Here is a 144,179-nt window from a genome sequence, read left to right as displayed (position 1 = left end):
GTCACGTCCCTTAGCAAATCTCATCCCATAAAATGATATTATCGATGATATTTGATTTTTCTATTGACATAGCGTTTGAGAGTGATCGACAACGGCGATTCTCACATTTTAAAAAATGTAGGAGATACTTTTTGAAATAATAAGATCGTACAAATTAACAATTACACGAAGATACACCTGGAAACTACGAGTGCATCCCGTACCGAATCTTTGAGTGTTTTGTGTACCATTCCACTTTTTATTTTATTTATTGTACATATTTATGATGATATTTTTTTGTAAATTGGCCAGAGGCGTATAGGGTGTTTCTTGTATATATATTTTTTAAATAATATAAAATAGGAAGAGGCATCATAAATCATATCCAGCAGCATGGCTCTGTGTTTGGGCTTTTGCTTAGTGCCGAGAGGACGCCGGGTTCGATCCCGATCGACCTCGATTGAAAAGAATTTACTATGAGTATTTCTGTAATGCTGCTGGTCAGACTTTTTATTCAGATATTTTTGACTCCAGGTCGATCGTTTCCTATCAGAGTTTGCCACTTTTACTTGCTGTACAGCAAGTACGGCAAGTAGCCAACAAAATCTATTCATACTATACAGCAGTGCACGTCACCGTAACGTATCAAGTAAAACCAGTTTTCTTTGGCCACTGTGGAAATATTCACGCAGTAGTGGACGCGTACCAAAACTGTCGTTTACGTAAACAGAAACTGTCGTTTACTTGAGCTGCTGTGCTGTTGTCGTGAACTGTTGGATAATACGAATATACCTAAAAGAGTCATCTTATTATTTCCTGCATGTCATCGACCATGACTATTTTCTCTAGTATTCACTAACTTATTCATTTTCTACCAAAGATGGAAGCATTAGTTCATCTATTTGAATAAATTTCTTCTACAATCATTTCTGATATTAAAAAGTGACTACAAGCTTAATCTTACGAATCAATTTTATAACTATGTCGTATTGATGCATTAATACGGTGTTAAAGAACATATGTACATATGTGTGTACATATGAGCCGTTATATTTGAAAGTGGCGGAAGTCCAATTTTCAGTTCCAAAAACACTATTTCTGTTTGACTTAATTCACAAATTGTTATCACTTCTTTGAATTTGATATGGCCAGGATCTCAGAAAAGCAGAGTAAAAGTATTACAGTATTTTTTTAAATATTGTTAAACGCAAAACACTATATTCAATGTTTTGCGAAATTTCTCGAAATAAATAAAAGTGAATATGCCACTTGCAAATATAATGGCTCATATATTGGTTGCCAGCTGGAGTATTTTATCGGTATAAATAAATCGACTTTGAAATATTAAATCACACTCAAAAGGTGAATTATTGCTGGTATGTTGTTTTATTTAAAATGTATTAAAAACAATTGAGACTTTTTTATATAGAAAATAAAACAATTGAGATTTTTTTATATAGAAAATAACACAATTGAAAGCCCAATTTTAATTTTGTATTTCGACACTTATGGTGGACAGGAAAAAATAGCTTTATTCAATTTGAATGTGCATCATTGTATGTATGTATAATCTTTGTTTTTTCCATCTGTCATCGGTAATGCATATATTAATCATTTTTATTTAGCATACCTCGTAATTCATGCAAATCCAACGGTCAATCGAATCCAATGCCAATTTACTAAAAGCCTTGTAAAAATATGTTAAAAAAGATGTTAACATTACTTTAACGGGTGCGTAACACAAAAGTCTAAAATGTGGCACACACTCTAACACTTAAGTCGGCAAACTCGACACAGTCGCAAACTTGGCAATTTATATGATGTGACGCCCATCAGCCGGCGCCGCTATGGGGTGGGTTGATGGGGGTGGATGGGAGACTGTACGGAATGGGTGGGGAGGGAGGGTGTTTCAAACGCGCCGGTGACAATCTGCCAAGTGGGTACCGTAAGTAAACCTGCATGATTTAAGCACTCGCACATAAAATAAAAAGCTCAGAGTGCCACACTGTAGATATTCGCGGAGACCATCTTACGAATAGGGATTCTCATGTAGAGGACTATCACACCAAGCTCTGTATAAATATGACGTGATTTTGCTATTTTTGAGTGCGATTCAGAACACGCTAGTAGTCCCGACCGTTTCAAATCGTCAAAGGCCACAGTACTTTGAAAAGTCTAAGGCAAAATTGGAGATTGAAGAGGCAAGACCAACGTCGCTGCAAAGTGGGTAACACATCGATAAGTTGTTTCCCCGGTAAAAGTAAGTTGAATTCGAGAAGAAGACTTGTACAGCTCCGGCTGAGATAGTGCTTTTAGGCTTCTAAACCCTCGGGGGGGTAAAGATCTAAAAAAAACCTTTTAAAATGTACCAACCAACCACTCTGTCCGTTGTCCTGCGCTAGCCGAGCATCCACCCACTCACTTCGCCGCATTTCATCTTGTTTACGTTTTCCCATTTGCTCAAAATCTTTTTCAAAGCTGAAAAAATTAAATCTGTATTGTTGGCGATAGCACCGGATTAGTAGTTTTGTCGCGTATACTCTCCTCCAGAGTAATCTAAGTGCTCTGCTCCAAATAGACGCCCGTTACTTTAAGATATTTTTTTCAGTTTCAAGTTATTGATTCATTGCATGTATGGACGTTTGAGGCCTTGTCAGCATCATTTTCTTTTATCTTAAAGATCCAAGCATAAAAAAAAATACAATATCTGGTAATATATGTATGTTGATTTAGATATGTACATACACAAACAGAAGATATTCGTAGAGTATATTCAAAAAGATGTAAAAACAAGAAAACGAGGTCGTTGGGGGTGTAAAAAGGGAGATGATAGAAAGACGGTGGGAGTTGAGGAGGAATGGGGTAGTGACGGCCCTTAGCCACTTAGCGCCGACATGAGATTCGGCTGCAGCCTCCCGGCCATTAGTATAAAAGCAAACCCGAGACTTGATACAAACCCACTCTATACCGCCACCTCTTCGTTTCGCTACCTACAGGCATCATCATCCCCTTATCACCTCTCATGAAATCCAGGTAATTAAAGATTCTGGCGAAGGAGGTATCGACAGTCAGGGTTGTCACCTTAGCAGCCACAATTTCAACAGCCGGCCTCACCTTGGTGGGCATTAATTATTTGGGTGCTAATTGCCGCCCCACAATCACGGGAAATAACCGCCCACCCGCCCTATTCCCACCCACCCCCTTTCGGCAAACTCTCCCGTTCTCCTCCCGACGCTCTCCAACTTCACCTAAAGCGAAAAGCTCTTAAGTTTCCGTTTTAATTACAAAATTAATTCAAATTGTAATTAAAGTTCACAATACGGCACCAAACAATTGAAGTTATTTATGTTGGTTTATGCTTTATGGGTGGCGCTCGAGCCGTTACACCACCCCCTAATGCCTTATGAGGGGGGGGGGTTGCTGCACGTGTATTGCTCGTGGATGCAGATGTGCTCAATTTCGACATTATGTTTTTGCGAACAAGTAAAAAAGTGGGCCAACTCCATCGTCACAATTTTTTTTACATCAAAACTCAACGCTACATATTAATCGAAGCCGTGTATCAAACAGGAAATATAGCACACGAAGCATATGTACAAAGTTTATCGACATACTTTATAATATACTAGTGGTTTTACCTGGCTTCACTCGGTATTTGTAATATAAACCACTTACACATGGCTAATCTGATAGTAAACATTTTATTAAAATTATTTGAATAGTTTTACTTTATTTACATTCATTTGAATATTCATTTTATTTTATTAAATTTAATGTCAACGGATTCTATGAACCAAAACTTACATACATACAAAGTATCTTTCGAAATTATATATTAGAGAATGCATCATTGTATCCGATAAAATTAAGTCATAATTTAACCAAACTGAATCAAATATATGATATACAAATTTTTCTGTTAGCAGTTGACGAATAGATCTAAGATAAAGTGATCAAAAGGGAATTCCCGATGTGAGGAGACGTCGGGGGTTGGCCCTACGTATTTACGTTTGTTTAGCTTTAATGACGAGTTGAAGCTATTCTATCATGTCATTATGTATCTAAAATAATTCAAACATACCGTTCATAGCTAAGAAATACCATTTGTTTATTTTTACTAGGCTCTTATTACTTCGCTTTCGATTTTTACGTCTGATTTCGTCTGACGAAATTTGGGTTCTTATTCAAACTTTGCCATTTTGCTAGGTTTGGTCATCAATATATGTGGAAATCAAATCCGCCATTAAGATGGTGAAAACTAATAGTAATAATTAATTTATTAATTAATCCATAGAGACATCTGTAGGTTTAGAGTTGTACATAAATTTTATTGTACATGAATCAAATTCAGATAGAGGTGAAATAGTGGGTAGGATAGTTTTTGTTAATTTGATAGAGTACCGTTTCAACAATGAAATCAGATGATTGGCAAACTCTGATAGGAAACGATCTACTTAAAGTCACAAATATCCAAGTCTGACCAGCAGAATTTAATAGTATCACGTGATCGAACCCGACAACCTCTCGGTGCTTAACATAAACGCAACCACTGAACCATGCTGCTGGCTAAATACCAACGAAAATCTTAATGTCTGCCTATACAAAAGCGACTCCTCTAAGTGCATGTGAAAAACGAGATATGGCGATACGTATCGCATAGTGTTATCTAGAAGTCAGATCAAATTAACTTCGTTACGGTTACGGCTAATCAACAAAAATTCAATTTAATTTTTCGCATCAAGTGTTTTTGAAGAAATTTAATTTAAAATTAGAACTGCAGTCTATTTACGATACGCTGCGGTTAAACGACGGTCTCGCAGAATTTGAATGAAGGGGGAGTGAGGGGGTCGTTCGCGGTGGTTGGCAGCCCCTTAGGTCGCCATCTCGTGGTCGACCATTGTGTGTCCGTAATGAAACTTGTACATTTATGTAATTTCGGAATTAATTAATATGCTGTCGCGATACGAGCGATAATGGCCTTTCGGTGTAGCTGTCAAACGGCGCGGAACTCTCCTACCACCTCGCCGACTCTCCCACTCTCCGACTCTCCCCACCGACTCACACTTCGAGCTCGGCGCCACAATCATACTCCATTCAATCACCGTCCGGGAGTGTTTTCACTCGACAATGGAGTTTCGGGGTCGAAACTTTCCTTTATGGACTGCGAGGCGGTGGGAGGGGTGGGTCGGGATTAGCCGCCCATGGCAGCGGCCTCTGTCGTCGTCGATCTTCATCACGAGACGTTAACACTTTAAAACACCAACTAGGCGCCTTAGGCGTGAAGGATGGTCAAAGAAAATGTATCCTTTGCAAATCGCACACGCAACAATGGACTGCGTACAATAAGGGCATACTCTAAATAAGGGGTCTACTTCATTTTTGGCTCGATGGTTTTGTAGACGCCGCTCGTCATCCACTGCTGGGTGAAGATCTCAGATATGCTTTCATTCATTTATGTTTTGAGTACCGTTCATCTTCCTAGCCGCACTTATTTTCCTTACTTTTTCCACCTGCCTCTTGTTTCACATTCTTGGGTAGAGTTCCATTTTACCTTCCAGCGGGCGCTTGTCGTAAAATTTACGTCATCAAGTTTTCTCCATGTAAATGGTGTTTAATTTATGTAAATGGTGATTTATTTATGTAAATGTAAAGGAAATGTTGTAAGGTTATGAAAAATGATAAATGACAATACTTTAAAAAATATATGTGTATTTTACTTTCTAAACAAAAAACCAAAACAACACTCTAAATATGCTAACATTTCAAAACAAAATATTTTATCGACCTATTCGATCATTAGTCAGAATTATTAATCAGAATCAATATTACCTATTAGTCAGAATTAATATTTTCATCCTTACAATTTCACTGTTCGACACGAAAAATGTTTCAGAGACGAGATATGACTTTTCTTATAGATCTATGCCCAGTGAACACGAATCTGGTAATAAAAAGAGTTGATTGGCTCGAGATTCGGAGATATATGTGTTTTTTAAATCGCGCGATTTTTAAATGTAAATACTAGTACGAGCTTTTAGCTCGCAATTTTACCTATTTAAAATTCAGCACACTTCCAGTTAACCCTTTTAAACAAAATCAAAAAATAGTGTGGCCAGAACACTATCTTAATAAACGTGTTTCAATAGAAAATACTCAATATAATATAGTATTAACAGTGGGAAAAAATCCCAAGTGAAAATACGTAATTTTGACTTTTGATTTGAACTGGACGACTACTTAGAGAGGTTTGAAAGCTGAAAAGTACTACAAATGAAAGATAAAGTACCCGACTGTAGATTCCAATATTCATTTTGAACAGAAAATTAGCAGATTTTGAGAAATCGACCGAACAGCACCAAGATATAGAAAAATCGCGCGATTTAAAAAACACATATATCTCCGAATCTCGAGCCAATCAACACTTTTTACTACCAGATTCGTGTTCACTGGGCATAGATCTATAAGAAAAGTTATATCCCGTCTCTGAAACATTTTAAAAGTCGTCATTTGTCGAACAGTGTTATTAAAAACCACCTCAACTGCAGAATGCTTCTTGCATGTAAAGGACTCAACGGAGCGCTCAACGGAAATTCCCAAATATCGATGACTCACAAAAACCTAAGCACAACCGATTCGCATGCAGTTTCGGGAAACACTGACCTTCGAATAGCTCGAAGCTCGATCCTTATCACTAAGTGGTAAAAGTAGGAGATGCGATAAAGCGCATTTGTCGTAAATTTTACGACAGCGCGCCCGCTGGAAGGTTAATTTTCCCGTCAAATTGGGTATTTCCCATATTCTCTACCATATTCCTTTCCTTTTGGCCATGCTTGGCTATGATTCTCTTGAACTTCGGAGAAACTTATCATTACTTCGTTTTGTTCTCCAGCGTCTATGTGGTAATACGTCACGACCGTCGTTGCTGGAAAAGTGGGGACCTTTCATCGACTTGGATTTGTCTTAAGATATGCAGGATTATTCTTCAACCCTTTTGTCTCTCGTTTGCTTTCCAACTCGCTTGTGAGAAGCAAGCTAGAGTATAAGGTTATTGTGTGGAATCTGCATGAAGCGATAAAGTGATTGAGAAGGTGCAATATTTCTTCGTTTTCTATATATGTAGGAGAGAGTATGCGTATTATCCTAGGGCTTCCAAGTCCTATGGAAACCGAAAAGCTGGCTTTTTGACCATTTAAAAAAAAAACGAAAACCGGATTTTTTGGCTCGATCAACCGGATTTTTAAGGTTTTCTTTTAATTAATGTTTTTTCCTCAAAACTAACAATTATGAATTTCAAATTTCTATGAAAGATCAAAAAAAATGTATATCCAAACTTTCTTCAGCAATATGCGTATATTTCTTTGAACAACAAAAAAAGGTACAGCACTTAGCGGTGGCTTTGAGATTTAGTAATGGACGAAGACCAGATCATAAACCAATAAAATATTATTGAAAGTAGTTTCAATAACCCACACAAGGCCTTTCAAAATTTCCATAATTTTTAGTTTTTGCGTGTTCAGGTATAAAAGTATAGAAAACGTTATTGTAAGTAAGAATTCGTTGTTGTTTTAAGCTAAAACAGAGGTTTAAAATAACTTTGAAAGATGGAAATAATTCATAGTTCATTACGTTTTCGAACAAAAATTCATCCCAGCAGTGTTCTTATTCACGATTCCACGATCACAGTTTTTTTACGGGGTAAGACATTATTTTTTTAATATATTCTTGATAGTAGCTTATTTAAATCATTTGATTACTTGTACGTATTCAGGATCTACTATTTTATGGCTTTGATATATATATATATATATATATATATATATATATATATATATATATATATATATATATATATATATATATATATATATATATATATATATATATATATATATATATATATATATATATATATATCTATGTAACTAGTTGTTTCACCCGGCTTCGCTCAGTATTTATAATATAAACAGCTTAAACATGGCGAATCTAATAGTAAATATTCATTTGTTTTTTTATTAAATTTATTTGAATAAAAAAAAATTGTTTACAAAGTTCCCAACCAATGTTTCTTACATACAAAGCCTCTTTCGAAATTATATATAACCAGAATCCGGCGGGCCCCCCCCCCCCAGTGCCCCCGGCCCCCTGGTGCCCCCCGTTACCCGTCTCCATGTCGTCATAGAAACTTTCCCAACAGTTACCAACCAACATTACATATTTTCTTACATACTTACATACAAAGTATCTTTCGAAATCATATATTAGATACAAATTATTTTAGTTCTACATATTTATGTATCATATCCTATTTTCATATACCTGTTTTTCTTTCAGGTATATCAGCTGGATTTATTTATGCTAAGACTACATCGACTGCAAACTAAAGATGACTCAGGAGATGATATCTCTTCCAAAAATAAATGGAAAATGTGGTGAATGGATCAGGGTTGACAGCCCTGTTTGAGTTGGCAATTTTGACATCGGTCGTTGTTCGTTTTCGTCACCCTTATGTAAGTTGCAATTAACCCTGTTTTCACAGTTTGTGGTGCTATTAAGACTTAAGAAAGTTATGTAATATGTATGCATGTTAATGTCTTCTTCCATGAGTGTTGTAGGTACTTTATCTCAACGCCTGACTCTTAACTATTCGACAAACATTATTTTTTTCGAAGTTATACAACTTTTTATAGCCTACAAGCGACACACAGACCCATAAGTATTTTGCAAGGAAAAACATTCAGAGAATAAGAGACCTACATACATTTAAATGGGAAAATATAGATTCTAATTTTGTTAACTGAAGGCTTTATAGAAAATATTCAGGTAAGGTGAAAAGAAAGGAGTTGATATTATTGAATGTTTTTTTTCCGTAATCTAATGAAAGCATTTGAACGAAAGGATAGGCAATTATTTAATGATTTGGATAAAGAAAAATATTTTTTTAGTATCCAGCTAGGTGACATGCATATATTTATGTTGTAGTCTAAGTATTCACTCCAGTTCATACTCGAACTATTGGTTTTAGCTTAAGTGCTATCAAAAGCTATATTCAAATGGACTCACCAGGTGTTGCATGAAAATTTTAGCTGTCAAAACTTTTGAGAGGTCAAAACACCAAGTATGTAAAAAGTAAATCCTATGTAAACCACATTACAAGGTTATTTTCAACTATAATTTCCGTTTTCCGCTAATATTAACAATATTGAAACCCAGCGTAAGCATATGTACGTACATAGAGGATGTGACATACGATTGAGAATAGAGAACTTCTGAGAATTCTGAACGATTGAGAACTTCTGCCAAATAGTTTGTACGAAAAACTAGTTAGTTTGTCAATTTGTACTTTTGTGTACACTATAAATGGTCAGATTGGTTCGTACATGAAAACTAGTATGTTCAAGGAGGAACTAAATGCACACTTAAGCTGTAACAAGCATATATACCTATACGTATGTATGTACATATGTACATGAAACTAGTGTGAGGAAAGTGTGATTTGAATGGTCTGGATTTGTATTTGAACTTTTCGCCCTCAGCTTGTATCCGGATTATAGTTTGTCTATAAGTGGAGTGTATTTCGATTTGGCAGCTCGAGGGGGATGAAGAGCGATGGAGAAGAAGTGGGCGGTTGGGGAGGTGCAATTATGAAAGAAATATGGTGCTCATTTCCGGCCCACTCGGGCGAATGGAAATGTCAATCAAATTAGAATTTATTGTGAAGCTTCCGTTAGAATTTCAATCCGCTAAGTGCTTCCTTGAACTCTCTAAATCTTTAAAAAGGTTTTATAATTTAATGTAATGGAAAGCTCTTTGTATTTGTTTTAAGAATGGTAAATGGTCTGAATCAATCCCGTTAAGTGCTTTTCAACTGAGCTTTATTGGCAGTATGGCGTTCGGAGGTGGCCATGCCCTTCCTCCCCCCACATCATCCTCCCAGTCACCCACCACCCACCCATCAGCTCGACGGACTTCTTGCAGACTCCTCGCACGCTCGCGTTATGGCACTTCATAACCGGGAAATTCATTATGCCGGGAGCGGCTCGCGTGCCACCGCTATCGGGCCCCCCCAGCTGCGGATTAATTATGGATAAGACATCCAGACGAACGATTCCAACGTTCCAATCTGCTCCTTTCAGAACCCCACAAGGGTACAAGTCTTATCAACTACAATCATAATTGTACTGCAGCATTCGACTCGTCCGCCTAACCCTCCCCAACCGTCTCGTCTCCATCACACATTCACGTATTAATCACAGTCAAAATGTATACCTTTGTTACATACCTAAGAAATTCCTATATATAGATCATACATATACATACATAGTATGAAGTAAAACATATTTCAGCAATTCACATGAATAATCTCTATATACATATGTACATATGTACATAGGTACAATGGATGAATGTGAAATGGTTTGCACGTTCGTATAAAGATTCAACAATAAAAAAAATATATCTTCATTTTTTTTATATATTGCAGTATACTTAACTAAAGTTCTTTAATCCTTGAAATATCAGCTTAGTCTCTATATTTATTTATTTACAATTTTGCCATAGTGATTTTACAGAAATGCTTCAAGTATTCACTGTGGTTAAGCAAAAAACGTGACCAACCCATGACTTTATCTACGAATTTGAGGAATATAAGGTCACAAAACAAAATTCTATATTGAACCGTACAGACACATTCACACATACCGGCAGCATTATGAAATACTAATAGCTGTAACAGCATTTTTGATACAAATCGAGCGCAAATGTATGGAAACTTGCACAAGACAAAAGTTCCGGTTGTCGGATTTTGTTAATGTTTTTTTATTACTTATCACTATCAGTATTATACTCAATAAATATCAAGAAGATTAAAATAGTTTAAAAGGTCAAATTAAAAAATTATGAAATATTGTTTAAAAAAAAATACTACTTCCACTTTACAAATTCTGACCAAAACCTTATCAGCTCTAAGTTAGTACATAAAAAATACAAATACAAAGTTTTAGATTGGTACGTTCAGGGGTGTCGATAGTAGTGGCGACATTTTCGACCTTTCTAAGAGGAAAAAATCCCACTTCCGGTTTATAAAATTTTATATATTTTTTTTTATTTTCATCACATTAATACAATAATTACACATGAATTTTTTCCTGAAGATCACACATGTTTAAGGGGTCGAAAAAAATAGTGGAATAAAAACCGAACAAGAGTAAACTACCACTTCTGGTTGACGGATGCTTACCAAATTTTATACATAACTTGGTATTAAGTTTAAACTGATCGATATGAAATTTTGGTTCAATAAACTAACAGGTTTCTGAGATAAACATAAAAAACCTCGATTCTCTAGAGTAAAAGTACTATGTATGTACTTCCGGTTCAGATAAAAATATTAGGTTATAAAATTTATAATTTCTATTACAAGTAAGAAATTCCAGTCCGATTTGATTAGTGGTTTAGTAGATAATTTAATTCAAAAACTTAAAAAGAAAGAGGACACCTATAAGGGGAGGTACCATTTCCGGTCAACTTATAAATTTGAAAAAAAATTTAGTCGTATCGATAAGAATTTCAGTAACCGATACTAAGTTTCAGTTCGATAGGACTAACGGTGTTTAAAAAATCCCCAAAATACATAGACACACGGACACACACACACACACATACATAGATATACATACACACATTTTTTCTAGATCATGAAAACGTAATCAGTGATCGATTCTGAGTTTGAATCAGTCAAAATCTCGAGTTTTGCTCGCAAAATTTCATAGATAAAGTAAAAGTAAAAAGGACACCAAATAATATGAATGCAAAAACGAAAAATGCAAAAAAAATATGTGAAACAAATCAATAAAATCAACCAGCATCATAGCCTGGTGATTGACCTCGATTGAAAACAATTTATTCCGAGTAATATCTGTAATGTTTCTGTCAGATTTGGATAAAAGTAGATCGTTTCCTATCAGAGTTTGCCAATTTATCTGATTTCATTGTTCAAAAGGTTCCTCATAAAATTGGTCAAAGCATCCTACCCACTATGTTAACAATATCTGAATTTGATGTATGTATAATGTATGTACAAGTGTAAATCCATAGATGTCTCTATGCACTAATTAATTGATTAATTTAAAGTTAATTTCGAGCTTTTCAGCATTTCGAATAATATGTAGAAAATATTAAACAAATAAGTCAATATATAATAACAAATACAATATTAGGACATGATTACGAGCTCATATTAAACAATCCCTCAACCAGATCAGCATGCTTTAAATGAAACAAATCCAAGCTAGCAAAAATCTGCTTGAGGAGCTTGATTAAGTTATCAAATTGGTACGCGCTACGGGAGAAGAGAAAAAACTGCGGCATCTAATGTACCTTAACATCTAATGTTGGCTGGGAACGTTTCTCAATTCTTCAAGAATTCGAGAGTTGCTCACCAAACCAACCAATATATGTATTGTAGGTGCGAATAAATCGTAAGTGCTTTTCGCAGTAGATGAAACTAGAAAGAGAGTCAGATTTCAGAATTTGAAATCCGAAATTGACAGATCGTTGTGCTGGAGTCCAAATACGTATAATTGAATAAAAATCTACATGCATGATCGTCTGTCTTATAAGATTAAGAATATATTAGTTGCTTGGAATGCGGTATATTTTAATATAATAAGGCACATTTGCATTAATTAGCTTAGTCTTTTTTTATTGATAATATGATTTTGAGTTAAGATTTCAAACTATCATAGATGATACACCAAAATACATATGTGAAACACGCAACTTTAAGCTCAACATCAACCATTTTTCTCTGCATATTTAATTGAATTACTTTCAAGTGTGTGTGTGTGTGTGTGTGTGTGTGTGTGTACCACATCAATAAGAAGTGAATGAAATTGTATGTACATATACAATTTTCGATTAAATTTAAATTCAGTACCACACAAAGCAGAAACTTATTTTAGAAACCAACGTTATTACTAGACAGTGTGCACAGCGAAAATATATGTGCTTTCAATAAAATGAGTTTTCTCATACACACACACACACACACACACACACACACACACACACAAAAGAAGTAACCCACCACTTGAATTTCATTATTTTGAAAAGGGTTCTTTGGGGAAAAACTTTTTCTGTATCAATGAGAAACTCCATTCTTTAATGGAAAATCATAAAGCTGTGAAATTGGACCAATAAGTGCTAGTATTGGCCGGGTGAGGGCCGGTACGAGACGTTTTTTAAAATTGAATTTACGCCGTTTTCAAATAACGGAACATGTCAAATTGTAAAATGAAGAATAATTTTAATTGATCGATCATTTTTCATTGCTCTGTTGAGTGAAAAACTAAAAGCATTGTATTAAACATAATTGAAATGGATATGAAAATTTTCAGCGCACATTAATTATTGTATTATTTCCAATTAGACTGGGGCGATCGCTAGGGTGGTGTGGTACAGGTGGGGGAGGATTGGATGAGGGGGGGGGGTTGTTTTAGTGTAATTGATTCAAATGCCTTAAGTGAGGCAACCACATCCGATGAAAACGAGCGAAACCGGCAGCGCTCGATCCAGCTACATAAAACATGCATTAAGTAATAACATAATGGAGGCTAAGTGCAGGCGCATTCCCGTCACTACACCTGTGGGGTGAGGGAATGAGGATGAGAGGGGTAGTTCTCCTGCTAAGCCCAGAACCTCCCCCTTTCAGAAACCCAATCGCGAAAAGAGCGTTCAAACTCTTTGCACCTTACAAGTTGTGGTTTCCTATGTTCATAATTTCATTGTTGAATGTATACAATTTTGTAGAGATGTGTACGATGTATATACATACATACATACACAATTTCAACGTAAATATAAGCATAATACAGATTGGTTCAAAGCATACCTATTAAGAGGGCTGAACAGCAGCGCCTTGTCCATACAAACGTACTATACTTCTCCCTACCTCAATTATGGCACTAGAGGAATTATTTTTTAATATGCTATGGATATCCACCATTGGGGTGCATCTATCGTTTTATTTTTTTTAATTAATTATTTTTTATAGGAGCTAGGAGCCGCCAAACATCTATAAAATCGCCTCTTTTTTACACCCACGAAAAGAGTCTAGCGTGGTTATTTAACGGTCGATTTTTAAAAAAATACGCCAATAGATGCACAGAAAATATCTTTCTCATACCGATGATGAAATTTTTTTAAAATTGGTCCAGTTTTGGAGGAGAAAATAGTAGAATATGAACCCTCGATTTTGTCAATTTAAAACACGTTTTACCTGGTCAAAGCGCAACTGTCGCATTCACTCAATATATATATTGATATATATTGTCGCATTCACTCAATATATACATACACTCAATATATATATCGAAGAAAGGAACGGTAACAAAATTAAGGTTTCGGATGTACAGCCCTCTTAACAAATAAATTTAAATCACTAGTCTACGACTATACGATCATCAACATCATTTACAGCTACTCGCCATACAATGCTGGATGTAGGCCTCGGCAATACGCTTCCATTCGTCTCTGTTTTGTGCAACTCTCATCCATCTCATCCCACGCATTTTTTCTAATTTCGACCACCTATCTTCCCTGTGGCCTTCCTTGCTTCATTTTACATTCTCTCGGGTAGTATTCGAGCACTTCTTTCGTCCGTTATTCTAGCTACATAACCCGCCCATTGCTATTTCAACCTCTACAAACTACATAACCTATAATATGTACATAGGCGTGAAATAATCATTTTTAATTAGTTCTTACTTGTATAAAAGAAATCTCAAATAATGCTTGTCTTCCTTGATGTACATATATATTAGTTTGATTTATTATTTTTTAAATAACATAAGCTAATAAATGGGAGTGAAAAAAGTAACTGTTTTAACAGTTTAGCCCGTGAGCAGTGAAGGGGTGGTAGAAATACGTGTTTGGATAGCTAGCTGTCATCGCTCCAATCTGACACAAGATTAAACTCATATAGCTTCTATGTCGGTATGTCGACATCTAGATAGCTTTTGATTTACCGACATACGGTATGTATTCGTATGTCGGTAAATCAAAAGTTATCTAGATAGATTCTCGTCAGGTGTCTCATGAAATTTTTAGCTGTCAAAAATGTTGAACTATCTTACATGGGAAATCCTATGGAAACTGCATTGCACGTTACTATAATTCTCATTTCCACTTTTTTTGAAACATTCGAACTCAAGGTATGCATACACAGAAGATGGAGCAAACTATTGAGAATCTTATGCCTAATAGTTTGTGCATAAACAGACTACATAGTTCGTTTGTCAATGTGTTCTTTTGTGTATAGTACAACTGGCCAGTTTGGTTCGTGTATGTAGTAGTGTCACCCTAATGGTTTCCATGGGTTTCCGGAAACACGTTATTAAAAATCAAAAGTTTCCGGAAACCCGTTATTTAATCTAAAAATTCATATAATTTTTGTAAAAAATTATAATAATCTTGAAAAATTAATGAACTAATTAATGAAAATATTTTTTTTGAAACCCGTTGTTCCAAAATTGGGGTGATACCACTGCGTATATTTATGAACAAACTTGTATGTTCACGAACGAACGAGATATATATGTAGGTACATGTATGTACATATGTATACTGGGACTGTAACTTATAATCTAACTAGTTGTTTTACCCGGCTTCGCTCAGTATTTGTAATATAAACAGCTTAAACATGGCGAATCTAATATTAAATATTCATTTGTATTTTTATTCAATTTATTTCAATCGAAAAAATAATTTTAACCACATTGAGTCGTCGTCATAGAAACATTGATTTGTTTTCGATGCTCCCAACAAATCTTACATACAAGTCTCTTTCGAAATTATATATTAGATATATAATTTCGAAATAGACTTTGTATGTATGTTTGTTTGTTTGGTTCGTAGAATGCGTGACGTTCAATTGAATAAAAAAACAAATGAATATTCAAATAAATTTAAATAAAATAAAGTTAATCAAATGTTTACTATTAGATTAGCCATGTTTAAGCGGTTTATATTACAAATACCGAGCGAAACCGGGTGTAAAACCACTAGTATAATATATACAAACGAGGGCCAACATATTATAACTCACTTATATAATAATGCCAAGTTTTACTTTTAGCTTATTATATTACAATCAGAATTAATGAAATTCTTATTTAAATACATAAAGTCTATACGCAATGGTACGACTATGCATTGACATCTATGATCGAATTTTCAAACTTCTTGAAGTTTCCATTTCTCGTTGAAAACCGTCTGAGGTAGTTTCAATGGAAAATGAAGCAAAAAATTTCATTGAAAATTCATTCAATTAAATATTTTGGTTTTATCAAAACAGTTTATTAAAGTTTATATTACATACATACAAAGTGATATCAAAATAATATAACATTGTGATAATTATGTAAAATATTACATCAAAATTGAAAAAAAAAATGAGTACTACTACATAATGAAACATACTTAAAGTTATACAAGGACAAACAGAAATATATTTTTTTAATTATTGCAAGCATTTATTATTGGTATATATAATATATAAAAATATTTAACGTTCATATTACAATTAAGCGCATTTTAAATTATACATATGTATATTTTGGAGGTACTTGTAAACATGCAATTTAAAATTTAATATTGCCATCATAAACTTGTATTATTCAGTCATCTAATTTCATATTCTTGATAGGAATACAATGTTTTCTCCTCGTTGCATTTCCATACCCATTCCGGTCGCAGGAATTGACACTTCTTTCCTGCACCAGCTCTTAAGTCATCCACTAAATCATCCATAGTTATAACGACGTCTACTTGGTTGTCCGGCCAAGATTCAACAACTTCCCCATCGTACGCCAAAATATATCTCTTAAGTGTCTTCACATCGTAATCTCCAGAGTTGACATTTGGATCGATGTGAAATTTAATGCCTGAAAAGTGATCAAGTAAACGCTCACTATCCGTATTCGGATGAGGACTTTTTCGGCGAACTTCTGAATCCGAATCCGTCTCTAATGCATATTTATCGTCGTTCTGTGGGATCGTCAAGCCGCCGTTAATACTGATATCATTTTTAGACTTGGCAGAAATGTTTTCTTCAATATCAGTTTTGTCAGAATCTGATTCGTCGATTTGTAAAACTCTCGAACGATTTCTTTTATCTTGAACATCGTCTTCAATGTCGGTTATATCCGAGTCGTCTGACATTTGAAGTTTGCGCGTCAATACTTTTTTATTATTTTGCAATTTGATTATTTTCTCAATTTCATCGTCTGTGTCTTCTTCTGAATCAACGGTATCTAAAAAGTTGAAATGACGTCCATACAAAAATCACACATTTTAATTTAAAATCTATTTCAATATAAATAAAAACCTACTTGACTGACTATTAACATTCACATTTTTACTACTTTGACGTTGTTGATTAAAAGATTCATCAGTAGTCACTTTTAGTACGTTTTTAGGACGCGATATCCTTTGATTCGAATCGGTGGCAAACCATTTCCAAGGTAAGCGGGCTTTTTCCTTATTGCATTCTTCAATCCATTCGCCAGTAACCACAATAGCAAATTTCGATTCCCGTCGAACTTGGTCATGTTTTGGTGTATTTGGACAAGCACAGCTGTAAGTTTTAAATCATATCATAAACAAACACTCGCAAAAAGTATACTTTAAGTAAATTTAACAAATCATACATTAGATGGGTACAACTTGGACCCCAATCAGGTCTATATTTGGCGCCTAGCGACAAAGCCATGTCTCTCAAATTGCTTCGTTTAGGGTTAATATATCCACTTATGACAAAGACGATGCCTTCAAAGCAATTGGGTCCTTGGATTACATCTGAATGTGTTGATGTATCATTATTCGGTGCACATAATCTTTTGTCTGTAATCATTTTGAGAAATTAAAAATCTGAATTTGAAATTAAGGTACTTATTGGTTATACGGGCGCATCCGAGCATCGAGCATACACATTTATACTAACATATACAAATACCCGACAGTTAAATGAACGGCTTCTAAGTGTCTCAAACAGTTTTAGTAAAGTGTGAGTATGCAACCAGTGATTGACGTTACATTGAACATCGATAGAAATCGAAAATGCATTTCTAAAACAATTTTATTATAAATACCTATATATAATATGTCTTATGAATTTCAAATGTGTTCTGGTGGAGGTCAGTATTGCCTTATTGCAGTGAAAATCTCTTCAAATGGATATTATAGGCTGTATAATAAAAATTTTATCGATATTGTTTGATGTAACTTCAATCACTGGTTGCGTACTGTCACTTTACTTCCGACTGTTTGCAACACCTAGAGGTCATTCATGTAACTGCCTTATATTAATGAGTTTGTGCAAGTGTGTATACTCGATGCTGGGATGCGCCCGTATAACCAATAAATACCGTAATTAATACGAGAAAATAATAATACTTACTACTACTACTAGAACTACTGTCTGAACTATTTTGTCTTTTCAAAACATTTCTATCATTGTTTTTGACGTTTGTGTTTGAAACGCTATTGGTGTGTTTGTTTCTATCATTATTTACATTTGTTTTTACTGATGATGTATTTTTACTAGTAGAAGCAAGGCTCTCCTTGTTTGATTGAGGAGTCTTAACCGAAGTCAACGAATTGGTCGAAGCTTTTGAAACTAATGTGTTTGAGTTTTCCTTTATGTTACTTTTTTTCACAGGTTTATCTGAGTAGCCAAAACCAAACAGATCGTTGATTTTTGAAACTGTACTCTTCTTTTCTGGTTTGGATGGTTTTTCCTGATTATTTTTCGCTTTTTCAATTTTATCTTTTTCTATAATATTGTCAATTTTTTCATTACGTTCGCCATCTTCGTTAGTATACATAATTTGATCTCTTTTTCTCGATAAAGTTTCAAGTTCTTCAGTGTTTTTTACATCATCCACGGTTTTTTTGGTAACACTTGGCCGAGATGTTTTCATAAATAAATTTGAAGAATCTTTACTTAAATTGTGTGGAGAACTGGCATTTCTGATCTGCGCATCTACAATTAGTTTGGAGACAATGAAAACTTCAAATTAGAAAACACATATGATAATAAATCTACCAAACCATTACCCATTGATGTATTTTTTTGCTTCAATCGAGCGAACAATTCACCCGGTTTAAAAGACAATGCGGAATCTTCATCGTCTGAATCATTTTTCAATTTAAATCTTCCCAACATAGTTGTTTGCTTTGACGTTTGGGGTGCTTTAGATGTTGAAGCATTGGACGCTGAATCGGAATTAAAAAAGTGGATGAACGAAAGACCATACTGAAACAAATAAAGCAATGCAAATTATTTTAATTAATAACTAAAAGCATATTTTAATTCATAAATAATCACCTGAACATGTCTATTATACGGTTGTGTACACACAATTCTTATACGATCCCATTTTTCGTCTCGAATCGTCGGTGCTAGTTTATCGTGGGTGAATGTTCGTACGCTCGATATGTTTACAGAATTACGAGAGTCTGCAGGGCTCATGAAAGAACTCATCACCAACAAAACCTACAGAAATCAGAATGTATAAGAATGATGAATAAACTATTTTTATTCTACTAGAGTACATATGTATGTAGATAGTACCTCATATTTTTGATCGGCAGCTTCCGATCTCCCCACTAGAACTTCGATAAATGCAGAGTGGAAATTTCCAACGTGTATTGAAGTAATTTGAGTTGATTTTTCTAATTGAAAAACTACAGAATTTGAAGAAGAACCTTTCTCCTGACCAACCCATCGTTTATTCACAATTTCTTTGGATAAAAGGTTGTTGGCTGGATATTCCTATAATTGAATTTTATACGTAGGAAGATATTATCATAGATAAGTAGACGTAAAGGAATATATTATCATAGATAGATAAGATATAACATGAAGTAAGTACAGGTTATATTTTAATATAATATACATATATACATGGTATTAATTTGAAAGTTACATAGAAAATATAAGATTGTTAGTGAATATAGAATGTAAAAAAAGTATACATAAATTTGATCATATAAATAAACTTCAAAATCAGATGGTGCAATATTTGAGGTTATATGCAAAGTAATGAAAATAAATTACCGGTTGTTCGCTGCTGAAGCTCACAATATAATCAATTTTAATTTGAGGCATTTTTAATATGTATATTTATCATTTAATACACAAAAATCTAACTAGATCACATACTTTAAAAAGGCGCGTCAAATGACGTTTACAGACAAACATTATGAACCATAAACAACTTGCCGCTCTCGAATTGTCTATGATGCGAAGTGATAGGGAAATTGTCATATTATTTCCTCGTCGTTTTAAAATGAAAAATTCAAAAACGACCAAGTATAGAAATAATTAATTTAATATATTATCATAATATTAAGTTAAAATGTCATATTTCTTATTAGGGTGCTGGTGTGAAATTCTAACGACATAATTATTATATTAAATCTTGTATCTATGAAATATACATTTTATTATTTATAATCGTTAAATTCTGGTGTGAAATATATATTACAAAAAAGATCTATACTTATCAATTGATCACTTGAATTAATTTAAACTTGAAAATAAAATTCAATATTAATTATTAGCAAGTAATAGTTTATGTCTAACATTAAAATTGCGACCATAACGTGCCATGAATGAAGTTTCTCCTGATAGCGTATTAATAAAGTTAATTTAAGTTAAATTAAAAAGGTAAATAGCTTATTTTGAACAGAACAAAAAATTAAAGTCTGTATTGCTATACATATATGTACATATGTACACAGTGTTGGATTATGTAAATGGGGGGGCATTTGAAATTTGAGGCCCCCACTTCAATAAAAAAATGCTACCATCGCTTTTTACCATGCTTTTCGGTACATGGTTTTTCATTAGAATTTTACAAAACCATATTTTTTTATTCAATTACTATATATTATATATTTGAAACACTAACAGTTTTTTAAATAACATACGTACTATTTTAAAATACTATATAGAATAGGTATTAATTTAATTTATTCTTGGCTTACGAACATATTTTGGACATATTATGATAATAATTTTTAAGTTGTGAATTTTGGTAGCATGGGCCCTAGATTGGGGGGGCCCCAAGCACGCGCTTATTATCTGTGTATGATAAACCGCCGCTGTATGAATATGTATTTTATAAATAACCTCGTGACAGGTTAAGCTTTTTATTAATTAATCCCAAATAAAAAAATTAAGAATGAGATTGTTTTAATCCATTTATTTTTTCTATTACTCTTTTAAACCCTGATTGTTAGCGTTGAATTAAATAATGACAGCAAATGTCAAATAAAATCTTATTCTACATAAGTCCAGTTGTAATGTTATGTAAAATTACTGGGTAGTTGGATTAACATTTCTGCTTATCAAATTTGATAATTATTGATCCATTTTATTGATAGATATGAATTATTCGTAATTCGTATTTGACAAGGTTTAATAATTGATATATTTTAAATGAAATCCTTCCTTTCCTATTACATTTTTCATGTTATGTATATAACATGTTATGTATATAAATGTCTTGCGTACATCATTCTCCCGGTATATGTACATCAAAAGCTTCTGCTATTCGCCGCTTGGAGGATTCGCGATATAAAAGCTCAACTTTCAGTTAGAGAGCGCTTATTCAATTGTTAACTATTGCCATGGAAAAAAGTCCTCTGCATTATTCACAATAACACACTGACGGCTCGCGCGTTAGACACGATCGTCGTGTCTTTTGCAACTTCTACAATTAGGTGAGTGTTTCCTTTTTATATACTAATCTATTACATTGGAATGAAATTATGTTAACTTTTCGAAAATATCAATTGCAATACAGTTTACATACTATTATTGAATGGGTTTGTTTATGTATAAATTTTCAAATATGAAAATTTGCTTACGGATTGATTACGAATCGAATTTTTACTACCCGTAAAATAATGCAAAATATTAAATGTTCTACAAAATAATGTATCATACTGAATTGTTATACAACGAATCATTAAAAAATTGTTTCGAGCGAACTTAGTCAATTCTGAATGGAATCGTAACAGCTGGTATTGAATAATTAATGATAGGATGTACCTTTTTTGCTATTTTCATTCGGTTCAGTCATCAAATAACTACCGTGAGCCCAAACCGATATCGTTAATTTTACGATATTGGTTCAACATTTCCAATCGTATTTTTATTTTTATTATCGTTGGATATTTTTAGATCAATTTAAATTTTGTTCTTTAAATATGATATTTGTTCATTGTTAATCAAAACATATTTAGGTACTATATATAATGAAACTACGTATTAAGTTAATAAAATCATAAAAAATGTCCGTTTCATAATGCAAATAAATTTTTCTTTCTTTATAAGTAAAATTTATTTTCTATTATTAAATTTGATATAATTTTCTAAAATTGAAAAATATATGCATATGTATATATAAACTCATTTTTGTGACAAGCTCTCGGAGACTTCTTGGTTTTTGCGTTTTTATTTTCTAGAATTTTCCATAAGATTTTACCCGGTTTCGCTCGGTATTTGTAATACATATAAACCGCTTAAACATGGACAATCTAATAGTAAACATTTTATTAAATTTATTTGAATAGTTTTATTTTATTTAAATTTATTTGAATATTCATTTGCTCGATGACGTCACGGATTTACGAACTAACAATAGTTACATACATACATACATAGTTTGGAAATTATATATTAGATTTTTTAAATTCTGAATTGGCAGATGCAACTTATAAAATAAATGAAACATCATTTAATTCTATTTAAATAATTTAAAATTATTATACCACACTTTTAATGGAAAAGGACAGTCAAATTTCTTAGTTCATATGCTTAGACTTAAATCTATTTTTATATTTGATTGTCTTATCAATCGAAAAACATAATTATAAATACGCAGAATCGAAATAAATATACTCAATTTGTATTCAAGGTTTTCCAAAAGGAATTAATTTTTTTCATTTGTTTTGTTTTTTCGTTGATTGAATATTTTTTTTCGTTCATCAAATGGTCCGAAAGAGTGTACTGACATATATATTTATTCAAATGAAATAATTGTAACGAGTTTTAAGTGAATATATATATTAGTTACGGATACACGTCGGGTCTATATTTGTACTTATGTTTGGCCGGACACTGTACGACCTTCACCCCGTGTATTTTTCCGGTAGGCGAGCATCCCCTTCCTGTATCCTCGCATACATTTGAATTTACATTTTTGAAATTATGAGCCGGGGGGTATTAAAGAATTCACGGTGTCTGGGGGAAATTTTCGAGGCAAAAGGTAAACGAGAAAACCTTTGGTATTTAGACAGGGCGTATTGTTACGAAATGTATGAGAGAACGATCTCGCGTAGGTAGAGGCGCGTCTCAGTGGTGATGGTTAAAGCCCACCACCCCCTATCTTGTTGCCATGCTGACTCATAAAACTCCCCTCGCACGAACATCTTCATCGAAAATTCTGGTGACCGATGAACCTTGGAGGATATTCCCACCAACATCGAAGTGGATCTAACTATAAACATTGACAGATAACAATTTTTTTCATACCGTCTGAATCATCATTTTAGTTTGACTCCATATATTGCACGCTGACTTATTTTAACAAACCTCAACTTATTGAGCTTCCATTATTTAAAAATAGTCTTAAAATAGTGAGTAGAAATTTTTGTAAACGTAAATGTTAGACTAAACATGAAAAATCTTTCTTGATATGCTCCTATTGTGACGAGTGGTTGTCCTCGCTTGTGAAAGACACTCAATTCCATTGTTACAAGGGAGAGTCCATTTACCGGTAATTCTATAATATTTTCACCAATTACCGGTTACCGGTGAATTACCGCATTTTTGAATCTCAAAAATAAACTACTTTTTTATACCAAAAATATATATTTATTACCAAACGATAATAAATATTATTTCTTATATACTATGTAAAATATAATGCCCCAGAAAAAGGTATTAGTGGTAATGAATTCTTTATAAATTAATATTTTATAAAATATTTAATTTTAATTCTTCGTTTAAGAAAATAACAGCGGCAAAAACATAATGTATTCACACTATCCTCCGATAGTTATGGTTTAATTTTTCAGTTTTATTTCAGTTCATCCAAAAAGTACTTTCCTTTCACACAGTTTTTTTTTTCCTCCCGAATAGGTCCAAATAGTTATCCTCCCGAATAGGTCTCAAATTGACTTCAGTTTTATTTTTAATAACTGGTAGAAACCTTTATTTTACTGATAACATACATTTAGTTGTAAATGGAACTACTGCAATATCATTATTGGAATCTGAAACTGATAAATTTCCCACATCTTCCTTGTAAATCCGTTTTATAACTTCTAGTACTATTTACATTATTGTATAATTTTTCTCCTGGATGGAGTACTGGATCAGATCAGTGTTGCCAAAAAATAAAATAAAGGAGAGGAATATGAAAAAATGCAGCGAATACGATTTATTGATTTACCGGTAAAAGTAATAATTTACCGTTAAATTACCGAGCAATTTTTTGGGCCATGTACCGGTAAACTGTTTTACCAGTTATACATAGACTCCCTAATTCATATTTTTCCACAAGTTTATTATTAGTAGTAGAGATATTGGCATTGGTATTTGGATCATCACTGATCACTGGATCAGGCATTGATCGAATGTATTGCACATTATTTTTCTTGTTAGTATTCATAATATTATCTTAAATTAATGTTAGTGTTTGCACAATCTGAAGAGAGCTCAAAAACCTATGCTTCCTTTGTTAAATATTATTATAGACTGGAGGAACGTAATGTACGAGCAATCTTCCTTCAATGTGTTTTCTCAAGGTTTATTAGGCGGAAAATATGTTGAGAGCAGAAGCATGATTCGAAATTCACATAAGCCTTAAATAAATACGTTAAATTGGAACAAAAAAAAATTATACCCTATTTAACATGTTGTGATATAAATATAACAGGCATAAATGGTGAAAAAAATTAAAATAACCATCATTATTTTGACTTTGTCTGAACATTACACATTGTATTATTTCGTATAATTATTATAAATATTTCTGTTTAAATTATAGCTTTCAAGTATTTAAAATCATATACGCATCTCGATGGTATTGGTGCGTCGAATTTGTACGGTCGATTTGCTTACGTATTCGTATTAAATTATTTAAGAGTATACATTTAAGAGTATGCAAGTTCATAAATCATGGTCTTCGATATATTATATCATTTGACAGAATCGAATGCACGTATTGTCGCCTTTTCCCGCCCACGCCTCTGTATTAGTTCCACACGTGCGGTTCCACAAGTAGCCCCGAGGAGTGACGTGGGATGGTGAAGCTTTATCTGGCGAAACGTGCATCCTTTTGGGCGCGAACTTCCTGATTTGACTCCGACGAAGAAGCCGATCGGATCGCATCAGCGACATGATGAATAGCCCCATCCGAATCTGGAGCGATAAATTATGTCAAGGCTGAGGGAAGAGGGTTAACACACCCTGCTGCACGCACTGCGCGAACGAAATTCGCAGCGTTCCACTGAATTGGGGTTCTTTACCAGTGATCCATGGGGCTCTATCATCAAAAGGATTAAATATCATTATTTTTTTCCATTTCATTCTATACTTCGTAGTTGTACATAATGAAACATTCAGAAAGTAGATTCTGAAATAACAAGCCATGGCCTCTCAAATGCAATACATAATTAATTTATGGAACATCAAACAGTGTCAAATCTTTTGATTTTGCTGCAATAATCGTTGTATTTTCTAGTGGATAAAAATAATTCCATTCTTACGAATCTTTTTTATCAGATTATGTGCTTCTGTAATACATATATAATATTTTCATAGTATTACTTCTTTCGAAATAAATATAATTTATGTGACTCACAGTGGCGGACTGGCCATACAAGCGAACATGCCCGATGGCATGTGGGCCCCACTATCTGTTAGAAAATATGGGCCCTCAGTAAAATGAAATAACTTTTTAACTATTTCACGTTTGTAAAAATTTATAGGATATTGCACTTTGGGACCTAAAGTTTGGGTATTTCAACAAAACAAATTTCTTACCATATACACAAACAACTAATACCTGCTTTAACAGCCCAAGGATCGGTTAACTTTTTTTATTCGACTCGAAATGTAATTTTCAACATTTGCGTGGGCCCTTTTGCCGGGCCCATTTTCAACGTCAATATTATGTATATACCAATACCTATGTAACAACTACCTACTGAAATAAAAATGGGAATAAACAAATTTTCGTGAATAATATAAACTGAATTGCTTAAAACAAATTTGATAGGACGATTCATCATAAACCAGATTTAAATTTACTTCATACTTTCAAAATAACGTTTGATTATACTTCGATGATATAGTAAGATTTAAATACACAATTTTAAACAGTTTCTAAATATAAAATCTATTCCTAATCTAGACACATTTCCATGTAAATAGAAATAAAGGATAGGGGCCCCCTCCCCAAAATCCCGATTTTCGATTAAAATTAATGGTATGCCTTGGGTAAAATTATTAAAAATTGTTCATCCTATGGAGCGAATCGTTAGAAAAGTCCCCTTTACTTTATTTTGTCTCAAAAAAAGATGTGTAACGTTTATTTTTCCGAAAGCTCGTTTATTTTTTGTTTTCAAGAAAGGTTTTAAATTAATATTTTACTGAATCAGTTCAATCACAAATAGTTTTATTTCTCGTATTTTTATTTTATTTGCAGACGTCCATTCTCTCACAAAACAACGAATGAGATGGGTTTAAACTTCATGTGTAACGAATTCGGTCCAAAAAATTAGTTATTTAATGAAATTGCTTCCTGACCAAAACCTTATAAAATTTAGTACATAAGGAATAAAAATATAAATTTTCAGCTTGATACGTTCAGGGGTGTAGTAAATTTTTTTTTTTACTTTTTTAAGAGGAAAAAATCCCATTTCTGGTTAATTAATGATTTTTTTTATCATATTTTCATCACATTGATACAAGGAATTATACATAAAATCGTGAAGAGCAGACATATTTAAAGGGTCGATTAAAATAGTGGAAGAAAAATCCGGTAAACTGTCACTTTCGGTTAACGGGTGTTCACGAAATTTTATATATAACTTGGCATTAGGTTTATAATTATAGATATAAAATGTCAGTTCAATACGTCGAAAAGTTTCCGAGAAAAAAATAAAAATACCTCGATCTTATAGGGTAAAAGTACTACTTAATATATACATATACATATATAAAATAATAAAAAGATATACAGAAACACACACTCAGACACACAGAGCCACACACATTTTTCTATATTATGTAAATGTGATCAGTGATCGATTCTGAGTTCGAATTTTCGCATGATCACAAAACTTTATCTATTGATATTACGTACATATGTACATAGATAAAGTGAAAAGAACGTCGTTAGAAATTAAGTTAATTGATAGTTTTTTGGTGACTCAGTTTGATGGTCGATTTATGTTGACCATGTGAAGATTTGTGGAAAAAAATTTTCGCCTGCGGCGCTTTTTTCAATTTTTGCATAATATTTTTTTCAAAAATAAGCTTATTTTATTTTATTTTATAACTCAATAAGGTGTATGTACCTAAATTTGTTTATTCCCATTTTTGAAAATTTTATTTATTTTTTTCCCTTGATTTTTAGCGTGGTGGAAAGAAAATTTTTTTTTATGGGGGGGGGACAATTTTTTTTAACCCTGGGGGGCTCCCTTTGACTCCTGGCATGCACTGATTTCAGTCCCAGTCCGCCACTGGTGACTCATATAAATCACTAATTTAAGATCCCGGCCACACCAGATGATTTGCGAGCAACTCAGTGGGTTATTTTGTTGCACGACCAGTTCGATGCATACATAGTTTTATGGAGCATGCCACACCAGGCAACTCACCGGTTTCCCGAGACGGGTTTTCCCTACATCGGTTGCCGGCGTTGGGTCTGGTCACGATGATTTTATTGCTTGAGTGATTGGTGCGATCCCTTAAAGGAGTGCCACACTCGGTGATTAGTTTGCCGCGGCTACATAGTGAAAAAATGAGGATTGTAACTATGAACACTTGTGACTATATCATCACTAGAGGTAGGATAGTCACAGTGCTATCCATTGTTCCATTGTTGTAAATCCTTTGTAAAAAAGGTTCGACAAACCTTTAACAATGCATTTACAACCTTTGAACAATACGCGGCACCTTCTGGGTCCGGTGACTAATCATCACGTATTGAAAACTTTTAAGGTGAAAACACACTGAATCAAACGGGCGCATTCTTGACCTCCTGTGGTAAAAATGCCACGGGGGTTGTTTTTTTTGGCAAGTTTCGACAAGTAATTCCTACATTTCTTTAAATATGGGAATCATCAATATCGATCACTGTCAAACATGTGAATACAACGATAAAATATCACCGAAAACAATCTAGGGAGTGAGTTTTGCCAAGGATCGCGATGGCATAGACTGGGCGTGCTAGCATTTTTTTGCAAGTGCAAAACTGTCGAGAAAAAGCACGTGCCGAGTTTCTTTTTGTGGTATTAGTCAGCGGATTCTTGGTGGCTTCTAGTTGCCCAAGTTGGGGTCCAAGAGTGACCACAAGCAAATACCCTTTGACAACAAAATCACCCGCAAGTCACCTGGTGTGGTCCGACTCTAATACTTTTTACCGTGGTCCGGCTCTAATTACTAAGGGTTTTCAATATGTAACGATACAGTCATATGTGTTCATAGCTTTTCATTACATATGTGTTCGCCGGCAGCTAATCACAGAGTGTGGCACCTCTCAATATAACGCTATACATTTTGCAGGATTGTGCTGGTCACTCAGGCAATAAAATCAGACCAAATGCTGGCAGCCGATCTCGCTGGTCGGGTGATTTTATGGCATATGCAACTGATGAGTTTCCCAGTGTGGTATGCTCCATACAACTGCATACATTTGATCTGGTTGCGCATCAAAGTCACTCGGAGTGGCCCCGATCTTATATTAGGGTAGCATAGGAATGTTAACACCACTAGGTGGAATTTTTACTTTACCCACGTAGTAACAATAAATGATATTATGTGATAATGGGAAATTCAAACTCAAGATGTTGACTATTCTAAGCCATGAAAACGAACACTGGTTCGTTTTCATGGCTTAGAATAAATATGTGTGTGTATTTTGAAGATTATTCGAATGCCGTTAATCCTATTAGAAATATAATAAATAGAAGCAAAATTTTTCCACTTAAAACTCAATATACATAGATATGTAGAATGCTTGGTTTTGGTTATACGAAGTTAATAGTGGTTTTTGCGGCTAAAACTAAAGTAGTGCGCCAGTTTGAAATTAACTAGTTTTGACACATTTCGAGCCTATTTCGATTAAGCTCGGTGTGCATTAGAGTGCAAGCGGTGCACTTTGAGCTTTTATGTGCACCCGATAATAAAATTAAAAATAGCTATAACAACGAAGGCGTTTTATTACTGAAATATTACCTTTTAATGGGAATATTTCAGGATGGATCGATACGCATTCTCAGTTTTCTGTTTGTGATACAATATTATTAGTGGGTGTTGATTTTTATCCATCAAAAATATATAGTAATTTTATATGAATATTGAAATGTCATTGTTTTGGATGAACTCACAACGTTATTCAAAATATCATTGAAAATCTGGTAAAATAAATAATTTGATACTGCGACAAATTTGGCGCATATGAACATACATACATATAATGGTCTTTAAATTAAATGCAATTTGGAGAAGTGTTCAACTATGAGGCATTTATAATTATAATTGATCAATTATTTTGCCTTCGAGAATAGAAACATATAAATATAATCTTGTAGTTATAATAGATTTTTGACAAACAAAAATTGTATATTTTTTGTACTATATGAAAAGAGACAAATGTCAATATCAGCAATTATTATATACTGCAAACTAGTGATGTAACCGAATAAAAATTTGCTCGGAATACACGCACTTGTTACTTCTTCGTTGATCAAAGCGACTGAAAGAATTACCGCAATAGTAAAAGACATTTAAAAAGGGAACGAAAAATATTTCTGTGACATCATTTGTTTCGAATAATAAGCGTGTTTACGGTCGCAATCAATCGATGCGTCTCATAATCATATAAGAAAAAAATGAAATTAATTTAAAAAAATTATTATTCTTTTTCAAGCACGGATAATCCGCAAACCGGATAATCCGCAAACCGGATAATCCGCGTCCGGATAATCGCGAGTATACTGTACATATATGCATTTGAGTGAACATACTGGTTGTGTATGCATGTATGTATGTATGTACCTATATATTCGTTACCACTCTAATAAATGACTAGATGCAAATAGAAAAGGATTTGGGTATAATTTATACAGGAAAGAGAGGTGTGTAAAAAAATACAGAAGTAGAAAAAATTATACTATTGTGAAATTCGGTACAGTAATTCTAAATTAAAAAGTGCCGTAAATAAAAGTTTTTGACAGCTATAAATATTAATATAACACAAATTATTATAATATTAATATTTTAAGCTGTAAATTTAATTAATTTCGTCTCGGCCTCGCTCTACCTTGAAAAGTTTTCCCGAGTACTAATAAATTGATATTATATTTATATATATTATGCATCATTGGATTTTAACGATTATATGTATGAACAAAAATATGAACATTAAAAAGTCTGTTCATACTAGCACACCACGTATCGGCAACGGCACGTAAACAGTAGTACGAAACGTATTCTTTGGTACATTCTATATGGACACATTAGCAGTAGCCGATAAAATCTATCCATACTATAAAGCAGTACATGTCACTGAAACGTATCAAGCAAAACCGGTTTCCTTTGTAGAAATATTAACGCACGACGTGACGTCATAGTAGCGAGTGCACGCGTACTAACGAAAGTGCGTATGACTATTTTCGGAAACTTCATATTGTAACAATATTGACTCGACGATACAACGCAAGGTATATCGCGCCGTATCGTCGAGCTCTGTGATGAATATGTAAGCTGATTTTGCCTTGCACTTAGCCAAAACAAGTTTGTACTTTGTAATAATATATATGTATATAAAACCCGACGCGATGTATGTTTGTGGGTACGTATGTGGCGAGTGCGTGGATAAGTATGGAGATTTCAAAAAAACAAATTTTAAAATACCAGGAGTATACGTTATGCATAGGGATGTGGCGTGACGACCGATCGTGTCGAGGAGACGTGGGGTAGCGGGGTAGTGGGGACCTGAGCGTCTGATATGTGCTCCTGATATTGAGCGCCTCAGTTGGAGCGGGTGACGTCAGCGTCAGATTCACGGAAGCATACACACATACACACATCCACGAAGATATACATACACATTCATTCATCATTTCGAATGGATGAGCGGGTTGGATCGGCGAGCGTGTAATGCGCGCATTCAACTTTTTACTATTACCACTTTAAGGACGGGTCCCGCGCTAACGCGGAAATTTGATTCAACCTTGAAGGACGGGTCCCGTGCTAGCGTGGTTTGTGTACGGCCGAACTCATGCGAAAAAGTGCTGTCTCTTGGGTGAAAAAAAAACATGTTCAATAGGAAATAAATTCATTTAATTATTATTATTATTATTATTTAGTAAAATTTGCAATATGTGCGCTAGTGCGAGGCCCTTCCTTAAGGTGTTAATACGTGCGCCTGCCTATAAATTACCTTACATTATACATATTTATAAATAACATATAATTATTTTAATTCGTGTATCACTTTCTTTCCGAAGCTACCCGTTGAAATCAACGGGCACAACACTATGAGAGTACGAATGGAAGTAGTCTATTTCGTGCACTGTTGTGCGGTGATGTTGCCTTGCAACGCATAATTCCCTTGAACTTCGGAGAAGCTTCTCATTAATTCGTTTCGTTCTCCGCGACGAGACAAAATGTTAAATTACAGAAAACGCAAATATCGGAAAGCAAAGATCTTAAGTTGAAAGATCAAAAAAAAAGGTGCATGGTAAACGGTACATACTCACTTAATTTGCGCGAGCAGGATACAATAGGAACAAGAGGAACAGGCTTTTCCTCCCGTATTAATGTGCGCGCGCAGAATACGGGAGGAAAAGCATGTTCCTCTTGTTCCTGTTGTATCCTGCTCGCGCAAATTAAGTGAGTATGTACGTGAATATGTACCGTAAACGGTACATATTCACGTACATACTCACTGCATGGTAAACCATGCACCATTTTTTTTATCTTTCGACTTAAGATCTTTCGATTTTCGATCTTTGCCTTCCGATATTTGTGTTTTCTGTAATTTAACATTCTGTCTCGTCACGTAGACCCCTTATAATTATGTCTCTAATAATTATGTGCGTGGTGGACATCATCATTTGTTGGTTGTACCTCCCACTCGCACAGTTATTTTTCGAATGGCTCTTATTCCAAGAGCTATTCGACTTCTCAATTTAATCGTTGCTGCTGAGCCTGAATGAGATATCTTCCACCTCGGTGAGCGTAGATTATCGGATATTATTCTAACCTATTTCTCTGGTAGCATGCGCTCATCATTATTTTCATAATTGAATGTGATGTATGAGTGGAATTTTGATCTTTTCCCTTCCATTTGGGCCTCTTAAGGATATTTTGTCATATATTAAAGTATAAACTTTATTTTATTATTTTCCATATGTTCATCTTTATGTACTATTTTTTCTTTTGATTTTTATCGTATTTTTTTTGCTTTTGCCTTTTTTTTGTTTTTCTCTTGTTTTCTTATGTAGACCATTGTGGTGCATTAGATTCTTCCTGTAATGCCACAATGGTCCAAAACTATAAACTACGAGAAAGATTTGATTATTGCTTAGCATGATATATGTATGTACATATGTACATATATCATGCTAAGATTTGTATGTATAAGACTTTGACATTGTATGATTGACTGCCATTATATAGTACATATTGCAAAAATAGAGTGGAAAATTAGTCCAACGTTTTCCAATCGTTAGTTTTTTTTATATGTTTGTTATGTGCGTATGTTTATTGTTATATAAATAGCGCAGTTGTTGTTTCGGATTAACCATGTCAGTTTATTGTATCGGCCGTTTAGGCCTAACGAGGCCGGCGCCCGACTCGTTAAGGAGTCTAGACAGTTGGGGCTCCTCCCTCGTAGGGGGGCCCCCTTGTTGTCTGTCAAAGTGCCTCCGCCCCGGAGCGTGCGCCCCCTGGCAACAGAACGCTCGCCATATTAATTTACATGATATGTGCGAATATTCGCTTACGCTCGATTACTATTGACATAAAATTTAGTTCAGAATATACTTTTTACTCTATCTATGTATTTTTGATTTTTGATTTTTAAATGCTTTTTATTATTACGAAATTATGTTCACAATACATCTTATATCTATTTTAATAGCTACTGATCTACTGATCATTTTCTATTTTACAATTTTAATTTAATTTGGTTAGTAATTACAGTATTATATTATTCTAATGTTAATCTAATCTAAAGCATAATAGGAAAAAGAGCTCAAAAACCTATTTACAATCCTTATAAATGTTCATAATACATCTAATACATAATATTAATTAAAGACTATCTAAAGTCGATGACCTAAAGCAGATTGTGTTTAGGTAATCTGTGTTTATACCTGAAGGGTATAGACATTTTGTTGTAATCACCGAGACTCTTCACAAGTGTGTTAGTATGGTTATTAGTGATTCTTTCATAGAATCTACTGGTTAGTTTGTTAGTAATGTCTGTAACAAACGGAATATTATAACTCTATCTATGTATGTATGTATGTATGTAGTAACAATAAATGAAGTTTTGTAATCATGTGAAAATTTGGATTGGAGATTTTGACTGATTCGAACTCAAAATCGATCACTGACCATGTTCTCATAGTCTAGAAAAAAATGTGTGTGTATGTAGTATGCTAATATGTGTCTGTGTATTTTGGAGATTTTTTGAAGTCTTATCGAATTAAAACTTAGTATTGCTTTGCGAAATGCTTATCGTAAATTTTTAGTGGACTGGAAGTGGTACCCTCCCTTATAGGGGTCCAATTTTTTTTTAAAGATTTTGATTCAATTATGTCCTAAGCCGCTCAACGTATCAGACTGAAACTTTTTTATATGTATGTAACAGAAATGATAAATTTCATATATTTATATTTTATAATATTTTAACCTCAACCGGAAGTGGTATTTTTACTTTAGAGAATCGATGTTTTTTATGTTTTTCTCAGAAATTTAGAATCGGTGTATGGAACTGAAATTTCATAGCTAAAAGTTTTAGTTTAATACCAAGTAATTTACAAAATAATGCTTGCATCAAAATCATGTAAATTAAAAAAAATCAAGAAATCTGATTTTTTTTTCTCTTAAAAAAGTTAAAAATTTTGTGATCATACGATTTTTTCCACACTACTACTAGCTCGAGCTGAAAATTTATATTTGTATTCGTTATGTACCAAATTTCAGTTGATACGTTTTTGGTTAGAATTCATAAACTGGAAGTAGTAATTTCTTTTAAAACGGTATTTCATTATTTGAGCCGTTATATTTGAAAGTCCAATTTTCAGTTCCAAAAACACTATTTCTGTTTGACTAAATTCACAAAATGTTATTACTTCTTTTAATTCGATATGTGCAGAATCTCGGAAAAGCAGAATAATAGTATTACAGGCCACCAGTATTTTTAAATATTGTTAAACGCAAAACATTAGATTTAATGATTTGCGAAATACTCGTATTTCTAGAAATGAAGAAAGTTGGACTTTTGCCACTTTGAAATATAACGGCTCGTTTAATTATGACCTTTTAAATTATTTCTATTTTTTCGATATTTTATGCTTATGATATTAATTAATAAATTATTTTGTTAAGTAATAAAATAATTTGAAAAAAATCCGACTAATGAAAGAAGAACTTTTGACTTGTGTGAGATTCCCTACATTAGCGTTCAAATCCGAATCGATCATTATTGATCAATCGAATTATTATCGATCGATCGATAATGATTCGATCTATCGAATCATTATCGATCGATCGAACTATCCGTAATACATTTTTTTCTACAATCTTATCATGTATATATTCGATCTTTTCAGCAGAACGATGTATCTATGTAATTTATGTATGTACATAAGTACTTAAGTCAATCACATAAATTAAAAGTTGATATATGGATGATTTAAACTCACTTTATTTCGAAAACACATTTTGCATAGAGATAGTAAAATATGAATCAAAACACGTTTCTAGACTAAATTTATTATACATATTATATAATGTAATATTTCAGGCATCAAACGAAAGTTTAAATTATTTATTCATATATGTATGTACGATATGTATGTATATATGAAAAGCTTCAAAGGCCACATTGTAAATTTAATGAATATTTTAATTTAAATCAGCTTATTACAAAGTATATTTGAGTTTTTTTTAAACAAAATACATACATACATATACATATGTATATGTAGCCTTGGATTCATTTATTAAATATTTGACATTGAACTTTGACTCAAGCACACTAATATATACATATTTCTGTCCTTAATTCTCATGGCAACCAACTATATATGTATGTACATATACTCGTATAAATAAAATATTGGATAATTTAAATGAACCAGACAGCAATTGTGTCGGATAAAATTAATTTACTAATTCAGTCTCCATGAGTTTTATTAGAGCACATCGTATTGATTTATTCGATCGATTCTGCGCTAAGATTTGTGCTCTCATAAGTATAATAATTTAATATAAAAGGTCGGCCTTCAGCTGAAATAAAAATATATTTTCTTCGTGTTTTTTATACCCATTTTGATTTTTAAATTAAACTTTCAGAAAGCAGCCCGAGGCACAAGATTCTCTCCGGGTTAAACTATCGTTACTGACTTAAGCGGGGTTTTTCCAACATTACAAAATATGTATTATATGTACATATTATATAATGCCAGATTTGATATTTCAATTACGTAGCAGCGCTTTAGAGGGATTTTTTATCTCTCGAGTATAAATAAAAACAATCTTTACTTTGTGTTATTTTCTCATTTTGGGGAGATAATGCGAAATCGTTATTAAGATTTCGTTTTCAGCATTGGACTAATTTGATTGATGCGGTTTGTTTGCACAACAATTCGACCTTCGTCCGATGCAATTAGATCCGTTTTAATTGTCTCTGGAATTGTGTGCACCATCCGTTATATGGATAGGTACTATAGGTTTACATCGAGGGTCATTTCAAAAGTTGTCGTGTAATTTTTCTATCGGTTAAATTTGTAATAACATATTTATTTCCCAAATCTACAATAGTGCAAGGCCCTTAGTATATTTTCTCAAGTCAAGTTTTCTAAAAACGGTTCTCATACAATCTTTTTATCTTGATGGTCAAGCAAGACTCGAAAATTTAAATTTCCTCTATTTCAGCATTTACTTCTGATACTTCTTAATAGAACAATATGTTGTATCATCTTCTTCTGCCTCCACCAATATACTATATGTTTAGTTACATCAGAATGGAAATTTGATGTTGAAGTTGTCAGCATGTTCTGATTTGTGTGGTATGCTTTCACTGACTGAGTTGGCAACAGTTTACTTCTACTAGTGAAAGTATAATTCCACTGAGGAATACTGATTATCTGTAATATGTATGTATGTATGTACATACAACAAGCAACATACACAAAACAACTAAATAAATATTATATTACGAAGTGTTATTAGAGTGTACATATGTACATATGTATATTTTTAGTTTAATATTAATTTATAAAATTTACATTTGTTTTGTTTTTGATTTCGAACGTTATTGTTTTCATTATTAAAAAAAATAATTACAAAAACTAGATATACCTACGCAAGTAAAAAAAAAAAATATATATATATATATATATTTATTTATTTATTTATTTATTTATTTATTTAAAGTTTGGACCGTTGTAGCATTACAGGAATTCCTAATGCGCCACAATGGTCAAAAATATAACAGAAAAGACAAGAAACAAAATAATAAATTAGACATAACAAAAACAAAACATATATATACACAAACAACTAAAAATAATAATTATTATTATTATATATCGTTTATCGTCTTGAATTCATTCTATGTTTACAAGGTTTTTGTATTTCGTAATATTCTTTCTCGATTATGATTTTCAAGTTATGAATTCCATAAGTCCTCACCAGATAGAGTTACAAAATTTGTCATCCGGACTGACCGAAACCAATCACGACAAGCAAATAATACACCACCACCACGTCGATCTACTCTATCGCGACGATGCAGCCTCCAGGAAGAATCAAAAAGTTCAGCATCAAAAAATGATGAAGTCAACCATGTTTCCGTTAGTGCTACCATATCATCACAAATATGTAGTAGAAACGGCTGAATTAAACGCAGCCAGCTTTGTCCTGAGACCTCGTGAATTTTGGTAATAAATTACCAATTTTCGGTCTCCCAGTTTGGCGCGTGACTTTCTTTGAGACAAGAAATGGCAGTTTTGATTGAGCCAACGGAGGTTGAGCCAATGGAGACGAAACGGAAGAGGAAGCAGAAGAAGAAGCCAACACAGTCACAACAGAATCACGACTATCAGGACCATTTGAGCAGGCAGATGTAGGAGAAGAGGCAAACATCGACGTCACTGCGACCGTTTCCATAGAAGATTCACTAATACTTGCAGACGTAGTTTTAATATCAGGCTTCAAACATCTAGCAGCTCCCGATATATGAATATTTGATATGAATATTTTTCATGTTTTTTTGACATTAACTAAATTGATGTCCCTATTCGGACAGGCGCATCCCCTTCATTCGGCGCCCCACGAAACTCAATCTGTGTGGGCGGGCGGGTGCATGTGCAAGTGCAGTTTTCGCCATGTCCGATTTATCTATATATATATATATATATATATATATATATATATATATATATATATATATATATATATATATATATATATATATATATATTAAGAATAACCGTAGCCTGAAAAAGTGCAAACAGGATCTTTTCTTAGGCAAAAACCAAATGATCGCAATCAGATCAGAGAGCGGAGTAATAATTAGGAATAGAGAAGAAATCATAGACAGAGTTTACACGTTCTATGCAAAACTATACGAGAACGACAACGGCCAATTCCCCGCTCTGGAATCGACACACGGCCAAAGGGTTCCTGCAGTATTGCCTAGCGAAGTAGAGGCCGCGCTAAAAACTGCAAAGAACGGTAAATCCCCAGGGGAAGATAATATTCCCATTGACTTACTAAAATGTGGCGGCCCCCCCCTAATTAATATCTTAGCTAGGCTTTTCAGCAAATGCATCCAGAACCAAGCTATACCAGAAGGATGGAATAACGCAACTATCATTTTAATACACAAAAAAGGCGACAAAAGCGATATCAAGAACTACCGACCCATTAGTCTACTTTCAGCGGTCTACAAGCTCTTCACGAAGGTTATTACAGAAAGGCTGAAGAATATCCTCGACGAGAACCAACCTGTAGAGCAGGCAGGGTTTAGGGCAAATTTCAGCACAATGGACCACCTCCAAGTAGTTGGCGAACTAATCGAGCGCGCCAACGAATATCAACGGCCACTGTGCCTAGGTTTCGTCGATTATGAGAAAGCCTTCGATACAGTTAGTCATAATGCAGTACTTAACGCTCTAAAAACACAGGGAGTGCCGGAACCCTATGTGGGACTGTTAGCTGCAATATATAAGAATGCCACAGCTTCGGTTAAAATTTTTTCAGGTACAGATAGATTTAGCATAGGAAAAGGAGTAAGACAAGGAGATACAATCTCGCCCAAGTTATTCAATGCGGTGCTTGAGGGAGTTTTCAGGAAATTGGATTGGGATACAGCCGGAGTAAGCATCAATGGTCGCTTTTTGAGTCACCTTCGGTTCGCAGACGATATAGTTTTAGTAGCTCGTGATTCAGCTGACCTACTTATCAGACTAACACAGCTGGACAGGGAAAGTAGAAAAGTAGGATTAAAAATTAACGTAGATAAGACTAAACTAATGTTCAATAGTTATTGCATGCCTGATAGCATCCCCTTAGATGATAAATCAGTAGAAGTAGTAAATAATTATTTATATTTAGGTCAAATAATTGACATGTCTGGTAGTAAAAATGAAGAGATAAAGAGACGTATGAAATTAGGGTGGAGTGCATTTGGACGGATGAATGCTGTTTTTAAATCAAAAATGCCACTCTGCCTGAAGAAAAGGATCTTTGATCAATGCGTTTTGCCAGTGATGACGTATGGATGTGAAACTTGGACACTGAACGCCAAGATGCAAAATAAAATCCAATGCACTCAAAGAAGTATGGAACGCTGTATGCTTGGCATAACGAGGAAAGACAGGAAGCGGAACACGTGGGTGAGAAATATGACAAGGGTAGTGGACATAGTGGATAGAGTGAAGAGATTGAAATGGCAATGGGCGGGTCACGTAGCTAGGAGGATGGACGAAAGGTGGACAAAAGAAGTGCTTGAATGGTACCCGAGAGAAGGCAAAAGAGTAAAAGGAAGACCGCAAGGAAGATGGGTGAACGAAATTAGGAAAATGTGCGGAATGAGATGGATGAGTGTTGCGCAAAACAGAGACGAGTGGAAGCGTGTTGGAGAGGCCTTCATCCAGCAGTGGATGGCGAATGGCTGTAAATGATGATGATGATATATATATATATATATATATATATATATATATATATATATATATATATATATATATATATATATATATATATATATATATGTAGAAAACAAGATTTTGAATATTTTCATTGGGATTTTTTTTAAATTTAATTTAAATTAAAAAAAATATTGGTATATTTTTTTTAATATGGAGATGAGTCATATTTTAATTTTTCAATTATTCATGTACACTCGTCTTACAGATCGCTCCAATTTAACGAGTGTACTATATACGTCAAAAAACCCACTAAATTACATATTACATATATAAATACATGACATCTAAGGTCAAACATTGCAAAGGGTATTTACATATACTATACGAATTTATACGATCATCATCCAAATAGATATCTATGATGAAATGCTTGCAGCATTTTTAAACAAATCGGCGAACCTTGAGACGCTGAATAACTCAATATTTGCGAGAGCGATAGGTAAATGGATGCCAATTTTTACAGGAACCGTTTCAATGAAAGTCAGAAAAATTGGCAAATTCTGATAGGAAATGATCGACCTGGTGTCACAAACAAAGGTCAGACCAGCAGCAACCAGTGGGACTCGAACCTATGACCACTCTGATCGAAAGCATTATATGCTTACCACTAACCACTAACTAACATGCTGCTGGATATCTAAGAATTATAAATATTACTCTTTTTTCTTACATTTTTGGACTTTTACCTCTTTTGCACGGCAGTCTTACGTAGTTCGTGAAATTCAGGAGATTGCTTTTTAGCATAGAAATACGTGTAAAATTCTTAAAATATTACGCGTAGACACAAAGAAAGATGAGAATAGATTATTGTAAACAATAAGATGCATAAAACTCGGGCATTTCACGAGAAGTCCAACATTGCACATCGCAGTACGAGTCGTAAATGCCTGTCCTGGTTGCAGGATATTAAAAAAATTAAGATATACAGCCATGCAGGAGTAACCCCTGTGTAAAGGATATTAAGTCGGGAATAATTCCAATAGATTGTCTGAAATTGGAAAGTAGCTAACGAGCAAACCAGGCTTGCTATAAGAAGGACCTAGAACGTATATTTGGAAAAGTCTCTGGAACGTATGAGATTTGAATATTTTTCATGTTTTTTTGACATTAACTAAATTGATGTCCCTATTCGGACAGGCGCATCCCCTTCATTCGGCGCCCCACGAAACTCAATCTGTGTGGGCGGGCGGGTGCATGTGCAAGTGCAGTTTTCGCCATGTCCGATTTACCGGTTCACAAATCGAACAGCGCACATACATTGTTGCAGGCCAGTGGCCCGAATTGCGCGCGGCGCCATTTTAACCCCTCGACTGCGATCGATTGGTGGCAATTGTCCATGTTGCGAGAGAATGGAGTTAATTGCATGTTTGCAGCGCCGACATGGACGGCCACATCCCGGTAAATGAATTAACACAACTCCGCCGGCGCGACACAACGGCGCCTACGCTCAGATGCATACACAACATATTATGTATATATACATATATATGTATGTATGTACTACGTACCTACAACTTCAATTTTGTCTCCAAGACCTGCCATCAGATGGTTGCGCATATTTTCGAACGTCAGCATGTGTGATCAGTTTGTTTGAATCGTGCTAAGGATTGAGCCTCGCCACGCGTTGCTGCGTTGCTGGGTTGCTCAGTCTGGTGGATGTGTTTAGTGTGACACATATGAAGTCGAAGATTAAAATTAATTACGCCTGGTAAGTATTATTGTATATTTTATCAGTATTTAAATATGAAAGGTCGGTATTTAAATTCAATGGTCAGTATCCATCGTTCACAGGGTCGCGCCTACCATATGTACATATGCAACGCACACAGGCTGACGAAATATAAAGGCGGACGAAATACAAAGGCGGCCGAAAGAAACGAGAGTCGAAAAAATTATATTCCTTAAAATATACGAAACATTGTACTTTTTATTTTACTAACCTCTTCTTAGCTTGTTAAAAGCCTATCGTACATATGTTTCACTTCGCAAAAAATTGAGCTAAAATTCCTACAGTCTTCAAATCATTTTGAAACTTTGCCAATTTGTGCGGTTTGGTCAACGATGGATATTTCAATCGATTTTTATAGTTCGATGATGAAAAATAAACGTAATAACGACGTCGTATTTGTTTGACTTTTTAGTTGTCGTATTTTTTTTACTTTTCGCCACGCACGCGTAAACGCCTATAACTTTTTCATTTTCATACTATACCGTATAAAATTTGCATTACAGGCTCTCATTATATCTTATATATATATACTTCACTCATAGGTTATATAATGAATGGTAAAATCTTTATATTATAATTGTGATATATGTATGTACATACGTAAATACGTCTTACGGCCAAATTTTGAACGCGTATCTGACAGTTGGATTGTTGTCTTTCTAGATCGATTTTATATATTTATATATATAGTGTTGTGCCCGTTGATTTCATCAACGGGTGGTTTCGAAAAGGAATTGAAACAAGAATAAAAATAAAGTTAAAGAAATTGAAACGACTGGTTTCAGAGAGAAATTGATGCACGAATTATAAATTACGAAGTGATTACGAATTACGAATTACGTTTTGTGCATCGCCGACGCCCCGACGGCTTCGCCCCCAGCGCCCCCGATGCCTCCGGCACCCCGGGGCCTTCGCCCTTGGCGCCCCCGGCGCCTCCGATGTCCCGGGGCCTTCGCCCTGAGCGCCGCCGACGCCGATTGAAATAGTTAAAAACACATAAAAGCCTTGTAAATAGAGAATGTATCCGCATATTTTGTAATTAAACTTGAGAGGTATGTACACAAGAATGGTATCCATCAAGCCCAATGATTTTTTTAGTTATAATTAGATTAATTTAGTTTATCTTGTTATATACTTGTGGATTGCTATTGCAAGTTACAACTTGTAACACACCCAAACTATAATTCGGGGAAATAACGGGATAGCTAGGTTTTTTATGTTCTATTATTTCTGTGACTGCCAGGTGTATTTCTTCAAGGATTTTGTAATAGGGTATTGCTTGGTCATCGAAAGAATAATATCCTAGATGTGGGATTGGGGGTAAAACACTATATTTCCATGGGTTCCCGGAAAGATGCACTAAATTGCATGGAATAGTAGCGCAGTTTCGATAAGTCCTAATTTTCAAAGGCGCTCAAAAAGAACTTACGCAATAGAATTTCATAAAAAAAGGTTAGCACCCTCGGATAACATACAACTACCCCTTGACGCTTTTTTGTGGAATTCTATTGCGATAGTTCTCCTTGAGCATCTTTGACATTTTGGATGTCTCGAGAGTGCAACTATTTCGAGTGCATTTTTCCGTTAACCATTTCATGAATGAACTTGAAAACGTTCGACTTCTCTTTTCATCTGGTCCTGTTCAGAACTAAATATTTTGGTTTTATGTCTGTTTATCTAGTAATTATTATTATTTTTATTTTGATTTAAATTTTCACCACAATATTTATTACAAGGTACGATTTTTGCACTACTCACATATACTTCGATTTTTTTTTTTAATTTTTTTATTAATATGATATATACAAATGCTGATAAAATTAAAGAGTGGCCGAACTCCTAGGCGCAGCCCTGAAGTTTTATTTTGACAAATGGCCAGTATTATTTTTTGATTGGTATCAACACAAGGTTGGTACGATCTTGATAGACAATTCCATCCAACAGGCATTGCTATTTGCTTTGGCGAGTGTACGTCCAAATTTTATACTGTCCATTTGATATTTAATAATATAAAACTGACCATTTTGTTAGTAAAATACTGGCTGAAAACTGATTTATTTACTTACCGAAATTGATTAAAATGCTACCCATTGAATTCTGTACATAGTTATAATTATTTAAAAGTCGAATAAGTGGCCTTTGAAAAGGTGTGAAGATCTTTAGATAGTCATAGCTCAAAGTTTTTATATTTTTATCTTAATTAATTTTATCTGAGTTTGTCATTTTTATGTTTCGCCGAAATTTATGCATTTTATCTGTGTATTTATGATCATTTATCTAGATATTATATTTAATCCATCTTTGATTAAGTATTTTATCTAAGTGCATATGTAAATATGTTTGTTTATCTACATATTATAATTAATCCATCTTTAACTATAAGTGTCAATTTTTATCAATTTGTTTCATATTTGTAACTGAATTATCTAATTTTATCTGAGTTGGTCTTTTTTAAATTTTGCCGAAATGTATTTTATCTATGTATGCATGAATGTTTATCTGGATATTATATTTAATCCATCTATTATTAAGTATTTTATCTAAGTAAATATGTATGTTTGTTTATCTACATATTATAATTAATCCATCTTTAACTATAAGTGTCAATGTTTTTCAATTTGTTTCATATTTGTATCTGAATTATCTAATTTTATCTGAGTTTGTCATTTTTAAATTTCGCCGAAATGTATTTTATCTATATATGCATGAATATTTATCTAGATATTATATTTAATCCATATATGCATGAATGTTTATCTAGATATTATATTTAATCCATATTTGACTATATTTTAAATTATATCTCTGACTAATTAGATTTTGGGTTATTCTCGCATATTCTACATATGTATGTACATAATATACCTACATATATTTATTTTTTATTTTTATATAATTTATATGTATTGCTAATAAAATATGAACTCTTATACTAGCCTGCTTAGCCTTTACACGCCACAAAAAACTTTTGGACATCTCGGGGGATGCAAAAAATATATGATTAAATATAAGTGATTAAAATAAATTTAAAAAAGAAAAAAAATTGATAGTTTAAAAACGTATTTCGTCAGGAATATTTCACTCTGTCTTGTCAAGAAAAGATTGTACCCTAGGTGAAAGTTTTGATATTCTTAATAAATACAAATTTAAAGGTCTATTCATACTATCCAACCGTTCACGTAAGCAACAGCTTCTATTGATACTATACAGCAGCGCTCGTTTCGGCACGTTCAGACATGTTTTGTCTGAGTGCAAAAGAAAACCGGCTTACATATGTATACATACATATGTACATACGGGTTTGGTGCAAACGATCGAAAAGCGCCAGACAAATTGAACCACAGATTAACTGGATGGCTGCTTTAAACGCAATTCTCGACTTCACTAATGAAAAATTGCACATCAGATGACGAGTAACCTTTCGATGTGCACAGATGCAATTATTAAAATGGTAATTATTAAAATTGAGTTGGATCTTTCTGGCGAGTTTTTAATAATTTAATAAGGAAAAATTCGGAACTAAAGTATCAGAAGCACAGAACGTATACAGGGTAGGTATGTTGGGACTTCGGGTAGATTTCGCTTAATGTAAGTGCGAGCAGTGCGCACGCATAAGGTACACGTGTCGTTAATCTGTGGTTCAGTCTGTCTGGCGCTTTTCGATCGTTTGCACCGCATCGGTACAATACAGAGTGCGATGATTTGGCTCAATGTTGCTTGCGTCGAGTAAATATTGTCACACTGACATTGACACTGACAAATGATATTTCCGAAAATATTTATATGTGCATAAGCACTTTGGTTAGTACGCGTGCACTCGCTACTACGACGTCTCGTTTCCGGTTTTATACGATATATAATATATTTTATACGATACGGTGGCATGTACTACTGTATAGTATGAATAGATTTAATAAACCGGAAGTGGGATTTTTTTCTCTTAGAAAGGTCAAAAATGCTGTGACCACGATTCTGTCCACACCCCTGAACGTATCAAGCTGAAAATTTATATTCGTATTCTTTATGTACTAACTTAGAGCTGATAAGGCTTTGGTCAGAATTCGTAAACCGGAAGTACATAGTATTTTTTTTAAAACAATATTTCATTATTTTATTTTGACCTTTTAAATTATTTTAATTTTCTTTATATTAAATGTGTATAATAATTATAGTGATTTTAAGTAATAAAAACATTCGAACAAAATCCAACAACCGGAAGTAGAACCTATGTCTTGTGTAAGTTTCCCTATATTTACGCTCAATCTGTATCGAAAATGCTTTCATAACCGGTATATGTGAACGTGTATGTATGTTTAAAGATCGAATTTTGTTTTGTGATCTTCTTATATTCCTCAAATACATAGATAAAATCATGGGTACGTCACAACCAAATTTTTAATATATAATGTATGTTTAAGAGACAACGTTTTTATTATCTAACATTTCTCAAATGCTCTCAAATGCCTTACCCAACTCCCTCTAGTTCAAGTTTCACATGAAAGTGACATTCCTCTTTGTCTCTAACTAATCTAAGTGTGACTAATCTTGAGATCAATTGGGAAAATCTGCGCTTTATAAAATTTATTGATGTTTTATAAATTATATATTGTATAATTATTATAATAGGTTTTGTTTATTGTTCGCAGGTTTTATAATGGAGGAGTTCAAGTTCAACGCGATTTTTCTGAAGCTTCGATGTGGATTTCTCCGGCACCCCCATACTACCCAGTTTTGCTTTCTCGTTTCGCCTCTTTCCACTGAAGTTTTCCGATGAAAAACATAACAGGCGCTTCCCTGGCCGCCTACGTGGAGCCAGTTTCTATTGATCTACTGAAACGTCCTCCATGGCCTATTCGCACACTTCGCAACACTCCCCCACAAATAAACCCACACATCAATCCAATTGAGAAGATGTATGTATGTAGTGCTTTAAAGAACTCACGAAGCGTTCCGCTTTGACGTAGCACGTGTCTGTTCAATATTATGTACACCTGTTGCAAATTTGCTACTGGGTTACATATTTGCAAATAGATCCATAGTGAATTCTAACTTCAAACCTACATATTTTGAATAAGGTAAATTTTTATTTTATTTGAAATGCAGAGTTGCTTTAATAAGTGAATTTTTTTTAGTTTTTTATTAATTCAATGACTCGTTATATCATACTTTATTCAAACTACGAATATTCATATATTTTTAGCTAGCAATTAATCACCTGGCTTTTTTAAACGTGAAAGATATTTTTTCTATCTTGGAATTATTATTTTATTTAGTCTGTTTTTAATCTTACACGTCAACATGGATTATACCTTATTCTTCTTTTTATTTAGAATACGTAGATAGGTAATCACAATTATGTATATGCTATTAGATTATTACGATGGTTGATGCTCAACCGTTTGTCCCAAATATACCCATCGTAGTTGAACATTGTGACGGTGCGTATTTTTTTCAATGACCCAGTCCTTTTTTTATTTCAAATGCATTCGTAAATTGAAATGCTTCTAAATTAACTCATTGTAATAAGTAGTAGCAGGGAAAGGAGTGAAGCTTTAAAAATTCTAGAAAATGTAGTGAAAAAAATGATCATAAAGAAAATGGTCCAGATTTCAGTTGCGTATTCTCAATTGCGGTATCTACTTCAGTATTGGATGATTATTTAAATTCAATATATGTATAGCAGTCATCTAAATATATACGCTATATGGTTTTAAAATTATGATTATAAATTTGAAACTATATTCAAATAGTAGGTAGGTTGTCAATTTTAGTGAGGAACCGTTGGCAATTGGTAAACTCTGATAGGAAACGATCGAAGATCGACGATCGATGAAGTAACAAATATCCAAGTCTGCCCAGCAGCACCGCATATACACTTGGGACGAATTCTTTTTAATCGAGGTTAAACCTGGGCTCGAATCCGAGACCTCCCAGTGGTTAGCATTAACGCAACTACCGAGCTGTACTGCTGGCTATATGTAAATATGTGACGACCACTTTGACCTTTCCTACACTTTCTGACAAAGCAATCTAAATAAAATACTTCAAATTGAGGTACATGACAATAAATCATAAAATATGATGGCCACACACTTTCTTTAGATTTTTCCATAATCATCTAGCTATTTTTAAAATTATGAATTAATGAGATATTCTTCGGCGAATTTTCGTTAGTAAGACGGAGATTACTTTATAGTGATTAGGTTTGTGATGGATTTTCAACACTTTCGTTTTAATTTTTTTCTTTTTTTTCGTATTACATAAGCTGTTCATTCAGTATGCGCTCTACCGCGAGTGTTTACATTTTTATTACTATATATAAATTGTGTCGTGAAATTCGGTGGGTAATTTCACTAATTGACCATAACGCGCTAGCGAAACAAAGGGAACAGGTGAGCGAACTGTGTTTTTAAAACCTTTAAATTGGGGAGGGTGAAGGGGGGGGGGTCCCCTATCTTTAAATCTATACCACTTCGTAAAGGGTTGAAAAATTTGCAACACACACACCCTTTTTGACCGTTTTTTTTTTTTATTTATCAAGATTAGATATCATCGAGCTGTGTATATTTTATGAAAAGCCGTAAAAGCGACAGTATAATATGTCCCGGTAAAGACTTTTGGAAATGAGTGCAATTTTTCAAGGTGGTGGCGGTGTTCCATATTTTCGCGCCCTTCATCTGCGATCAATCGTGCACTTTCGCCCCTCTTCTCGCAGGTTGACATTCGTGATAAATCATCGCCTTTTCCTGTTGCCCTAACAAAGTTCGTAGCCCTCGCGAGAGTTCCGGGTTCCGTGAACTCCCTACGATCGCTCGTTCTCAAACTTTCACCCTTCAAATACACACATTCCAATTTCAAACGCACGCAAAGTAGATAGACTACGACGAAAATCGTCGAATCATTTTTGCAACGTACCGATTTTGAAATTCGCTTCAAACTTTAATACGTTATACATAGCTTTCGTAGTGTCGATTTATTTATTTTTCGATCAGCATGAGTTATTACGATAGATCCTATCAAAATTTTGTTTGCACGAATTTATAATATATTTGCACCGAACGAACGAACGAGTGTTTTGAATAATTCACGATGATTTTGAAACGCTCAAATCAGGTTACTCGATGTTTCAAAGAATCGTCCATTAATGATTCAATAAAGCGACCACGCTATTTCGTACACTCTGCCAGGTGTGCGAAATATAAAGTATTGCTTGACTATATACATTTTTCAATTGAACTAAATATACATATATGTAAACTCTTTTGAGTGTGTTGATTTAAATATTAATTGAGGAATATCATTAGAGATACATCTGATGTTTGAAAACAATTCTATTATATTGGATGCGTATCCTGATTAATGAACAGATCAAATCAGTGCATCGTCATTTCATTTCTGACTAAAACTAACTGTCAAGATTCACTATAATTATAGTTCGTCAGAACACGCATTCAATATGAACATGTCGTACGAATTTGACCCAACATTTGATGTCTTCTACTCATTCGAATTCGTTACGTTTTATGTCAAATATTTTATTGAAAATTTCATGTGATTCAGCAAAGCATGTTAAAAAGCTTTGATTGTATTTATTACTTGAAAAAATTCACCAGGGCCGCAATTAGTTTGCCCGCTCTTTTTAAATTCGTCTATTTTATCGTTGTTACTTATTGTCTTGTACATTTGCTTGGTAAACATCATTGGAATTAATTATACATACATATGTAGTTACGTTTATTTAAGAATCTTCTTACAATTTTCGTACAAATTTTGCGCAACAATGCGGACTGACTTTATATTGCCAGGCCAACTAATTAATATTATTAAAAAAAATATCTCACTCTATGCAACTTTCTTTATGCAAAACCATAATCAAGAACTTTAACTAAGGTAACAGACTGTTGAATCTGACTACAGGAAGCATACGAAGGAGACGGATAGTTTGAATGTCCATATTATATTATGTTAATGATTAATAAATCCGTGCAGTGTTGATACCGGAAGTAGATAGGAAGGGCTCTGGCCCTCTACTAGTACTTTAGTATGTACATACATACATAGTAGGAAGCGACCTGCGACGAATGGGCATTTGTCTTCGTTGCGGCAATGTGTAGGAAACCCTTTGATAGGGGTGTGATATATGCGTGTATGGCGAAGGTGATTTATTCACTTGCATGCACGATATGAACAATTGTACTTCGAACGTGTATCATCACGCAATATCTCCGTCTCTATCTGTGTACATACGAATAATACACCGGTTGCGATAAAATTCAATTCAACACGAGTACAATTGAACTGTTTTTCCACTTTCGTATTGATTGATACGTTTCTTAATGGCATGTACGATCTGTTACAAAGAGCATGCATTGAAAATTTTAACTTTATAGCATGGTTTTCTATATCTATGTACCAGTGGCGTACCGTGCCTTTAAAACAGGGGACTAGGTATGAAAAAAAAATTATAAAAAATATATTTTGAATTTTTGAATTATAATAATCTGTCTTGAAGTGATAAGTATAAGTTTTAATTTTCGTGCTAGGCGAAATATCTTAAATAGCTTACATTTCTTAATAACATTTTGTTTGTCTTTAAAATTTAATCTTTGAAATTATTTGTCAAACAATCGATCGAGAATGCAACATTTCAAGGCCTCGTTATTTGTTTACGTTTCGTATCGTTTCGTGAGCCAAGTCCCTTGCCGTATATTTACTCAAGAAGCTCTGTGTAAATATGTGATATTATTACAACAAAAAAATAGTCCAGAATGATGTTTGATAGATATAAATCAGAATATCCTTAGTAAATATTCAATGAATGCTAAAAGAGACGAGTAAATTAAAAAATATTTTGTCTTTGCCAATACGTAACAACGCGCCAGTACCGCAAAGGGAAAATAATTGAGATGGCAAGTCCGTGCAAGCGAACGACGCGGTGGACCGTACCATAACAATACACTACTACTACTTCAGGTAGGGCCGATTCAGGTTTCCGAACTATGCTTATTAATACGATTAATAAGCGTCCTAGTCCCTCTAGTCTAATGACGGCACGCCACTGTTATGTACATAGTTTGCTTGTGCAACAAATCAATATGTATGAGGCTGTTTCGATCACTTTGATTTTTATTTTGTTTTGTGCCATTAGAGTTTTGGTCCACTGCATGAGTTTGTTTTACAGGGCGAACCTCGCTAATTCGATCACTTAAAGCTTTTCAATGATAAGTCAAAATAGCTATTTCAATTTTAATCAAATAGATTTTGTTTCATAAAAATTTTGTTTTGATGTAAATGGATAGCTCAAATTAAATGTGATTTTTTTTTATTAAAAAAAAATAAATATAAACTTACCAGCAATACAGGGTGGTTGTGTTGTTATTTATAACGTGTTATTTTTATTTTTAACAATCATAATTTGGTAATTATTTTTAACAATCATAATTCTACGTAGCTTAAACTTGAACTTGATATACCAACAAATTATATAACTTTATTTTTATAAAAAGTTTTGGATATTTAATAAAATATTTTATTTTTTTGAATTATAAAACATAAAAATAAACCAGTCTGGTAATAGATTTAATTAAATGTTGGGGTGGGGTAAATTATTTTACGATTCGAATTAGCAGAGTTCCTCCTGTGTGTATGTACCTACATATTATACATATTTACAAGTATATATTTTTAAACTTGGCATCGTATAAAGTTCAATGAATGAAAAGTTCCTTGTAGGAAATTTGATCTGAAAATAATTAAGGAGCACGTTCTTTCAGGAAAATTTTCGCAATTCTAAAAATATAACAGATATGTATATATATAAACATTTATTAAATATATGAAAATTTTCAAGGAAAAGCAGCTTTTCTTTGACGAATCCACGAGACGGCACGCCACTGCTGGACTTAAGCGACCCTTAGCTTGGATAGGAAACGTCGACTATTAATCACTTTGGGGGGTCAGCGTGTCGCATTTCTTTTGCCACAATTTCACGGATGTCCAATTTTTCACGGGGAGCCAGGTCCTGGCCCCGGGGTCCCCAAAACTGGGTTACGCACGACGCGCAACCTCGGATTGATTTATTTCACTCCCACTAGTTCTCTCCCCCTCGCCCCAAAACCGACCATACCGCCTTCAACTTCACAGCACGAAATTTGCGTTTTCGCCATACCAGATCCGAGATAATGATGTCAGCTGTGGTGGTTCTCAATTTTTTTAAACGCCTTCTCGTAGCTCAAGATGGCCGCTCAACAGTTGTGCCAACAGATTCAGACACAAATACAAGATTCATTTGCAAACATTTCAGTGTAAAAAGATCTTCAAAGATGCTTCTAAAACTATGTATTATCATCATCATCATTTACAGTCATTCACCATGCACTTTCCTCTCCAAAATACAACACGCTTCAAATAAAATACAACAACTATCATCCATCTCACCCCACAGATTTTTCTAATTTCAACTACCCATCTTCCTTGCGGTCTTCCTTCTACCCTTATACATTCGCTCGGGTACTATTCTAGCACTTCTTTTGTCCATTTCCACTATATCCACTACTCTTGTCATACTTCTCACCTACGTATTCCGCTTCCTGTCTTTCCTCGTTATGCCAAACATTCAGCGTATTTACATACATATATACATATGTATAGCACATTGAAATTTTAGTAGTGTACGTATAACCAGTGCGAAACAAACTGTGTCAACCTCGTGTTTCCTCCACGCTAATGAGTCGCCAAATCAAAGGTTTCAGATTTTATACGTCCAACTTGGGAAGCTTTTTATAAAGATTCTAAGGCGTGAGTGTCACATTCTAGAGGTTTTGGTTGGCCTCAAGCTTTAAGTGCCTGAGAGGGTGAGGAAATTCCACTCCAAAACTCTGATTCTGTCGATTCTGGCCAGAGCCAATGTGCTTGCAAACCTCGCCTTTCAAAACCCATCTAACTGCTAATTTCTTTGTCTTGATATTTTCACTGCATTACACAATCCTGTTAGGCAACATCTTTTGAACGACCGTGTACACTTTTTTACATATATATTTTTTTACTAAATATGTATAATTTTTATAAATTGACTATGAGGGTAAATGTGTTTTCCGGTTAGATCTTCCTGGTATAACTTAAATTAAAATAAAATATTAAGAGCTTAAAAGGTTAATTTTATAAGACCTTAAAATGGCTTAAGTAATAAAACTCATATTGGAAGTAATCATGTCTGACTTCAATCAAAATAACAAAGATAAGTATTTGAAAATATTTATTATTTTTAATTGAATAATTAACAATTTTAAATATTTTTTTATGTTTCAGAATATTTTTCGTTGGATTGGTAACAATTTGGTGACACATATATTTTTATTACTAATAGTATTTAAGTTTTAAAATAATATATTTTAAAAATGCATCATCACTTAACTTTAGTTAGTAAGGTACAATATGATATAATTTTACGAACTTTTCAAAATCACATTGAATAATAAATTAAATTGAACGTAAAATTATACATACATTTTTCATACCAAAATATAGTAAAATCAATATAAATTTTATTTTGTTGTGGAAATTTAAAATGTAATGGTCCATATTTATGTGTTGCACCCAAAATTGAAAATATTTTATTTACGACTCTGGCATAAATATGGACTGAAATGTGTTTTGTTGTATTTCGATATAATTAACATGTATTAGAATGAGTGTGCACACGTGTCGTGATTAGTTTGGTGAGTGTGTTGTTGTGGTGTCAGGTGGTGCTCTGAACGGACAAAGGGTGGTCGAGTTTCCAGTCGGAGGAGCTGCACGCTCCTTGGCTGCACAAGGTGTCGCCGGTGCAACACTGTGGGTACGAGTTGAACCACGTGAAACTGCACACGTGCGAAACCTAACTCTCTGGGCCTTCCGGGTCACCAGACTACCACCTTCCACCAATGGCACGAGACTTAGCGCACAGGTAAAAAAATCACCAATTTCCCTCACTTTTCATAGGACTTTTCCTCCCCTGAATATTTTCATTTGGGTATAGGAAGCGGTGTAGCTCATAACGCTATACCGAGCATACTGAAATATACATCTGATTCAATCATTATACTGGTTATCATAGGGTCGAATGATTATGATCGAGTTGTTTCTTTGTTTCTATGGGGCATTTTGAGGTCATGCATGGGCTCGTGTCGCAATGTGCCAAGTGACACGTGGCATGAGATCGAGGTCATACTTTGTTCCTGATTTTTGTGGTGCTTTGGTAGCTAATATTTGACTCGGACATGGTAGGTTTTTATGAGCAGACTAGTGTTGTGCCCGTTGATTTCAACGGGTGGCTTCGGTAAGGAATTGATACAAGAATTAAAATAAAGTTTTATGTTATATTAAAGCCCGCTTAAAAGGTCAAAGAATTCAACCCTTAATGCCCTCAACATGAGGCTACCCCCCCCCCCCCAACTAATTCAAACGAATTTATGTTATATTACATATAAATATAATGTCAGCTGTCACACCACATCCCTATGCATAACGTACACTCCTGGTATTCTAAAAGTTTTTTTTGTTGAAATCTCCATACTTGTCTCCATAAAATCTCCATACACGTACTATCACATACCAACACTTATTTTTTATAAATATAATAATAGCGCGTGCATGAGTTTTTTTTTCGTGTCTCCAGATATGTACGCATGATATGTAGCACGTGTGTGATTTGATACTTGTGTACGAGTATTTCTTTGGCTGCTGGTAAGATCTGAATGGTCTGATCGAAATCTGTAAATCCAGGTTGATCATCTCCTGTTAGAGTCTGCTGATTTTATCTGACAGTAATTATTGAGACGGTTTTGTACAAAGTTGGCACAGTTAAAAATTGGCTTATAAAAACTTGCATAATATAAAGTTTGAAATGAAATGTCTGATTAGACGCTCTCAGTCCAAAATCACGCTAGAAAGACAGAATCAGACAGATGAAAACAAAGATAGACGAGACTGGGCAAATAAATGTCAAATCTGGCGGGCGGTTGTTGGCCATAACACGTACATATGTTAACATTATAATTTAAACTTTGTATCATTATTTATATAATCTATTAATGAAGAGCTAATGAGAGCCTATAATACAAATTTAATAAGATACATTTTGAAAAAGTTAAAGTTACAGGCGTTTAAACAATTAAAATTTGACAAAAGGAGTGGGGGGTGGAAAGTCAAACAAGCATGGGCAATAACCCGATCGAAAAATTCGGGATCATTGAACATGTCAATGACGATTAAATTTCTCTAACGACTTCTAAGTGAAAACAATTGAAATTTCTATCGGGGGCCAAACCTAGCAAGTCGGCAAAGTTTCAAAGCGATCGGAAGAGTTTAGGAAGGGGTGTCGCGAACGTCCGAAAGGAAACCTTTAAAAACATAACGTATCTTTAAAAATTATGCTCATATTCCACTGGAAATTAAAAGTCTTTTCCACGAAAATTTCACTACAGGGTTTTAGTTTTGTTCGTTACATCTAAATTGTTAGTAAATATCATTGGCTGTTCGAAAAGATTAGTTCCATTTATACTTTTGACGAAGTGCGTGAATGGATCGCTATCACAATGTACATAGCAAATATAATAAAGATTGATTTGATCCCAATTTATTTTATTTGAAACAGTGATCCGTGAATTGAGTAATGGAATTGCGACTAGACGCTAGACTTGAATGAATCAAGTCGTTGATTAAACGACAGACAGTACTCAAGTGTTTGTACATTGACTGTTATGTTTGTTTACGCAATGCCAATTTACGTATGTTGAAGCCGAAGACCAAATGTGCGAACGTATTCCTCAATTTCAGCATCGTCATCTCTTTGAAATGTTGGGATCGTTAATGAAACTATTATTAAGGGCAGACCGTTTTCTATATGCGTAAATAAACATTAGTGTGGATTTTATTGCAATACATTGATTTTAATGAAAATGAATCAGCATAGAAAGCTATACGATAATATGTATTAAATTTTCTCCACCAAGTTCTAAATGGTCTTATCCATCTACCTCACCATATAATGATAAATTTTGAATGAGATCTATTTATTTATTCATGTAGAGTCATACTTTCGAAATGTATTCCCTGTAGACAAATCGGCAGGTAAGTCTCTTGTCTGTCGTAACGATTTCTTGGAAACCAACAACTTAGTAACAGGCAAGCTTTTGGTTCACAACACAATGTAATCGGTCGGGTGATCCAAGTTGTATTCGCGGTTGCCTCTTAAGGATTTAAAATACTGAAATAATTTAAAAAGTGGCTGCACATTATCATTATGAGACTTTTTTCGTCATAATAAGTTTTAAGAATTTGTTTAATATACGTAGCTATGATACATGTACTATATATTATTTAATATATGTAGCTATGATACAAGAGGACTAAGTGACGTTATACAAAGTCCTCTTATATCTTCTCGCGCACACGCAAGGGAAGCTGTGCGATAAAAACAGAGAGATTTTCACGGCACGCCACTGGTATGTTCATATGTATATCGGAGCCAGATTTATTTATATTCTATTTATACATAAATAAATTATTTATATATTAATATATTTCAACATATTTATATATTAATATGTTATACATATGTACATACATAGTAATTTTTGTTCCATAAAATATTCCTAGAAATCAGCCGAGATAATCTTTCGTGGGATCAATGACAGCCTCTTCTGCTACGACAAATAGTAGGCGGTCAAAATAAATAAAGAATAACAATATTTAGAACTGTATGTGTAGGTAAATATGGTAATAATAGATAGATTAGACAGTGGGTCGGTTTGAATGTTTGTTTCCTAATTCGAATATTTTTCATTTTTGCAATTTGAAATATTTTGTATTTTGACTACAGACTCCGACAAATACACTTCTCTACAGACTTCAGGTCAATGCTCATCTTGAAATGTAAAAATCTTTCAATTTTCGATCTTTGCCTTCCAATATTTGTGTTTTCTGTAATTTAACATTCTGGCTCGTCACGTAGACCCGGCGCAGACACAGAGAGAGGTGTGCGTTTTTAGATAGTTTCGTACATGAAAAAAAAACTGCTAGCACGCCTGATCTATGCTATGACACCCAGGACAAAAATCTTTGTATTGACATATGTTTGGCAGTGATTTCCAAATTTGAAGAAATATAGGAGAAAAGCACGCACCCGTGGTGCCATACAATTCAGTGTGTTTGCGCCTATCTATAGGTAAAAAATTATATGTTGTATGTAATTAAATTGAAGTAAAATCGAGACAGGATGAGATATTTATTTTCATTCAAATTCCACATTCTTCTAACTTATTAATTTATTATTATAATACATACTTCTTTTTGGAAACAGTTTAACATCAGAATAATTTTCTCATTAAAAACACACACGTATATAGGTTTTTATCATGTTTACTATTATTTATCATAGCAATGTTAATATAAAACACATATTTTTATTTATTTATTATGTTCAATTAGGCTAATATCAATTCCAAAATGATCCTTGACCATTGTATGTATCCGCCAGTGACTGGAATGTGTGGCATGGTCCTATCGTAGCGTGACTCAAGCCTGCGTGTCGTTTCGACCGATTTCGTTTATTCCAAGTCCTGTGTAGAACTAATTGATTTATTGGTGTGTTGCAGGAATTCGACGAGTACACGGAGATGGCCGGATCTGCTGGGGTACGCGTGCAGGGCGCATTAGGCGGCTCGTGGCAACGCATCGACGTGACGGGGGGCGTACGCTCTTGGGGTGGCAGCGGTCCTCTACTGCTGCTGCTGGACTGTTCAGGGTGTGGCCGAGGAGTGCGCGTACCCCTATGGGGGGGCGCACGTCCTTTCCTCGTGCTCCGAGCCGCCCCCGGGGGGGCGCGCCGTGTCCGAAGACGCGCCCTAGACTGCGGCCCTGACGCTCGCGACCAGTGCTGCAAGCAACGCTTCTACGTCAGCTTCCGAGCCCTCGGCTGGGACGACTGGATCATCGCTCCCAGGGGATACTATGCTAATTACTGTCGGGGTGAGTGCGGGAACAACCGCACCCCTGACACTTTCCTCACTTACTATTCGCACGTGCTGGACGAGTACAGGAGGCTCGACCGGTTGGCGGGACTACGCCCCTGTTGCGCCCCCCTCAAGTTCTCCAGCATGTCGCTCATCTACTTCGGACCAGACTCCAACATCATCAAGCGAGACCTGCCTAAGATGGTGGTCGACGAGTGCGGCTGCCCCTGAGCTACCCCGTCACCCTCCCTCTGTGATTTGTGCTCGGATTTCGCGATAGGACCGCCTCCATACGGCCCGTTTGTTGTTGTTTTTTTTATTGTTGTTAAGAAGAAATGGTGCGACAGTTGACTGTTTAGCGAAAATATTATATAGACTAATGATCTGGAGCTGGGAGGGCTGGGGTAGACGGTAGTATGTACTACTCGAAACGATATATCAGTTTTGTTATATGTAGATATATGTACACACACGAGTACCACCGCACTCTCTTCTGATGAATTGAAAAATATGAAGTATTTTATAACACTTTTTTACCGAGTCTTATCGACTGCTTTTAAAACTAGTTAGCCAAATTATAAATTATAATATCTCGATGATTGATAAGGTTAAATTATTTCTGAGTAAATTTCCAAAATTGATCTCGTGCGTCGTATCCAATGGTTGTGCGTGAAGACGACTCGGTGCTGGACACAGTAGCAAACCCGACGAATAAGCGTTGTCTGTATAAAATACTATTTTGCTACTGTGACCGGCATTGCTTGAGATTTTGATCTAGTGAAGCAGACATGTCAAACACGGTTTGGTTCTGTGCAAAATTCAATTATTATAACCATCAACCCCTTACGTCTCATTTTGTTAAATAAAATAAAAGTCACATCAATCTGATATAAAAAATAAAAAAGTGCGTTACAATTTTTTTAGCCCTGTTTGGATTCATGTTCGTATATAGTAGTCATTTCTACAGTTGCTAAATAAATAGGGAAATTTCAAAATATCGGGGTTTAATAATGTTGGTCACACTTTTGAAACTCGCCGCTAGTGTTTGATGGATTCAAACGATTAAACAATTTTCAAGTTTAAAAGTTTTGATTTTTTTAACCCTTTAGTTATTTTGCTTACATTGATCCTAAGTTTATACCCCAATGTCGTCTATGTATATAATTTTAATTCTGTAAACATGTTACATTCTTATTTATAACTATGTTTAATATTGTATAGTTGTGGACTATTTGTTTGGCATGTCTGCTTTACACGTATGTTTAATATATTAATAAGTATCACGAGTGGACTAGAGCGTTTATTAACATAAAATGCATTGTTGAGTTGTTTGAAATGTCAATGGTCAAAGTCTCAAGTCTTTCGACTTAAGCTCTATCTAGAATTCAAGGATGCTTGCAGTGCACTGCCATATTGAAATGGAATGGTATCCGACGCACAAAGTACGACTATTTAAATTCAATACATACACCTACGTATATATACATATGAGATATATATATTATTTATAGATAGGCTTCAAATAATAAAAAAATTGTCATGCGCGGTTGGACCGCGTCCTCGGAATAGTGTATGCGTGGTTAAAGATTATAAAACTTACGATCGAGAATGCTAGGGATGGAACAATGTATTTTGACAATTAAGCGGATTTTGTGGTTATTTGGTAAATTTGATGATGAATGATGATAAAAATAATGATTTGTGTGGAGGTGAAGCTTTGAATGCTAGTGAGGTTTTTCCGAAGCGAGAATATGGAATTTTCCTCTGCGTGATGATTGAGGATGTTGGTATGTGTGAATATAATGCGTAACGGATCGTTTACATTGGCAAACTGTATGGATGTTTAACGATATAATGTATTTTATACGATTATATCATATTTCAGCGTGATGTTGGTATTGAAATTTGTGTTCTTATTCGTGTCTGCCGGTGTAAACGGGCCTTACAAGCGGATGTTGAGTCACATGACAATAATACGCAAGTCCTGTGGATGCTTCGTTTCATTATACAAAACTAATATAAAATTTATATAAACATTTATGTCTAAACATATGAAAAAATAACCAAATTGTAAAAAAATACCCCCCTTTTTGAAAATATGTAAGAATGAGGCGATGAATCTCGGATGAGACCAACGGTTGGGTTAATTAAAAAAAAAAAATAGTAAAGAAAATGTACTTTATCGCTAGCTATTCCTGATATAATGTTTTGGGGGGTGAAACATTTTTTTTAATAAAAAATTTCAATCTTCATTAATAATATTATCGTATCAATTAATTAAGATTTAATCTAGCTGATGAGAGCTTTTTTCCCTGCGAAAACGTTATATCAGGAAATTATAAAAGACCAATGCACAATAACCGGATAACATCAGTATGTCCTGACATGATTATATGATAATAAAAATTACAAATAAAGCTGCTAGTAATGCTCGTTCAAGACACACTGATATTATCTTAATTATACTCTCAAGATTCTGTCTTTCCTGTATAATATGATTCCTATTTTTACACTTATAATATAAGAAATTACCTCAATATTTAATCCCCTTCTAAGTATCACATATAAAATTAAATTAAAAAAATTAATTAATAAAATTAAAAAAAAAATTGTTTGGGTTTGGATACACTGTTTTTGTACGATGATCGAAATATTGTTTGACGAAAATTTGTACGCTTTGTAAACAGGATTAAGGAATTTACTAGAAACGCATCAATTTTATAATGTAGCATATTTATTGTTCATGTATAAATTAAATTTAAAATATCCTATATCAAGTTTTTATACATATGAAACTTTCTCGTTTACTTGTAAAAAGTGTTAATAAAGATCGTTTGTTGTCAACCGTTGGATTCCTCTCGGATTCGCCATGTTGATCTCGGGTCTAACCCGATCATAACTTGTAACTTTGTTTGTTTGTTTCCGTTCTTTGGATAGTTCAACTTGATTTTGAATTAATTACTTTAACAATAAAATTACCTATGGATTGTATGATATTCGTTCAACACTTTCAGACGACTTTATATCCAACATGAATACAATAAATTTTGAAGATAACACAGAAACTTGACTTTTATTTCATATTAGTGATAAGCTCAATGAAATATTATCGAATGGGTTTTTTTCCAATAAAAATCTATTCAAAATAACAAATTAACATACCCATTTCTCTATTAAATAAATTAAATCCTTGAGAAATTGTTAAATCAAACTACTGTTAAAAAATCCATTCGTGTATTTCGAAAAATCATTTAAAATCGTCCTTTTCACACCAGTTAAAATAATAAATCATAATTAAAACTTATTAGGCATATATTCTAATCTATTTTCATCTTAGGAAGAGCAAAAATTGACCTCTTCGAAAGGTATATTTGAATGTGATGAACACAATGGGTCATCCTTTATTTTATTTTTTACTTGCAATTGTTTTAACCAGTCTAAATTGCAATTACAATAAATTCCATTCATTGTCCCTAACGAATAAAGATCCGTGTCTTAGGTCAACTACTGTAGAATTAACAAAAATGCATGGGTCCAATGTAATTAGATTATAGTTATCTAATTGCAACATTTGAAGTGATTTAATATGGAAATTTCTACAAAATTCAGTATTAGATACTAAGTTTCAGTTCAATAGGACTAACGGTGTTCAAAAAATCCCCAAAATACACAGATACACAGCCACACACACATACACACACACACACACACACACACACACACACACACACACACACACACACACACATTTTTCTAGATCATGAAAAGGTGATCAGTGATCGATTCTGAGTTCGAATCAGTCAAAATCTCGAGTTAGAATTTTCGCATGATCACAAAACTTCATCTGTTATTATAAATGCTATTTTTTATGTATGTATGGATGTATTTATGTTTATGTTTAATTGTTATTTTGTTTTTTTCTTTTTTGTGTTATATTTTTGACCATTGTGGCGCTTTAGGAATTCCTGTTATGCCACAATGGTCTGTTTAAAATAAATAAATAAATCTATTGATACTGCGTACATATTGTTATGTACCTTCCTTATCAATGACAGGAGTGCCTGAATTTGCCCAACCCAATGTTACATACCTCGCTTATCAATTTAGTTGACTAACGAGTAGGAATAAGACACACCATTGATTTGTGGCACACCTAATTTAACAAGTAACCCATTGATGTATGACACACGTAAATTAACAAGTAACCCATTGATGTGTGACACACCAAATTTAATGACGAACCAAAATTGAACGACACGTGTCTTCAATACTTCATTGTCTTAAAGTATATAACCTCATACTGATTCAAGTCAGTCATCAACATCGACTCCGTAAAGACAGTCATCAATATCGACCCCGCAGTGACAGTTAGTCTTCACCATCGACTCCTGAGAGCGACAAACATCATCATCAAGATTCCGTTAACGCGTCCGCAAATGACGGTCTAAAGTGAACTAAAGTTAATAATGATAGTGAAATAAGTTCTACGTATCTCATATTAAATTATCATTGTTCCATAATCTCGTTTCTTCGAATGAGTATTTACAGCAACTGCACAATGAACGACGCGATTTGGGTCCGCACTCTAGTCATCACTTTATCGCTGAATCTTATACCAGGCATCTTCAGTAAATTTTTGTAATTAATTGATATATTTACTAAATACCAGCGCCGGCCCGAAGGGTATATGGGGTTCCTTGGCCATATACACAAAAAAATAACAGCTAATCAGAAAAATAAAAATAATAATAAAAATCTTTTCAAACCACGAAGGAAGAGATGAAACTCTAAATTGAAACTCTAAATTAGGTTAAAAAAGCGCCGAAATTTTTTTTCCAAAAATCTTCAAATAGTCAGCAAAAATCGTCCATCAAACTGTGTCACTAAAAAATTAACTTAATTTCTACCGACTTTTTTTACTTTATACAAACATAAGTACGTAATAACAAGTTTTGAGATCATGCAAAAATTTAAACTTAGAATCTATTACTGATCACGTTTTCATAATCTAAAAAATTGTGTGTCTAAGTGTGTGTTTGTGTGTGTTTCTGATTGTATTTTTATTATTTTTATAATTTTGTATATGTATGTATATATAAAATTATTTTTATCTCAACTGGAAGTAGTACTTTTACGTATTGAACTGATATGTCATATCTAGAATTATAAACTTAATGCCAAGTTACGAGTATACATACATATGTATATAAAATTTAACCGACAGTGGCAGTTTACCGGATTTTTCTTCCACTATGTATTTTAATCGACCCTTCAAATATCTGTGCTCTTCACGATTTTAGGTATAATTCCTTGTATCAATGTGATGAAAATATAATTAAAAAAATCATTAAATTTAATTAACCTGAAGTGGGATTTTTTCCACTTAGAAAAGTCACAAATGTTGTGATCACACGATTTTTTTTACCACAACCCTGAACGTATGAAGCTGAAAATTTATATTTGTGTTCTTTATGTACTAACATTAAATAACTAAAACTTTTTTTTTTTTTTTTTTATTTTATTTATTGAAAAGTCAACAGACAGGATGTACATAGATATGTATAAAAAAACAAATAGTAAATAAATAATATATGTAACATCCGAGTCCAATAATAGATTTTTACAAAAATGAAAAAGATAAATATAAGGAAAACAAATTAAAAAGTAAAGAATAAAGGCATGACAAAATATGTAGAACATTGCATAATTAAACTATAGTATTAAAATATTTGGAATAGGTTATAAAATAGAATATAAGAAGATATTGAAATTTACAAATATAAAACAAATGAAAAAGGTAAATACAAAATAAACAAATGAAAAGGAAAAGAATGAAAGCTATAATATGATTAAATAGCACATTAAATAACTAAACTAAAGTATAAAAAATATTGGAAAAATAGAATAGGAGAAGAAATGAATCAATCGGTCAAGATTCTCTTGATGTTAGACCTGAATTGATGTAGGGAAATACCAAATAGATCAACCTCATTCAGCTCTCCGTTAAACATACGATAAACGCGCTGCAGATAAAAATATTTTTGGGAATTAGTATTGAAAGGATCAAGTGAAAAGAGTGCAACGCGTCTAGAGTACCGAACTGGGATTCTGAAATTAACCTTATTCAGTAAATCAGAACAATCAAGGAAACCATTTATGAGCTTAAAGAAGAATATAGCATCAGTATGTCGTCGCCTGACAGAAAGATTGTTAAAAGAAAGGATTTTTAAAATGTCGGAAACAGTAGAATGGGTATAGGTAGGAAAAAGGTATCGTAAGGATTTAATAAATTTAAGTTGAACTTTCTCAATACAATTAATATGGGATAAATAAAAAGGTGACCAGATAATTGAGGCAAATTCAAGGTGAGACCTTACAAAGGAAAAATAAAGTAATTTAAGTACATAAGGATCATTAAAGGGTTTTGTTGAGCGGAGTAGGAATCCAAGAGATTTAAATGCTTTGTTGGTAATAAACGAAATATGTTCAGAGAAATCTAGTTTATTATTGAGTATTACACCAAGATCCTTAATAGAAGATGACGTGTTAAGGATTGAATGATTTAATTGATATTGATTGGTAATAATTGACTTATTTCTAGTGAAATTTAAAATAGAGCATTTTTCTAGATTAATAAAAAGATCATTATTAAAACAATATATAGAGAATCTATCTAGATCTTCTTGTATCTTATGACAATCGTCTATGGTGTATATTGGTTTGTAAATTTTTAAATCATCAGCGTAAAGAAGTATAAAGGAATGTTTAAAGATGTATGAGATATCATTAATATAGAGTAAAAAGAATAAGAGACCTAAATACGATCCTTGTGGGACACCGGAAGGAATATGTCTAAGTGATGATTTAAAACCATTAAGAATTACGATTTGGTGACGATTTAGTATATACGAAGAGATCCAACGAAATAAATTTCCTCGGATTCCGAGGGACCAAAGTTTATTGAGTAATAGGTTGTGATTGATTTTATCAAAAGCTTTAGAGAAATCCGTATAAACGACGTCTATTTGGATTCGTTTGTCCTTATAAGATGTGAGAGTACTAGTGAAATTAAGCAGGTTAGTCTCTACCGATCTCCCCTTAAAAAAACCGTGTTGTTCAGGTATAATGTAGTTTTTGAAATTGGAGAAAAGGAACTTATAGATAATTTTTTCAAAGATTTTACTAATGACAGAAAGTTTAGATATAGGACGGTAATTCTCAATAAGATTCTTATCACCTTTTTTAAAAATAGGGGTGATGTAAGATAATTTCCAATAGTCAGGAAATTTACCGTTAGACATAGAAAGATTGAAAAGGATTGTTATGGGAAGAGATAATGGGACAGCACATTTAACAAGGAAAAAAGAAGGCAAACCATCACAACCCGCACCAAGATTAACATTGAGAGAGTTGATGTGACTGAGTACAGTAGATATGTCAAAATGAAAAGTAGTCAAGTTATATGAAGAAGTATCTGTATTAGAGATAGAAAGGTTAATGGTAGAATTACTATTGAAAGTGGAGTCAAAATAGTCAGCAAAAATGGTACAGATTTCAGAACCATGGGAAGCCGACTTATTTCCATAATACATTACGGAAGGATATGAAGAGGAGGTATTTTTTTTTAATTTATATATGACCAAAATGATTTTGGATTAGTTTTAATATTATTTTGAATTAGAGAAATATAATTTCTAAAGCAGATTAAAGAATATTTTTTAATTCGAGCTCTTAATAGTGAAAAACTTATCAAAATCTAAGGGATTTGAAAACATTTTAAATTTTTTAAGGAAATTGGTTTTTTCTTTTATTATTTTAATAAGAGACGATGTAAACCAAGGGGGAACCGGATTCCGGTTTTTGAACCGGATTCGTTACACATGAAGATTAAATCCATCTCATTCGTTGTTTTGTGTGAGAATGGGCGGCTGCGAATAAAAATACGAGAAATAAAACCAGTAAAATATTAATTTAAAACCTTTCTTGAAAACAAAAAATAAATACGAACTTTCGGAAAAATAAACGTTACACATTACAAAAACAGTTTTGAGACAAAATGATGTAAAGGAGACCTTTCTAACGATTCGCTCCATAAGATGAACAATTTCTAAAAATTTTACCAAAGGCATACATACCACTTAAAAACCAAAATATAAAATCTTTTTTTTTTCAAAGCACGTAGTAGCGATTATTTTATTAGTTACTAAGCTACCCAAAAGTAACATAAGAAATAAACGTAGCATTCATAGATCCATAGTATCTCATTAATCATTAAATTCATAATATTTTCTAAAATAACACTATTCCTAAATTTAGGGGGGGGGGGCGAGTGCCCCCCCATGCCCTCCCAAATGACGTCCCTGAAAAAATTGCACGTGTTTAATGCACGTGAAGATTAACAGTGGGAATACCATGGTTGAATTTCACTACAAGTAAATGTTCTTGTAGTTGTATTTTCCGTTCCGCTAATTCTACGAAGGGAAACAATAAACAAACGACCATTTCAGTTGTAAATAAAAAAAATGAGGTGGACCTTTATAAGTTATAAGCTTTTATAATATAAGCTTATGTTATAAGTTATAAGTTTATAAGCGAATTGTTATAAATTATAACAATTCGCTCCACAGATCGAACAATTTCTAAGAATTTTACCCAAGGAATACCATTTAACAAAACAAAATATAACCTTTTTTTACCTTTTTCTGGCCTAGTCTATGCTACTCAAAAGTAACATAACATAACAATCATATTATTTCATTAATCTTTAAATTCTTACTGTTTTATAAATTCACACTATTCCAAAACACATCATGTCAGAGTGCAAGGAAATGCCTAAATGCACTGATTGCGAGAAGACGAATAAAAGATTAGGAATGAATCTGAGCATGGATCATGATCCTTTTGATCGTGAATGTACTATGTATAAGGGACTAGAGGGATGGAAGAGGAACAAAATTAGTTATTTATTTATTTATTTAATAGTTTTGGACCATTGTGGCATTACAGGAAGAACCTAATGCGCCACAATGGCCTACATTTGAAAAAGATATATAAACATGATATAAAAACAAGTAAACCGTAAATAAAGGAAAAAAAAAAGCAGAAAACATGGTAAAATAAAATAATTTGATTTTTAAATGCTTTTTATTATTACGAAATTATGTTCACAATACATCTTATGTCTATTTTAATAGCTACTGATCTACTGATCATTTTCTATTTTACAATTTAATTTAATTTGGTTAGTAATCATAGTATTATATTATTCTAATTCTAATGTTAATCTACAACATTATAGGAAAAAGAGCTCAAAAACCTATTTACAATCCTTAGAAATGTTCATAATACATCTAATACATAATATTAATTAAAGACTATCTACAGTCGATGACCTATGGCAGATTGTGTTTAGGTAATCTGTGTTTATACCTGTAGGGTATAGACATTTTGTTGTAATCACCGAGACTCTTCACAAGTGTGTTAGTATGGTTATTAGTGATTCTGTCATAGAATCTAATGGTTAGTTTGTTAGTAATGTCTGTAACAAACGGAATATTATATATGGCATGCAGTTTTTTCAAGTTAGTATATATGAGTGTATTATAAATTATTTTTTGTGATTTATTTGGTATTACTTGGAGCTTGGAAAGGCGTTATTCCATACAGGTGAAGCATAGGTTAATAATGGTAATATGAGCGCGCGATATAATTTTATTTTATTTTGAGTTGATAAAGAACTATGGCGATTAAATATTGGATATATTGAGGATATACCCCGCATCGCCTTGCATTTCGCTGCCTCATTGTGAGGTGCCCATCTCATTCTTTTATCGAACGTTACTCCTAAATATTTTATTACTGACTGCCATTTCAGACTTTCTCCAGAGGGGATTTTCAGATCTGAACTTGGCTTATGCTTTCTAACACTAAAGAATATGGCGTCTGTTTTGGTTTGATTAATTTGAATTTTCCACTTAGTGAAGTGTTCAGTCATTGTTTTAATTGCAAATTCAAGATTTTTAAGAATAGTGTCTGGCTTTTTGCTACTTGTGAAGCAAGCGGTATCATCTGCATATAGAGCTATGTGACAGTTTTTTGGAATAGGTATGTCATTTATATATATGGAGAACAATAGTGGGCCAAGCAAGCTACCCTGCGGAACGCCAGCTGCGATTATTTTTGGAGACGATAATTCATTATTTACGCTAACCACTAGCTTTCTACGAGTTAGGTACGATTTGATGATGAGAATTAGGTAGTTTGGTATTTTGTTAATAAGGAGCTTATGAATGAGTCCGTCGTGCCAAACCATGTCAAAGGCCTTTTCTATGTCGAGACATACCATTCCGGTACTTCTCTTCATATTAAAGTTCTTCGTCACGTGTTCAGTTAGTCTTGTTAGTTGTTGGGTCGTGGAATGTCCAGTGCGAAATCCAAATTGTTCATTTATTAATTTCTTATTTACGACTTTAAGTAAACGAGTGTAGATTATTTTTTCCAGAATTTTTGAAAGCGTGCAAAGTAAGCTAATGGGTCGATAATTGGCCGGGTTTTTTGAGCTTTTATCGGGCTTAAGTATGGGAATTACGTTGGCTGTTTTCCAGTATTCTGGGAAATACCCGGTGAGTAAACATGCGTTGAATATTTTAGATAATGAGACTAAAGCTTTAAATGGAAGTTGTTTGATTATGATGTTATCTATTGAATCTCGCCCAGGTGCCTTTTTATTTTTTAAATTACGTATTATATTTTGGATTTCACAAGGATGCACAAATTTTATATTTTTAGTACTGTTATTGGGATTTTAATGGACCGGTTGACTTTATTATGCGTTGATATGTGATTGTAATGTTGTGTGAGTGTGTGATGTTTTTGGAAGGATTTTGATAATAGTTCTGCTTTGTCGCAATCACGCGTCACTGAGATTCCTGCATCATCTAATGGAGGAATCGAGTTTTTTTTCCTGCAAATCGCTTTAGCTAATTTCCATAGAGAGCCATCAACTGAGCTTAATTTTTCTAATTTTTCAGACCAAGCTTCATTTTTGATTTCTTTGATTCTAATTTTAATTTGATATGTGAGCTTATTTATTAATGTTTTCAATGCTGGATTTTTTGATGTTTGCCAAATTTTACGGAGTTTATTTTTACTTTTAATTAGATTTGCAACAAAGTCAGTTATCTCTAGTTTGTGTTCAATGTATTGTATCTTAGGTATGTGAAGGTGTTTGGATCGAGTTATTGATTCCGTCAGGTGTATTATGGAGCTGTCGATTTCTGTTTTGTTTGTGAGTGTGGTAGAAGTTAGAATAGTTTGGTCATTTATGTATGACTTGAACTCTCGCCAGATAGCTCTCCCGTAATCCCAACTATGCCTGATGATTTCCTCGGGTTTCCCGTCGATTGAGAAGATTATAGGGATAGGATCAGACGACAGGGCTTGAAGGGCATTTGGTGTCGATATTTTTGGGCAGTTCTTGACGAGGACAAGATCTAGTGTGGATGGTTGTGTTATTTGTGGGATAGTGTGTATGTATCCGGATGAAGTAAGATTGTATCTGTTAGTTGAATGTATTTAAAAAGAGTTTTGCCTCGTTGGTCAGTGTTTACGCAACTCCATAACGGATGTTTGGCATTAAAGTCACCAGCTACCACTACCGAACTACCAATGTTAAATATTTTGTTAAGATCGGATGCCAATAATCGTTTTTGGGGAGGATTGTAAGCGGATGCTACTATGTGACGGGTGTTGTTAATTGTTAGTTCGATGGCGGTTAGTTCTAAATTTTTTAATGGCGGAGTTATTACGCGACAATGTTTAATTGAGGATTTTATAAAAATGGTAACTCCCCCTCCATGCCGTTCTCGGTCTTCGCGATAGCAGTTAAAGTTAGGTAGGTTAATACGGATATGAGGTTTTAAGAAGGTCTCGGAGATTAAAACTATGTCAACACAGTACTCACCGATCGCCGACTCTAGTTCGTCTTTCTTATTCTTAAGTCCACGAGCATTCCAAGCTAGAATGTTCAGGCGCCTCCCGTTAATCAAAGACATCGAGATATTCGACAAGCATGAGTGCCAGCTCTAGTTTGTCGGTGCAACCGCTGGCCTTGGCACGAATCTCCTGGAGGATCTTCAACATCTTCGTCATAGACGCCATGGAAGTTAGGTCTGTTGTTGGTTGAATGTTGGGATTGGTTGGTTGGTGGGGTTTTTTTAGGGATATTTGGTGAAGGAGTTTTAATGGTCGGTAGCTTTGGGAAGTTATGATCGTTAACGACCGGGATATTTTGTGACTGCACCACTGGGAGTTTCCAAGGGTTGGCTTTGACAATTGATGCTCGATTCTTCCTCGATTCCAGCATTTTCAGATAGTTCTGTCTTTTTGGACAGTCTTTGAAGTTAGCAGGGTGAGATCCTGAACAGCCTGAGCAGACAGCAGGGGTAACTATCCCTTGATTGCATTGTGCGGTGAGGTGAGCGCCGGCACATTTGACGCACTTGGCCTGCCGATTGCAGTTCTTCTGCCAAAAGTCAGTGTCTGCCGATTGCAGACACTGACCTTTGTGTAACAGATGTACCGGATTTCTTTAATCTTCTTTGCCGATACCGATGGCTCGAAGAACACCAAGTATAGCTCGGTGGCGTTGCTCCTAGGCTCCTTCGTCTTCATGAGTATGACTTTGGATACTGGGAATCCCTGTCTGATGATATAATCTTTAATATCAGCTTCCGGCAATTTCGGCAAGCCACGCACGACACTTTTTATTTCCTTTTCCTCCTTCCTGGAAAAGGTATGGAATTTTCGGTCCGGTGTCAATCCATCCCGAAGTTTTAAAGTCTTCAAGACTTTTACATTGTATCTTGACATTATTTTGACCAATGTAAGTCATTGTGAAGTCTTTTACAAACTTCGTGATCGACTCGATCATGCTGCCGTGAGTGCCAGTAGCTGTCATGATGATGGGCGGGATTCTTCCACCGCTTCTGGGGACATCGGAAACTTCCGAGAGCCCTTCAAATTTGTTTTTCTCCTGAATTTTAATCGGAGCAACATCTTTCACGTTCTTTGCCGTATGTTTTGGAAACTGCCACTCGGTCTCCATCTGAGCGGTCTGAGAGCAGTCTGGTTGAGGAGATTCAGTTGTAGTTAGTATCTTCTTCAGTCGTTTTGTCAGGTTGGATCCTCGCATGGTGCCAACATGTGTTCTTCTTTTGGTGTTCGTTTTGTGGGAGGTGTTTGTTGTGTATGCTAAAAGGTGTGGGTTTTTTTGACGGTATGGCGTATCGCTGTATTATGAGCGCTCGCACAGAGAGTACGTCTTCGGTACGTCCGTTCGCACGGAGCGGTGAAAGACGAATCAAAATAAAATAATAAAAAAAAGTAACAAAAGGAAAATAATACATCATTCAGAGAGAAAAAAAAATAATAACAAAAGTGTAAAAATCAAAAATAAAATCCATAAATCCCATTCATTGTTTACACTGAACAAAATTAAAATAGTATATAAAAATGTACAAAGGAGAAAGAAAAAGTAAAATACAATAAAACAAAATATGAATAAAAAATAAAATCACAGCGAGCCCCAAATGGAAGAGAGTAGATTAAGATTCCATTCATACATCACATTCAAATTAAGAAAGTAATGATGAGCGCAAGTTACCAGATAAATATGTTAAAATTATATCCGATAATCTACGCTCCCCAAGGTGGAAAATATCACATTCAGGGACAGCAGCAACGATTTCATTGAGAAGTCGAATAGCTCTTGGAATAGGAGCCATTCGAAAAAGAACTGTGCGAGCAGCAGGTACAACCATCAAATGATGATGTCTACCACGCACATAATTATTAGGGACATAAAGTCCCAACTGTTCCAGCAACAACGGGCATGACGTATTACCACGCAATAGCTGGAGAACGAAACGAATTAACGAGAAGTTTCTCCGAAGTTCAAGGGAATTATACCCAAGCATGCCCAAAAGGAAAGGAGTAGGATAGAGATATGGGTAGTACCCATACTCTTTCTTATATATTATTATATTATGTTATATATAGCAACCACCATTTGGAGTTAGTGTGAATGTTCAGGGATTTACGAGTCATAAGGATGAAATTGAGAATTTGATTGTTTGTGAGAAACCATGGTTTCTGGGGCTGAGTGAGACGCACATTACTAGTGAGATTGAAGATTTTGAATTGGGTATGAAAGGATATAATGTTATAAGGTGTGATTCTAATTCTAGACACACCAGAAGTGTGTTGCTATATATAAGGAATGAAATACAGTATACGAATGTAATGATTTATAAGGTTGATAAAGAATTTTGGATAATTGGTGTAGATATAATTATAAATGGGATACTTGTATTTTTACTTGTTGTATATCGTTCACCAAATGGAAAGAGTGCAAGATTTATCAAATATTTGTATGAATTAAGTGAGAAGACTTTGGATATAAATAACAATATAATTATGTTTGGAGATTGGAATTTTAATTTGGTGAGATTGGAAGAATTCTATGTTAAAAAATTATCTAAATGGATTAATAAAATGGGATATCAACAAAAGTTGAAAGATATGACACGAGTTAATGATAAAACTAGTTCTCTCATTGACTTAGTTGTGACTAATATTGAGAATTTATATTGTGAAGTTAATGATGTAGTAAAAATAAGTGATCACTCAAATATTAAAATTTTATAAGGACCTCTGTTTGGTGAGACAGGCAGTTTAACAACAAAAGTTTCTATAAGGGCAAATTGTAATTATGAAATATTAAATAAACTGTTACAAAAATGTGAATGGGAGAATGATAGTAGTCGTGTAGATTTAATGTGGAACAGAATTATTAGTAATATAATGGATGCTAAAAATAAGTGTGTGCAAACCAAGAGAATCAAGCATAATTATACACTAAAGCCCTGGTTCACTAAAGCTGTTTTACTTCTCTGGTTCACCAGAGAAGTAAAACAGATTTTAGCTGAAAAAAATCGTAGTTACAATAAATTCATGACTCTTAAAGCAATTGACGGAACTAGTGCTGATTATGCTTGGTTAGAGTATACAAGATAGAGGAATAAATGTGTGAATGTTTTGCGTAATGCGAAGAGGGATTGGCATGAAAGAAATATTGATGGTGCAAAAAAAGATCCCACAAAAATGTGGCGAATAATTAAAACTTTGATTTCCGGGGGAAAAAATGTTTCTTTGAATAAATTAGAAGTCGAGGGAGTAGTATATAATGATAAAGAGGATATGGTTGAAAGATTGAATGAGTTTTACATCAATAGCGTGAATGATATAGTTAATTCAATACAAACAAGGCATAATAGTGTGAATGATGTTATTAGTATGGGTTTAAATAAGTTTGAAAGGTTTAAATTAGTGGAAATGGGAGGATTAAATGGTGTATTGAAGGGCATGAAATCAGTTTATAGTATGGATGGATTGACTCTAGATATTTTAATCAACACTTGGGACATAGTTGGACCTCAGTTACTGAAATTAATAAATAAATCGTTAGAAGTGGGATCCGTCCCGGATGCATGGAAGGTGTCTTCTATTGTACCGATACCAAAGGTTACTGGTACACATAAAGCCAGTGAAATGAGGCCCATCAATATGTAACCAATTGTTGAGAAGATGCTGGAAGAAATCATTATGATTCAATTGAAAGAGTTCATTAGTATAAATGATTGTTTGGTTGTGGAACAGTCTGGATTTAGAGTGAAACATTCAACAGAAACCGCTATCCAATTGGTGGTTTCTGATTGGATGGAGGCGATGGATGAATCTAGCATGGTTGTTGGAGCAGTTTATCTAGATTTTAAACGAGCGTTTGAGACAGTAGATAGGAATATTTTATTATAAAAATTATATAAGTTAGGAATAAATGGGATAGTATTAAAGTGGCTTCAATCATACTTAAATAATAGACGGCAAATAGTAAAAATTGATAAGGTGATATCCTCTGAATTTGTAACACCTCATGGAGTGCCGCAAGGGTCCAAATTGGGACCCTTATTATTTATATTATATATAAACGATATTTTTAAGGTAATTAAGAAGTGTTAAATAAATTTGTTTGCAGATGATATATTGATATATATAATTGGAAAGAATGTTGATGTAATGTCTGACATTTTAAATATAGAATTAAATTATGTGAATGACTGGTTGTGTGAAAATAAATTAAAGCTGAATGTGAATAAAACAAAAATGATGTGGTTGAATGGTAAAAATAAAAATATATTGAGTGAAATTAGAATTGATGATAAGTTAATTGAAAAAGTTGAAAATATAAAATACTTAGGAGTATACATAGACTCAGGACTAAATTTTAAAATGCACGCTGACTATATAATAAACAAAATGTCTAGAAAAGTTGGTATATTATGTAGATTAAGAAATATTTTAAGTAAAAAAAGTAAAATTTTAGTGTATAATTCAATTGTATTGCCACATGTGGTTTATTGTGCCACTGTGCTTAATTTGTTTAGTGGCCAAGATTTAGAAAAAATGCAAAAAATACAAAATAAAGCTATGAGAGGTATTTTGAATGTGAGTAGATTTAAGAGTATTGGAAGTACATATGTTAGATGAATTAGGATGGATGAGTATTAGAATTAGTCTAAATATTAGTACATTGTCTTTTGTTTATACATAAGTTAGATCATAAGTTATTATCTAAGTATTTTGATGATTATATAATAAGGAATAGAGATAAACATAGTTTTTATACTAGAAATAAGGACAAACTAGTTGTAAGTAGAGTAAGAAAGAATAAGACGGCTGGGGGGTGTTTTTCACAGGGGTGTGCTCATGTATAATGCCCTCCCTGAGTGCATCAGGTCGTGTGAAAAATGCTGGTAAACTAATTAAAGATAATATTTTTAGTGTTTGCATATGTATCCCTTGAGGGTAGATTTCACGCAATTCGTTGTGCGGATTAAGAGTCGTGGGAGCAATGCAGAAAAGCGATAAAGTTAATTGAAAAACGATATTTTTAGTGTTAACATATGTGTCTTGAATGTATCGAGAAATGGCTGAGTAGATGCACGCAATTTGTTGTGCAGGCTTAAGAAGGGCTTTGATATTTTTGGGGGGAAACATAATTTGTCTCGCAGATTGATTTAAGGGTCGTGGGAATAGAATACAGCTAACATAAAACAAATAAAGACTTATGTAGACGTAACAGTATTCTCCTATTTTCTCCTCTAAAACTGGACCAATTTTTAAAAAAATTTCATCATCGGTATGAGAAAGATACTTTCTGTGCATCAATCGGCGTATTTTTTTTAAAATCGACCGTTAAATAAGCACGCTGGACTCGTTTCGTGGGTGTAAAAAAGAGGCGATTTTATAGATTTTTGGCGGCTCCTTGCTCCTATAAAAAATAAAACGATAGATGCACTCAAATAGTGGATATCCATAGCATATTAAAAAATAATTTCTCTAGTGCCATAATTGAGGATGGGAGAAGTATATGTAGTACGTTTGTATGGACAAGGCGCTGCTGTCCAGCCTTATTAAGTGTGTGCAAAACAAATTGGATACATATAATTCAAAATTAAATAAATTTCAAAATAAAAGACGAATTTTATTTATTAGGAAGCATTTTATTTATTACAAGCTCTGAATGTGAATCAAATTATGTTGGTAGTGTTGGTACATAGTTTTAAAATCTGACGACATGCATTTATTACATGTAATTATTATCACAATGTTAAAATTAATATTCCAATATATCACTAATTTGTCGCATTGTTACCTTGCATCATTCATGGTAAAAATTTTAAAATCTGATACACAATTACAAACAAATGTAACATATCACGATTTGACGCCCGCTCATTATTATTATTAAAATTATTTATATAAACAATGTTAAAATTATTATGCAAATATATCAATATTGTATATGCATATTTATGTAAACTTGCATATATATATTATTGATATATAGAGAATCGTTGGTGTATTCAAAAACAAATAAAAAAAAACACACAAATGATACTCGTCCACGCTATTAGACCGATTAGACGCCAGCCCTTAGTTTTATCACCGGAAGATTCCTTTTTGCAAAAAATGACGTTTTCGAAAGATTTATTTGAATGTGATGCACACTTTGGGTCATCTATTGTTTTAACTGCAGCTCTCAATTGTTTTAACCAGTATAAATCACAATTACAACTCCATTCATTGTTCGAAACGAATAAAGATCCGTTTATTCCAAATAGTGAATGATTAAAAAAAATGCATGGTTCCAATGTGTTTAGATTATTGGAACTTAAATCCAAAAGTTTAAGTGATTTAGTATGGAAATTTCCACAACCGATATCTTCGATTTTATTTGAGTACAATTGTACGATTTCAACATTTTTTACATGACAAAATGTGTCATTTTTTATACTTTCAATGTTATTATTAATAATTGTAACTGTCGTAAGATTAGGTAAAGGAATTGTACCAATTAAATTGTATATATCGAGTGGACATATCATTTCCTCCACGTACAACTTCGTCAAATTTTGTGCCATACCTCTTAAAACATTTTTTTTAATTTGATGTATTTCGGATCTCTTTATTAGTATGACCTTTAAAAATTGTAGGCCCTTAAATGTACCTTCTTCTAATGTACTAATATTTAAAGATACTAGTGATAAAGAATTTAATTCTTCAAAAACGTATCCTTCAAACGCACTATTTTCAATCTTGCCGATTTTCGGCGCTTCTATGGATAGATTTAATATACGGAAGCTTTTTGTATCAATCCAATTTTGGGCCAGTGTTTTGTTTTCTACGAATAAATCTTTGATGGTGAGGTGTTCTATGTATCCTTTTCCGTTCGTAAAATTCTAAAAATTAAATGAGGATATTTATTTGATTATTTAGTTTTTCTTTTATTTATTACTAAAGACATGCAAATTTTGTAATTTTTATGAAAGAATATACCTGGACTTCTTTTTCTAATATTGATGTCAAATCATTTACATTGACTCCATCGCATACAACCCCAAAATCTTTAGAGCTGCAATTTCCTTTTATTGGATCTTTTTTTGGTTTAGTAGGATAGTTTTCGAGGACACTTAGTGATATAATCGTTATAAACAATATTTTAACACACTTTTTCAAAATCATTTTGACCTTTGAGTGTCTGAAATTTAAAACATGAATATAATTATATATACCGGTTATTATAAAGTACGTATGAACAACTCGTTTTTCGTCAAACATACATACTCGTAAGAACAACTCGTCGAATACATTGTATGTACATACATACATATGTACATACGAACAACTCGTTGACTTTGTATATAAATATGTAACATAAAATCATAATTACACTGACTTTTTAGTGAATTCATGTTATGAATTACACATTCAAATTATAGCTAAAATTATACATTTTAGCTACATTTTCACTGGCCGCGATTAGTGAAATTATAATTTTTGACAGTGGAATCTTAGTGAAATGCCAACTTAAAATTATTATTGTATAAAAAAAATTATCATTCAATAATAAATTGCTTTACGTACCAAGAAGATAAAGTCGACCTGAAAGACATTTTAACATCCACCCCAAACTAAACGAAACACACATATGTATTATCGTGGAAATAGAAGAAAACTTTATTTTCATTTAACATTTTGAGTTCACGTACATACATATATAATATAAAAAAAACAAACACATTGAAAATACAAACAAAATTGTGAAATACTAATTTTACATAGTAAAATACTAATTTTACGAGATACACATTAACTATTAAGGCTTGACCGCACTATGCGACAACCGAACGATCCGACACTCACAACAGTACGCGACCAAATATTGTTTGTATGAAATTGTAAGAGACATAACGCACTGCGCGACTATCGCATTACGTAGAACGACACTGTGCGTCAAAGTTGACTTTCCTACCAACTTTGACGCAAGTTGTCGTTCGTGACGTGACGCAAGTGTCGTAGAGTTTGGGTTGCCTTGCGACAATTATTCTCCTTCTTCATATCGTGACTTTGAAATAGCATGTAGCCATAATCTTTTGGTCTTATCGATTGTTCTTCTTCCTCGCATATCAAATATACTATAATAGCGTCCGTTTCGTCCATCTTGCTCCGAGGTACTGAATGACATAATTTACTGCGTAGTGTCGCATCGCTGTCGTTCAAGTGCGGTTTACCTAATATTGTCGCACACTGTTGTGAAGTGTCGGATCGTTCGTTGGACGCATAGTGCGGTCAAACATTTAAAAAATTATAGTAAGAATTAATATTTTGAAATTGAATTGATTAAACGTGTTTTTAATTGTTTTAAAGGTGTTTTAATAACTATATACTGTGGCAACCCCAAAGGCTGGCCGTAAACGGAGGTGTTTTCGCCCCGAGGGCGGTCAGCGCGCGACGGGAAGCTATCTCTTCCCTTCGGACCTCGCAACCGACAACACCTCTCTCGTCTCCCACACTCGCTGTACCTGAACCAATAAACATGGTTTCCCGAAGCCGAACACCGCGTTTCAATCAATCGCCTGCTCTCCATAACTGGTGACCCCTACAAAACAAGAACACGCATCTGTCAAAACACGCAGCTGTCAAAACACGCAGCTGTCAAAAACGTACGGTACAAGCATGGCGCCCATCATCACAGGCCTTCTCGACGAGGCCCCCGCCGCCACCCCCGCCTCTACCCCCGCGGCAGAAGCCTATTCAGGAGCAGAGATAGAAGTGGCGAGGATAGCCGTGCGCGTTCCGCCCTTCTGGGACGAAGCGCCCGAGCTGTGGTTCGCACGACTCGAAACGCAGTTTCCGTGCGCGCTCATCAAGTCGGACGAGGCGAAATTCGCCACGGTCGTGGGACTCCTCGACAACAAGTTCCTCCCGCTCATCCGAGACATCCTTTTGGAGCAGGCCAAGGGAAACCGTTATGAAACTACCAAAAGAAGATTGGTAGAGGCGTTCTCGGACAGCCACGACAATCGCATCAACAGACTGATGGCGAATCTTCAGATCAGCGACAGCCGACCATCAGACTTGTGGTTCCACATGAAGGCGACCGCGGGCAACACGTGCTCGACAGATTTCTTGAGAGTCATGTGGACGCGAAGACTTCCAGTTCCCGTGCAGTCGGCGCTCGCAACGATGACGACGACCAACATAAAAGAGCTGACGGCGGTCGCAGACCGCGTTTTCGAGACACAGCGGCCGGTCGACGTTTTCCAGCTAAGCGCTGCCCCCTCAGCCTCCGCCCTCGCCCCGGCCCCCGCTACCGCCCCCGCCCCCGCTCCCGCGGAATACCCCAGCACCGCACCGTGCCCGCACGTGGACGCCTTTTCACGCACCCACGCACCTCCAGCACCACACCGTTCCAGCGTAGAAGCTAGGTTGCGGAACTGCGAAGACTGGATAGCCTCGGCAGACCAGAGCATGCAGGAGATTAAACAAATGCTGCGCGCGCAAGAGCGAAGAGGACCGAAGAATTCAAACCGCGGCCCCCATAACAAGACAACGTTCGACACGTGTCGGTTCCATCAGAGGTACGGTAACCGCTCGTTCAGATGCGAACCACCGTGCAGTTTCAAGAAAGCGGGAAACGAGTAAGCCCGTCGGTCAACTCAACAACCGGCGGGCCTAACAACTCTCGTCTCTTCGTTCGAGACCAGAGAACCGGGATGAGCTTTCTCATCGACACAGGTGCCGACGTCTCCGTTCTCCCCGCCCCCCCAGAGAACCGCAATCGACCCGCGCAATTGGAACTTCGTGCCGCCAATGGATCGCGAATCGCCACATACGGAACACAAGAGATGGTGGTGAACATCGGTCTCCGACGCCAATATCCATGGTCGTTCATCGTGGCGGCAGTTCCACGAGCGATAATCGGAGCTGACTTCCTCGCCAAGTACGGCATCATCGTCGACTTGAAAAGGCGCCGACTGACCGATGCACAGACAACGCAGTCACGCCAAGTCGGCATCGAAACGGGTCATTCACTAGGGTTGCGGGTCGTATCTCGCCCCACAGAGTATGAGGAGCTGTTGGCTCAGTTCGACGATATCACTCGCCCCGAAAAGTCGACCACCACCAAGAAGCACTCGGTGACACACCACATCGAAACCCGAGGGCCACCAACAGTTGCCAAACCCAGAAGGCTAGCTCCGGACAAACTAAAAATTGCCAAAGCAGAGTTCGCCCAGATGCAGAGAGACGGGACATGCCGGCCATCCAGCAGCAGTTGGGCCAGCCCACTCCATCTGGTGCAGAAAAAAACTGGCGAGTGGCGCCCATGCGGAGACTTCAGGCAGTTGAACGCATGCACGGTACCAGACAGGTACCCAATCCCAAACATGGCGGACTTTAATCATAATCTGATGAACACCTGTTTGTACTCGGTTATAGACCTGGTGAAGGCGTTCCACCAGATTCCAGTGGAGCCACGAGACGTCATAAAAACTGCGATAACCACACCATTCGGCCTATTCGAATTCCCGTGCATGACGTTTGGCCTAAGGAACGCAGCGCAAACATTTCAACGATTCATGGACGAAGTTCTCAGAGGCCTGGATTTCTGTTTTATTTACATCGACGACATACTCGTGGCATCACAGAACCCAGCCCAGCACAAAGAGCACTTGAGGCAAGTCTTCGGAAGACTCCAGGCTTATGGAGTAAGAATTAATGCCAACAAATGCGAGCTGGGCAAACCAGAGGTGAAATTCCTGGGCCATCAGATTACGAAGAATGGAATTAAACCATCTCCGGAGAAGGTAGAAGCCATCAGAAGCTACCCCAAACCTCGGACAGTCCAGGACCTCAGGAGGTTCTTAGCCATGGTCAACTTTTATAGGAAGTTCATTCCCCACGCGACGGAGAACCAAAGACTGATGAACGACCTCCTGAAAAATTCGAAGAAAAACGACAAAACCCCGGTAGCTTGGACTTCCCTCACTAATGAAGCATTCCAAAAAACCAAGACCCAGCTGGCAGACGCTACATTGCTGGTACACCCGGACCCGGAAGCGCCACTCTCAATCGCAGTCGATGCTTCAGATAGCACTGTCGGAGCAGTACTCCAACAACGCCAAGACGGCGTCTGGAAGCCACTCGCCTTTTACTCGAAAAAGTTGACAGACGCCCAAACCAAATACAGCACGTACGACAGGGAGCTAACCGCCATATTCCAGGGCATTAAACATTTTAAAGTAATGCTCGAAGGCCGCAAGTTTGTGGTATTTACCGACCATAAGCCACTGCAGTTTATCTTCAAAAAGAAAGCCGACCAAGGTACCATGCGTCAAATTCGGCAGGCTTACTTCATCAGCCAGTTCACCACGGATATACAGCACGTGGCTGGAGAAGAGAACGTAGTGGCAGATGCCTTGTCTCGCCTGGAGGCGATCGCCTGTCCCAATAGCATCAATTACGAAGAACTGGCAAAAGCTCAGCTCGACGACGCCAACCTAGAGAAGCTGAGGAAGAACACCGCAAGCGGCTTACAGTGGCGCAGGATACCTGAACCGGAGAGCAATATGGAAATCTGGTGCGATATATCAACGGGCAGACCTCGCCCTTACATTCCAGAACGCTTCAGGCGTCAAGTATTCGACGGAATACACGGATTGGCCCATCCAGGAACCCGCGCATCAGTCGACATGGTACGGAGAAGGTTTATATGGCCCAGTATTTCAAAAGACGTTAGGCATTGGGCAAAAACGTGCATTACATGCCAACGCACTAAAGTCAGCCGTCACACTCGGGCAGGGATCACCGAGTACGACCTGCCGAGCGACCGTTTCGCATTTGTCCATATGGACATAGTGGGGCCACTCCCGCTGTCGCAAGGGTTCTCATATTGCCTAACCGTAATAGACCGTTTCACCCGTTGGCCGGAAGCAATACCAATCGCCGACATACGGGCAGAGACAGTCGGCAAAGCCTTCTACGGAGGCTGGATCGCCAGATTCGGAGTCCCCCAGGAAGTCAAAACCGATCAAGGGCGCCAATTCGAATCAGAGTTATTCGCCGAGCTGACGAAAATCCTAGGCACCCGGCGACAAAGAACCACACCGTATAGACCTCAAGCCAACGGGATGATTGAGAGATGGCACCGTTCATTGAAATCCGCTATCATGGCTCAGGCAACCGACAATTGGGTCGATGCGCTCCCGACAACACTACTGGGACTCCGAGCCGCACTGAAGGAAGACGTTAAGGCCTCGGCAGCAGAGATGGTGTACGGGACACCCCTGGTGTTACCGGGAGAGATGTTCTCCACAAATAGGGCAATAACCGAACACCAATTCGTGAATAGAATCCGCCGGCAAATGGAAGAACTTCGACCGTCCCCGGTAAAAAGGCACGGGACAGAAAGGACCTTCGTACCGCAAAAGCTGCAGTCGTGCACGCACATATTCCTGCGCCACGACGCAGCACGAACAGGTTTCCAGCCCCCGTACCAAGGACCTTTCGAAGTTGTAAAAAGAAACGGCAACATTTGGACTATCAGGAAGAAGGGAAAGGAAGTGAACGTGGCAATGGACCGAGTTAAGCCAGCATACTTAGAACTGGCGCTATCACCTGGACCACCCCCGACCTCGTCGGAGCAATCACCATCACCTCCAGAGCAATCTCTACCACCGTCAGTACCAATGCCTACATCATCGACGACCCGCACTGGAAGAACCACGCAAATTCCTGCTCGATTTAGGGACTAGTAATTAAGCACTCGCATATGTATTAGTATCTACCCCAATTATGATGACATGTTAGCTTCTCATGAAATGCCCATAGCCACACGGAAGTTTCAGGAATGCATTTCTACCTAGAATAATCAGTTATTCAAATATTGTTATAGTTTAATGCTTTAATTGCAATAGCCTTAGATGATTGTGTTCTTGTCTATCTATGTATTCCGATTTTTTTTTCCTTACCATATGTAATGGGTATATTATTATTTTTGTGTGCCTAGCGTGGAGTCGCTGCTATTAGATCTCATTCCGTGTGTACATTAGACTGTCAGTCTTTATAACTAATGGTGGCTGTTATGAATTGTACGATCCTCCACATACGCCGTAGCTCCGGGAAGCGAAATTCCAAAACCTTTATTCCTTACTGTTCTATGTTTACCTTTCCGTGGAAAGTATGGGTATTCGATTTACTTATGTTGTACTGATGTGTATTTTAGTTTACTTATGTTGTACTGATGTGTATTCGATATACTTATGTTGTACTGATGTGTATTTTAGTTTACTTATGTTGTACTGATGTGTACTTTAGTTTACTTATGTTGTACTGATGTGTATTCGATTTACTTATGTTGTATTGATGTGTATTTTAGTTTACTTATGTGTGTACATTCGTGGTCCACATGCATTTTTTTGATATACTTGTGTGATACCAAGAGAAAGGACACGAGAGAGGTCGGAAGTAACTGTAATATTATTTTGCTTCTGTAACTGTAAGACATTATTTCGTCTGTAACGCTGGGGTACCAGCTAAGTGGTATCGCCAAGGCTAAGGGGGGAGTATTGTGGCAACCCCAAAGGCTGGCCGTAAACGGAGGTGTTTTCGCCCCGAGGGCGGTCAGCGCGCGACGGGAAGCTATCTCTTCCCTTCGGACCTCGCAACCGACAACACCTCTCTCGTCTCCCACACTCGCTGTACCTGAACCAATAAACATGGTTTCCCGAAGCCGAACACCGCGTTTCAATCAATCGCCTGCTCTCCATAATACCATGCATGGCCACGAGAGCCATTTTTGGGCGGAGTTTATATTTTGGGCATAAACCTTTTTGCCTTTTCTTTCCATCGTTGAAAAGATTGAGAACAATATAAAGTTTTTGATTGTTTAATCGTCCTTTGTTGGTCAAATAAAAATGTTTTACGCTCGTTCACGAGTTCACGGCTCCCGTGGCCATATACATACATATATTATATAAATCTCTCGTTCAAGCAAAAGAAAATTCGAGAAAACGAGTCTCGAGATATTTCAAGTCAATCGATCGGGGCACACAGGTTCATATAATATACATTAAAATACCAATATTTCTAACCTTGTAACAGCCACGGTTTTGCCAATAATACGTCTATTCTCTTCAAATACTAAGCTTGAACTATGTGCAAATCTTATATATACATAGGTACGTAATCTTACCGTATCTACATACATATGCAGAAACGGTATATACATATGTAAATCTTACCGTATCTACATACATATCACATGTATGTGGGTACATGTGTAGATATTGGAGATTTTTTGAACACGGTTAGTCTTATCGAACTGAAACTTAGTATCGGCTACTGATATTCTTATCGATTCTATATATATTTTTTTCAAATTTTTAAGTTGACCGGTGAGTTTATAGGTGACCCCTTTTTTAAGTTTTGAATTAATTCATCTCCAAAACCGCTAATAAAATCAGACTAAATTTTTTTTACATGTAATAGAATTTATAAATTTTATACCCTAATATTTTACCTGAACCGGAAGTACTTCTTTCACTCTAGAGAATCGAGGTTTTTTATATTTATCTCAGAAATCTTTTGGTTTATTAAACTAAAATTTCATATCTAAAATTTTCAGCTTAATACCAAGTTATGTATAACATTTGGTTAGGATCCGTCAACCGAAAGAGGTCACAGCATTTTCGGTTGACGGATCCTAACCAAATAGCGGTAATTGCGAACGCAATTACCGCTCAAGTTAGTACGTTTAGATAAAAAAAAATATTGAGATAGAAAACCAATCCATATAAACGTAGTAAAATATAAAACTGACCAAATAAATGCATAATAGCATGAAAAAAATATATTTTTGACTTTTAAAATTAAAGTATTTTAAAGCAATGACATATCACAATCAATAGAAAAAACATCTGACTATTGATTTCAATACTCATTTTGAACACAGCAATACTAGATTTTGAGTTAAAGACCGCAAAAGCCAAAAAACTGTAAAAATTGCGCATTTTTTTAAACGCTCATATCTCGTAAACGAAAGTGAACCAACAAAAATAATCATCATATTCGAATTCAGTGTATTAAACTTAGTAAAGATTGATCATTCTCCGCTCTGGTATTTTTTTTTTTGCTGCTCAGTATTATTATCCATATCGCAATTATCAGGTGAATCACTTATTAGATGTGTTGTATGCGTTTTATCATCCACCGCTTGTAATATTAGATTAGATCTAACAGAAACTAATTTTGATACTCTATCATTTGGTTAATCTCTTTCTCTGTATTATATGTCTGTGTTACCAACAGCTACCAGCCCACTACTTCTGAATAATCAGAAATAGTGGGCTGGAATAGAAGTATCCGACTCAAACACAAACCGAACATTTACTGTACTGCCCATAGATGTAGAATAACCTTATTCTATGTATATCTATGGTACTGCCACTATATGAAAACGTTTAGATTCATTCAAGTGTTGCATGTGTCAATGGCATTGACCCAGTGCGAGTTTCTAAAAATGTGTCGATTTGAAAATGTGATAGATATAACTTTTTTTCAATTTTCCCAAAATTCCCGGGGAAAAAACTCGGTTTATTCCCGCAAATAAACCGGGTTTTTTCCTGCCGGCACATCTCTAGTTATTAGTGATTCTGTCATAGAATCAACTGGTTAGTTTGTTAGTACTGTCTAATTAACGAAATATTATTTACGGCACGTAGTTTTTTCAAGATCGTATACATGGGGTGTGTTATAAATTATTTTTAGGGATTTATTTTATATTATTTGGAGCTTGGAAAGGTTAGTATTTGAGGCGTTATTCCATACAGGTGAAAAGCAAGTTCAAGTCATAGTCCTCCTTTGCCGATGCAACTATCCAATTTTTGACCATATGTATACATATGTCAAATGTCATGTGTTTCTTGATCTGAATAGTACACTCGTCGCATTGGAACGATCTGTAAGACGAGTGTAAATGATTAATTGAATAAATAAAAATAACCTACATTAATCACATCGTTTTATAATATAATGATTTATCGAATTAATAAAATTGAATCATCATTACAATGAATTTTATACATATAACTTCGCAACAAAAACAATTATACATATAACTTCCTACCTTTTCCATATTCTATAAACAAAAAAGTCCATGGGTTGTTTTTCCAGAATTGCTTTTTCCGTATCCCCAATTTCATACCTATGTATATGTAATACATATACATATGTATATACGACATAAAAAGTGTGATCAATCAAGATCACCTCAGCCTTTATTTGTATGAAATGTACGACGTCAAAGTGAATGAATGAAAGGAATTATTACTTTAAGGTCAAAGTTCATTCCAACAGCGCATATTAAATTATGGCAGAATTAATTACAAGCATATTAAGATATGAAATGAATATTTTAAATGGATTTCTTATGATTTCTCAAAACAATCACCGAACTTGTTTAATTTTGGTATATTCTATGTAAAGGACGAAATTCAAGGCTTTCTTAATCTCACCTAAATTAATAAATTATACTTACATGAATATTAAATAAATTCTTAGAATTCTGTAGATATACATATGTATGTATATAGAACAATTTTATTTACATTTGCGCGAGTTGGATACAAGAGGATGCTGTGACGTCATATTGCATCCTTTTGTATCCTACTCGCGCACACCTAAGTAAAGCTATTCGATAGAAACAGAGAAATTTCCACCGCACCCCACTGACGGTATCATTCTTGCACTTCTTTTATCCACCTACATACATAGCTACATTATCCACCCATTGCCATTTTATTCTTTTCACTCTATCCACTATATCCACTACCCATGTCATACTTCTCACCCACGTATTCCACTTCGTGTCTTTCCTCGTTACCAGTGGTGAAGTGCTAAATTTTGAGGTACTGGTACGCTCGATTTGCTCAATTACAATTTTTACAATACATGCAATTTTATTTAAATGACCCTAAGGTCGAAATCGCTACATGCCGGAAGGCTCCTCTTTGTCAGTACTTTTAAAGATGATTAAAAAGTGCTGTTCAGTAAGGATCGCGAGAAGTTGGAAGCCCAACACCTTACCGGGAAAGGAAGCAAATGGAAAATTGAAGTTAATTTAGAAGCTGGAATGGTATTAAAAATTAGTAAACATAACGATACATGCAATTCATTATAACTTTAATTTAAAGAATAGTGAAAAACTCAAAAAACTATAATAACTTCCATTCATCTTCATTAACATCGTTTATATTTACCAACTTTCCCATTTTTTTCTATTTGAGGGAACCCTTATCTACTGAATGCTTTTTTATACGCACCCATTAATCCTTAATTTATTGCATAGCTTATCGTGACCATACAAAAAAAAATCAGATCTTTTTTCCATTATGCAAGAAATGCATCAAGTGTATCTCAAACAATGGTTTGAGCCGGTATAAGCGAAAAAAAGGTCCAGGGCCCATTTATTTCGTTAATGGGTCCATGAATGGGGACCAATATTTAAATGGGCTAAAGATATATCTGGTGCCTCACATAAAGCCTGGTGGTATCCTTGATCCTGATAGCATTTGTATGCACGACAGCGCTCCTTGTCATCGAGCTTGATTGAAAAATATTGCAAAAGTGGTGAAACTTTTCGAAAAAATTAAAGTTTTGTACTATTTTGATTTTTTAAATTATGCTGGGTCGCGTACCGGTGCCGATAAAAGGTGACGGGGCACCGTACCGGCGCATACCGGCTATTCTACATCCCTGCTCGTTACGATAAGGATACAACGTTCCATAATTCTTCGGGTGCATTGGACTTTGTGTAGCATCTTGACGTTCAATGTCCAAGCTTCACATCCAACGTCATCTTTGGCAAAATATGTACACTGAACGAAGGTCTTTTTCTTAAAAACTAAATTCTTTCTAAAAACGACATTCATTCGTCCAAATGCACATCCTAATTTCATACGTCTCTTTATATCTTCTTCTTTAATACCGGACATGTCTATTATTTGTCATAAATATAAATAACACTGTTCTACAAATGACGATTTTTTTTTTGGTTCAGAGACGAGATATGACTTTTCTTATAGAATTATGCCCAGTAAACACGAATCTGGTAATAAAAATGTTGATTGGCTCGAGATTCGGAGATATATGTGTTTTTTAAATCGCGCTGCTAAAAACATGGATGCATTCCTGCGAGATGCAAAGAGACACCTCTGTGAGGGACAGTACATATAAGCTAATTATAAATTTTATAGTTAAGTATAATAATTAAGATGTATTTTTAAATTAGCTTTATAGCTAAAATATATATCAATAAATAAATAAAATTATATATATATGAGAACTACTACTAAACTAAACTACTAAAATAACTGGCTTACCTCGATAAAATAAACGAATTTTTGTTATTTATCCACAAGAATAGTAGAAATATGATTTTTCTAAGTGGAATTTTATTTAATTCTCATATAAAGATACTTTAATATATTATCCCTATTAATTCAATTCAGATTCGTGTAAATACAAGTAAACACTAGTACGAGCTTTTTGCTCGCAATTTTACCGATTTAAAGTTCAGCACACTTCCAATTAACCCTTTAAAACGAACACAAAAAATAGTGTGGTCAGAACACTATCTCAATAAACATATTTCAATAGAAAAAACTCAATATAAAATAGTATTAACAGTTGGAAAAAATTCCAAGTGAAAATACGTACTTTTGACTTTTGATTTGAACTGGATGACTTTTTAGAGAGATTTGAAAGCTGAAAAGTACTACAAATGAAAGATAAAATACCCGACTATAGATTCCAATATTCATTTTGAACAGGAAATTGAAATATTTTGAGACATCGACCGAACAACACCAAGATATAGAAAAATCGCGCGATTTAAAAAACACATATAGATACATACATATCTTCGAATCTCGAGCCAATTAACATTTTATATTACCAGATTCGTGTTTACTGGGCATAAATCTATAAGAAAAGTCATATCTCGTCTCTGAATCATTTTTCGTGTCGAACAGTGTCATTATTGACTAGGTACTTCTACTATTTTAACATACATATAATGAAATGCTATCAGACATGCAATAGTTATTGAACATTAGTTTGGTATTATCTATGTTAATTTTTAATCCTACTTTCCAACTTTCCCTGTCCAGCTGTGTTATTATGTTGAATAAGTCAACTGGATCGCGAGATATTATAATACTATATTATCTGCGAACCGAAGATCACTCAAGAAGCAACCGTTGATGCTCACAGAATAGGCTTAACGAAGATCAAATCAAAGTGTCATTAAAAGACACTACATATGTAACCGCAAATGTGACAAAGGAGTTGTATTAACAAGCAAACACATTTCGTATTTTAAAATCTTTATGCATCATCTCACACAATATTTTAAGAAATTTTAAAACTACCCATTTTTACGCCGCAAGATGAAGCTCTCTCATAGCGAAAGTCGAGATTTTGATTTTGAAATTCGTGGTCATAGGAGACTATTTAGTTGACATCTTTGTCGAGTGGATGAGAACGCATTGCGGACAATGATGGGTTTGGATGGTGTCCAAAGGGGCATCTTTAAGAGGAGCAATCGATATTGCAGGAGCCACCAGGTCTGCCGCCATGACAACCGCCCCCGACCACACACCAGCTCGTCTTCTGTTCTGAGAGCAACTGTTGCGTAACACCCACACCACCCACCCACCCATCGAGTCTTTCATTTCGGAATTATGCTGCAGACTTGGAGGCGCGCCTAAGACGATTTCGTCTGCCCAGTCACGTATCCTAGACAACCAATGTATTTTTAGAATCTCAGTCAACTCCTCTACGATTGTATGAAATCATGCAATTAGTTCATTGGCGTATATAACTAATCCTTTAATTGATTTTAAAAGAACCAATTTCATGCAATGCAGAATAACTATAAACATTTTCCATTGACATAAGAAATGTTACTACGTTCGATAACACTGAGCAACAAAAAAAATTTACCAGAGCGGAGACTAATCAATCTTTACTAAATTTGACTCACTAAATTCGAATATGATAATGATTTTTGTTGGTTGGTGATCGTTTACGAGATATGAGCGTTTAAAAAAATGTGCGGTTTTTACACTTTTTTGGCTTTTGCGGTCTTTAACTCAAAATCTAGTATTGTTGTGCTCAAAGTGAGTATTGGAATCAATAGTCAGATGTTTTTTCTATTGATTGTGATTTTTTATTGTTTTAAAAAACTTTTAATTAATTTTCGAATTCAGTGGATCAAACTTAGTAAAGATTTGTTAGTCTCCGCTCTGGTAACTCAAAAACGTGATTTTTTGTTGCTCAGTGTAATTTTTCTGTCCGCCATGTCGGAAAGGTGTCGCCGTAGTTTTTCTTCCTTTATGCTGCATTTACACGAGGCCAATTGTTAAGGCATTCTACTAAGCCAAGCTAAAATTGGTCTCGTGTAAAAGCAGCACAAGACATTCCAATGTCTCGAAATGCCTATTTACACGAGGCCAATACTGGCTTGCCTTAGTGTAGGGTTGCCATAATTGTCGGACCATAGACGGGAACACCCCCCCCCCCCCCCCCAATAAAAATAATTTATTATATTTTTTGATAGTTTAATTATAAGAAATTTCAATTTATAAAAAACATTATTAACGCCACGCCTCTCTCTTCCTCCAAAATTAGTGTTAGTATTGTCAGCACCAAATGCCACGAGCCGCTTTAATGAAATATCAAACTTTTTCAATCCCTCCATGCAAAATACGGCCACCGTATCTGATGTTTCATTCGGTAATGCATTTAACTGCAGCAGTTTAATTTTTAAACCACCATCTTCAGTGAAAAAATTAACGAGTAAAGGAAACATCTTTATAGACTTGTGATTGCTAGAATCTGTAGAAATTCCATAAAATGGAATTTTTAGCATATCTTGTTTGATAACTTCCACAGTATGAGGTGCCAATATATTTTTTTTTTATTAGGGCAGTTGGTTTTGTTCTTGCCACAGATTGTTTACTCGCAATTTTGGAATCGTGATACATAACGGAATTAAGCTTCGATGTACAATCTAATGAATTGAATGTCTGATGATGCTTAACAGTTTTGTAGCAGATATCAAAATTCCGCAGCAGATATAAAAAGATCTTCCTGGGAATTTTGCTTAATCAAATATTTTTGGCGGACGATACAGATACCAATCTTGAATTATAAGTTTCGGACTTAATATGCTATTTTATGATGAATTTTTCACCATGTTGAATTGATGTAATAGTATTGCAAATTGAGCAGTGTGCTTCGTATTCATTCCTTCCTTTATAATACATGACCACTCATTTTGTGTAGTCGTCAAAAAAATGACACTTTCTTCTTCCCATGGCTGTAAAAATTTTTAAGTTTAAGGAATCACCTATATTATGAAAGGAATAAGTGGGTAACCTGGTAACTTTAAGAGAAAATTGGATAAACCTACTTGTCTTCCCGAATCTCAACGCAAATAGGTGAAAACACCGAGCTCCCGTCCGACTTTGACAAAAAGGCAAATTATGATGCAATCCACGTCTGAAGAATGGGCTTGCTAGTGACTACAGTGTTACCATTTGACAAATATAGCCACTAGCCGTATGTTAAGGGCGCTACAGACGCTCTGGAATATCGGAGCGGTATGTCTTGCGGTAGTCCGTGCGGCGAACGAACAGAATTTGGTTCGACGTGCGGCGTACTGAATGCGCTTCGACCTGACGGTAGTCTGTAGCGCCCTTTACCATTGTGCAAACCCACTTAATTATATATTATCGGAAAGATATATTTTTAAATAATATCTATGGAAAACTGGGACAAATATCCTTCTGAAGGGGACACTGGGACGCAAGCCTCAAAACGGGGACATGTCCCCGTAAACTGGGACGTATGGCAACCCTACCTTAGTGGGATGTCTTATCAATTGGCCTCGTGTAGATGCAGCACTACCATTTGTAGGTGACAAAATTGAAACTTGGATCAATTTTATATACGATTATCTAAATAACTGTCATATAACATTGGTTAACTCTTATATGATATCGCTAATCTGGATTACATATATTAATATTACAACAATGTGCAAGGGAAGATGTATTTAGTAAACTAAATTTGTCATTAGTAGAATTGCAGAGTTATTGTGAAATTTATTTATTTTCTCTCAGAATTTTCTTCTCTAGTTAATTCACACTCAAATAGTGGATATAAAATTAAAAAATCATCGTAAAAATAGCCTATGTACAGTTTAAAAAAGTTAAGTATAATTGAAAACGCGTGCATTATATGCATACATACAAATATTGTACTTTAATTGAAATTTTAAAAGAATTTTATGAAGGGTACGTATCAAAAAACACTGTAAGGGCGAAAATGCACAGCGATGCACGTGGCACAGTGATCGATAACGGTGTATCCCATATTTGAAGAAATGTAGGAGACCGCCCACAGTGGGGAGCCATGCACACGACGTGCCGTTCTTCTCTGTGTGATTTCGCCCTAAAGCTAAAGTATTTGGAAAAAATACGTTCCTAGACACTTCTAAATATGTATATGTATAAACTTATAAAAGGAGAATCGATATGTGTACCTAAGTTTTTCAAATGAAACAATAATAAGTGGTTAAACGGGTCAGTCAACTTTAGATGAAACCTTCAAATGTAATTACAAGCTCTTATTGAGAGTTATCTTTTGAGAAATTGTGGAAAATTTCGAATAATGCGAATATAACTTGTGCTCGAATTTCAACTCGTATTCAGTCTGTCAATTATTTTCCACGTAGAACATACATATGTATATATGTACATACCTACTAATAATAGCAATAAATATATAAGAGTAAATTAGGTACATATGTATGTATATGTATAATATATACATTATGTATAGCCATGACTAAAAATAAAATCGTGTAATTCAATTTATGTAAAATATAAATGTAAATAACATACGAAAATGAAATTTGTTCATAATGTTATTTACGTAAATCTGGGAATAGAAATTATAAACATATTGATACAATCTTCTCACATAATTGATATACATAATAGGTATTTATGTACATGCCATTTTTTATATAAAGTTCAAATCATTTATAAATAATTAAGTTATATTTAAGTATAACTAAAATTTATCTATGATTCTACATTTACTTACTTTTCATAATGTTGTTGTTAAATTAGAATTGTAATTTTCAAAAACAGTCAGAAGAGTTGAAAAAAATTAAGCTTCTCAAAATAATTGTGAGCTAATAGATAATTTTCTAGAAAAACAGGTTACGTAAGGATTTTTGTTTAAAACGTTTTAAAATATATGTATAAAACAATTCCTGAAAATTCGCGAAATATTTGATATTAAAAGATGCGAAACATTTCCTTAAAATATCATATAAATGAGATCTTTAATAAGATATAAAAATTGAAATTAGTCATGGTAAACGCGATCAATTTTCTTTTCTAGTTCCTCGAAAACGTAAAATATGTACATATAAATAAGTACGCACAATATACGTAAATTTATTGTGAAATCTTAAATAATTTATTAAATTATATGAATACATTTATTTAATAAAAATGTACAACTTTCAATTCAATTAAAATTTTGAGATTTTGGTAACTTTCAAATTGAAAGTTTCTTCAAAACTTGAAAATAATAAAAAAAAAACAACGAAATTAAGAAAGAGAAAAATTTTAGTATATTTCTCAAAATATGTATATGAAAAGAATCGTGTCGTTATTTTAAAGTGACCTGTTGATAATTAATTAGTAAGAGCTGTTCGCGTGAACTGTGGAGCTGCAGCCTCCTAGTATAAAATTAATGTTTTTGTTTCATTATTATCGTTCTAAAATTGTATTTTAGTTAATTTATTAAAATATGATTTAATTTTATTCCATACGAGTATTAAAAAGTACAAATGTACATGTATGTTAAAGTGACCATTTTTTTTTCAAATTGAAAACCAGGACATGTTATCCAAAAAAATTAGTATTTCCATTATTAAAAACTAAAATAAAAAAAATTATTTTCTTTAATGTTCTTATAAAATTCTAAATAGAACTAGTTAACTTTTAACATTCAATATTGCGTTTTATCACTGGACCACATATTGTTCATCGAAGAAAAATGTTCTTCGGCAGATGCATATATTCCTGGTAAACAAAGACAATATTTGACTAATTTGCCAATATCTTCGTAGGAGACATCATTTTCGCTGAACGCTTTGTATATTTAAATTCAACTATTAGATAAAAGGTGGTTTTATCTCACGACTTGCCAGGAAAGATACTCAAAAAACCAATACTGTACTGGTAAATACAGTACGAATGGTCACCTTAATATATGTATGTACTAGGGGTTCCAAAAAACCGCCCGAAATAAAAAGCCGGTTTTCGGTTTTTTTACAAATAAAAAGCCGGTTGGCCGGCTTTCACCGGTTTTAGAAAAATACGATTTTTTTAAGTTTAAAATTTTTATATCGAAAAAAAAAATGTAAATATGTAAATATTTGCATAATATATATCTATATAATGCAAAAAATACAGTTTTTTATAAATTAAATTAAGTTATAAACATTATGAACTTTCATAAGATCATCACTTTATATTATTATTACAAATATTACAAATAATTCTGACGACTAATAATGACGACATTCTGATGCTATATTCTTCTTTAAGCTCATAAATGGTTTCCTTGATTGTTCTGATTTACTGAATAAGGTTAATTTCAGAATCCCAGTTCGATACCCTAGACGCGTTACACTCTTTTCACTTGATCCTTTCAATACTAATTCCCAAAAATATTTTTATCTGCAGCGCGTTTATCGTATGTTTAACGGAGAGCTGAATGAGGTTGATCTGTTTGGTATTTCCCTACATCAATTCAGGTCTAACATCAAGAGAATCTTGACCGATTGATTCATTTTTTCTTCTATTCTATTTTTCCAATATTTCCATTATTTTTATACTTTAGTTTAGTTATGTAATGTGCTATTTAATCATATTATAGCTTTCATTCCTTTCCATTTCATTTGTTTATTTTGTATTTACCTTTTTCATTTGTTTTTTATATTTGTAAATTTCAATTTCTTCTTATATTCTATCTTATAACCTTTTCCAAATATTTTAATACTATAGTTTAATTATGCAATGTACTACATATTTTGTCATGCCTTTATTCTTTACTTTTTAATTTGTTTTCCTTATATTTATCTTTTTCATTTTTGTAAAAATCTATTATTGGACTCGGGTGTTACATATATTATTTATTTACTTTTTGTGTTTTTTATACCTATCTCTGTACATCCTGTCTGTTGATTTTTCAATTAATAAAATAAAAATAAAAATAAAAAAATAAAATAATAAAATTTGTATTATATGTACATACATATATCACAGTCGTAAAATGGCAGATCCTAAATACGCTCATATAATTAAATGATTTAAATAAGCTAGATATATTATAGATAAAAAGATTTCAAAGTTGTTTTTACGCATCTATTTTAGCTATGTATATAAGTATAAGAATTTGCGATAGATAAGGATGCTTCTATACCTGAAGTTGGGTAGGCCATTGAAACTACATACTTTCAATAATATTTTATTGGTTTATGCCTTGGTCCATTACTAAATCTCAAAGAAACCGCTCAAGAAAGAAAGTAGTGTAGCTTTTTTTTTGTTCAAAGAAATATACGCCTATACCTAAGAGCGTTTATACACATTTATTTTGATCTATCACAGAAATTTAAAATTCATAATTGTTAATTTTGAGGAAAAAAACATGAATTAAAGAAAACCTTAAAAAGCCGGTTGATCGAGCCAAAAAGCCGGTTTTCGGTTTTTTGAAAAATGGTCAAAAAGCCGGCTTTTCGGTTTCGGTTTAAACCGGTTTGGAAGCCCTATGTATGTGCATATGTACACTTAGATTGTTGTATTAATGGTGTCGTTTGTCGGATAAGTGTGACTGGGAATCGCAGCCCAATGATTCAGCAAAGGTCTCTCTTATTAAGGGGATTTTGACTGATTCGAACTCAGAATCGATCACTGATCACGTTTTAATGATCTAGAAAAATATTTGTCTGTATGTGTGTCTGTGTGTCTGCGTGTGTGTCTGTGTGTGTGTCTGTGTGTGTGTCTGTGTGTGTCTGTGTGTGTCTGTGTGTGTGTCTGTGTGTCTATGTGTGTGTCTGTGTGTCTGTGTGTGTGGCTGTGTGTCTGTGTGTGTGTGTGTTTTTTTGTGTGTGTCTGTGTATTTTGGAGATTTTTTGAACACCGTTAGTCATCGAAAAGTATTGGGTACTGAAATTCTTACCGATACGACTTAAATTTTTAAATTGACCGGAAATGTTACTCCCCTTATAGGCGTTCTTTTTTTAAGTTTTTAAATTCAATTATCTCCCAAACACTCAACATCCTTGAAGAAATACATCTGGCAATCTATAGGTAGACTGAAGCTATACCTGTTATCCCGTTATTTCCACAAGTATACAACAAGACAACCTAAATGCATTTTAAAAAGTACGATGGCTTGTTTCGTATTTTTTATGGAATATAATTTTTTCGGTGACCGGAAAAATGCACTCGAGATAGTTGCATCAATGAACCAATTTTTTCAACTCTCATTTCTTTCGACCGCCTTTATATTTCACATTTTTACATATTATGTCCCTGCCCCTTAACCATTTTTTGTGAAATTCTATTGCATTAGTTCTTCTTGAGCATTTTTAAAAATTTGGATGTCTCGAGTGCATTTATCCGATCACCCTGCACACCACATAATTATTAATTCTCACGGACCGTCACTGTTAACAACCCTTCTCTTTTAAATTATTTTGCGTCCATTTTCAAATAAATTAGCAATTTCGAATCTGTAATCTAAGACCGAGGATATTAAAGATCTCATGGAAGAAACATGTGAGAAAAGAAACGGTCCTCCAGCTTCTTCATAAAAAGAGAGAACTTCTTGACACAGTAAAGGTCTGTTCATACCTATCCAGCACGACCCGTATCCTGCAGGTGTCATGCAAGTGACTACTCCATTCGCGCATGCGCATTTACGCATTCATGCGCGTCCATATATAATGTACTAAATAATACTATCGGAACTTGCATGACACCTGCAGGATACGGGTCGTGCTGGATAGGTATGAACAGACCTTAAAGCGCCGTAAGATGGAATATTTTAGCCACATTATTTGCGGTCCCAAATATCGCCTTCTACCAGTGGCGGCTCGTCTATATGGGCTGCGGGGCTACAGCCCTCCTAGAAAAGTAAAAATGTATGCTATTTTTGCCGTCCATATGGGCTGCAGGCAGATAAGTGTTATACAATAGAAGTGCCTTTTTGAACAAATACCCTGTGTCAAACGCGTTCACAGTACTATAATTAGTAATATTAGTTGTCTCTGTCACGCTCGTAAGCGTGTCCGCGTGCGAGAAAGAGTCAGAACATCGTGTCTACGCGCCGGCTTTTAATTAACAGACATTTTTTCAAGAACGGAGTGTGGCTATAGCCACACCGCAACTGTCGACACTTTTGATGCCTTAGGGCACTTCTATTTTATTACACTTCTCTGACTGCAAGGCTGCAGATCTCCCAGTATAGTACATATGCATGCTATTTTTGTCTGAATTTGATCACCGGTATGGTCAACGAGCTGCTAAATCCCGATTAATATCTGCAGCCTCCCCTATATGAATTCTCACGAGCCGCCACTGCCTTCTACCAATAATCATAGAAAGGAAAATAGAAGGCAAACGGTGACTTGGGAGAAAGAAGCTTTCTTGGCTCCGGAACATTAGGTCATGGATGGGACTCGGACTTGAAAAATGGTTTCGGTTTGCCCATGATATGAAATTCTAGGGTTTGGTGCATCCGCTCTAAAATCGCCAGATTAACAGAACGGCAGCTTTAAACGTAATTCTCGTTTTCTCGAATGATAGATTGCACATCAGATGACGAGTAACCTTTCGATGTGCACAGATGCTGTCCGAGCCAAAAACCCTCATGGCCGTTGGTTGTCCTCTTACGGCTTCGGCTTTTGTTTTCCCTCTTTTTTTACACCGACCATCTGTCAGTCGCTCTAGATTCTCCCGTGGGTCCGGCGCCCGGTGATCCCGGCGCGGACCGCCAGATGCAGCGTCCCTCGTAAAAGCCGGCCTCAAACTAAGCCCCGAACTCTGGCCCCGTGATCCGCCCAAGTCTGATCACGGCGAGCGCTCATTGGCATCATAGAAGCCCTCCGAAGAGTATGGCTTCTTCCATAGTCGTGCCTCACCGACTATGCTCGACCACGTGTTCGACCCAAGCCTCGAACACGGCGAGCTCTCAGACGTTCGTGAGACGCCGACCGAGAAGTCTTGGCGTGGCTGGTCTACCCTTCCTGACCAGCCACAGCCTACTCAATCCACAGCCTCCGCCATAAAGGGGCAGAGGCGTCGAGCAACTCCCCGGCTAGGCCATCGACTCATCAATAAAAACGAGATCATAACCGTTACTCTTTTGTATAATTCCCCCACCCCGCACCGTTCCAAAGCAAGCTGATCGAGACGACGACACACACACATCCACTGGTCACCCATACATACACATACACACATTACAGCCCCTGCAGCTATCGTCCAGATGCAATTATCAAAATTGAGTTGGATCTTTCTGGCGAGTTTAATAAGGCAAGATTTGGAACTTATCGAATCTTGCCTTATTAAACTCGCCTAAAAGATCCAAGTCAATTTTAGTAATTACCATTTTAATCATTGCATCTGTGCACATCGAAAGGTTACCCGTCATCTGATGTGCAATCTATCATTCGAGAAGACGAGAATTGCATTTAAAGCAGCCGTCTGTTAATCTGTCGTTCAATTTGTCTGGCGATTTTAGAGCGGATGCACCGCATCCGAAATTCTGTAGAGAAATTCGCACGGGGTATGGTAATAAACGACGTATGCCCACGGTAGGCACATTCGAATACGAATTCGGCATTAGAAGAAGAATCTAAGACCGTTAACTGATTTCACTCGGTTGAAACGGCTGAAAATTAAATTTGAAGTGCACACTGTATGGTTGTGATTTGAGCTGTTACGTCCGTGTTTTGACGTTTAGTTTTGGCGGCGCAGTTGGTAGTCGGCTATCGACAGTGGCGTGGCCGCCGCTCTCGGTGTTGGCGTTTGTTGTTTTCGTCGAGAAGTGGGTGTTTTAGCGGCGCCCATCGGCGGCCCCATGACTGCATGCAGGGCATGGCGGCAGCCGCTGTGAGCCTGGCCGACGACCCTCATCCACAGCCACAGCCACAGCCACAGCCACAGCCCAGGCCTTTGCTTCATCACCGACATCCGGTACTTCGGAGTGGCCCAAAAGCGTGGCCCACCTCCAAGACGCTTCACCTCCACTCACTTCCTAACCTCACTCTACTCTACTCCTCAAACCACTCCGTTGCCATGGTGATTATTCCGCCTCACGTTGACCTTCGAGCTCCCACCATTCGTGACTCCACCGCTCTCTTTTCAAATATCGCTCACTCACACTTACTTCACTATATTCATTGTGCATTTGTAACATGTTTCAGGATCTGCGTGCCAGTCGGAGGTTATCTCAAGACGAGGAGAACTTTCACGACAGTTTCGTTTCGTATATTCGTGCTCTAACAGGCTCTTCGGTAAGCTTGACTTTGTACATTGCACTACTTTTTTAACATCGCCTATTTTTTTGTACAATATTTAAGCTAATTCTTTAAAGTCGTATACCGTTACCGCATTTGTTTTTATATTACACAACTGCTCATGCGAGTTGGCTCTATTTTGCAAAAGTACCTTTTCATTTTATGCCACGATTCATACGATTTTCAATGTTTGCAATACGCTCATATAATTATTGTTTACCAATGCAGTTTTTATATACACACATTTGTTTATTATACAATATTGAGAAGACCGAACCAAGCTCGGTTAAAAAAATGACTAAGAGAGGATGATTTATTTGCAATACACACAAATTTTGGTAGTGGTGGGCGAAAAAGAACAATTGCTTTCATCACGTACAGATTTGCCTATTTGTCTGGACTGTAAATGAAGACCATTTTCATGGCAATATAGTCTCACGAAGCCTGGTAATTTTATCATATTGCTATTTCACGATCGTTGGTATGGCCGGGTATTGCCGATAATATCACTCACTATACGAAAATACTCAGCAATACATGTTTCTTTCCTGCTCCCATATATTGAAATGCTTGGCTTACGGATTCGGCGACGACACAGACATGACGCGAGTCGGCATGAATGTGTTTTGTTGTTTAGAAGAACTTTATTCAAATAAATGATGATAATTGATCAAATGAAATACCACTTCATTTCATATGTAAAATGTAGAAGCCATTGATTTAAAAAATATATATTATATAAGAAGTATGATTGTTGGATCGTGGACGTATATTTTTGAAAATTACAAAATTTCTCGTGATTACAAACATATGCCAAGAGCGAACAAAGGTCTTGACTACGCTCTTCTCTTCTTTTGTAAAACTACATATGCAGCAGCCACGAGGACTTTGGTCTCGTCTATAATGCCTGAGCATGCATGTAAACACAAAATCTGGGCAATAAAATAATACTGTTGCATAATTGGTGGGTTGAGGATCCAAATGAAAGGCCAAAGTCGCTTCAGGGCATTTATTGAATGATTCAGGAGGCCCACGCGTAGCCAGCGCTCGTTCTAGAATACCCCTGTACCAAGTGTACCTCCTTTTTAAAGGACAAGTTGCTCACACCAGCTTCACTGACCCGTAAATTTATCCATTTTCTAGGCACGTACAGTTTTACAGTATCACGCTCTCGTCCAGATTGTGAGAAATCTAGTGGGAAGTGACTGAGTGCCGTTCGGCCTGATCCGAGGGTCTCCATTGTTCACCCCCGAATGCACTTAACTGTCGGATTCTCTTCTCCCGTTTTCCCACTTTACATTACCAACTAATTGCTGGCAGTCATCGAGTCACATATTGCGCATGTGATGCTGAATAGTTTCCGAGCATTATTTATTTTATTTATTTATTTATTTATTTATATATATTTTAGCTATCAAGCTAATTTAAAAATACATCTTAATTATTATACTTAACTCTAAAATTTATAATTAACTTATATGTACTGTCCCTCACAGAGGTGTCTCTTTGCACCTCGCAGGAATGCATCCATGTTTTTAGCAGACCTGACGCACTCAGGGAGGGCATTATACATGAGCACACCCCTGTGAAAAACACCCCCAGCCGTCTTATTCTTTCTTACTCTACTTACAACTAGTTTGTCCTTATTTCTAGTATAAAAACTATGTTTATCTCTATTCCTTATTATATAATCATCAAAATACTTAGGTAATAACTTATGATCTAACTTATAAACAAAAGACAATGTACTAATATTTAGACTAATTCTAATACTCATCCATCCTAATTCATCTAACATACTTCCAATACTCTTAAATCTACTCACATTCAAAATAGCTCTCATAGCTTTATTCTGTATTTTTTGCATTTTTTCTAAATCTTGGCCACTAAACAAATTAAGCACAGTGGCACAATAAACCACATGTGGCAAGACAATTGAATTAAACACTAAAATTTTACTTTTTTTACTTAAAATATTTCTTAATCTACATATGTAATACACCAACTTTTCTAGCCATTTTTTTTATTATATAGTCAGCGTGCATTTTAAAATTTAGTCCTGAATCTATGTATACACCTAAGTATTTTATATTTTCAACTTTTTCAATTAACTTATCATCAATTCTAATTTCATTCAATATATTTTTATTTTTACCATTCAACCACATCATTTTTGTTTTATTCACATTCAACTTTAATTTATTTTCACACAACCAGTCATTCACATAATTTAATTCTATATTTAAAATCTCAGACATTACATCAACATTCTTTCCAATTATATATATCAATATATCATCTGCAAACAAATGTATTTTACACATCTTAATTACCTTAACAATATCGTTTATATATAATATAAATAATAAGGGTCCCAATTTGGACCCTTGCGGCACTCCATGAGGTGTTACAAATTCAGAGGATAACACCTTATCAATTTTTACTATTTGCCTTCTATTATTTAAGTATGATTGAAGCCACTTTAATACTATACCATTTATTCCTAACTTATATAATTTTTGTAATAAAATATTCCTATCTACTGTCTCGAACGCTCGCTTAAAATCTAGAAAAACTGCTCCAACAACCATGCTAGATTCATCCATCGTCTCCATCCAATCAGAAACCACCAATTGGATAGCGGTTTCTGTTGAATGTTTCACTCTAAATCCAGACTGTTCCACAACCAAACAATCATTTATACTAATGAACTCTTTCAATTGAATCATAACGATTTCCTCCAGCATCTTCTCAACAATTGGTAACATATTGATGGGCCTCATTTCACTGGCTTTATGTGTGCCAGTAACCTTTGGTACCGGTACAATAGTAGACACCTTCCATGCATCCAGGACGGATCCCACTTCTAACGATTCATTTATTTATTTATTTATTGCTTTAAAATGTCGCTCGATTACAGGCCCCTTCATAATATGTTACTACATGGTTCTTGTGTTAGAGCTGGGCGACTTTGATTTTGACCGGAGAGATTTGTCGCGGACACTCTGTCTGGTCTTGACGATTTTATTGCTCGAGCGACTGTATGTTGCGTTATATTGAGTGCGATTACGTAGTGAAAAAACTATGAACACGTGTGACTGTATCGTTACATATTGACAATTCTACAGTGAAAATACTATTAGCATTTGTGTGTATCATCACATATCGCTTTTAGTCTCTTGAGTTGAAAGACTTAAAGCGACCAAGTTGTCCAATGTGGCCTGGCTCTTAATGTGGTTATGGCTTGTATACTGCATCCTACTCGCACACATGCCAGTAAGGCACACCTTGCTCGCAATTTTTCTTGCATGTGCGGAAACAGAATGCTGGATATCGAAATGTGACCATTTGTAAAGGTAATTCGCCCTTTTGATAAATTTTCCTCAAAGTCGAGCCCCTTTTCAGTGTGGGATGTGAAAAAATTGACAAATAACGTTGATAAGTTTTAAAAAAATTGGCTGCTTCAATTTCAAAGTCAGGTCTCTCTTCCTCAAAGCAAGTTGGGTTGGATGTATTTAGATTTTTCTTTTTACTTTATATATGTATATATGTAGTAACAATAGATGAAGTTTTGTGATCATGCGAAAATTCGAACTCGAGATTTTGACTGATTCGAACTCGGAATCGATCACTGATCACGTTTTAATGATCTAGAAAAAATGTGTCTGTCTGTGTGTGTGTGTGTGTTTGTGTATTTTGAGGATTTTTTAAACACCGTTAGTCCTATCGAACTGAAACTTAGTATCGGTTACTGAAATTCTTATCGATACAACGTGATTTTTTTTCAAATTTTTAAGTCGACTGGAAATGGTACCTCCACTTATATGTAGGTGTCCTCTTTTTTTTAAGTTTTTGAATTCAATTATCTCCCAAACCGCTAATTGGATCGGACTGAAATTTTTTTAAAAGTAATAGAAATTATAATCTTTATAAATTAACCTTTTGGTTTATTGAACTGAAATTTCATATCTAGAAGTTTAAACTTAATACCAAGTTATGTATAAAATTTGGTAAGCATCCGTCAACCGGAAGTAGCAGTTTATTTTATTTGTCCTACAGTATATACTTGCTAAACATTATAATTTTTTTTATATTTTCTTTACAGAAGCCCATATCGCTAGTTTGGATGGAGCATAGTTATGCAAGAGCGGTTAGTGTGGGGGGCGGGGTTAGCTGTGCGGGTACGCGGTTGTTGCTCGTACGCCGTGCCCCCCGCTGTCCCGACTGCCACACTCAAGGATCTCACGATGACGACGTCCTAGACGTCGACTCGGTTGAAAATGTATGACGTGTGTGCTGTTTATTTTTCAATGTGTATTCGGATTGTACTGATTCTGTTTATTTGCAGGAGCCAGCACCACCGTTGATGCTCGATGAGATACCGTACTGGGAGAAGGCACTCGTCGAGTGTGACATGATCGGCGAAGAAGAAGATCTGAAGCCAGATTGGGAAGAAAAATTGCATAGGTGCTGTCTTTGCATAGTTCAAATATTAAATAATCGTATTCAGGTCTTAATTTTGTAGTATCCAAGTTGAGTTTGTTTCATTAGTATTAGTATTATATATATATATATATATATATATACAGTATACTGTCGATTATCCGGGTGCGGATTATCCGTGCTTGTAAAATAATAATTAATTTTTTGCGACCATAAACAGGCGTGTTATTTGAAACAAATGATTTCACACAGAAATGTTTTTCGTCCCCTTTTTAAATGTCATTTACTATTGCGTTAATTCTTTCAGTCGTTTTTAACATACGTATGTTTAATTATTTTCAATTGACAACCTGATCAATTTCTGGAAAAAAATGTCGATATTGGATGCTATACACGGAATAACACAATCCTGGTCAAAAGTAAAGCCATTAACACTTGTACGATCATGGAGAAAGATTCTTCCTGCCATGGAAACAGATTGAGTAGATTTTGAAGAGAATGAAGCAAATGATATATATGAAATATTTGGATTATTGGAAAATTTAAAATGTTTTGAAAACGTGTATAAAGAAAACATCCAGGGGGTGGCTTAATCATGATTTAAGTGATGCATGGATGATGCAGATATCGCTTCTTTTGTTTCTCAAGAGGAAGAAAGTGAGAGTGATACTACAAGTGAAGAAGATACCAATGGTTACAGTAGTCATAAAACGGCACAACACAAGTACTAGCTACCACTAATGGTCACTTATCTGCTTAACTATGAGCGTTTTTCTTAATAAATAATGAGTATTAAAATTATGAATCAAAATATATGATATTATATTTGAAATCAAGTCAAAATTTGATGATTCGGATTATCCGTGTTTTTCAATTATCCGTGCCCTTCCTCCCCAGCATTAGCCTGGATAATCGAGAGTGTACTGTATATATATGTAATATCGCTATTCTGTCTGTCTGAAATAGCGCTCACTGTACTATAATAGTCGTTTCGATTCGACATACATATGTACGTCACAGCTAAACCACTGCCAAAACGTATATACTAATACAATAACAAAAGAAAAAAACTTCTATATATACTAAATGCTACCAATGTATCCTCTTGGCAGAGAATTTACCGCCATCTATTGAAAATATATTTAATTAATTTTTCTATTGTTGTTTTATATTGTTTACATGTAGGCAGGTTGGTAGTTTTTACCATATTTTTTCATATTAAAACAATTAAATATATTTAAAAGGTATGTATTTGAAAAAAATTCGACCGCGTGGGGATCAAACACATGACCGACGACACATTTCTCTTAATTTTTTTTTATTTAATAACTTAATATGTCAACATCCATGCGATGATATATCATCGGGTACAATACTAGTATTATTATAATAATGAAGCAAAACGTTTTTCTACCTACATACATACTAACTATTACAAAATATTCAATTGCATTTTTTTTCCTGTTTTAACCCTTTGGCTGCTACGAGGTTTTTCAATGTCCAAGCGAAAAATGCTAACATTTGTAATTATTTTGAAAAAAATTAATATAATATTTTTTTTTACATACTTACTTCGCCGAACACTCGTAATTTTTATAATACTTTATATACATTTTTAAGAAGCAGTCGTGGACTCGTGCTCTCTCTTTCTGTCTTGCTTTTACATGCGTGCGTGCGAAAGAGATATCTACATATATACACTAAATAAGTTTTGACGATTGTTTTCCGAGGCTTTATTCTTTTCAATAATCTATTTTTAGATATCGATGTATCCTTACAACATGCGATATATTCGAAACAGTTAGCGGTCTCTCTCTCTTTCTTTCTTGGTTTTAATTGTGTACGTATGAGCGAGACACACAAGGATGCGAAGTTTCTAATAATCAAATAATTTTTCAACATGTATCATAAACATTTTGTATGCATTTCAGTTGCATTTGATTGATTGCATGAATTCGTGACGTCTCGTGACCTATATAATTGAAAGCGGATTTCTATTGTTTTTTGCCATTTATTTTAACTCTGCAAAATGATATCGGACAGTGAAAGTGATGAAAGCGAAATAATAGCTCCTCGCCGAGGAACTCGACAAATCAGCAGCTCTACTGATTCTGAAAATGAATTTATCGATAATAATCAATTCCCAAGTAATAACTCCTTATATGACATTGACAACGAACCCGAAATTTACTTTGATGATGAACCCGAAATTGAAGAGCTTTTATTTAAAAAATTGATAAATATTTATAAAGCTTGATTGAAAAATAAATATAAATACGTATATAAAAAAAATGTTTCGTGCCACTGATGCGCTGGTGGCTCAAAGAAAGTATCGAAATACGACAATTAATGACGTCAACAACGATCGTCGTAGCAATCTTCGCCGATTTCAAAACAACGATTTATCGTTGTTGTAGCAGTCAAAGGGTTAATAAAACAATGTTATAATCCGTTTTTTTTAGCTTGGCTTGGAACTCTGCTCAGAGTCTCCTTTTAGAAGAAGCCTTAACAATTATACACAATACCCGAGCTGGTTTACTAACAGCTGGACATGCTGGTGCTCGAAGAGCTGCGGCACGTGGCGGTGGAGCTCGATCGCTGCGTGCACTCCTCGCTACGCCGCAGACTCGATGGCAACCGTGTCTCGCACAATGGCTGCACAATGCCTTAACGGAACATTTACCGACACCACTCTTAGCGTGCTACAGAGAAATTATGCTTGTAATTATCTGAATTTAAAATCACTTTGGATTGATAGGATTCGGTTTGATTTTAATTTATTTCATTTAAGACGATGAAAAGCAAAGTTCCTGTTTTGGTTGAAAAAATGACTACCGGACATCCGTTGACTGGACGAATTCAAGGTGCCGAGAACGGTGCTACCGGTCCTACTATCGCGTCTGCCAGCACTGCATCAGATCCCACAGCTCCGATTCTACTCCTAGTACCCTCTGGAAGAGATCGACGTGACGCACGCTGGGCCGAAAGATTGCGAGCTGTAGCTCAAGTGCACATTATCCATTCACACCAATGTTAGATTTAATTTCGTATCAATTAAATAATGCTTTTTTGTTTAGAAAGGTTTTGAATTGTTTTTATTTTCATAATAGCAAGTTGGCCGCCTAGTTTACCTCTGACGATGTGTTTGACGCAATTGATGGCTTCGGCGAGGACTCGAACGGAAGCTTTGAAAAATGACAACCCTCATCGACCGATTGTATTAGTCGGTTGCGGTGCTGGTGCTGCTATTGCCACTCAAGTAATTTTTTGTGCAAATTATTTTTGTTTCGTTTCAGAAGGATGCTTTTTTTTATTTAATATTGATGTGTGTTTGTTGGTTTTAGTTGGCCATTAGCGTGACAGGTATCGCTGGTTTAGTATGTTTGGCTCTACCATTGCTAACGGCGGATGGTCCTCGAGGTGGTCCTGATGATTGCTTGCTCGATTTGCCCTGTCCTGTGCTTTTTGTCATCGGACAGAATGCTTCTCAAAGCTCGTAAGTATTATTCAATCACCAAGCATATGTACATATGTGCTGGTTATTATTTTATTTTTATTACGTACACACATATTTGTAGGGTTGGAATTGAACGAAAGGTTGATGTATGGGGTATGGCTGAGAAAGACTGTATTATGGGGATGATGATTGATTGTGGGGTGGGGGATGAAAGGGACAGAGATTTAAACGCCAGTAGTAGTTAAACCTGCACTCCTAGCGGTCGGCCATCAAACCACCGCCTGTATCACTGGCTACGTTTACACTACCGATACACCCGATATTTAGGAATTTTTCCATAACCAGTTCCTAAATAGCAACCTTTTAAAAAACAGTATATACATAGAATTCAATAGACAATCAACAAATTTTTTGATACACAGCAAATTTGCGAGAAATACATTATACGGGTAGCATATTTTTATAAGATTCAACAAATTCGAGATGCTAATAACTTGAATTTGCGAGAAACTAAGGGGAGAATACTGATTTATTTGATTCTTCACAGCAGTTGAGCTAGAAAAACCGAAAAATTTTAACAGGAGACTGTCGATCTGTGTTTTAATATCCAGCCAGAAGCGTATTTGACCGGGATTTGAACCCATGACCTCTACTGGGTATGTCATAGCTCTACCAGTGCACTATGCTGTGGCTTAAGTAGGAATAACAAACAAAAGTGTTGAGCAAAACTAGGCCTGATATTGTTTTGATTATATGTATGTTTATATTACTTCTACAGCCAACAAGATGCTGAAGCTTTGCGATGCAAATTGAAAATAAAATCAAGATTAGTCGTGGCCGGAGGAGCCGATGAACTTCTGCGTCTGCCTCGTTTGAAGAGACAGTTAGAGGGAGTGACGCAACGTATGCTTGAATGCGCTATTGTTGTAAGTTCAACGTTTATATTTTTATATTTTTTTTTGTTTCGAATTTTATTTGATCTGTTCGTGTGTGTTTTAGGATGAAGTGTCTAGCTTTATATCATTTCTTTTGCAACGTGAGGATGAAGGTGAAGCTTGCTCTTCTCCGGAGAGCTACGGTGGCCTGGACGGCGACGGTGATCCGATTAATATGAGTTCGACACTTCTCAATTTGCCGAGACGAGATGTATCTATGCCGCTAAACCGGCGAGGTATGTCGCCGTCTTCTCACGAACCGAAGAAGAAGAAAATTAGGCATAGACGTACGTCGATTTTTTAATGATGTGTTTTTTTTTAATTTTGCTTTTGCTTTATTGCTGTGTTTATTTTTGTAGCTATAAAAACTATTTCTCCGATTAAAAGTAGAGGGTCTACTTTATACGAGTTGAATAATCCACCACCGGAAGGTACTACTATAAGTATTGCCGACATTCATAATAATAAAGGTATTAATTTAGTTTATTGATTGCGTTGTGCGAATATGCGATTATCTTTATTTGATTCGTTTGTTTACAGTTAGAATAGAAGATGATACAATGATGGGAAATATAAGTATACAGTCTCACATGAAACGATCAGAACCGGCCTCTTTTGTACAAATAACTGATAGCCGTTTAAAGTAAGATATTACAGTCGATTGTTTAGGTTCAGTTGGGTTTTTTCGATGCTTTTAATGTGTGCAATTTTTGTTTTCAGAACTGTTATGACTGGAAATGGATCTTATGGTTAGTTGAATGTATTATAATTGAATCGTTTACTTTAATATCTAATGTATGTTCCTTTGAATGGCTATCCTACATTGTGTCAATCGTGACGTGTTTACCTGTCATAGTTGCCGTTCACCTGTAGGATCGTCATTGATTCATCAATTCTTTGATTTATGACAATTACAAACTTTTTATCAAAGTGTTGCATCACAGTCAGTGTTGCATCATTGGGTATTATTTTCCATTTTAAATTTTTGTAAAAATAGTTCAAATTTTTGATAAATTTGTGAGGAGAATGAATGTTCCAAAATTAACGGTTCGTTCCTTACATTTTCTCTAGTTTATTTATGCTTGAATATTTATTATATTAGAATATTATTTGTTCTTTATCGACCCTACAGCACTTTCGATTCGATCCGTTTTATTTTATTAGATTTTTTCTATGATTTATGTAATTTTTATTAAAACTACTATTCCAGATACGATATCCAAAGGCAGTGCTATTAAAGGTAGTATTTTCAAATCCAATAATTGATGTAATCGATGTGTTCTTTTCTTTAATTATATAATTTTTTTATGCAGTATTGGAAAACATTCCATATAAGCCACCTAATTTTACAGGAAGTTTGAAAAGTGGAATTTCTGGAATGTCTGTTTCTGCCAGTACTCCTCTCGTTTTACCATTCAAACGCCTTCAACAAACTTCTCATGTATGTATCTATCTTATTAATATTCATATACAATGTATTATTGATATTTCAAATAATTTTTATGACTTATCAGATGTCTGATGAACATATAGTTTCCTCAATGTCGACGACTAACATCATGGATTTACCGATTGTATTTGCCGATGACAATAAATCACTCGGTAAGACATTTTCAATAAAAAAAATGTACCAAATTAAATTGATCCGCTATGGTATATATATAAAAATTTAATTTCAGATAATGAATCAAAACTATCGAATCAACACTCGTCTGCTATAAAAACTATCATAATCAACAAGCAGCAAGTCATACCCGGTACGTCAAATACTTCATTAACCGATGTGAATCAAAGAACTCTGCCGAATCAACGAAGAAATATCGTCCAAGTTAAATTACCTCCGAATTCTTCGGCCAATCAAATCGTTCACTCCTCACAATCTCAATCGGCCAATATAGGAAATATTCAAAACGTCGTCAAGTACACTAAAGTCTTATTGGCTAAAAGAAGTTCGACTGACTCAAAAGGAGTCAACGATGACTCACTCAAAACACCGGTGATAAATAAGCCCATCTTCGTAAAAGGGAAGGGATCACCGTTGACAACTTTCAAGGTACTTCCTAGTAACATATTCCAGAAAGGAACGAACATGTTCACACCCAAGCATCTAATAATCAAAAGAGCCGTTGTGCCGAGTGGCTTAAATGTAAATGCCTCAGCTATTGGAGATCCGAAAAAGTTCACCGAAAGTCCAAAAGTAGACGGTGAGTCATTGAGGAAGAATTCTACCAACGATAGCGCTATTGAAGCAGCTGTTGCGAGTATTACTGGAGAAGATTTCATGAAAGATGTATCTGAAACGTTCGACTAAATATGACAACATTTGCCTTTAGATTATCAATTGAATAATTATGCAGTACAATATTTGAATATTGATTGTATATGTTTTTTAAGAATAATTTTAAAATTATATGTATGTTATTGAATTATTTCCAATAAACATCGTGTATTTTAACTATTTTTATTTAATATCAGGATAATTCTTAGGAATTCAAACTAAAGCTTTATCTGCGTTGTTTTAATTACGTGTATTGCGTAAAAGAATTCTACGAATTTAGTAGAAGTCATTGTCATGTTTCACGTGAAATATTTAATATGTATGAAGTAAAATCTGAAATATTATTTCACTCACCTTTTTTATGTATATATATGTATGTAATAGAAATAAAGTCATCTTACAAAATATTTAGTCTTATTTGATTTTCACTCATGAATATTTCACTCATATCCTTAAGCAGAACAAATTTTGAAACATAACGCTTACGTGGAATGACAAAAGGATAGACAGACATGTAAAAATAAAATATAATCAGGATACATAAAGAAAATTTATTTTTGGAAATTAGAACTAGGTTTTTTTTTTATTTTTGTCAATTATATATTTCCTCAATGTTAATATGCATACATACTTAGTAGGAAGATGTGAAATTTAGAATTTAATTTGTTTACATTCCTGATCTATATATATATATATATATGTATATTTATTTATCAATCAATAAAATGCTTATGAAAGCCAGACGCATAATTGCACACGCACACATGCATATATACATCTACATATATAAACACATAAAAAGTTGTAAACTTTGGATTTTCTGCAATCTTATTTATTAACATACAATGTTATGTGTTAGTGTATCAATAAATCTATTTGAAATAAATCAGCTTCTTTACATATTAATGTTGTTTTTTTTTTTTTTTTTTATTATTTTTATTGCACATTTTCAATTCTTCCGAGTAAACAATATATACACATTTTTAGTTCACATATAAGTCTTGTTAAATGTAACGTATGATTAGAGTCTGTGTCAGACATGGCGTTAGACAAATTGGAGCGAGACTACTATCAATGGTTTATTGCCTTTTGGATAATTGAGATAATGTCCAATAAAAGGCAATGATTACTACTTTAATTTGTCGAATGCCGCAGTTGATTTAAAAATATCGATACTGCTTCAAATATATGTTTTTGTACACATTTTTGAATCGTTACATTTAATTTTATTCAATTGTTTTTTTTTTTATTTGAATTTTTTGTTTAAAAATTCACAATGTGAATGTGTGTTTGTATATATATATTCATTAACATATAATTTCATTTGAGAAAACAACTTGTAATTGAAAACTTTAAATCTAGGAATGTATTATATTTGTATTTGCAAATTGATTGTTTAACGTTGACTCAACGCTACATTCAGTCGTGCGTTAAAATACTCTGTAACGGATTCTCACCCACTTTTTTACACAATTAAAGATTGTACTTTTATTTTATTCATTTCAATATTTGACTTTATTAATGATTTATATAATAATTATAATTTCGAATAAATTCCTCTCGTGTATAGTCAACTTACATGCGGGCTTTAAGTCATACATTTCTTCTTGTATATATATATATATATTATATATGTATAATACATAATGATTAATACATAATTTTAATATCAAAATGATTATTGCATGCAGATGATCTGCTTGTACCTTAAGCCGACAAACAGTATTACTTAATTTAATCCATTAGAGAAGTAGTCTTGTGTTAAAACAATTTTTTTTTCATCATTTTGAATGTTTTGTGCTTGAGCAATGATTTTACACTCGTTTAAAACCTATACATTCAATGACAGGTATAAGCGTCGATCAAGTTTTGTTTTTTTTTTAATATTATTCCATGCATACTGAATATTAAGAAAATGATTGACAAGTTAAATAATTACAGAATACTCAATTCAAAAGAAAAACATTTATTTTTTTAATCTAATAGTGCTGAATTTTTATCTAATTTACTGGATAGTGAAGTTCGTAAATTGGCAGGATTAATGTTGAGCATAAAAAATGAACAAATCAAGGGTAGGCATGGAGATTTGTACGAAGTATTATTTTATACAGATCCGATAATATTACGGTCGATCAATTTAAATGAAAACCCCAAAACGGAACGATCCACCGAAATATACAAATGACATATTTAACCGCGGACATCAATTATAACCTATTGTGTAATAAAACCGTACCGTTAGCTGCCAAGTTTCGCCTCTGAAATCTTTGTTCCCACGATCCCTGTTTCAGGGGTTTCGACCAATTTACAAACGAAATCTTAAGTGAATATACATTTAAATTGAAACTCGGTGTTCGGTGTCGGGGGGTTTCCATTTGAGTCGATCGCCGTGTACACAAGACATTGCTCTAGTATGCATCTAATAAATCTTAGCTGTAATATTCCTCTTATGAAGGAATTAGGGTCCCTACTCTGAACATTCAATAAAATACAATGATGACTAATTACAACGCGTATCATACGAGTGATGCCTTTTCGTTTTTGATTCTTCTGCTTCTTTTGAATACCGTACACGTACGTGCATATACATATGTGTAAATACATTTTAAATCATCGTGCTATATGTATTTTTATTATATTTATGATTTATATATGTAAGTATTTTGTCGTAAGGCGTAGTTAAAATAAAAATCATAAACGTTCGATTCTAATTGTAAGGATTTATTATGTTATAAATGTATGTTTTCAGTGAAGTACAAATTATATATGCATATAAATTCAATAATAAAGAATCAAAAACGTATAAGGATCATTTAGTTTGTAGATTTTAATTAATTTTTCATCTTCACAGGATTTTATTCTTTACAAATTTAAACAATTTGTATAATTCATTATTTGTTTTTAAATTTAAACACCAACAGAACAGAGTTTTTAAACTAAAATTTGTGACACAAACAGTTTTTATGTATATATATATATATATATATATATATATATATATATACATATATATTTAAAATTCCTATAATTGTTTTTGTATATACATTTTATATGTATGTATATATATATATATAGAACTTACTAAATTCGACACTAATTTTACGGATTTAAATTTAATTGGTGCCTAAAGTGTGAATTTTAATACTCATTCAAATTCGTACATATTATATTTTGAACAATTTATTATAATTCAATCCCAAAAGAAAACTACATGGTGATATCAAATCAATATACGTTTATTCATTTTGAGTATTAAATAGTCCATTTTGATATTTAAAACAAATTAAAATTATCTTTTTTTTCGATTGAACACAATTTATCTATTTATTTATTAATTTATTTAATTTTTGGGTGTATATGACAACTAATAAATTCACAACAAATCATCGTCCATCGCAATGAAAATCATGTTAGCTTAATTAATAAATAATATAAAGTAATAACAAAATTTGTTCATATTAAAATTTAAATTGATAAATTGTATCAGCTTTTTGAGATTGGTTTATAACTATAATGTCAGATAAACAATAAAATCCATTACTTTCATATTTATAAACAGCCTCCCTTTCATATTTATTCCGTGATGGTTAGAGAAATGACATTTTAAACAGTCATTAAAGATTAAGTTCGCAAAAGCTTTCACTTATTATACAATATTTCCGAACTGAATCTTTAATTCCCACAACAAAAGATAAAACAATCACGCCGAGAAAGAATCAATTTCTATAATAAATAATTAGATATATATTTATATGCTTAACAATTTTTCTTAGTGGTGCATTTGTATGAAACGATACGAATAAATATGGTTAATTAGGACCGTCACATAAGACTTAATATTCGAAATATGATTTAAAAAACATTTACAAATCTCACTTGCCCCAAGCTTCGGCAAAATTGAAAAAAAAAAAAACAATAAAAAACATCGCAACACTCTAATATATGAGTATTGAATACAATCGAATAATTTTGAACTGGTATTTAGAATATACAATATATTATACGGAATAGTAACAATTTTCCGTCGCCTTAGAGATAACAATATTGAGCAATTTTCATAGCTCGAATGAAAAACGTCACTTTTTACTCAGAATTATATATATGTATATATATTATCATCGATTGAATAGCTCTGCGGAAAAAATGCCATGCAGGGAAATAAATTTTATGGCGTTGCATATGCGATAAATGCCGAAAACTTGATAATTCGGGCGGAATAACATTATCGTATCATTTCACATATTGAAACAGTTAAAGGTTTATAAATATGATAAATATATATATATATATATATATATATATATATATATATATATATATATATATATATATATATATATATATATGCAACCAAAACAATATATAAATATATATAATATATATAGGTATATATATAAAAGATGATTTAAAATGCTTTCACATTGTGCGTTACATTTCCATTAATACTATAAACATCGATTTTTCACAACAATTCTTACGACTATGTAATATATTAAAAGATGTAAATATATGTATTGTGTATATATAATTTATATTAAATAAATTTGATTTGATGAATAACAAAAATCACAACAAATAATAGCATTTATAAATAGAGGGTTTTCAACCAATACGCTTCGCCAGTTGTATGTATGTATGTAATTGCTAAATATTTTAATATGTATAATTAATTATGAATATATTTTAAAGTACTAACGGACTCCCTGTAAGGATGTATAATTTGTATTAACTGATTTAGTATGATTATGATTCACCGAGTCGCCGAAATGGGCCTTCGGAGACTCGGTGAATTGAAGGGCCGACCGAACGAGTGTTTTAAAATACTATTAAGTGGTAACACATAAAATGGCACTATTACATTACGCTTTTACGTATTTCAAGTAAAAACTTTGAGAATCCTCAATTACCGCGAAGGGGAGATAAATATTAGGTATCACAGAAAAAATAATGCTCAGTAACATTTTATTACATGTGTGTGGTTATACAGTCAAATACATAACAAGTTATTGATCTGATATGGATTTGTATAATTGAAACGATAATAACAATACTAATAATTGATTATTCTCAAGATTTTTTAATGTTTTTTTTTTTTTTGTGAATTTAATTCTATTATAATATTTTATCAGTTGAAAATTATCTAAGTCGTCGAAAGTTCACACATCTTTTATACACTTCCACAAATTTATATTATTAATGAATGAGATCTTTTATCATTTCATAGATTAATCTTGTCCATTTTATTTTAAAATACGATAAATAATGACTCAGTATACTTTAAGTAAATAAAGAAAACACTTGACTAGCATCATCTTATCCATTATTTGTTAATTTTTTATATTATTAAAATCTCATCGATGCATCCGTTTCACTGCTATATTTATTTATATAGATTCACTTATTTGGTCACCTTTTTTTCATGTGGCAACATTCATTCAAATGGGGAATATTACATGATTTTATGATTTTTTTTATATTTATTAGCAATCAATTATGAATTATGTGAAGTTTAATAAAAATAATAATAATAATCATAATAAAATTCATTATCGATATTCACACATGTAAAGAGTGGTGGATTTTAAAAAATATACAAAATACAGTTACAATAAAATTATTTTAAAAATGTTTTTTTTTCTCATTATAAAAATGCATACAAGTTATTAAAATACATTTATTATTATTAAATCGCATTGTTTTAGATTCTGAAATGTTTATTATTACTTTTTAATTTGGTTTTAGCGTTAATTATAATATAATACGAAACAAACGTATTTGTTTGAGTGTTGCCACATTTAAATTCTTATTTAATTATAAAATACGAAATCCAATAACACCAATTGTATAAAAAAGAATAACCGACGAAATTATTAATAGAAACAATTTTAGAATACGTTTTCGACAGAAAGTCACCGTGTTGAAATTTATGAAAATTATCCCGACCACATTGTATACACACACACTCACACACACGTGAGCGTGCAATTTTCATAAATTTTAGCACGCATTATTAAATCTTTGTTAAATTTATCTTAACACCAGTCTTTTTTGGTGGTAATGGAAGGATGGAACTTTGCCCATTGCACATGTATCGCACTGAAACTTTTATAATAATTATTTAAAGACTAGAAATAGTTACTATGCGATATTATTTGCGGGTGCACTTTCTTTCTTTTCAGTATTGCTTTCTCTTCTGTCCGATAAGCTTTCTTTTCTATCAGTGTTGCTCGCCTTTCTGTCACCGATCGAGGGCACTTTGCCCGAATCCGGTGATTTGGCCCCGGAGTCCTCTCCGTTTCCTGTTCCGCTGTTTGCCACTTGTGCTAGCGTCTTGTAAAGTCCTGAATTTACAAACCTGAAACGGACAAATTATTCACACAATTAGTTTTAGACCTACACGAAAATTTCATATCGAATAAGACTGATCGAATGCATTACCTGGGGTATGAATCTCTATGCATGAGGGTATAAATCTGAAGTTGTGCTTCGTCAAACGTGTGTGGTGTCGGTTCTACCATATTGCGATTCACTACTTCTCTAACACGTGAATCTAAAGATACCTGAAATTAATAAGAACATATGAGAAACTCATTATTTAACTCTGTATTACATATATTATAGCCTCATATATGTACATATCTAATGTTTAATAGTTATTGCATGCCTGATGATAGCATTTCATTAGATGATAAAATAGTAGATGTAGTAAATAATTATTTATTATTTAGGTCAAATAATTGACATGTCCGGTAGTAAAGAAAAATAAATAAAGAGACGTATGAAATTAGGATGGAGTGCATTTGGACGGATGGATACGGTTTTTAAATAAAAAATGCCACTTTTATATAAAACTTAGTCATTGAACGCCAAGTTGCTACACAAAGTTCAATGCACCCAAATAAGTATGGAACGTTGTATGCTTGGCATAACGAGGAAAGACAGGAAACGGAATACGTGGGTGAGAAGTATGACAATGGTTGTGGATATAGTGGATAGAGTGAAGACATTGAAATGGCAATGGGCGGGCCGTGTGGCTAGAAGAATGGACGAAAGGTCGACAAAAGAAATGCTAGAATGGTAATCAAGAGAATGTAAACGGATAAAAGGAAGACCGCAGGGAAGATGGGTAGACGAAATTAGGAAAATGTGTGTAGTGTGATGGATGAGAGTTGCGCAAAACAGAAACGAATGGAAGCGTGTTGGAGAGCGCTTCATCCAGCAGTGGATGACGATTGGCTGTAGATGATGATGATGATATGTACATATGTATTATTAAGGCACAACACAGCACTGCACGGAAGACTAGTTCTGTCCATACTATACAGCACCGCTCGTTTTCGGCACGTTCATGCTTGTTTTGGACGAGTGCAAGGCAAAATCAGCTTAAATATACATTAAAGTGACCATTCGTACTGGTTTTACCGGCACAGTACTTGTTTTTTTGTTATCTGTCTTGGTAGAATCCTTGGGTTGGGCCTGTTTATAAATATTAAAATCGATTTTTTTATATTCATAAATGTGCATCAAGGGTTTTCGAATGTTTATTAAAGTCTTTAAAAATATGTAAAATGATCACCTTAATATATGTACATTACAGACAGAGAAATGTAACAAGAGCGTGACGATACTGCCACAACATGACATTTCCGAAAACATACACATGTACATGACAACACTTTCGTTAGTACAGGTGCACTCGCCACAAAGACGTGGCGTCATTCGTGATTATTTACACGATGGGCTACGTTTTGGTGACATGTACTGCTGTATAGTATGAATAGATCGTGTCATTTGCTGCTGTTTCGGTACGTCACATACACATTACGAAACATATAAATGTCTCCATATGGAATCTACTAAAGAGTATTTTTCGTACTGATGTTTACGTGTAGTTGCCGGTATGTGCTGTACTGGTATAAACGAACCTTAAACTATATATAGTACACGATTAATGGACTTCTAAAAAAAGATCTTTATTCGTGGAAAACGTGAATTTTTCCGAATAAAGAGCAAAACTTTCACTTCATATGTCAACAAGTTTTCTATTCAGTATTTCAGGTTAAGCTAACTTTTTTGGTTAAGATATACATACTTGTTACCTTTAAAGATCTATGTGCATATGTATATCAATATATTCTAAACCAGGATACAGAACGAGACTATATTGCCTTATTATATAATAACACATAGGTTTTATTAATTTTGTACCTCTTTTGGTGATAAGATGGAGATATAATCCTCGTAGATAAAACGCGCTTTCTCCTCCACAGCATCAGGGTTTGTTTCGCGCTTGAGCTCCTCGCATGCCAGCCAGAACAAGATGTTCTCTTCAGAATACTCGCAGCGCAAAAAGTCGCGAAAGACTTTTCGACCCGCTGAAATCATAAAATTTAATTCAAAATTCATTTTGCCATACGTAATTTGTACAATTGATGATATTAATGTGAAATATCGCATATAATATGTGTATAAAGATTAAAGATGTAATTAAATCATTTAATTCCAATACAAGATAAAATCTGCGACTACGTAAATATTGTGTATGTATGTATATTGAATGGCGTTCGTCACAATAGTATTAAATCAAATAATAAAAAATAAGGTTTTTAGAATGAAATACTTATAATTAGGATAGTCACAGTGCTATCCATTGTTCGACAAACCTTTAACAATGAATTTACAACCTTTGAACAATACACGGCCCCCTCAGGCTCCGGTGACTACTTATAATAATCTTTTTTTGTGGAAAATATGAATATTCTTATTTTTAAATAATCTCAATTAAAGGAATGAATGCGTTATATATGTAGGTAGACCTAGGTAGACTCCAGCTTTAAATGGACGCGTTTTATATCATTGTTAATTCATAAGATCTTATTATTTCGACAAATTTTTTCTACATTTTTTCAAATATGCGAATCACCTTTATCGATCATTGTCAAACCTATATCAACACAAGGAAAATGTATCACACATTATAGGGGGTGAGTTTTGGCCCGGTAAGGATTAGGCGTGCTAGCGTTTTTTTTACATGTGCAGAACTATCTTTAAAAAAAAAAACACTTGCCACGTACCACTCTATGTGTCTGCGCCCTACGACATTTGAAATTTATAAATCATTTTAAACTATATTTATATAAAATTGTACAGTGTTACCCAGGCGAATAAAAGTTGAAAATTTTATATCTTCTCCAAAAACCATGTATTATAACATATGTATGTATATACTAAGTTCTGTAATGCTCGTCAACCACTGGTTTAATATCGCTAATAAACTACCACTACTAGGCCTCGGCGTATACAGCAACCAATAAGGTCTCGCGATCCATCGACCAATGATCTATCAGTGCTGAGAGTACCGCTTTATTATAAATAATGGGCGCTTTTGGACCGTGAATCATTCGGAGCTGGCCGGCTGACGAGTGAACAACAATAAACTACGACTACCAATACTAGCTGCGTCTTTCACTCCGATCACTGTGCTGACCATACGTCCTTTATTTAAGAGTACAGTCCTTTATTTCACTAGCCTGTCCTTTAGATTTATTTATATTCTAAAATTGCCCTTTCGTTCTTTATTTTGCAATATCGACTATCGCTAGAAATATTAACGCCGAAATATTTAAAGATGCAATTTATAAATTTTATCAAACCTGTATTGATCACACTGATCAATAAAAAAAAATTACAGGAGTAGAGATTAATCAATCGTTACTAAGATTGACCCACTAAATTGGAATATGACAATGATTTTTGTTGGTTTCTTTCTGTTCATGAGATATGAGCGTTTAAAAAAATGCACAATTTGTACAGTCAAAAATATACTTTTTCCGTGATGTATCATTGTTTTTTGTTGTTACATTGTTTTTATATCTGAATTTTTTTAATCTGATCATCAGACTAATTCCAGCGGTGAATGTCTTTTAAATTTTAATTTCAAATTTCAAATTTAAGTTTTAAATTTTGTATGCTAATATTTTCCAATAAATGATATTAACTTATAAATCATTTTTTTCATGTTATTAAACGATTCTTTGTGCCGTTTATTTTCTCCAAAAAATATGGTCACCAATCACGGAAAACCCTCTAGAAATCCACGCTACAGTACTATAAGATATAGTACTGTACCAAATTTGACGATTCTGAATTGAAAACCGCACATTTGCATAGCGGGCTAACAAACAAACTGTCAACTACATATGTATATATATATACAGTGGCGGACTGGCCATACAAGCGAACATGCCCGATGGCATGTGGGCCCCACTATCTGTTAGAAAATATGGGCCCTCAGTAAAATTAAATAACTTTTTAACTATTTCACGTGTGTAAAAATGTATAGGATATTGCAACTTTAGGACCTACAGTTTGGGTATTTCAACAAAACAAATTTCTTACGATATACACAAATAACTAATACCTGCTTTAACAGCCCAAGGATCGGTTAACTTTTTTATTAGGCTTGAAATGTAAGTTTCAACATTTGCGTGGGCCCTTTTGCCGGGCCTATTCCAACCTCAAGATTATGTATATACCAATACCTATGTAACAACTAACTACTGAAATAAAAATGGGAATAAACAAATTTTCTTAAAAAAAAACAAATTGCTTAAAACAATTTTGATAGGATGATTCATCATCAACCAGCGATTTAAATTTACTTCATACTTTCAAAATAACATTTGATTATACTTCGATGATATAGTAAGATTTAAATACACAATTTTAAACAGTTTCCGAATATAAAATCTATTCCTAATCTAGACACATCCATGTAAATAGAAATATAGGATAGGGGCCCCCTCCCCAAAATCCTGATTTTCGATTAACATTAATTGAAAATATTATGCATTTTTTTCAGGGACGTAATTTGGGGGGGGGCCATAGGGGGGCACTCGCCTAAATTAAGGAATAGTGTGAATTTAGAAAATATTATGAATTTAATGATTAATGAGATACTATGGATCTATGAATGCTACGTGTATTTCTTATGTATGTTACTTTTGGGTAACTAATAAAATTATCGCTGCTATGTGCTTTGAAAAAAAACAAAACAAAACTTTATCTAATGTTATTACGTACATATGTACATAGATAAAGTGACAAGACAGTCGGTAGAAATTAAGTTAATTGATAGTTTTTTGGAGAATCAGTTTGATGGTCGATTAATGTTGACTATGTAAAGATTTGTGGAAAAAAATTTTCGCCTGCGGCGCTTTTTTTTCTTTTTACATAATATTTTTTTATAATTACTTTTTCAAAAATAAGCTTATTTTTTTCATATTTTATAACTCAATAAGGTAAAGAATATTTTCCATTTTTATTCCGATATAAAAAAGATTTTTTGAAAAAAAATTCAATTTGACTAATCTTTGCCTGCCCTGCCCCCCAAAGAAAAAGCTGAAATGACGTCCCTGATTGTTTTCTACCGAAAGTAAAAGCCGCTTTTATGCCGCATTCTTTTATGATGCATTATATTTACCTAGGACAAGGGTTAAAACGAAATATACAATATAATTTATGGATCTATTTTGCTTTTGCCATTTTTCTTGTACCTAAATTTGTTTATTCCCAATTTTGAAAAAAAAAAAAATTTCCCTTGATTTTTAGCGTGATGGAAAGAAGAAAATTTTGTTATATGGGGGGGGGGGGGACAAATTATTTTAACCCTGGGTGGGGCCCCCTTTGACTCCTGGCATGCACTGATTTCAGTCCCAGTCCGCCACTGTATATATATATATATATATATATATATATATATATATATATATATATATATATATATATATACATAAGTAGTTAAACCGAGCATTAAACCGAACAAAATATCAAAAATTTCCACCAAAAGTACACCTATGTCATGGTTTTTGGAAATGGACACTTCGATTGCCCAATAATGGAACATTATCACCCCCAAAGAGCCTCGCAAACAACGCTCGGTAATTAAACCGTAAACGATTTGAACCCCCGACATCGCTTTATTTACGCGTAGTTAAACGAGAGCATTTCATATATATATACATAAGCTTCGGCACGCAATTAATCGAGTTATATTTATATGTATTTCGCACTCGACCATATAATTACTTTGGTCTGGGGGAGGGGGAGTAAATGAAGTGTCGAGCTCGAATGTGTTGCAAGTTGAAGTGTCGTCGAAACCGTGTTACGTGGAGACTTGTTATCCGAGGTGCCAAGTTTTAATGAGGTCACGCGATACCTCGGTGCCAGAAAAGCGCATAAGGGCAAACGGAAAAACAAACGGAGGAAAATCCTATCTCTATTTCTGGAGGAAAGTTCACGCCGAGTGCTGAGATACGAATGCATATTTGTGGGTATATGTATATATGTACATATGTCCTGTGTATGTAAATTACCTGTACTCCGCATGAGCTTATCGAAAGACTTCCCCCAGCTTTGAATCTCTTCAAGACTGGGCCTGAAAAGTTCAAAACAATAACATGTAGTATATACTGTATACGTAAAACAATAATTGCAAAGAATAATGATTTAAGTAGTGTTCGTCACAAGTTCATATTTATTTATTTATTTATTTATTTATTTATTTTAATATACAAGTATACCACAGAGTCTTTACAGGTCACCCCAATATGACACTGTGGCCAGACAATACATAAAAGATCAAATACATAAGAAAAAATAAAACAACAATAATAGAAAAACAAATAAAATAAAACATTTAAAAAATTGTACATAAAAATTAAAAATTGAAAAATTGAGAATTAATAAATTGAAAAATCAAAAATGAAAATAATACACAAAAAAAAAAAAAACACATATATAAATAGTTTAAATTGAATTAAAAGTAAAAAACAGTAAAAATACGGATAGATTATCCGGTGAAATATTGAAAATATCAATGTGATTGCTGACCAAATTCAAGCAGCGTAAGACTCGAGCGATTGGTGAAAAAGCAAGAACATTAGTTCTTGCTTTAATAGTTTGGAACAATGGACGCAATCGATAATCAATGAGGCGAGATGGAACCCAAAATTTCATTTCTTCCAATATAGTTGGGTTGTAAATATCACCTCTTAATAATTTGAAGAAATGACACACAAGATGCATATCCCGCCGATGAGATAGGGAAGTATAGCCAACAGAACCTTGCACAAAAGCACTAGGAAACAGTTGAGGGTAGTATCCAAACTCCCTCATATATAGATAGCGGAGGAACTTCCTTTGAACTCTTTCAATTTTTAGAGAGTGAGTTAATTCACTGGGACTCCATATAATGGCATCAGATTCCAAAATGCTTCGGACCAATGCGTTATAAAGAAGACGCAAAACTCTTAAATTATTGAAATTGTGAGCATTACGTAAAACGAAACCCAGCATCTTTGAAGCTTTATTGCACATATTGGAAATATGGATACCAAACTTCCATCTGCTCTCAAACGTAACGCCAAGGTCTTTTTTGGATAATGTTCTACACAGTGGAGTTCCACCAAGATTATACTGATATAAGGTGGGGTTAGAAGACCGAGAAAAAGACATAATATTGCATTTACTAACGCTAAGAGGTAAATGATTATTAGTCGCCCAGCACCATAAAGAGTTCAAATTACTCTGAAGGACCTCACAGTCAGAAACACTATCAATTTTCATGAATAACTTGAGGTCATCAGCATATAGTAAAAAATTTGAATCTGAAAGTACCGAGCCAATATCATTCACATATATTAGAAACAGTAAAGGTCCCAAATTAGAGCCTTGGGGCACGCCAGAAGATGTGAGGTATACATCAGAGAAATGGCCATCAAAACAAACAAACTGACGACGATTACTTAAATAAGAAGTAAAAAAATCAGTAAGATTATCCGATAGACCAAAATTGGCCAATTTCTTAATAAGTATTGAATGATCAACCTTATCAAAAGCTTTAGCAAAATCGGTATAGATCACATCAACTTGATGCCCTGCATCTAGCGATTTAGTAATGAAGTATATATACATTTTTATAGCTTTTTGCATAGTGAAGTGTCTCAGTAAGGTTGCGTGTAAAGTGAAACAAGTTGACTTGACACAACACGACAAAAATGCTGACAAAAACGCACTCTTCAGTCTCGTCTTTGGTGAATTTCCATTGATTTTTGTGTTTGGAGTTATTTATACATCATAAACGGTGTTTTTATGCAATTTTTTAAAATTTAAATATACTCATACTAAGCCCGTTTTAAAGGTCAAGGAATTCGATCCTTAAAGCCCTCAACATGAGGCCACCACCCCCAAGAACGAGACGGTTGTTGAATATCGCACAAGAACAACGCACATCACTGCTCTAATGAAAAAAAACCACACTGTACATAACCAAGTACAAAATAAACAACAATGCATGAACACATAAAGCGCACATGCGTTGGGAATTGATACCTGAAATGTGCCGTGCAATGCACGCACACCTCAAGTAAACATACATACATGTATGCATATGCGTACATAAGCACACACACACACACAAACCACAAATACATACACACACCTAAACAGCAAACAAACATTCACAGATTATAAAAAAATTATATATACTCATATAAGGATTAAACAATGTGATTTCAAATGTAAATTTCTTAGCAAGTAATTGTGTAAAATGTGTAATTTATTCATTTTAAGTTTGGGCCATTGTGGCATTACAGGAAAAAATGTATAACTATTCAGAAAAAAATACATATTTACACATCTGTAATTCGTTTCTGATTGGCTTTCGTTAAAGTCGTTTCTAATTGGCTGGATTGGTCAAAGACGTTTGTGATTGGTCGGTCGTTTTTATTAATATTATTTTTTTTCGATTCAAATAAATTTAATAAAAAAACAAGATATTTTTCATGGTTTTCATTTATCGCGCGAAGCCGACTAGTAATAGGACATAAAAAAAACAATAGCAGCTAAAGTTCAAATAATAATAGAAGTAGTCGTAAAACATATGAGTCGCTATATTTGAAAGTGAATATATTTGAAATATTTAATATAATGTTTTGCGTTTAACAATATTTAAAAATACTGGTGGCCTGTAATACGTTTATTCTGTTTTCCCTAGATTCTGGACGTTTCGAATTAAAATAAGTGATAATTATTTGTAAATTAAGTCAAACACAAATAGTGTTTTTAAAATTAAAATTAGACTTCCGCCACTTTCAAATAAAATGGCTCATATAATAATGAGAAAAATTGGGAATGTCTTGCATCAACAGTCAGCACCAATATATGTACATACATACATACATACGTACCAGCCATGAATACAAAACAGCCCTGTGAGGCCCGAATAGAAGAGAGAAGATCAAAATTCACTCATACATCACATCCAATTATGAAAATAATGATGAGCACAGACTACCAGAACAATAGCTTAAAATCATCTCCTACGTTCACTGACGTGGAAGATATCACATTCAGGTACGGCAGCAACAATTTAATTAAGAAGTCAGATAGCTCTATGAATAGGAGCCATCCGATAAAAACTGCACAGACAGGAGGTACAACCATCAAATGATGATGTCCACCATTTACATGACTTATATATTTAACAGTCGGAAGTAGTACTTTTCTGGAGAATTGGCGTTTTTTTATGTTTTTCTCAGAAACCTTTGGGTATATTGAACTAAAATTTCGTATCTAGTTTTGTATGTGTCTTGGAAAATTTTTGCTTATTAGAAGGCTCATCTTGAACGTTTTGCTTAAATGGATTTAAAAAATGAAAAAAAAAATTGTAATTGGCCAGGAAGGCGCATTGGGTTTACCTGATATGCCCTCCTGGTATAAATACATAAACAAATAAAATTAAATTAAAATTAAAATAAGTAAATTTGTGACTTTGCGTTTCATAGAAATATTCAAAGTTGATATTAAATATCCTTTAATTTAATAATAATAATTACAGTTAATATATCCCCGTGTGGTTTAAAAATAATTGTAATTTAACAAATTATAATAATTTTGTGAAAGATATAAAGCAATTGGCAAGTTCGGCCCGCGAAATTTCATTCGACTCCCACGTGACTCTGACCTTTAACAATAACAATTTCAAACCAATGATTTATTTATTTTTATATGCTTGTCGGTACAAATGCATTTATTTTATCTAACGGCATTCTATTTTTGAGCTAATAGCAATCTTGTTGCCAGAAACGGACCAAAAATAACATCCAATTCTTGCCAATGAATATATGTAAATATCATTCAAGTCTTGACCTTATCAAAAGACCGAACTTGAAGCTTTCAAACCAACACTTTCAGCAGTAAAAATTCAGTAGGCATTGTGATGAACTAACTACTTGTACAGTATTGTATTATAATTTCAATGAGATAAATAAAATATAATTCAATCCTACTTACGGTGGTTCTCCATCGTATAGCAGCAGATCTGTAGGGCCAGGTTCCTTCTTTGTGGGTCCATTGTCTTCTCCATTCCTCACAGCCAAACTGCAATAACACAAATAATCAATAAACAAGTGCGCAATTCTGACCGAAAGCATACAATACGTATAACATGCCAAACAACTACCCAAAACTTGTACTGATTATACAACGTTGCAAATACTGTACAATTCGCACATTATTAATACGAAATTTGATTTAGGTTTGCGTCTAAATGAAATTAAAACAATATGACCATATATCACTTTGGCACCCGTTATTAAGCGACGCACCAAGTTTAGTGACTTAAGTTTCAATTGAAGTCATTGCATAATACATGTAGTGGGTATGTTCCGGAACGGAATACGTATATAATAAATTACTATTGTTATTTAAATGTAAAATTAACATTAATATGTAACCTTTTTCTTAGTTTGAGTACAGCATTGCGCCAACGTTCTACCATTCTGACAGAAAGCGATGCCTGCTGCTTTTGAACCTCATTATCATATTTTCAACCTACCGAATACACACACACACACAATTTTCTAACGTTTCCGCAGAAACATGAAATTTCACTTAAATGTTTGAAAACACTCCATTTAATTACAATTTATTTTAACGCGAGCACTTTATTACGACCCCCCCTCCCCTCCACTGTTCAATATAAAAAACGTATATATTCAATATGAATCAGTTTTAGTTTTGGGCTGTTTAATATTGGATCGCTAGTGTAATGGGTATTCTTATCAGAGTCTTATTGCTTTTCTGCGATCGTTTTATACGCTTTCTTCTTTTAGCAGCTGGGCACGAAGTGAAGATTAATGAATTCCAATTATTTTTAACTTCCCCTTTCTGCCTCGTTTCATTTTCCGCCCGTCGGAGAACACGAATTCAGCTGAAATAATTATTTCGCATTTATTTTTTCACCCCCAAAGCGCCACTAATTATCCGTTTAGGTGCGCTTTATCACAACAAACAACCTCCTATTGAAAAACTTTAACTCTTTTTAATGAACTCAAAATAGGTGCTATATTTATGTTAATAGCACATCTTAATAATAATATATATAAAAACATTATATACATACATATGTATGTATGTGCGGTGCATCGAAAAGTATGGGGATAAAAAAAAACAAATTTTAGAATATCAGGAGTAAACATTATGCAGAGGGGTGTGGCGTGACGACTGATCGTGTCGAGGGGACGTGGGGTAGCGGGAAAGTGGGGGGGTGTGGAGCTTCTGACATATGCTCCGGATATTGAGCGCGCATGACTTGGACCAGGTGGCGTCAGCATCAGATGCGCTGCGCGGGAGCGTACACACATACACACATCCAAGAAGACACACACACATACATTCATTCATCATTTCAACGCGGGCGAATGGGGATCGTTTTAATATGCGCGGGCGCCTATAAATTACCTTACACCATATTTATATATACTCGTATAATATATAACTTTATTTTAATTCGTGTATCAATTCTTTTCCCAAGCCACCGGTTGAAATCAACGGGCATATCACTAGTGTCATATATAAAATGGCGTCTGTAATTCGTTTCTGATTGGTTGAATTAGTCAAAGACGTTTGTGATTGGTCGGTCGTTAATATTTTTTTTCGATTCAAATAAATTTAATAATAAAACAAATAAATAATTTTTTCATGGTTCGACGGTATTCTCACTACTAGACTGCATTTCCATTTCAAGTAACTTTTCCTATATTCTTGCTAAAACGGAAGATATCGTCAAAAGTGGAACCGAGCGAAGCTGGGTAAGCACCACTAGTATAAATGTACTATCTTTAGAGCGTACATATATATCGGTTTGAATCGTATATCGTAGGCTTGAAATTTGAATCCGTGAATTCGAGTTTGTCTATTTATTCCTTCTTTATCGTACACTAGTGGTTTTACCCGGCTTCGCTCGGAATTTGTAATATAAACCGCTTAAACATGGCTAATCTAATAGTAAACATTTTAATAAGTTTATTTGAATATTCATTTGTCTTTTTATTAAATTTAACGTCACGGATTCTACGAACCAAAACTTACATACATATGTATGTACATATAAAGTCTCTTTCGAAAGTATATATTAGATATATTATATAATATATCTTCCACAGCATAGCTCACTGGTAGAGCTATCGCTTGGCAGTAGAGAGGTCTTGGGTTCAAGTCCCGATTAAATACACTTCTGGCGAAATACATATGTAGATCGACTGTCTCTGCTATAATTTTCCGATTTATCTAGCTGAATTTTTGTGATAGCTCCAATAAATTGGTATCCTCCCCCCCCCCCAGTTTCTCGCCAATTTAAGTTTCTGGCATCCTGACTTCGTTGATTCTTATTAAATATGTGAAATGTGTATTTTACTGTTTATCAAGAAAAATGTTGATATCATTGATGTCTCTATTTTATTCTACATATAATTGTGCCTAATGTAATGTTTGGAATTGTTGATACTTACATACGTACAAAACAATCCAATCTATGATATATAAAAAAATACATACGAGTGATCATAAAATTCAGATAGTTTCCTTTAATTTTTACGATTTTATTTAAACTTTTTGATACGAAAATCCGCACAATCAGAATTCATCTCACCAATGAGAATCTTCCTCTTTCCATGTACGGAAAAAACCATACAGTAAAAATGTACGATACGGTGAAGTACATACATAGCTATACCTGAAGTTAAATATACGATTTAGAATAAAACAAACAGTACAAACAATTTAATGTAGTTATACCTGATGGAACTAGTCCACATGATAAATTTGTTAACATCTACAAATTCATAAAAAAAAATTTGTACAGCGTATAGCACACTCTTTAAATTGTTTAAGAGTAAGCAATAATTGCTAATCTTGCTCACTATTACTAACATTGGTTTTATATTGAAGAAAAGCGATTAATAAATTTGAGTATATCCAAAAAATTACTTATTATATTGGTTAAAACTTTCAAATATTAAACGTATACAATGCGATAGTTTGAAATGTACATATAACATTAATTATTTAAACATATGTATTCTTTAGTAACTACTTGAAATAATTATGTATACTACTTAAATATTAAATAAATAAAATTTCTACTTAACTACTTTGGGGTATTAAAGTGTATATCAAAACAACTATTATACCATACTGTCAGAATTATAATCAAGTCTAATATAACTAATGAACGATTTATTTACGGACATATTTTAATTGGGTATATATATTAATAAATAAACAACAGTTTAATTCCACACTAAATGGGCTGAAAAGTTCCGGATTCACACCAAGACAAAAGCGGAAAAGTTTATTTGGTTTCCTCAAGGGGTTGAAGTAAACTTATATAACTTTTGTTCAAGACTTGGGTCCTTGGTTGAGTTGGAAATTCCAGCCAAACTAACCATGTATAATTTAAAGCCCTATACCAGCTCGCAGATGTCAATTTCGGATAGTCGAAGCATATTTTTCAGGGGAGTGCAGTTGTGAGGATCCCTAGAAGGCTAACGCAGGATCCTTTGATATACATAAAACCGTAAAACTTTTTAAGAGGTCTCAATTAAGAAGTTGAAGCATGCTCGAAGAATGATAAAAGCAGAATTTTCAAAAGAAAGTTTTATACCAAAAGAACATCGGCAAAACTTATCAAGGAAATTAAAAATTAATACTCTACAGACAAATATTCGATATAATAAGGTTTATATTAGATAGAAACTACCCAAATACGATTAATCTTATGGGATGCATTCTGAATTTGAACTACTTGATCTAAAACTAATATTGAAATAGTCGGTCAGGAACTTACATATTATATAATGGGATAAAAGTATCGATAAATCAAGTGAATAGGAGTAAAATGAATTCATTACATATGATACATAGTTAGTACGGACCTGGAAGTAAGTCCTTCCCCTGATTTATGATGGGTACAACTCGACATCTCCCTAATGTTACTTATATTATAATAATTTGATTCGATAATTGATGTTTTTTATTGATTCAATACAATAAAGTACCCATTTATTGTAATATGATTAAAGGATTACGTTGCATTGTAAAAATACGACGAAACGCATGGACTCTCAATCAGCGATAGCGCTTCATTAAAGCCAATAATATTATTGATTTATCTATCGAAAGTGCGCCAACACGTTCAAGTCAACATTTTAGTCATACATCATTCGAATCTAAATTATACGATCGAAACCCTCCACAATGGGGACGTTCGCATGTGACGTTACGAAAACGTCAAATTTCAACCCTTTCAACAGACGTACACATTGGGGTCACTTTGATGTGGATATCAAAAATCGCACGACCATCCACACTTATTATTTATTCACACTATTCACTGGTCGGGGTCTGGACACAAACTGAGAGGCACAAAGAAGCTTCCGAGTCATCGGGCTGGAGCTAATGTATCCAACTGGTCGGGGCTGATGAGGCCGAGCGCGAGCTTCGAGTATATCCCCCACTCGCGATATGATTTCATAATCAGGGCTGGCACCGGCTATCGAACTCAAGCCGCACTTATCTCTATTAGTATCAATTTATCTATCTATCCCCGCCGAAAAAGAAGACTTCGCTTGCAATAAAATTTTTGTCCACGCCGCCCGTCAGTTATCATCGGTTGCGTATCGCGTCAATGCCGTGAGCTCTTGAATTTGATTTGAGCTTGTGAACTTATCATTGATATGTATGTAGATGTTGTTCAATGTATGAAGGCTTGCCCCCACCCTTCGGAAAGGTGCGCAAGGTAGGATTGTTATTTATGCGCAAATTTTCCGTAGGGTGGGGGTGAGCCTTCACATATTGAACAACCTGTACATATCAACGATAAGTTTACAAGCTCAAATCTTAATAAATGGGATGACTAAGAAATCTTCAGTTACGAAAAAAGTGATTTTTTTTTTGAAAATATCCATGCGGGTGCTAAGTTTTGAATGGTTTGTTGAAAAATGGCTTAAAACAATGATGATATACATATGTATATATTATATTTATAATCGATACTATTCCGAACAATGCAATCTATTCAAAAGGTGAGTAAACAGATTTATTCAATTAAGTATATTCTCCATAATCAGCATATGTATGTATGTATGTAAATGTATTTGGTGGGCTTAAGGGCTTACTATTTAATTATCATTTTATCATTTTATTTCGGAATAATTCGGAAATCAATTTAAAATTGAATGTTTTTTTATTGTTTAGAAATTTCCATATACAAATTTTTCTTTTCTATTATGAAAAAAATAATTGCCATTATTTTGACTATTTAAAATCGTTTTTAATCACTGTCATTGTATATCATTTTAATTATAATGATCATATAATGACAGCTAAATACATTTTATATTAATGATTTAAAGGTATCCTTTTAGTAAAAAAGTAGATTGAAGACATAGTTTGTGAATAATTCTAATGAAAATCAAAATATTTGAAATATTGTTTGTTTTTTTGAAAACAAAAACATCGCTTTACAAAAATGCAAGTTTGAGAAACATTAGATCTTTAAAAAATCTAAAACACAAATGAAACTGTTCACCAGCTAATTTGAGATGATAAAAAAGTTATCATTACAGTTATCATTTGTGGCCGATTAAAAAGAGATTTGAAGGTCATGTCAACCTGAGCTCGACATACGAGTGGAAAGGGTTGATTGATATAATTAACAAAAAAGGTCATAAAACACAGCCTTTAAAAACTCACATTTATAACATGAAAATATAAATAAATAGAATAAAGGGACAAGGAAAAAGTTACGAAATTCATTTGTCTATTTATATTAGTATTCCAATGGCTAAAATCCCTTTTTTGATTCTTAAAATAGGCAACAATCCCGCTTAATTTCATATTAATATTTTTGCAAAGGCCAAAAATGAATGAACGTGAACTAAGAACTGGATTTTGTTTAATCGTCCTATCAACCCCTAATATATTTTTAATCTACGCAGCCCTGTATCGACATTGACGTTCCAATACATCGCGATCTAAATGCGCAAAAGAAGGAATTATTACGTGGCCAAAAATACGTCTCGGTCGAATTGAGTTGAGTGTATGAGATTTTTTTTATTGTTAAAAGCTTTCATCAAAGTGACGGGTGTTTAAAATCGTAATTCCATGTAGTATCGAATGAAGGAAATGAATCAGGAGTTCAAACAATCAATCAAAGGACCGTTTTAGCCGGTCAACAAAACGAAATGAAATAGTCGAGTACGACTTTTATCGACTATTAATCAACGAAGTTTTTGTGCGTGCTTTTAAATCTAAAATTCATTAATTACAATCGTAAAATATAATTCTATTATGTATATTAAAGCCCGCTTTTACACAGTATGATTCACGACTCATTTATATGTACTTAAGTATAATAAAGGTTTATTAGGGAGGTCATTTTAGCCACACCAACAAAGCTCCGGAAATTGATCGTTATCGAGTTATATTTTTAAAGAAACATAATTCGCATTCATTTTGATTTAATGATGGATAAATTTTTTTTTAAAAATTCTAGTAAGCGTAGTATTATGATATTTATTTGCATGGCTACGATAAGAGAGTCGGGAAAATTAGGTCAGGATGGTCTAGAAAACCATCTGTAATATTTATGAAGATGTTGTTGAACGTTGGAAAATACCAGAGATGATTCGACGAATTGCGATAAGCCAGCATCTTGAGAATGCACAAAATTTATTAAACTACCACCCCCAGATAAAGTGGTCATCAAAAAGAATGTATACGTACTTTGTTTTAATGAAATTTCATCCAGAAATATAATAATTAAAGATTGAAATATCAAAAATAGGTGCTTCTGAGAGCAATAAGCTTTTCGGCACTGTCAAAGTTCAACGAGTATTTTATAGAATCAAAAGATCAAAAACTTATAAATTGAGAATTCTATCCTCATCTATCTATCCACAACCACAGCGTAGTGCACTGGTGGAGGTATTACATACTAGTAGAGAGGTCGTGGGTTCAAGTTCCGGTGAAATACGCTGCTGGCGAGATCTTGTAGTTATTAAAACACAGATCGACCATGTCTTATTATAATTTTCCAATTTTTCTAGCTTAAATTTTCTTAATTGTTGTGACGGGTCGAATAAATCAGCATCCCCCTATAAATTTCTCGCAAATTCGAGCTATTATCATCTTGAATTTGTCGAATATTATAAACATATGGTACCTATGTACATATATAATGTATTTCTCGAAAATTTGCTGTGCATTAAAAAAATATGAATTGTCCATACATAGATGTATCTATTATATATGTACTGTTACGTTTGTAAAATTGTTAGTACTTATGTACAAAAATAATCTAGTCATGTGTGTCGCGTTGGAATAACTCCTGTCATGGCACATATGATGTATTTTTGTATGTTTGTATAAAAGAGCTATTTTCTTCAATGTGTTTGGTATTAATTCATTAAGTTTTTAGATACAGAAAACCTTTAGACAGAGAAAGAAAGCCTCTAGAATCTCATCATATAAGGTTATGTGGGAAAAGAAAGAGGAAGAGGAAAATTCCCGACTAGTTAAATTGACATATGTATGTATGTACATACATACATATGTAGATTTTTCAACACATAATTTAACTAGGCCTATTCGCCTAATAAATATATGAAACAATTCTTCGATCAACATGATTGTCTTGAAATTTGGAATCGCTGAAATATTGAATGTTTTTCTGAAAAAAGTATGCTTTGTATAGCGAAACATGAACGAAATTTGGGTAAGAAATATGTATGAAGTTAACGGACTTAGTGACGTAAAGAAGCTTAAATGGAAATAAATGGAACACATGGCTAGAAAATTGGATGGAATACGAACAAGGCTGATATAGTACCCAAGAGAATAATATAATATCATATAGAAGATAGCTAGCTACGTAAGTGCACGATAAAATATGTACAAAGTACAAAGTAGATAAGAAACATTAAATGTTTTAAAGCTTTATTATTAATTAATTTGCATTAGAAAAGATTTAAACATGTATGTTCATATAAAAATACGAATTAAAATATTTCCTTACTAACAATATGAACATGTAATGTTTGTTCAACAGAAAGTTTTAATACCATGGACGGAAAAATCTCATTCTAAATTACATGTTATAAAACATATGTGTAGAAAAAGCAAATACTGTCCTTTTGCCCAACGTAAACGTCACTTATTGTACGTACACATGCGTTTGCCATTTTTACAAAGCGTCCAAATGAACCCTGCCTCGTGGGTTTCGATGTCGTCGTGAATGGGGGGTGGAAAATGGAGGAGAGCAAGCTTGTGAAAGCGGGGTGTGGGGAGGTCGGGGTCCTTTCAGGCTTTTCACGTCGTGCGAGGAAAACTCCTCCATTATAACGAGGGTCGACGGAAAGTTCACGTCGGCCCGAACGCGGAAATAAAAGCGCGTTTTCCCCGCCTCGTGCAGAAATTAACCTGGTTTCGCGTCTGGTTAGCGAAACCACAATAAATGTTGAGCCAGTGGCAACAATAAAGCGTGGTTTTATGCCTCGTAACGTGAAACCGGCGCCAAAAGAAACATATTTTTATTGCCGTCGACGGCTTTGATGTGGCGTTCGCTGGGACACCAGTCTGGTCTGCGTCAGTATCAAAACGATATACCCATAAAAGACTAATGGATTCTTTCTTTTTTTTGGTTAATTCAAATTTTCCAGGTACTGTTGTTATACATTTTGCTATTTTATTGTCCCTTCAGATCGTTGAACTTGCGCAAGGTTTAAACTTCAAAGCGAGTAATGGTCTAAACTTTGAAAAGGTCCGTGGGGCTGTTTGAATTATTATTGGTTACATACATACATAAGTTTCAAACATAAACTTTTCTAAAATATAGATACAATACATTATGTGAATTATTATCTCCGATATACATACATATGTGGTTTTCTCTAGTGTATTAGATTTTCTTCTGGGAAACATTTTAAGACTTCGGGAAGACGAGTGACAAAAAATGGCTGACATGATATTGTGTGGATATATGTATGTACATACATCGTGTAATTTTAATAAAAAAATATCGTGAAGATAAATAATCAAAAAATACTAATATCTAATCCATAAATGATTGAATAAAAATTTCGCGATATTTTAATTAATAAAAAAAAAATTTAAATTCAAACTTAAAATTTTTAGTTCAAAACCATATTTCAAAATTTAACGACTTAATTTAATTTCAAATCATATTACTTATATTTTCTCAGAATTCATCATTAAAATATGTCAAAAAATGCTATAATATCAAATATATATGATATATACATAGGTACATATAGCTGTATATATGTATGTATTTCATAAAAATATGAACATCCTTTACACCTATTATAATTTATAATGATTTTAGTATTTTTTCTTTTGTCTTTCTGAAAACATTACATATAATATTAATTTATTATGGCAACCCTAATACTATACCATAAATCATGAATTTCGAATTACTTTATGTAAATATCTATTAAAACTATGACTAATCGACACAGGAAAATCAGTATGTGAACTTATGATATTACAGATGACATGAATGTTAATGATTCAATAGACACACGTGATACTGAATTTAAACAAGGTAAATTATTCAGAAACCATTATTCAACAGTACCAACAATATTTCGAAAAGATGAATCATGAATTAGTCTATTAAAGTGTTAGATATGTACATATATACATACATATATAATACATATGTACATACATATATGTTATTGAACACATTAGATGACAAAAAAGTAGAAGTAGTAAATAATTATTTATATTTAGGTCATATAATAGACATGTCCGGTAGTAAAGAAGAAGATATAAAGATACGTATGAAATTAGGATGTAGTGCACGTGGACGAATGAATGTTGTTTTTAAATCAAAAATGCCAATCTGCCTGAAGAAAAATATCTTCGATCAATGCGTTCTGCCAGTGATGACGGATGGATGTAAAACTTGGACACTGAACACTAAGTTGATACACAAAGACCAATGCACTCAAAGAAGTATGGAACGCTGTATGCTTGGCATAACGAGGAAAGACAGAAATTGGAACACGTGGGTCAGAAGTATAACAAGAGTAGTGGACATAGTGGAGAGAGTAAAGATATTGAAATGGCAATGGGCGAGCCACGTGGCTAGAAGAATGGACGAAAGGTGCTAGAATGGTTCTAGAAAAGAAGTGCTAGAATGGTTCCCGAGAGAATGCAAAAGGATAAAAGTAAGACTGCAAGGAAGATGGGTAGACGAAATTAGGAAAATATAGGGGGAGATGGATGAGAGTTGGGCAAAAAAGAGACGAGTGGAAGCGTGTTGGAGAGGCCTTCATCCAGCCGTGAATGGTGAGCGGTTGTAGATGATGATGATAATACATACATACATACATATGTGTATAAGACATAGACATATTGATTACCAAATTTTAACCAAAATTTCACCTTTTGTTGGTATTCCATCAAACACACGATACACTTTTTGTGTACATAAATTCTACAAAGCACACGATATATGTATATTATTTTTTTATATATAATATAAAAAATAATATATTTATTATATAAAAAATAATATACATGTATTTAATAAAAGTAATAAATTAATTAAGTAATATCATTTATGATTTTAATCCAAATAACCAACAACTTTATTTGGTGATACATCAATTTATGTAAATATTATTTATCGGCTTGTATTTTACTGTAAAGTATTTTAGTCTTTATCAGTATTTAAATATAAAAGGTTAGTATTTATATTAAACGGCCAATATCCATCGTTCAGTATAAATAATAAATGGTCAGTATTTATGTATATCAAATGGTCAGTATTACTGTTAAATGTTAAGTTTTATATATTTTGATTACTTTTCGGTTGGCATCACCACAAGGTTGATTCGATTTAGATAGAAATTTTTATACTGTCCAGTTGTTATTTATACTGACATTTAACAATATAATACAGAGCATTTTGAGCTAAAATACTAGCCGAAAACCTTTACATAAAGTAAAAGGATTTGGCTTTTAAGCCCAGAAGAGTGTTTGTATCAATAATTAAGCTACATACATATTACTCACATGAATTGGTTCCGTCAGGTAGAAATGTGCCAATTGACATATGATATATGCACATAGTACATATGTACATACAAGAAAATTCACCATCAATCTTTACGCCAAAATGATGCAAATTTCAAAACTGTACAATATAATATACGATGAGTGAATCACATGATAGGCGTCTAGTGGCGATTCGGGAAAACTCTTATCGTCAGTGGGTTATATGGGTTGGCTCGACGCCTGCTTTACGTTCACCTGACTGCCCATTATTGAGTCTGTTTACAGTGGGTTAGAGAGTGCGAGAGTCGGGTATTGGCCGGGTACAGTCACCGGTCCACAAAGAGCAGGTGTAAATGAGTATACAGCATTTGAACCCGGGCCAGTCGACTTAAATACGCCCGACAGAAATCGATCCGGCGACAATTAATTGTCATCGACGAACGGTCGGATTGCCTTTCCGACTGGGAAATGTCACCGGCACTTCAACTGTAAAGGGGACCGGTTGAGATTGGATGAAATTCTCCGACGGATTCGCACTTGTGATAAGTATGAGTGCTTGGACAGTTTCGGCAGTTGGTAATTTGTTTCGTACAATACTAACGTTTCGTCTTTGAGTGGCTTAAAACGTTAAAACTCAATTACAATCTATTGAATAAACAAGAAGACAAACTCACTTCGTACAAAAATGATAAGAACATGGCACGAACGTGCTCTTGGTTTCCAGTTGGGATGGGCATATTTTCATATCATTGTTAATTCGTACAATTTTATCATTTCGACAAGTTCCTCCTATATTTTTTCAAATATCATTGTCAAACATACATATGACAATAAAAAGATGAAATATCACCGAAAACACTCCAGGAGATGAGTTTTGCCTAGGATGCGATTGCATAGGTTAGACGTTTTTTGCGTTTTTCTTTTACATGTGCAAAAATATCAACAACAAAAAATACCACTCTGTGTGTCTGCACCTTTACTCTTTTGTTACTTTAGGAAAGTAGTTAAATAAAATATATATTCACAATGAAAACATCCATTATAACGCGATTTGGGATCCATTTCTAAACTAGCTGAACTGTAATTAGTAGGGGAGATTTTGAAATCACAAAAATCCTATTTTTATAGTTACTCTCAATAGCTATTAGGGCGAAAACACACTGAATAGTATGGAACGTCACGTCCTTGGCTCCACGATGCGACAGTGAATGTTCCCCAAATCGAATTCGGATATATGTATGTAGATGCACGTGTAGAGTGCATATGTTTGTCCCACATTTCTTCAAAAATGGAATTCTACATTATTAAGCACTGTCAAACGAGGATAAATACAAAGATAAAATATCACCGAAAACATCACAGGGGGTGATTTTTAGGACTGTGAACCATGTATATGGGCTAGAGGTGCTGCGTTTTTCGCATGTTTAAAAGTATCTAGAAAAAAACACGTACCACCATACCACTCAGTATGTTTTTGCCTTTACTCATAACAATATAATTAGTTTAAAACCAAAAGCCAGAGCTTTTTGATGAAAATTGAATCATCACGGCTTGTAATACGTTTATTCCGCTTTACCGATAATTCTGGATATATCGAATTAAAATAAGTGATAAACCACTAGTAATACATAAAAAAAACAATAGCAGCAAAAGTTCAAACAATAATAGAAGTAGTCGCAAAACATATGAGCCGTTATATTTAAAAGTGACAAAAGTCCCTTTTCTTCATTTCGAGAAATATTTCGCAAAACATTAAATATAATATTTTGCGTTTAACAATACTTAAAAATACTGATGTGCTGTAATACGTTTATTATGCGTTCCTGAGATTCTGAATATATCGATTTAAAATAAGTGTTAACAATTTGTGAATTAAGTCAAACATAAATAGTGTTTTTGGAACTGAAATTTGGACTTCCACCACTTTCAAATATAACGGTTCACAGGTACAATTGAAAGACGGATACCTATTACATATGTAGTACATAGTTTTTGTATAATATTATGATATTTAGTTTTCTAGCCTAGAAAATAATATAATGCATGTGTGAATAAATAGGTTGGCATGCATGAGATGAAAAATTCATACATGTAACGCTTCGAACGATTTGGTTCGTTGTGGCTCTCCATCAAATAAACAATGTTGTAAACCGCCCAACGAGTTTCATTATACTGTACTGTCTATGTCTCCTGACAAGCAGATCCTACAATATTTTAAATACATCATTCCCTATTCTAACGTAGTGAAGTTTAATTAAATTATCAAATTGATGAAATACTAGGTTTATCGCGTTACGTATTTCCTATTCGATAAACATGTATCTGAGAATTTCTCGGGAGACTTGTTGATGATGTGTGTATACACATAAGAGGTTAAAACCGTATCATATACAACGTGAGATCAAAAATGCCATCACAACAAGACGGCGTTTGAAAAGAAAAACACACAAAAATTGGCAACTTGGTCATAAACCGCATTGATTCAAATCGACGTATCACTATGCCGAAGTTCGAACACAAACAAATCATTGGAATAGTCCGATATACATACATATGTACATATATTTAGAATCGGCGGTTGTGATTTTTTTTCATTTTTATTTCCCGTCCTCCTTCTTTTCCATTTCATATGCGGTTGATGAATGTTCGCGCTCTCCTAGCAGCATTTGATGTGCGGCTTTTAAAATTAATAAAAAATAAATTATATCGAAAGCGTGATTTATGCGCTCGCGTGTTTAACGTTTACATTAAGCAAGACTTCCACTAGAGTTTTCCACGTATAGAATCAGAGAGAGAGAGAGAGACTACAGCACTAAAAACCCTTTTAATGTCCACAGCCGTAAAAGAGTTATTTGTTCTTAGAGCGAACGCGTAAAATCTACGAGAACACCGAATGCGGTGATAAAATTTTAATTTTCATCTCAAAGTATTAATATATGCGAATTCCACAGTGAGATATCATCGATAACCACTTGCCCGCCTGATATAATAATAATACACGGCGAAATATTTACGTAAAAGTTCGTTGAAACTTTTCGCGCCGGTGCGCGTGCACCGACCGTACGAATTTAATATAATAATATAATCAGATGCAGATCCAGAAGGCTTCGCTCATCTTCTCACTACCAATGTACATATGTATACATGTGTGTGTGTGTTTTTTTTATTTTTCGATTCGTTTACATCCGATCGGAATGATTTACTATCATCGGATAGAGACCGTTGGCTCGGTTTCAACAATGCGTCAGGTCCTAATACTATTTTCATCAATGGTATTAGGTATATGGCGAATTCACCAACACATCCCATCAAAGCGCGCTCATATTTTTGGAATTTATCGCGAGTGGATTGTCGAGGAAGAGATGCATGCCTCTCCCACTCTTTCTTTCAGACGTCTAATGGTGGGTATCGAAAAGGTTAAATGTAAAGTTGAACGATAACAAGGAAACCGGATAAATATCGCCGCGGGGCAAAATCGCTCGACTTTGTATACGTACATATGTACATTGTACACGACTCGACGCTGAATCGTTTGGCTTTTCCGAGAATTTTCCGACTATTGCGACATTGTATTGAGATGAAATTTTTATTATACATTCTAATTATCTTCAACTGAATTTATGTCATATATAACATTACATATGTAAAACAAAAACGGAAATTTTATTTATTTAAAAAAAATACTATGTTGTCATTACGGCATTGCTCCAAGGCGATACCTTTGGCCAACTTTATAAATTTGAAATTAAATTCAAAGAATTGTGACAAGTGAGGGTAGATGGCCAATTTGGTGAGTAACCTTTTAACAACGAAATCAGATTAATTATCAAACTCTGATAGGAAACGATCGACCTGGGGTCACATATTTTTATTTTATTTTTACATAGATATATGTATACCAGGCAGGCTTGACAGGAAGACCCCAATGCACCCAACCTCGATACTCTTGAGTAAAAATACTACTTCCGGTTTAGGAAAAAATGTTTTAATAATATTGGGGTGTATATTTACAATTTCTATTACATGTACAAAATTTTCAATCTGATTCAATTAGCCGTTTGAGAGATAATTGAATTCAAAAACTAAAAATAAGAGGACACCTATAAGGGGAGGTACCATTTCCAGTCAACTTAAAAATTTGAAAAAAATGTTAGTCGTATCGATAAAAATTTCAGTCACCGATACTAAGTTTCAGTTCAAAGGGACTAACGGTGTTTAAAAGATCCCCAAAATACACAGATAAACAGACACATAGACACACACACACACACACACACACACACACACACACACACACACACACACACACTCACACACACACACACACACTCACATTTTTTCTAGATCATGAAAACATGATCTGTGATCGATTTAGAGTTCGAATTAGTCAAAATCTCGAGTTGAAATTTTTACATGATCGCAAAACTTCATCTATTGTTACTACCAAGTTTAATTCTTGTATCAATGTGATGAAAAAAAAAAATGGAAGTGGGATTTTTTCCTCTTACAAAGGTCAAAAATGTTGAAAATACCCCTAAACGTATCCAGCTGAAAATTTATATTTGTATTCTTTATACTAACTTACAGCTGATAAGGTTTTGGTCAGAATTCGTAAACCGGAAGTAGTATTTTTTTTTTTTAAACAATATTTCATTTTTTTATTTTGACCTTTTAAATTATTTTAATCTTCTTGATAATTATTGTGATAGTGATAATTATACTGATAGTGATTTTAAGTGATAAAAAAAATTAAACAAAATCCGACAACCGGAAGTAGAACTTTTATCTTGTGCAAGTTTCCATACATTTGTGCTCAATTTGTATCGAAAATGCTGTCTTAACTATTAGTATTTCATAATGCTGCCGGTATGTGTGAATTTGTCTGTACGGTTCAATATAGGATTTTATTTTGTGACTTTTTATATTCCTCAAATATATAGATAAAGTCATGGGTTGGTCACATCCAATTTTATTTAATTTCATCCACCCATCTCCCCTGTGGCCTTTCTTGCACCCTTTTACATCATCTCGGGTACCATTCGAGCAAATCTTTCGTACATCACTGTTATCGTCTATTCTTCTACGTATACATACGTATATGTACATACATAGCTACGTGACCCACCCATTACCATTTCAGTTTTTTTATTCTCTCCATTATATCATCTACCCTTGTCATATTTCTCACCCATGTTTTTCGTTTTCTGTCTCTCCTCGTTATGTCGATCATATAGCGTTATATATTTATTTGAGTGCATTGCAGCTAGAGCCTCCAAATATTCGTAATTTCAACTCGAATATATTCGGATAATTTTATAAATACTCGAATATATTCGGAAATTTTTAAAGGAAAAAAATTGGATAATGAATATTATTAAAAATATATTTAAAAAAATACAAGAAATTGTAAAAATTTAATTTTAAAAACACATTTAAATAAACACGTTATGATCAAACTCCATCTCTGCATATGAAATATTACCCGGAAACAATAAAAGTAATTTCTATAATTTCGACAATTACAAAATCTTTTTTCATTTATTTGTTTAGAACTTTTTCTTTGTCGGCTTAGTGTTTAAGAATGCCTATTTTTGTTTTAAATAATAACACAAATATAATAAGATAAATTCGCAAACGAAAGGGCCACACTGATCAGTTTGCTGTTTGTTTGTTGTCTTTTTTACTTTTTTCACTTGGAATTTTATTTTATTTTATTTCATAGAACATGAAAACTCGCCTTTATATATCACTCCAAAGCGACGAGTGCACTTAAACAGATACAATACAATCAATATACATAAACATATTATACAACGCGAATTCATACAAACATCAACAGTGACATCTATGGAAAATATTTTGCAGCATTTTATAATGAAATTGGCGAACCTCAAGATGTTGAATAGCTTCAGATTAGCGAAATAGATAGGAAAGAAGATGCCAATTTTACAGGAACCATTTCAATGAAAATCATAAGGGATATAAAAAATGACCGCTTACACGAAAACCATGTGAAACGTATAAGAGGTTAGTAAAAATTGGCAAACTTTGATAAGAAACGATTGACCTGGAGTCACAAACCAAGGTCTGGACAGCAGCGAGACTTAAGTATAGACTCAAACCCGTGACTACTCTGCTCAAAAGCATAATATGCTAACCACCAGTCCACGCCGTTGATTTTTAATTGCTGGGTGTCTTAGTGCACGCTAGTTAATAAAATCTTTTATCAATATTTTGTATAGAACTGAAATTATGAAAGCCGACTCCTGGATTGTCATAAATAATAATAAAAATAGGAAAATAAATTCACAAAATAAGTTGGGTCATTGGATTACGCCGCAGTGCTTTTGCCACGGTACATTCAAAATAAAAAAAAACATCTGCTTGAAGTGTTCAAATACACATCAAAATCTAAACACACTGTTTTCGTTTTAAAATTTCAAAAATGATCTATTATAAACATGAAATAATGTTAAAGGGTGCTAACCTTTTTATTTGGAATTCTATTGCGCCTTTGAAAATTAGGACTTCTCGAAACTG

The 144,179-nt window shown here is 34.1% G+C and overlaps 7 protein-coding genes across 9 annotated transcripts; 3 read left to right on the top strand and 4 right to left on the bottom strand.

Annotated features, from left to right (window-relative positions):
- Window positions 1-16,305: 16,305 nt before the first annotated feature.
- Window positions 16,306-20,288, bottom strand: LOC143915596 (DNA repair protein XRCC1-like). 2 transcript variants are annotated; one of them, XM_077436304.1, is made up of 8 exons: window positions 20,096-20,288; window positions 19,610-19,810; window positions 19,364-19,531; window positions 19,093-19,291; window positions 18,434-19,018; window positions 17,685-17,877; window positions 17,367-17,611; window positions 16,306-17,288 (listed from the first exon to the last, which is right to left on the bottom strand). In XM_077436304.1, the coding sequence occupies exons 1-8, from the start codon at window positions 20,144-20,146 to the stop codon at window positions 16,657-16,659; spliced, it is 2,274 nt and encodes a 757-aa protein (XP_077292430.1). In that variant the 5' UTR covers window positions 20,147-20,288; the 3' UTR covers window positions 16,306-16,656. The 2 variants fall into 2 exon arrangements, with proteins under 2 accessions (XP_077292430.1, XP_077292431.1); XM_077436305.1 differs by having other exon boundaries at window positions 16,327-17,288; window positions 17,406-17,611.
- Window positions 20,289-53,131: 32,843 nt separating this feature from the next.
- Actbeta (inhibin subunit beta) lies at window positions 53,132-59,596 on the top strand. Its single transcript, XM_077436376.1, has 2 exons — window positions 53,132-53,411; window positions 57,103-59,596. The coding sequence occupies exon 2, from the start codon at window positions 57,124-57,126 to the stop codon at window positions 57,688-57,690; it is 567 nt and encodes a 188-aa protein (XP_077292502.1). The 5' UTR covers window positions 53,132-53,411; window positions 57,103-57,123; the 3' UTR covers window positions 57,691-59,596.
- A 15,632-nt stretch (window positions 59,597-75,228) lies between these two features.
- LOC143915845 (uncharacterized) lies at window positions 75,229-78,007 on the bottom strand. The gene is made up of 4 exons (XM_077436665.1): window positions 77,808-78,007; window positions 76,417-76,618; window positions 75,479-76,319; window positions 75,229-75,263 (listed from the first exon to the last, which is right to left on the bottom strand). Exons 1-4 carry the CDS (start codon window positions 78,005-78,007, stop codon window positions 75,229-75,231), a joined length of 1,278 nt encoding a protein of 425 aa, XP_077292791.1.
- Window positions 78,008-78,096: 89 nt separating this feature from the next.
- LOC143915844 (uncharacterized) lies at window positions 78,097-79,065 on the top strand. The gene has a single exon (XM_077436664.1). The coding sequence runs from the start codon at window positions 78,097-78,099 to the stop codon at window positions 79,063-79,065; it is 969 nt and encodes a 322-aa protein (XP_077292790.1).
- An 83-nt stretch (window positions 79,066-79,148) lies between these two features.
- LOC143915201 (uncharacterized) lies at window positions 79,149-83,150 on the bottom strand. The gene is made up of 2 exons (XM_077435699.1): window positions 82,848-83,150; window positions 79,149-82,731 (listed from the first exon to the last, which is right to left on the bottom strand). The coding sequence occupies exons 1-2, from the start codon at window positions 83,138-83,140 to the stop codon at window positions 82,647-82,649; spliced, it is 378 nt and encodes a 125-aa protein (XP_077291825.1). The 5' UTR covers window positions 83,141-83,150; the 3' UTR covers window positions 79,149-82,646.
- A 15,338-nt stretch (window positions 83,151-98,488) lies between these two features.
- Window positions 98,489-111,111, top strand: Rcd1 (Reduction in Cnn dots 1). Its single transcript, XM_077436584.1, has 17 exons — window positions 98,489-98,771; window positions 99,002-99,091; window positions 103,200-103,376; window positions 103,443-103,561; window positions 106,000-106,258; window positions 106,329-106,569; window positions 106,648-106,796; window positions 106,882-107,033; window positions 107,773-107,920; window positions 107,994-108,216; window positions 108,289-108,399; window positions 108,470-108,572; window positions 108,650-108,678; window positions 109,140-109,169; window positions 109,243-109,370; window positions 109,444-109,531; window positions 109,609-111,111. The coding sequence occupies exons 1-17, from the start codon at window positions 98,664-98,666 to the stop codon at window positions 110,238-110,240; spliced, it is 2,787 nt and encodes a 928-aa protein (XP_077292710.1). The 5' UTR covers window positions 98,489-98,663; the 3' UTR covers window positions 110,241-111,111.
- A 4,193-nt stretch (window positions 111,112-115,304) lies between these two features.
- Dhit (regulator of G protein signaling double hit) lies at window positions 115,305-131,014 on the bottom strand. Of its 2 annotated transcripts, none has more exons than XM_077436858.1 (7): window positions 130,868-131,014; window positions 127,004-127,479; window positions 126,561-126,647; window positions 122,582-122,643; window positions 118,416-118,582; window positions 116,646-116,767; window positions 115,305-116,562 (listed from the first exon to the last, which is right to left on the bottom strand). In XM_077436858.1, the coding sequence occupies exons 2-7, from the start codon at window positions 127,045-127,047 to the stop codon at window positions 116,346-116,348; spliced, it is 699 nt and encodes a 232-aa protein (XP_077292984.1). In that variant the 5' UTR covers window positions 127,048-127,479; window positions 130,868-131,014; the 3' UTR covers window positions 115,305-116,345. The 2 variants fall into 2 exon arrangements, with proteins under 2 accessions (XP_077292984.1, XP_077292985.1); XM_077436859.1 differs by having other exon boundaries at window positions 130,934-131,014.
- Between the last annotated feature and the right edge of the window lie 13,165 nt (window positions 131,015-144,179).

This window comes from Arctopsyche grandis, chromosome 8 (genome assembly GCF_051622035.1).
Source record: "Arctopsyche grandis isolate Sample6627 chromosome 8, ASM5162203v2, whole genome shotgun sequence".
In the NCBI taxonomy this organism is placed as follows: domain Eukaryota; kingdom Metazoa; phylum Arthropoda; class Insecta; order Trichoptera; family Hydropsychidae; genus Arctopsyche; species Arctopsyche grandis.
This window is presented reverse-complemented; position numbering and strand designations above follow the sequence as displayed.

Coding starts and splice junctions, on each gene's coding strand:
- Actbeta (XM_077436376.1), top strand. CDS start 57,124: ATGGCCGGATCTGCTGGGGTACGCGTGCAGGGCGCATTAGGCGGCTCG.
- LOC143915845 (XM_077436665.1), bottom strand. CDS start 78,007: ATGGAGAGCAGGCGATTGATTGAAACGCGGTGTTCGGCTTCGGGAAAC. Junction 76,320..76,416: donor TATTAGAAAAAGAAGTCCAG/GTATATTCTTTC, acceptor TTTAATTTTTAG/AATTTTACGAACGGAAAAGG. Junction 75,264..75,478: donor CGGTCTAATAGCGTGGACGA/GTATCATTTGTG, acceptor ATTGTGTATCAG/ATTTTAAAATTTTTACCATG.
- Rcd1 (XM_077436584.1), top strand. CDS start 98,664: ATGCAGGGCATGGCGGCAGCCGCTGTGAGCCTGGCCGACGACCCTCAT. Junction 99,092..103,199: donor GTGCTCTAACAGGCTCTTCG/GTAAGCTTGACT, acceptor TTTTCTTTACAG/AAGCCCATATCGCTAGTTTG. Junction 109,170..109,242: donor CAAAGGCAGTGCTATTAAAG/GTAGTATTTTCA, acceptor TTTTTTATGCAG/TATTGGAAAACATTCCATAT.
- LOC143915844 (XM_077436664.1), top strand. CDS start 78,097: ATGGCGCCCATCATCACAGGCCTTCTCGACGAGGCCCCCGCCGCCACC.
- LOC143915596 (XM_077436304.1), bottom strand. CDS start 20,146: ATGCCTCAAATTAAAATTGATTATATTGTGAGCTTCAGCAGCGAACAA. Junction 19,811..20,095: donor GCTTCAGCAGCGAACAACCG/GTAATTTATTTT, acceptor ATTCAATTATAG/GAATATCCAGCCAACAACCT. Junction 17,289..17,366: donor GAATGTTAATAGTCAGTCAA/GTAGGTTTTTAT, acceptor TCAACTTTTTAG/ATACCGTTGATTCAGAAGAA.
- Dhit (XM_077436858.1), bottom strand. CDS start 127,047: ATGGTAGAACGTTGGCGCAATGCTGTACTCAAACTAAGAAAAAG. Junction 122,644..126,560: donor CTATACGATGGAGAACCACC/GTAAGTAGGATT, acceptor TGAACTTTTCAG/GCCCAGTCTTGAAGAGATTC. Junction 118,583..122,581: donor TAAGCTCATGCGGAGTACAG/GTAATTTACATA, acceptor TTATGATTTCAG/CGGGTCGAAAAGTCTTTCGC.
- LOC143915201 (XM_077435699.1), bottom strand. CDS start 83,140: ATGTTTATTGGTTCAGGTACAGCGAGTGTGGGAGACGAGAGAGGTGTT. Junction 82,732..82,847: donor TTTCTCTTGGTATCACACAA/GTATATCAAAAA, acceptor AGTAAACTAAAG/TACACATCAGTACAACATAA.